At 43.9% G+C, this 144,179-nt stretch overlaps 1 protein-coding gene across 1 annotated transcript; it reads right to left on the reverse strand.

The window, feature by feature from the left end:
* Positions 1–6,084: 6,084 nt before the first annotated feature.
* Positions 6,085–65,585, reverse strand: LOC109894032 (vascular endothelial growth factor C-like). The gene is made up of 7 exons (XM_020487248.2): positions 64,935–65,585; positions 41,895–42,108; positions 41,408–41,598; positions 28,519–28,658; positions 15,641–15,753; positions 10,831–11,155; positions 6,085–7,397 (listed from the first exon to the last, which is right to left on the reverse strand). The coding sequence occupies exons 1-7, from the start codon at positions 65,061–65,063 to the stop codon at positions 7,286–7,288; spliced, it is 1,224 nt and encodes a 407-aa protein (XP_020342837.2). The 5' UTR covers positions 65,064–65,585; the 3' UTR covers positions 6,085–7,285.
* Positions 65,586–144,179: the final 78,594 nt, after the last annotated feature.

Below are 144,179 nucleotides of genomic sequence, written 5' to 3' on the forward strand. Positions count from 1 at the left end.
GATAAAGTGTCTGGGTGGAAGATAAGAGTCTGGGTGGAAGATAAAGGGTCTGGGCGGAAGATAAAGGGTCTGGGTGGGCCATAAGAGCCTGGATGGAAGATAAAGGGTCTGGGTGGAAGATAAAGGGTCTGGGTGGACGATAAGTGTCTGGGTGGAAGATAAAGAGTTTGGGTGGAAGATAAAGAGTATGGAGGGATGATAAAGGGTCTGGGTGGAAGATAAAGAGTCTGGGTGGAAGATAAAGGGTCTGGGTGGAAGATAAAACGTCCTGGGTGGAAAATAAAGTGTCTGGGTGGAAGATAAAGAGTCTGGGTGGAAGATAAAGGGTCTGGGTGGAAGATAAAGGGTCTGGGTGGAAAATAAGAGTCTGGGTGGAGGATAAAGGGTCTGGGTGGAAGATAAAGGGTCTGGGTGGAAGATAAAGTGTCTGGGTGGAAGATACAGGGTCTGGGTGGAAGATAAAACGTCTGGGTGGAAGATAAAGGGTCTGGGTGGAAGATAAAGTGTCTGGGTGGAAGATAAAGAGTCTGGGTGGAAGATAAAGTGTCTGGGTGGAAGATAAAGTGTCTGGGTGGAAGATAAATGGTCTGGGTGGAAAATAAAGGGTCTGGGTGGAAGATAAAGAGTCTGGGTGGAAGATAAAGAGTCTGGGTGGAAGATAATGAGTCTGGGTGGAAGATAAATAGTTTGGGTGGATGATAAAGGGTATGGGTGGAAGATAAAGAGTCTGGGTGGAAGATAAAGAGTCTGTGTGGAAGATAAAGGGTCTGGGTGGAAGGTAAAGAGTCTGGGTGGAAGATAACGGGTATGGTTGGAAGATAAAGGGTCTGGGTGGAAGATAAAGAGTCTGGGTGGAAGATAAAGGGTCTGGGTGGGGATAAATTGTCTGGGTGGAAAATAAAGAGTCTGGGTGGAAGATAAAGGGTCTGGGTTGAAGATAAAGAGTCTGGGTGGAAGCTAAAGGGTATGGGTGGAAGATAAAGGGTATGGGTGGAAGATAAAGAGTCTGGGTGGAAGTTAAAGAGTCTGGGTGGAAGATAAAGGGTCTGGGTGGAAGATAAAGAGTCTGGGTGGAAGATAAAGGGTCTGGGTGGAAGATACAGAGTCTGGGTGGAAGATAAGGAGTCTGGGTGGAAGATAAAGGGTCTGGGTGGAAGATAAAGGGTTTGGGTGGAAGATAAAGAGTTTGGGTGGAAGATAAAGAGTATGGAGGGAAGATAAAGGGTCTGGGTGGAAGATAAAGAGTCTGGATAAAGATAAAGGGTCTGGGTGGAAGATAAAGGGTCTGGGTGAAGGAAAAGGGGTCTGGGTGGAAGATAAAGAGTCTGGGTGGAAGATAAAGGGTCTGGGTGAAGGAAAAGGGGTCTGGGTGGAAGATAAAGGGTCTGGGTGGAAGATAAAGTGTCTGAGTGGAAGATACAGGGTCTGGGTGGAAAATAAAATGTCTGGGTGGAAGATAAAACGTCTGGGTGGAAAATAAAGGGTCTGGGTGGAAGATAAAGGGTCTGGGTGGAAGATAAAGAGTCTGGGTGGAAGATAAAGTGTCTGGGTGGAAGATAAAGAGTCTGGGTGGAGGATAAAGGGTCTGGGTGGAAGATAAAGGGTCTGGGTGGAAGATAAAGTGTCTGGGTGGAAGATACTGGGTCTGGGTGGAAGATAAAGTGTCTGGGTGGAAGATAAAGAGTCTGGGTGGAAGATAAAGGGTCTGGGTGGAAGATAAAGGGTCTGGGTGGAAAATAAAGAGTCTGGGTGGAGGATAAAGGGTCTGGGTGGAAGATAAAGGGTCTGGGTGGAAGATAAAGTGTCTGGTGGAAGATAAAGGGTCTGGGTGGAAGATACAGAGTCTGGGTGGAAGATAAGGAGTCTGGGTGGAAGATAAAGGGTCTGGGTGGAAGATAAAGGGTCTGGGTGGACGATAAAGGGTTTGGGTGGAAGATAAAGAGTTTGGGTGGAAGATAAAGAGTATGGAGGGAAGATTTATTTATTTATTTATTTATTTTACCTTTATTTAACCAGGTAGGCAAGTTGAGAACAAGTTCTCATTTACAATTGCGACCTGGCCAAGATAAAGCAAAGCAGTTCGACAGATAAAACGACACAGAGTTACACATGGAGTAAAAACAAACATACAGTCAATAATGCAGTATAAACAAGTCTATATACAATGTGAGATAGAAGATATCTGGAAGATAAAGTGTCTGGGTGGAAGATAAAGTGTCTGGGTGGAAGATAAATGGTCTGGGTGGAAAATGAAATGTCTGGGTGGAAAATAAAGGGTCTGGGTGTAAGATAAAGAGTCTGGGTGGAAGATAATGAGTCTGGGTGGAAGATAAATAGTTTGGGTGGATGATAAAGGGTATGGGTGGAAGATAAAGAGTCTGGGTGGAAGATAAAGAGTCTGTGTGGAAGATAAAGGGTCTGGGTGGAAGGTAAAGAGTCTGGGTGGAAGATAAAGGGTCTGGAGAAAGATAAAGAGTCTGGGTGGAAAATAGAGACTCTGGGTGGAAGATAAAGGGTATGGGTGGAAGATAAAGGGTCTGGGTGGAAGATAAAGAGTCTGGGTGGAAGATAAAGGGTCTGGGTGGAAGATAAAGGGTCTGGGTGGAAGCTAAAGGGTATGGGTGGAAGATAAAGGGTCTGGGTGGAAGATAAAGAGTCTGGGTGGAAGATAAAGGGTCTGGGTTGAAGATAAAGAGTCTGGGTGGAAGCTAAAGGGTATGGGTGGAAGATAAAGAGTCTGGGTGGAAGTTAAAGAGTCTGGGTGGAAGATAAAGGGTATGGGTGGAAGATAAAGAGTCTGGGTGGAAGTTAAAGAGTCTGGGTGGAAGATAAAGGGTCTGGGTGGAAGATAAAGAGTCTGGGTGGAAGATAAAGGGTCTGGGTGGAAGATACAGAGTCTGGGTGGAAGATAAGGAGTCTGGGTGGAAGATAAGGAGTCTGGGTGGACGATAAAGGGTTTGGGTGGAAGATAAAGAGTTTGGGTGGAAGATAAAGAGTATGGAGGGAAGATAAAGGGTCTGGGTGGAAGATAAAGAGTCTGGATAAAGATAAAGGGTCTGGGTGGAAGATAAAGGGTCTGGGTGAAGGAAAAGGGGTCTGGGTGGAAGATAAAGAGTCTGGGTGGAAGATAAAGGGTCTGGGTGAAGGAAAAGGGGTCTGGGTGGAAGATAAAGAGTCTGGGTGGAAGATAAAGGGTCTGGGTGGAAGATAAAGTGTCTGAGTGGAAGATACAGGGTCTGGGTGGAAAATAAAATGTCTGGGTGGAAGATAAAACGTCTGGGTGGAAGATAAAGGGTTCTGGGTGGAAGATAAAGGGTCTGGGTGGAAGATAAAGAGTCTGGGTGGAAGATAAAGGGTCTGGGTGGAAGATAAAACGTCTGGGTGGAAAATAAAGGGTCTGGGTGGAAGATAAAGTGTCTGGGTGGAAGATAAAGAGTCTGGGTGGAGGATAAAGGGTCTGGGTGGAAGATAAAGGGTCTGGGTGGAAGATAAAGTGTCTGGGTGGAAGATACTGGGTCTGGGTGGAAGATCAAGTGTCTGGGTGGAAGATAAAGAGTCTGGGTGGAAGATAAAGGGTCTGGGTGGAAGATAAAGGGTCTGGGTGGAAAATAAAGAGTCTGGGTGGAGGATAAGGGTCTGGGTGGAAGATAAAGGGTCTGGGTGGAAGATAAAGTGTCTGGGTGGAAGATACAGGGTCTGGGTGGAAGATAAAATGTCTGGGTGGAAGATAAAACGTCTGGGTGGAAAATAAAGAGTCTGGGTGGAAGATAAAGGGTCTGGGTGGAAGATAAAGAGTCTGGGTGGAGGATAAATGGTCTGGGTGGAAGATAAAGGGTCTGGGTGGAAGATAAAGTGTCTGGGTGGAAGATAAAGAGTCTGGGTGGAAGATAAAGAGTCTGGGTGGAAAATAAAGGGTCTGGGTGGAAGATAAAGTGTATGGGTGGACGTTAAAGGTTCTGGGTGGAAGATAAAGGGTCTGGGTGGAAGATAAAGGGTCTGGGTGGAAGATAAAGGGTCTAGGTGGAAGATAAAGAGTCTGGATAAAGATACAGGGTCTGGGTGGAAGATAAAGGGTCTGGGTGGAAGATAAAGGGTCTGGGTGGAAAATAAAATGTCTGGATAAAGATAAAGGGTCTGGGTGGAAGATAAAGGATCTGGGTGGAAGATAAAGAGTCTAGGTGGAAGTTAAAGGGTCTGGGTGGAAGATAAAGGGTCTGGGTGGAAGATAAAGAGTCTGGATGAAGATAAAGGGTCTGGGTGGAAAATAAAGGGTCTGGGTGCAAGATAAAGAGTCTGGGTGGAAGATAAGGGTCTGGGTGGAAGATAAAGAGTCTGGGTGGAAGATAAAGAGTCTGGATGGAAGATAAAGGGTCTGGGTGGAAGATAAAGTGTCTGGGTGGAAGATAAAGTGTCTGGGTGGAAGATAAATGGTCTGGGTGGAAGATGAAATGTCTGGGTGGAAAATAAAGGGTCTGGGTGGAAGATAAAGAGTCTGGGTGGAAGATAATGAGTCTGGGTGGAAGATAAATAGTCTGGGTGGAAGATAAGGGTATGGGTGGAAGATAAAGAGTCTGGGTGGAAGATAAAGAGTCTGGGTGGAAGATAAAGAGTCTGTGTGGAAGATAAAGGGTCTGGATAAAGATAAAGAGTCTGGGTGGAAAATAGAGACTCTGGGTGGAAGATAAAGGGTCTGGGTGGAAGATAAAGGGTCTGGGTGGAAGATAAAGAGTCTGGGTGGAAGATAAAGGGTCTGGGTGGGGATAAATTGTCTGGGTGGAAAATAAAGAGTCTGGGTGGAAGATAAAGGGTCTGGGTTGAAGATAAAGAGTCTGGGTGGAAGATAAAGGGTATGGGTGGAAGATAAAGGGTATGGGTGGAAGATAAAGAGTCTGGGTGGAATATAAAGGGTCTGGGTGGAAGATAAAGAGTCTGGGTGGAAGATAAAGGGTCTGGGTGGAAGATACAGAGTCTGGGTGGAAGATAAGGAGTCTGGGTGGAAGATAAAGGGTCTTGGTAGAATATAAATGGTCTGGGTGGAAGATAGAGTCTGGATAAAGATAAAGAGTCTGGGTGGACTATAAAGAGTCTGGATAAAGATAGATGGTCTGGATAAAGATAAAGAGTCTGTGTGGAAGATAAAGAGTATGGGTAAAGATAAAGGGTCTGGGTAAAGATAAAGGGTCTGGATATTGATAAAGAGTCTGGGTGGAAGATAAAGAGTCTGGATGGAAGATAAAGAGTCTGGGTGGAATATAAAGGGTCTGGGTGGAAGATAAAGGGTCTGGGTGGAAGATAAAGAGTCTGGGTGGAAGATAAAGGGTCTGGGTGGGGATAAATTGTCTGGGTGGAAGATAAAGAGTCTGGGTGGAAGATAAAGGGTCTGGGTTGAAGATAAAGGGTATGGGTGGACGATAAAGGGTCTGGGTGGAGATAAAGAGTCTGGGTGGAAGATAAATGGTCTGGGTGGAAGATAAAAGACCAGCAATAACCCCCTTTATACCTCTCACCCCTCCCCTCTCAATGGAACTATGAATTTACGACATTATTGGGGGGCTATGAAATACTTTGAAATACTTTATACCGTAATGAGCGGTCTCTCTAGTAGTTGAGGCAGGCCCAAAATGGGAATGTCCTGTCCAGGAATATGGCAGACACACACACACACACACACACACAGATGCATTGGCGTGGGACAAGAGCAGCAAATGATTTACTATATTTACAGTGTTCAGACAAAAAGTGTGTGTGAATATCAGGTGGACCCAGGCCAGTTCCAAACCTCATAAATACACATTTATTAAGTGCCATCTTGTGGTCTTTCACATACCAACCCGGTGGCTAGCTTGCATATCCATGTCAAGATTAAAGCGTTCCAACTCTCCAGTTGAAATAAGCCAAAACCCACCGTCCATCTATCTTGCCTTCTTTCATTGCCCTTCCGCCCAGACGCTTTTCTGCATCCATTTCTAGTTTCTCTGCACACAAGACAAAAGACAGGGCCAGTAAAAAGGAACTATTTGCTTCCACATAAATTTTCAACAGTCAGTTACATCAGTCCAATCACTGACTCAGAATAGCTGTGCGTCTTGCGAAATTGGTGATTTATTTTCTAGTAGAAAAACACAGGAACAAATAGAAATACAGTTGACGTAGAAAATGACCATAACATACTTCAACACTATAACAAGAACTCGACCTGCTCTTGTTTAAACCCATACAGAGTCAGCACCTTAGAAACATCTTAGTAACCGTTTGTCCCGATGTGTCATTCATGGTAGACTTTGAAACATCCATTCACATTGTCCAATGAGTTTTGGTCAGAGAATTAGTAGCATTCTCATACTGGTCTTCATACTGCTGTACTGTAGATTGGATATCCTGGTCCATTTTGCTGATTAGGGTTTTCTATAGTAGTAGTATTCATTCATTGACAAGGCAGGATTCATGTATTAGTTCACCGTATCCCTTCCTTGGAGGTTTACTACTGGTGACTTAGATTCATAGGATATCCTCATCATGTCATAAAATGGTTCAAACCTGGGAAAACGTATGGCCCTGATCCTAGAACTGAGAGTCCAATGTTAGTATGGCTGGTGAGGTGGTTGACCAAAGATACAAGTGATATATAGTATATTTTCAAGTATCTAACATAAATGTGTATGCTGTGGATGGCAGTACAGAAATGACATACTATTTAGTGTTAATTCATATGGAAATTTAAATGACATTTTTGTTGTGTAAATATAGCCTGCCTTATGATCGTAATTGTAAGATAAGTGTGTACATTAGTTATTTACAATCAGTAACTACAATTCAATATGATAAACTAGATTAGAAATACGTTAACAATATTCAACTTTTATTTTAAAGAGGCATCACATGATGCACACATATCGATCACAGTGTATTTTCTTGGAAAGATTCAAATTGCAATAAACAAAAAGGTTGCAAACATTTAGTGGCAATAAATTATATCATCAATATCTGACATACGAATAACAAACAAATACAAAATAACAAAAAAAAGGCTTCGCCTTCAATTTCTCCCCATCCTTCAGTCTTTTCATTAGATCCTCTCATGATATTTGGGGTTCACATCAATATGTCCTTAATATTTCCCAAGTGTCACTTTATAATTCCAAAGTAGCCCACAAACTATGTGTCCTTTCAACCATTTCCCGACCTAGGTCCAGGCTAGGTACTTCTCCACACGTTTGCGGCTAGCATAATAGATTCTAATCATTATAACCGGGTAGAAGGTCAGCTGCATAATGTGAACTCAAAGTTAATCCTGTCCTCTCCAGTATGTTGGTACGCACCGGCAGACCTCCTCACTGAAGTAAAAACCTGATGCACAGCGTCGACTCCTCCGCACGTCACAAGGTGGTCTGTGGCAGCTAGGGGAAGACAAAAGACGATTCATGTTAAAGGTACATTTCAATTTTTTTTTACTTGATATTCATCATCTCCAGCACCACCCCAACATCAACATATGGGAAAATGGCACGTTTCAATGACATCATCAACTAATTAGTTGTAAGGGGTGCGTAACTGGTGGCAGTAAAGTCAGACGCAGGAAAGCAGAACTAGGCAATAGCCGGAGCAGTTTAGTTTCAAAACCAACGGCATAAAGAAAATACCAACATGGGTACAAAACCCGACGCGCACCAGTAACCATGTGCACAAGCACTTACAACAAACAATACCACACAAAGACATGGGGGGAACAGAGGGCTAAATACACAACACTTAACGAGGGAAATGAGAACCAGGTGTGTAGGAAAACAAGACAAAACAAATGGAAAGTGAAAAGTGGATCGACGATGGCTAGAAGACCGGTACTGCCGAACACCACCCGAACAAGGAGAGGAACCGACTTCGGTGGAAGTTGTGACATTAGTAGACAAATAGTAGGCAAATAGTAGGCAATGCTCATAGTTGGTTAAAATCACGATGCACACCGATGATGTCATTGGGAACACTTATTTTCCTCTGTATTTTTTACTACAAAACACAGAAACGTGCCATTTTCACATATATTGATGTTGGGTTGGGCAGAAGGTGATATATATGAAGTAGTATGTTTTGTAAATTTCCCTTTAAATCATGTAACGTGCAGGAGTTTTAACCATATACATAACCACAGGTTTATTAGTCCATTCTAGTATACTCTTTCTTTTAATATTTGTCCTACGAGGTACAACCTCTTACTCAGTATATGTAAATTTTATGGCATCGATATAAGGAAGTCCCTCAGGCTTCTTCAGGAAATTAACCTTTTCTAGTAAGTTTGGTATCAAATAAAAACAGGAAGAAACGAAAGCTGATTCTATTCTATCGGCCGTGTTCCCGACATTGGATCCTTACTGCAGATGGATAGTCATAAATCATATTAACGTGGGGCTACAAGGGGTCACCGTAGTGGGTTGTGGGTTTTTCCTTCAGGCAGGGGGAACTAGCAGTTAACTGAGGCAGTGAAACCTTTTATTTGCAAGTGAAATATGTTGTACTATGACCAATGAACACCAAGCCCTTAAAGAGGGCTCATATTGACTAACTGGGTATAGTTTATCACCCTGGCACTGGTTTAAGACCACAGGAGCAGAACTGGCAACATCACCTGAAGAGTGAGATCACTTTTAAATGGGCAGCCCTTATGTCAGTGTTTTTATCGCAGTGTAATGTGCAAGACTTGCAAGTTCATTTACAACTCTGGGCGGATTTGTATTCACAGGACTTCTCTCCTTGCAGACTTCTAAAAAATAAAGGAGCTGTCAGCTTTGAAATGAAAATGATTTATGTCTAATTTGTGTATGAGGGCATCTGGAAAGTGAACATGTATGGCCTACCAGTCATGCAATGTCATGTCACGGACGTTTATACACTAAATGGCCAAAGGTATGTGGACACTTGCCCGAACATGTCATTCCAACGTCATGGGCATTAATATGGAGTTGGTCCTCCCTTTGCTGCTATAACAGCCTCCACTCTTCTGGTAAGGCTTTCAACTTGATGTTGGAACATTGCTGCGTGGACTTGCTTCCGTTCAGCCTCAAGAGCATTAGTGAGGTCGGGTACTGATGTTGGGCCTGGTTTGCAGTCGGCTTTCCAATTCATCCAAAAGGTCTTCGATGGGGTTGAGGTTAGGGCTATGTGCAGGCCAGTCAAGTTATTCCACACCGATCTCGACAAACCATATCTGTACGGACCTCGCTATCTGCACGGGGGCATTGTCATGCTGAAACAGGAAAGTGCCTTCCCCAAACTGTTGCCACGAAGTTGGACTAAAGGGCAAACCATGAAAAACAGCCCCAGACCTCCACCAAACTTTACAGTTGGCACTATCAATTCGTGCAGGTTGCATTTCCTGGCATCCGCCAAACCCAGATTTATCCGTCGGACTGCCAGATGGTTAAATGGGATTCATCACTCCAGAGAACACTTTTCCACTCCTCCAGAGTCCAATGGCGGCGATTTTAACACAACTCCAGCCGATGCTTGGCATTGCACATGGTGATCTTAGGCTTGTGTGTGGCTGCTCGGCCATGGAAGCACATTTCATGAAGCTCCCGATGAATAGTTGTTCTGACATTGCTTCCAGAGGCAGTTTGGAACTCGGTAGTGAGGGTTACAACCAGGGACAGACGATTTTTACTCGGTACGCGCTTCACCACTTGGCGGTCCTGTTCTGTGAGCTTATGTGGCCTACCACTTTTCTTCTAGATGTTTCCACTTCACAATAACAGCACTAAATGTTGAGCACTAAATGTTGAGGAACTGACTTGTAGGAAAGGTAGCATCCTTTGACGGTGCCACGTTGAAAGTCACTGAGCTCTTAAGTACGGCCCATTCCACTGCCAATGCTTGTCTTTGGAGATTGCATGGCTGTGTGCTCATTTTTATACACCTGTTAGCAACAGGTGTGGCTGAAATAGCTAAATCCAGAAATTTGAAGGGGTGTCCACATACATTTGGCCATGTAGGGTATATGGTACAGCAGGTCATATGAGTTTCTCTGTGTGCCAACACACATGTTTTTGAGTCCTCAATTGTACTCATCAGTTAATATAATTCATATATTCCATTGGTTCGCTGACACAATAACTCTTCACTTTCTATTTGAGTCCGTCATTCTCGCTTTGTTGGCGTTCTCAATGATAGAACACGCCACAGCTCTGGATGTGCGGCCGTATACATTCTCTCCGTTACCCAGAATCTGGACGCTGGATGTCCTGAATCAAGTACATTTAGCATGGCTCTGATAGACACCAGCTGGAGAGGGTTATTCTTACACAGGCCATGTCATTTTAGGGTTTGGCAAACACAGCTGTGGTACAGCCTTGGGGCTTAGCGGCGTGGATCTAACAGGATTTATACCTAGGCTGCGTCCCAAATGGCACCCTGTTCCCTATTTAGTGCACTACTTTGACCAAGAGCCCTATGCCCTGGTCTCGTCTCCAGCAGAGTACTGGGTTCAACTGGAACTGGAATGCCATTAATAAGTCAGGAACGCTCCAAACCACACTCTCCTCTAAGTCACTTAGTCTCTTCTTTCCACATTGATCAATGGAGAGAGGTTCTCATCCCCCCCCTTCAGTCCTTCGTCTTGACTGGCTGCCTGAAATTACCAATGACTACGCTAATGTATACGGTCTGCGATGGAAATATGCGTTTGAAAAGATCTGAAAAGGTTGTCACGCTAGCAATTTGGAATGTCATCATCAGACTTATCCCTATCCTCCACTCTTTCCCTTTCTCCATGTCGTCCTCCTTTTCAACAATCCTTCTCATCCTTCATCATCACCATCATCATCATCAAGCTGTATTTACCTGCAGGTGGCCTGGTGGAACCTTTTGCCTTTCAGGAAGCACCTGTTGGGTGACTCGTTGCACTCGCAGGCACACTTGGTGCGGTTGAGCGGCTGGTGCTTGGGGCACGTCCTGGCGCAGGAGCACTGGCACGTGTCTTTATTGAAAAGCTGGTGCGGCCCACAGGACGAGGGGAGCGTCTTACACACACACTGGCACGTGTTCTTATCCAGGTAGCGGTGGGGTCCGCATGCGCCCGAGGCCCGGAGCTGTCGCCTGCAAACACACTGGCACGTCTCCTCGTCCAACTCCTTATCTGACCCGCAGACATCCGCTTCAAACGAGTCTAGAGAGATACAGGGGAGGAGATTAGATTGGAATTATACTGAACAAAAATATAAACGCAACATGCAACCATTTCAAAGTTTTACTGAGTTACTGTCCATAGGAAATTAGTCAATTGAAATAAATTCATTAGGTCCTAACCTATGGATTTCACATGACTGGGGATACAGATATGCATCTGTTGGTCACAGACGTAAAAAAAGGGTAGGGGCGTGGATCAGAAAACCAGTCAGTAACTGGTAACCACCATTTGACTCATGCAGCGCGACACATATCCTTCACATAGAGTTGATCAGGCTGTTGATTGTGGCCTGTGGAATGTTGTCCCACTCCTCTTCAATAGCTGTGAGAAGTTGCTGGATACTGGCGGGAACTGGAACACGCTCTCGTACACGTCAATCCACAGCATCCCAAACATGCTCAATGGGTGACATGTCTGGTGAGTAGGCAGGCCATGGAAGAACTGGGACACTTTCAGCTTCCAGGAATTGTGTACAGATCATGCTGAAACACGAGGTGATGGAGGTGGATGAATGGCATGACAGGATCTCATCACGGCATCTCTGTGCATTCAAATTGCCATTGATAAAATGCAATTGTGTTCATCGTCCGTAGCTTATGCCTGTCCATACCATAACCCCACCGCCACCATGGGACACTCTGTTGAGCAAACCGCTCGCCCACACGACACCATACACGTGGTCTGCGGTTGTGAGGCCTGGTTGAACGTACTGCCAAATTCTCTAAAACGACATTGGAGGTGGATAATGGTAGAGAGATTAACATTAAATTCTCTGGCAACAGCTCTGGTGGACAGAACTGAAAAATGTAGCAACCTCTATATTTGCGATTGCTGCAGGATTCTTTTCCTGCTGTGAGAAACTGATCAAATTAAGATCCTACATCTGTACATAAGAAGAATATACCAATATCCTGCAGACTCAAAAGTTAGCTAGAGTTGTTGTTTGACATCACAGCAGCAAACTATTTGAGATAGATTGAATAGATTCCTGCCCGAAATTCCTCACAATATATTTTTCCCCCCAGTGGAGCAAACAGATGTTTTCTTTACAACACGGGTGAATAAACGAGAGAGAGAGAGAGGGAGAGAGAGAGAGAGAGAGATTTGGCTGCAGTCAGGATCTAAATTCCTGTCGTTACTGTGTTTATGTGTTTGCTGATGAACAGACCCAGATTGCGATGGCAACGCATGGAGATGTTTACCACAGTGAGGTTTTCTAACCCCAACACATTAATGGACTGTTTGCTTGTATATGGGGCTGTTGTGGTGCTTCAGACAAAGAGAAAATACATTTCCACTTTGAACAAACTATCAATTCATAATTCATGGTATGCTTGAATATGCATAATGTTGGTTTATCATGAATCAATGTCAGTTGTCAGTTATTGAGTTGAATTTACAGTAAATCATAAATCAAGTTTTGCTTGATTTGGAACGGTCCAACAAACAAACACAGCATTTTCAGTGGCATCCAAGTCAACTTATTAAAAAAAATATTTTTATATATTTTTTTTACAGTTTTACACAGAAGATTGACACTGTGCCTGCTGACATCGACCATAATTAACGATGTGTCGACAGTGTCTCTGTGATTTTGGTCATCGTCAGGGAGGTAGTGTACTGTAGTTAATGGAGCTAGAAAGGTCTCTCACGGATCTCCAGCTCCTCTGTCTTGTGTAGAGATCATTATAAGCCAATGTTCTGCTTATCTGAAGAGAGAGAGAGACAGGAGGGAGTAAGGATCTAGCTGCAGAGGGAGTCACCCATAACTACCATTACTTATGTGACTTATGACATCCCCACAAACCTTGAGACGTGGTAGAAAAAAATGTTTTGTTAATTACCTCGAACACACACGCTCGCTCTTCTCTTCTCTTCTCGTCTCGTCTCTTTCTTTCTCTTGCTCTAATGTCTCTCTCTCCCCCTCTCACTCTTTCTCTCCCTCTCTCACGCTCTCTCTCTCTCTCACTTTATGCAAGAGGATGTGATCGCAGAGAAATAGGAGCGAGAGCCCTCTATTAGTCATTAGTGACAACCCTGATGCAGTCGAACCAATGGAAAACAAAACCCAGCTCTAGATGATGGTTAAAACCGGACGGACCATAACCACGGCACAATGATGTATCTGTCTCCCTAAATCAAAGTCCTAACTCCTAGAGGAGTAATGACCCCAACTGTATATTACACAGGCGCTATAACTGTCCAGCTCTAGGGTTTTGGTGTCTGTTCCTCTGAAGACTTCAGTTGGTGTTTCATACTGACCTGGGGAGCCTCTGACTGCATAGTGGAGACATTCTATTCCATGGTTGCATCCCAAATGGCACCCTATATTCCCTTTAGTGTGCTTATTTTCAACTGGGCCCATAGGGCTCTGGTCAAAAGTAGTGCACAATCTCGGGAATAGATCTACCTTCTGATTGGGCCTGTCAAAGCTGGTTAGTGTGAAGAGGAAACCCAAATCAGCTCTGCTGCTCTCATATGGCTATTGCTATCGAGTCCTCTCGTTGAATTATTAGTCTGTAATGTGGAAGATATAGGCCTAGCTAAATGTTTCTTTGGGTTCCATCAAATTGTAGAACATGGCAATGGGGTTGAATGATAATCAATGAGAAATTCAATGAATTGTCAGCCAGTAAATGTCATCGGATGACTGGACAATAAACCTACAGATGACCAACATCTTCTTCAGTCTGGTAACTGCATGAGAAAGCTATGCTTCGATCATGAAGTCAATATCAGCTGATGAAAAGGGGTGATCCCCATTAAACCAAATGTTGATGGCTCGATGTCCCCAATTCACCCAGATGCTTTTCAACATGAGTGTGTAAACTTTGAAGCCAAGTCTGTTAAGAGAGATTAACTTTCATGAGACAACAGAGTGATTGGCTTCCTGCTTTCAGTGCTTCATAAACATTGTGTGGCTGGGGTAGAGTGGAGTGAGGCATGGGCTTCGTTCCAAAGGGCACTCTATTCCCTACATAGTCCACTATGGGTTCTGGTCAAAAGTAGTGCACTATAAAGGGAATAGGGTTGCATTTGGGACGAAGCCATGGAATCCAGAGCACTGGGATTCTTTCTGAATTTGTCTGTCTCTCGTTTGTTCACTCAGAGTTCTCTCTACTGCGTAGCCACATCTGCTGAAAAACAACTGCCATGTTGTGTTTTCATAGTGACAACTCACCGAGACATGCCCTGGAAGATTTCAACATCTGTCTTAGAAAAAAAGTGGACTCGGGTTGTAAATAGTGTATGGGGATCACGGGGACGTTCTCGCGTGGAGTGGAATGAGTTGTTCTCTTGTTGGTGAGCTGTTGAAGAGACTCAAGTGCTGGTCTGTGTTTCTGTGAGGATTTTGAGGGCTCTTGTAAAAAACCAAGAGCACATTGTCCTTCTCGGTGTCTGTTTTTAAAAATGTATTATACTCTAGCATGTTGCTTCACTCTGTCACAGTCTTACCATCAAAATGCCATTAATCGTGCTCAACACATTCTCTTGACTCCACATTTCAATCCACACCACAACTAGGACAGCCTCAGAACAGCATAAGCCTATCTTACTAATATTGAACTCAAAGAGAAACATAATTCACCACATTAAGTGGTAATTCAGACTAATACGCGGTAATTCATTCTAATAAACTGTAATTCAGGCTAATAAGCTGTAATTCAATATAATAAGCGGTAATTCAGTATAATAAGCTGTAATTCAGTCTAATAAGCGGTAATTCAGTCTAATAGCCGGTAATTCAGTCTAATAAGCGGTAATTCAGTCTAATAAGCTGTAATTCAGTATAATAAGCGGTAATTCAGTCTAATAAGCGGTAGCTAATTCAGTCTAATAAGCGGTAATTCAGTCTAATAACTAGTAATTCAGTCTAATAAGCTGTAATTCAGTATAATAAGCGGTAATTCAGTCTAATAAACGGTAATTCAGTCTAATAACTAGTAATTCAGTATAATAAACTGTAATTCAGTCTAATAAGCTGTAATTCAGTATAATAAGTGGTAATTCAGTCTAATAAACGGTAATTCAGTCTAATAACCGGTAATTCAGTCTAATAAGCTGTAATTCAGTCTAATAAACTGTAATTCAGTATAATAAGCGGTAGCTCATTCAGTCTAATAAGCTGCAATTCAGTCTAATAAGCGATAGCTAATTCAGTCTAATAAGCGGTAATTCAGTCTAACAAGAGGTCATTCAGTATAATAAGCGGTAGCTCATTCAGTCTAATAAGCGGTAATTCAGTCTAATAAGTGGTAATTCAGTCTAATAAGATTTAATTCAGTCTAATAAGCGGTAATTCAGTCTAATAAGTGGTAATTCAGTTTAATAAGCTGTAATTCAGTCTATTAAGTGTTAATTCAGTCTAATAAGTGATAGCTAATTCAGTCTAATAAGCGGTAATTCAGTCTAATAAGTTGTGCAACAGGTGCAGTATCAGCATCAGTACGAGGGCCTACTCACCCGAGTGTTGTGTCTGGGGCGGGGGAGGGGTGTCGCGTTGCACAGCCATACATTTGCACAAGCGGTTGCTCCAGCTGTGGTTCTTTGGGCAGGTTTTATTGGCTACCAGACATCTGTAAGGGGAAAACAGTTATTAGCATTAGAAGAGGAGGAAACCGACAGACAGAGGCTGCTGACCAGAGCCATATGGGCCCTGGTCAAAAGTAGTGCACTGTATAGGGAATAGGGTGCCATTTGGGTGGCAGTAGCTGGAGAGGAAATTCCTCACTTCATCGACATTCATTAACCACAAAGCTATGTAGCATTTGATGTTGTTTTGGTTGTTGGATGAAATGTGACAGGGCTGGACTGGCTATTTTAAGGGATATTTTGACAACTCCCACCCAGCACATCAAAGTTGGGTTAGCAGCCCATCTAATCGCAGAGTGAGAATGAATAAGCCAATTGGCTCTGATGACATGAAACATTTCTGTCCCCTTAAAGATAAGAGGGATGCTGATTGAGTTTAGACAAACAACCATCAAAGAGAGAGGACTCTTGGGAAGACATCAATGGACAGCAATGGAAAAAAAGTCAGAAGAATATATTTGGTAGCCTAGTAAATATTGGTTAACATTGGTAAGACCCTTCACTTTAGCTTAGAGCTGTATTCATGTCTTGCGCTTCCTTTCCGTTCCACATCACACGTCCTAGAATAGAACACTTTGATTATGAATCACTGCATAGTTCCCAGACAGAAGTCATACTCCAGAACGTGGCACTTCTTTCGCCTCTGGATCTGTCAACGGGGATGATCATTTAGGGGGAGGAAAGTGAAAAGGATCAAAACCGGAGACACTGTTTGTCGCTCTAACTCGAAGCACATGGTGAGGCTAGCACACACGTCACATGACTCTGACCCTCTTCAGCTCTCTCTCTCTCTCTCTCTCTCTCTCTCAGAGTTCAGCGATCATCATCATCTCTGTCTTCACAACCTCCACAATAATATCCTACTCACACACTTTCCATTGGCTTTCCATTGACAAAACACATTGGACAAATGACTGACCGTCGTGACACTTGCCAGACCAATATGGGTCTATTTAGTTTTTGACATTTCTGATATCATCCATTTCGGAGCCCAGTGCTCTGCTTTTTCTCATACTGTTACACATTAGGCTAGACCACTGCTGAGAATCCAGTTGAAATCACATACTGCCAACCGACCCACACAGACATTATCAGAGCCAGTGTCATGCTCCATCCATCTGTCTTTTTGCTCCGAGACAAACGCGCGGCTCGTGCTACAGTGCAACCGCTGGCCAGTGAAAGCACGGCCGCATTCCGAGCTGAACTTGATTCTGGCTGCTTTAAATGCTGTGAAAGAAAATAGATAGCTCTCAGCATGGTGGAGTTGAAATGTGTGTAATATCAAAGATGTAGTGGAGTGCATTTAAAACACGTCAACTCTACATAAACTTCACATGGAGAAGGACTGTTGTAAGCAACATCTGATCCACGTGAATGTAACAGCAGTAGAATTGCAAGAGATTTGACACAAAAGTAAAATGGCAATAAATCCAATTAAAATGTATTGAAGTGAATTGGTATTTACATTGAACATACTGAGGAGTATTTCTGTCTGTTTTTACAGCCCTTTTGTGGGGAAAAACTCCTCCTGATTGGCTGGGCCTGGCTCCCCAGTGGGTTGGCCTATGCCCTGCCAGGCCCATCCATGGCTGCAGCCCTGCCCAGTCATGTGAAATCCATAGATTACGGCCTAATGCATTTATTTCAATTGATTGATTTCCTTTTAGGAATTGTAACTCAGTAAAGTATTTCAGTATAGTCCAACTTATCAGGTTCTTTGTAAACACACGGCAGTTTCTTCTTTCAATTAACCCCCTGAAAAAAACAACCCTACAGTACCTCCTAAGACAATAAACTGCATTTCAGCAGAACCAGAGATATTACATAAGCTGTATACTCTAGTCAGTAGTTCCTGCCAGGCTGAGTTTATCACCACTAAGGAAAATGCACTGAAAAGAGAGCCACACTAGCTCCATTCTGCCTCTGAAGAGAGAGCCAACAAATAGCACTTAGCGCCTCTATGGAGGTTCGCTGTTGTATTCCTTTCAAGAGGGGGGAGAATATGAATGGAGCAGGTGGGAAGTTTATGGTAAAGAAAACAAGTGTATGAAATGAATTCCTGCGTTGACTTTCCGTTGTGCTACTACACACCAGGGTAGGTGCTGTGCTAGAGCTGAGGCTTCCGCTGTAGCTCCTGGAACTCGCACTCGAAGCTTCATGTGTTTAGGTGCAAAAATGCTAACAAACTCTACTACCCCCAGCACGGAACATTCCTAAACAGTTTGATAAGGCTGTGTTCAACGCACACTTGTGTAACTAGCCACTGTACTGTGAGTGCATGCAGGTCTAAGGCTTCATTCGACATGCAGTACAACTGTGTAAAGTGTCACAGTGCATTCAGCTGGTCAGTGCAGTTGAAAATGCATCCGTAAGGGCAAACCCACTGTTAAAAAAAAAATGGGCCTCTGGTTAAGTAATGAGGAAATGCCAACCATACACAAGCTCTGCGAGAGGCAAACTAACGGATTGACAGGGGAGCTTAAACATTTTTTTTCTTGATAACGTAGACCGTTTGTTTCCTCATGGTAGTGAAAAAGCAGGTCTTACCCTTCTCTGGCAGTGATTTATGACTCTCCCCCTCCAACTCAACCTCCGTCTCCCCCTCAGTCTCTACATCCGTTTCCCCCTCTGCCTCCCCGTCTGCTCTGGCAGGTTGATTTAAATGGTCCAGTCATGGCAGGCAGCTCCATGAACGACCACTCCCAATATCACCCCAATATCAGACCCGATCTCTAATATATCACCCCAAAATCAGACCTGACCTCTAATATATCACCCCAAAATCAGACCAGATCTCTAATATATCACCCCAATATCAGACCCGATCTCTAATATATCACCCCAATATCAGACCCGATCTCTAATATATCACCCCAATATCAGACCCGATCTCTAATATATCACCCCAATATCAGACCTGATCTCTAATATATCACCTCAATAGCAGACCTGATCTCTAATAGATCACCCCAATATCAGACCTGATCTCTAATATATCACCCCAATATCAGACCTGACCTCTAATATATCACCCCAATAGCAGACCTGACCTCTAATATATCACCCCAATATCAGACCTGATCTCTAATATATCACCCCAATATCAGACCTGATCTCTAATATATCACCCCAATATCAGACCTGATCTCTAATATATCACTCCAATATCAGACCTGATCTCTAATATATCACCCCAATATCAGACCTGATCTCTAATATATCACCCCAATTTCAGACCTGACCTCTAATATATCACCCCAATAGCAGACCTGACCTCTAATATATCACCCCAATATCAGACCTGATCTCTAATATATCACCCCAATATCAGACCTGATCTCTAATATATCACCCCAATAGCAGACCTGACCTCTAATATATCACCCCAATATCAGACCTGATCTCTAATATATCACCCCAATAGCAGACCTGATCTCTAATATACTGTATCACCCCAATATCAGACCTGATCTCTAATATATCACCCCAATAGCAGACCTGATCTCTAATATATCACCCCAATATCAGACCTGATCTCTAATATACTGTATCACCCCAATATCAGACCTGATCTCTAAAATATCACCCCAATATCAGCCAGCCCAGCAGGCAGGGGTGCAGGGGTTCAGCCTCAGGCTGACTGTCCACTATAAAGGACAGGAGGACCCAGACCCATGCCCCTCTCCACGCTTCCAATCCATGCCCCGAGGAGCACCCCCTCACCTTTGCACCGAGCCCCACTGAGAAAGTGGACGGATGTAACAGTTAAGGTTACCCCCTCTCTGCGATTGATTGAGCCCCCTTTGTCGGGGGGTGATGGGGTGAGAGGGGTGAGGGAGTGAGACGCAGGGGTTTATCAGACACAGACGTTCAGGGAGGCCTGGGACTCAGGTAGGGAGGCATGAAGCCTCCTTCACCTCCCCCATCTCACATCCATGCCCTCTCACCTCTTCCCTTCTCTCTGCCTTCTTCTCCCCAGGTCTAAGATCATCCTGTCTTCAAATGGAGGTCCTGTCTGATATATGACCCTGGTACAACATTCTGTCATTGGAGGGCGTTGGGGTGAGTAAGGGGGACGGGCAGGCACTTTTATTATGGAAATCCCGGCAACAACAAAATTAGTCAGGCCTCTTTGAGGTCAGAACCTCTGAGCCTCCGAAAACATATCTGAGACATTCCACAATTGGTGTGCTAATCACAGTAAGCATCCATATGCTTGAAAGCAGGGGTGCTACTTTCGTTTAAGAAGTGGAGGGGACATAATTCATTTAAAAAATGTATCCAGTCGGATAAACACTCCAAACAGCCTACCCGACCGCTCGGAGGCATCCACATGGTCCTAAAGCACAATGTTGCCTCGTTCTGTATCACATTCCAATGATAAAACTGTGGGGGACAAAAATGCAATTTCAGAACATGTCCCCCCCCCCGTCCCCGTCCCCAGTGAATGTTGTGCCCCTGATTGAAAGTGAAGAGTGAGCTTAGTCGACCTGATAACAAATTACAGTTAGTGGTTAGAGCACGTCAGAAAAAATCAACTGTTTTGAAATCACAAAGCATTCGTTTCAAATGCCACAATGCAAACAGATGTTGGCTGAATTAACATTTTGGGTTGATTATCTATGGAAAACAAAAACATACCCTTTCGTCTATTTATTTGAAATAAAAGTTGCCATGAAACGGCTCAGTGGCAGCTCTACACGTTTGAGGGACTGTCAATGTGCTTTCAATTACCATACACACAGTGGCTTAAGCAGACAACACATTCCAAAGAGCTGAACAAAGAACGAAAATCACCCTCCTCCTTCGTAGGAAGCCACGTAATCTGATTAACAACACGTGCACTGTGCACCTTTCATAACACACAACAGACGTGTCCGTTTAGACAGCCAAGGTGCCACCCCCCTTCGATAATACATAGGCTGGGGTAATCCCAGGAACATGTTGGTTCTACTTCAGCCGGGAAACTTTGCTGCATGTGATTTGATTAACACAGTACAACTACTGTCTATAATTCACATCAGGATAGGATTTGCATATGGTATGTGAAGGCCTCTCTTGGTATGTGTTGTTTTGATTCATATAGCAAATCAACTACTGTCTATATTACCTATGAGGAATGGATTGGTATGTACAGGGCCTCCTCTGGAATGTGATGGATTGAAATGAATAATAACTGTGTGCATACAATAGATGGTAGACTATGCGTTAGGGGGCCATCCACCTGATTTAGTAGCTTTTCTTATGTTAAATTGATCTGGTGATATAGAGCATCACTGTACATAATGTTATATTTTATAGCTCTGCAGTCTTGGCGGTAGCTGCTGTAATGTCATTTCCTGCTCCAATTTATGGCACAGGTCTACGGAGTACACACGTCAGCATTCCATATGCCAAACGTCCTCTTCTTGAATAGGTCCCGCATTAAATGTTCATCTGTAAAACTAGCTATGCATCTGTTGCAACAGAAAAAATGCAATCTTTCGGAGTAGGAAGACTAGCCTCACTCAACATTTTACCCGCACATACTCTACAAGCTCAAGCAAAGATATGTATATTTTAAAATTGGAGAAACAAAGCTTCAGCAGCACATCTGTGTTGCGTCTCTTGACATCAAGCGTTTTACTGGCACTGAGGTTTTCCCCCCCTGACTGACTGACAGCCGCACGCCAGGATCAACGTCATCTTAGGTAACGGCTGGGGTACCCTTTGAGCTCCTCCTCGCTCCTCTCGCTCGGGTAACGGCTAACTGTTTGCCCTGCGGTATCCCAGAGAGAGATTTAATTTTCATTACGCCTGTGAGTAACTCACAAAACCTCCACCACAAAGAACAAGCAAGCGAGCGTGAAACTCTTAGCCAACTTGTCATAGTTATTACCCGTCCTTCCACCTTACCCGAGAACAGATCAGGACAACACACTCTAATATTTGACATTTGAGGAATTACACTCTCAAGTTGAAAGCATTTCTCTTCACTCTGAAGAGTAGCTCATCTCTCTAATGATTTATTGTGTCCAGTATGTTTGAGGGCAGAGAGCTCCTTCTTCGGCACTTCTTAGCCCTGGGTCTTGATCAGTAACATTAGACCACATTGTGTTAACGCTGGCAGCCTACAGACTATATGATCAGGAGATGTTGCCATTCAGACAACAGCATTCTCCGTACGTGTCTATTTATATGACGACAGAACTGGCCAACATGTATGAGACGACCATTCCGTAGCATCTCCTCGTGACTTTTCTACTGATATCAGTAGGTGAGATCCTTACACATGTTGAGAGACCTGTGCTTGTAATGGTCTGTGTGTCCTGAGCACTCACAACAGTTAAGTTGTAAAGGTCCATGGAAAAGAACCACAGAGAAACAGACCAGAGAAAGATCAGAGCTCTACTACTGGACCCACGGGTCTGTTTCAGTCTTTAGCAGCTAGCTGAATCCGCAGCCCAAACTGATAAATTATTATTAGCTCTCACAGCTTAATTCGGTCCTATTTCAGTAATCCGGAATCATTCTGGGGATGGATTGGTCTAGACTAGACTCCATTAGGTCACTTTTAGATGTTGTATACAGTTTTAATGCCTCTGTGTCCGCAATCAGAACATAAATTGTTGCTGCTATGTAACCATACCCCCACTGGAGCTACAGGCAGAAAGGAATGGTGGAAAGAGACACCCCTTAGTGTCAAGGCAAAGAAGAAAAACACAAGGGATGCGTCCCAAATGGCACCCTATTCCCTATATAGTGCACTACTTTTGTTTGGAGCCAAATGGGCCCTGGCTGAAAGTAGTGCACTATAAAGGGAAAAGGGTGCAATTTGGGATGCATGCTAGCAGAAGAAAGTTCTGCTCGCCGTAGGAACACATCTGCTTTTTCTTACGTGAGGAGCTGAGCGAAGCCTGGCGATGTATGAGAGAGAGAGCAGCTCACTCGCCGAGGGATGATGCGTTTTCCTGCTATTGAAAATCACTCTGACAGAGGAGCAGGCAGAAAAAATGCTGTTGTAAAATATCACATAATAATAAACAGGTCTGCTGACTCTCTCTGGAAGGTTCTGACAACTCCAGGACCAACTCGGGGACTTAGGGGACGAACGCTGATCATTTGTCAACTTCACTCCCTCTGAAATAAGACCTTTATTCCATCATTTGATATGTGGTGATGTCACAGCCAGATAAGTCATAACATCATAGACATCGTGAACATGGACTCTCAGCCTCTAACATATGTATTTAATTTGACTTCATCTTTATTTTACCAGGTAAATTGACTGACAACACATTCTCATTTACGGCAATGCCATAAAGAGGACCAGGCATTTCAATCACGTCAGGTAAGATTCTATCCATTAACCACACATTGTTAAACGTTACTACTGAACTCAAGCATTACACCATGAATAAACTTTTCCGTACCAAAAACACTCAGTCACCTACATTGTAATTCATCGTGCTTCAACCTATCCTATTGATTGGCCCCTATGACACGGCTTGTGCAAAACAGCCTTGTAGCATGGCTCATATCCTGCCATGGATCTTTGAGCCAGGTAGTCATGACCTGGACCTCTGGTCTCCATCCCAAATTGCGCCCTATTCCCTATGGGCCCTGGTCAAAAATAGAGCACTATAAAAGGAACAGGGTACCATTTGGAACGCAACCCTGGATCTGACTGTAGCAGGCCTCTCATCTGGGATCGATCTGCAGCTCTCTCTTGGCAATACTGTCCTCCCTGGTCGGTCACAACAACACCACAGCTTTAGGACATGGAGAACATTAGGGTTTACAGATCAATGGTGTTCCAATTGCCATTGCATTGCTAGAGGAGAGTTTTTCACCTTGGGGAGTGAGTCATTTCTCGGCTTGCCGGCACATGTCAAGAACGGGCAAAAGGCTAATCCTTCAGTCTGTGGGGTTGACACAAGGGCAATAAACATTTACACTAGTCACACTGAAACAGAGCAATGCTGAGCAGAAATAGAGAGCAAGATCCCTTGTTAGTATACTAAGAGCATGTATGAGACTTACAGAGACTCATACATGCAGAGACTTACTATTGTTCTAAACATTGTGTCACATTGTGTGTGTGTGTGTGTGTGTGTCTGTGTAGGTAAGTAAAAAAATAAAGAAATAAGAGTAGCAAGGCTATATACAGACACCGGTTAGTCAGGCTTATTGAGGTAGTATGTACATGTAGGTATGGTGACTGTGCATATATGATGTGCAGAGAGTAGCAGAAGCATAACTAGAGGGGTTGGCGGGTGGTGAGACACAATGCAGATAGCCTGGTTAGCCAATGTGCGGGAGCACTGGTTGGTCGGGCCAATTGAGGTATTATGTACATGAACGTATAGTTAAAGTGACTATGGATATATGATAAACAGAGAGTAGCAGCAGCGTAAAAGAGGGGTTGGGGAGGGGACACAATACAAATAGTCCAGGTAACCATTTTGTTACCTGTTCAGGAGTCTTATGGCTTGCGGGTTAAAACAGTTGAGAAGCCTTTTTGTCCTAGACTTGGCACTCCGGTACCGCTTGCCTTGCGGTAGTAGAGAAAACAGTCTATGACTGGGGTGGGTGGGGTCTTTGACAATTTTTAGGGCCTTCCTCTGGCACCGCCTAGTGTAGAGGTCCTGGATGGCAGGCAGCTTTGCCAGAGTGATGTACTGGGCCGTACGCACTACCCTCTGAAGTGCCTTCCGGTCGGAGGCCGAGCAATTGCCATACCAGGCAGTGATGCAACCGGTCAGGATGCTCTCGATTTTGCAGCTGTAGAACCTTTTGATGATCTCAGGACCCATGCCAAATCTTTTTAGTTTCCTGAGGGGGAATAGGCTTCATGTCTTGGTGTGTTTGGACCATTTTAGTTTGTTGCTGATGTGGACACCAAGCAACTTGAAGCTCTCAACCTGCTCCACTACAGCCCCGTCGATGAGAATGTGGGCGTGCTCGGTGCTCCTTTTCCTGTAGTCCACAATCATCTCCTTAGTCTTGGTTACGTTGAGGGATAGGTTGTTATTCTGGCACCACACAGCCAGGTCTCTGACCTCCTCCCTATAGGCTGTCTCGTTGTTGTCGGTGATCAGGCCTACCACCGTTGTATCATCTGCAAATGTAATGAAGGTGTTGGAGTCATGCCTGGCCACGCAGTCGTGGGTGAACAGGGAGTACAGGAGGGGACTGAGCACGCACCCCTGGGGAGCTCCAGTGTTGAGGATCAGCGTGGCAGATGTTGCTACCTACCTTCACCACCTGGTGGCGGCCCGTCAGGAAGTCCAGGATTCAGTTGCAATGTGCCTGTAATCCATGGCTTCTGGATGGGGTATGTACTGTACATACATGATGACATCCTCAATGCACTTATTGATAAAGCCAGTGACTGATGTGGTGTATTCCTCAATGTCATCGGAAGAAACCCAGAACATGTTCCAGTCTGTGATAGCAAAACAGTCCTGAAGTTTAGCATCTGCTTCATCTGACCACTTTTTTATAGACTGAGTCACTGGTGCTTCCTGCTTTAATTTTCGCTTGTAAGCAGGAATCAGGAGGATAGAGTTGTGGTCGGATTTACCAAATGGAGGACGAGGGACAGCTTTGTACACATCTCTGTGTGTGGAGTACAGGTGATCTAGATTTTTTTCCCCTCTGGTTGCACATTTAACATGTTGGTAGAGATTTGGTAGAACTGATTTAAGTTTCCCTGCATTAAAGTCTCCGGCCACTAGGAGCGCCGCCTCTGGGTGAGCGGTTTCCTGTTTGCTTATTTCCTTATACAGCTGACTGAGTGCGGTGTTAGTGCTTTGTGGTGGGAAATAAACAGCCATGAAAAGTATAGCTGAGAACTCTCTAGGCAAGTAGTGTGGCCTGCAGTTCATCACAAAATACTTCATGCAAGCAAAATGTAGAGACTTCCTTAGATTTCGTGCACCAGCTGTTGTTTACAAATATGCACAGACCACCCCCTCTCGTCTTACCGGAGTGTGCTATTCTGTCCTGCAGCGTATATCCCGCTAGCTGAATATCCATGTCATCATTCAGCCACGATTCCGTGAAACATAGGATATTACAGTTTTTGATGTCCCGTTGGTAGGATATTCGTGATCGTACCTCGTCTAGTTTATTGTCCAATGATTGCACGTTGGCAAGTAATATTGACGGTAACGGCAGCTTTCCTACTCGCCTTCTGCAGTTCCGGATGAGGCATCCGGCTCTTCGTCCTCTGCGTCGCTTCCTTTTGCAAATAATTGGGATGTCTGCCCTGTGGGGTGTTTGGAGAATATTGTGTAAGTCCTTCTTGTTGTTCAAAAAATCTTTGTCTAATCTGAGGTGAGTGATCGCTGTCCTGATATCCAGAAGCTCTTTGTCTAATCCGAGGTGAGTGATCGCTGTCCTGATATCCAGAAGCTCTTTGTCTAATCTGAGGTGAGTGATCGCTGTCCTGATATCCAGAAGCTCTTTGTCTAATCTGAGGTGAGTGATCGCTGTCCTGATATCCAGAAGCTCTTTGTCTAATCTGAGGTGAGTGATCGCTGTCCTGATATCCAGAAGCTCTTTTCTGCCGTAAGATACTGTGGCAGAAACATTATGTACAAAATAATTAACAAATATCGTGAAAAAAACACATAATAGCACAAATAGTTAGGAGACCGTAAAACGGCAGCTGTCTCCTCCGGTGCCATCTTAGAGACTTTGAATTGACAGTACATGACATGACAAGGCCAGTGAACACGTCAGTTGGCGTAGCGTTTCTTATTTCGGTTTGAAATGAGCCATTCAATTTTGGGGCGAGGACTTTTTCCTGAACACGTGAACTGAAGCAGGTCAAACTCTGGGCCCTTGTTGATTAATCCTTAGGCTCCAGAGTTATAAATAGGGCCTGAGGTTTTACCTATGAGCTCATTGTCTATAGTAAATTCTAAGTGTTTATGGAGTGTTGCTCTTAAGCCTGTTTGCTTGCCTTGTTCCCTGGTCTTGCTTTCCTCTCCATGGGGTGTTGACAGGCCGTCCCCACCCTGCTGCTCCTTATATCACCACTGCTACTGCTACTGTTAGTGTTACTGCTACTACTAGTACTACTGCTACTTCTACTACTAGTGCTACTACTACTGCTACTGCTATTACTACTGCTACTACTAGTGCTAGTGCTACTGCTACTACTAATGCTACTACTACAAATGCTGCTACTTCTATTGCTACTGCTTCTACTACTGCTACTGCTTCTACTACTGCAACTGCTACTATTACTGCTACTGCTATTACTACTGATACTACTAGTGCTACTGCTACAACTACTGCTACAGCTACTGCTATTACTACTGATACTACTAGTACTACTGCTACTGTTACTGCTACTGCTTCTACTATTGCTACTGCTAGTGCTACTACTATTGCTACTGCTACTACTACTGCTACTGCTACTACTACTACTACTGCTACTGCTACTGCTTAAACCTCTAGGTACATGTACCCTACTGTAGAAGAACGACTGCTCTAAGTCTGGTGGAGGCTCTGGAAACAATATTGTCCCCTGACATGTTCTGGTTAGGCTAAACAGCTAACACCCCAGCTAACTCTCCTACCGCTCCCAGAAAACGACTGTATGTAAACACAGCTTAATGTACAGTACATGTGGGGGCACTCCTCTGCTCCTCTGACGTAAACACAGCAGACAGACAAGACGAGAGGCTGTCTGTAGATACATCTCCCGTGTAACCTCTTGCTCACGATATACTGCAGTTTTCATAAGTTGAGGCAGGTTAAGTTATGCTTCAGGATGTTTACTGCAGGAGTAGCAACATCTCATCTTTACATCACCCAAGTGGGTGCTGCACAGGTGTGTGTATGATGGAGGAAATGACACTAACTCTAATTATGTCAAATTGATTTCAGGTCTGGTGACAGAAACGCCATCCATTTAACTGTCCTCACTACACGTAGTGACTATGGACTCAGTCCATAATGCTCCACAGTGCACTGCCCTGCCTAGATGGAAAGTTAATCAAGGTTCACTGCTGGGATTTCCTGTAGTAGCACCTCTTATATCAACACACTGACAGGAAGCCTTCACAGCACAGGAACAATAGGTGTCCACATTAAATTGGCCAATATGAACCTCTATATCCGTTCAAGGGAAAATACTGTTGCTGTACAACATAAGGCAACCTTCCACTGTATTCAAAACACACACAACCCTTTCGCCACATATACTCCCAATAAAGAGAACCAGAATCCAGGAACTGACTGGAAAAACTGAGCGAGTTTGTTGGAACTGGGGACTTTTGGTTAGCATGCTGACAGCAGAGACGCTATCCTAAGTTTCTTGGTGCGAGAACGAGCTCTTTGCAGGCTTAAATACATCCGCAACATCTTGCAAACTGTTCTTGAAGTGTATTTCCTGTCCTGTGGTGGACATTGCTTCCTTCTCACTTTCTGGGCATTTGGAAAAGTCCCTGTGACAGATATCTGCTAGAACGCTTTTAGCAGTTAATTCAACGGACCCAATGTACTGGATCTGAAAACACAATGGGTAGACTGGATTAAGAATCCAGAAAAAGGCACTAGAATAGGCCTATATAATGCAGAGAAGATACTTTACAGAACTACTCCTACTATTACTATTAACCCTAACTCCTACAGGGCTAGGAGCAGATCAACATAGCTAACTTAACTATTACTATTACCCCTAACTCCTACAGGGGTAGGAGCAGATCAACATGGCTAAGTTAGAGGACTGGATTAAGAAAAGGAACACTTACTCTGGTAGAGATCGTCGTATGATGGAGTGTACTTGTCTGTAGGCATCCAGTTTGGACAGACAATTGCACACGGTGTGGTTGGCAAAGCTGATCGTCACTAGGTTGTTATTTGTCCTGCTGGAAACTGTGATTTCAAACAGCTAGGAGAAACAGAGAGAGAAAATGAGTCAAGTAAACAGATAGTAGGACTTTCAGACAGTTTTCTTTAATCACCATAATGGTGAAACCTACAATGAATAGTGGTTTTCAGACAGTTATGAGAGAAAAACAACTTTTATCAAGCAACTGTCAGAGATAATAGTACTTGTAGGATCTGTATTTGTCTAGTTGATGTCACAGCACAACCAAACTTGATGATCAACCTTTTTGCCACAGTTTCTTTGCAGCATTCTAGTCAGGACCATTTGAGGGTTGAAGATTAAATCTAAAAACAACCAGATAAGTGGGGCTAAGAATGGGGCATGTTGTGCAACTCTAAATTCACAGACCACTGACACACAACCACACTGTGTATAAACTCTCTAACCACAACTACAGACAACATTGAAGTGGACGGGATAGCAGCCATGAAAGAGGGAATGAGGCAAGGGAGCTTGTTGTTATTAGTGTTGGCAGGAGCTTTCTGTATCATGCCTTGATCAATTAAAAACTATTCATTGAGGTTACTCTGTTCTAGGGCCGCATAGGGAGGAATAGAGTAGACTCAAGCAGTGATTGAGAGTGAGTCTCTGAATGGCCATTGGCCCCCAAAGCATGAATAGCAAACAAGCGTCTCTGTGACTTGAATCCAGACTTTTCTTCCCTTCAATGAAACAGGTCAGTCCACATTCACTCAAAGAAAATAACAGACCACTCAATGAGGACTATAGTCCTTTAGGATGATTAAAACTGACCTAAGCAATCACCCCGATCCTCCACCTGGCAAACATGTTACCAAGGCTGCTCAGTCTGATTAGTCTCAACACCTTGGCAATGGGCTTTGGCAGAGGCCATTCCAGCTTCCTTTTAAGATAGCGGTAAAACCTGACAAATGCCCCGGCAATAAATACTGCAACCCTTATCCCAATACATTGATGAGGTTGGGAATGGTTTATAAGTGAGGGGAATACCAAAAATACTGTAATAACGGGATGATCTGACCCCCATGCCCTAACGTCGCCCCAGAAAGTCCTCCCCGGTGACAGGGAGGGGTGCTTCCCTACCTTCCCCTACCCGCCCCTCCTTCCCATCCACATCCGGCTCCTTACAGCCGTGCTTACGCACTTATACTGCATCACACATCCCCCCTCAACACACTAACCCCTCGTTAGGCTGGCAACGTACATGAGAGAGATTCCTTAAGGCGTCTTGATGTACTGTACCTGACAATGGACACTACTCGCATCTGGGGAAAGGAAAGTGAGCACTACCAAAGAGCTGTCTTAAAGAACACTCCCACTGTACCCACAGAATAGTTCATTGAGGGCAGAGGAAAGAAATGCTTAAAAGATCTGTAAAATCAACTAGCGATGCTCAAATAAAATGTTATTGGTCACATACACATGGTTAGCAGATGTTAATGCGAGTGTAGCGAAATGCTTGTGCCTCTAGTACCGACCGTTCAATAATATCTAACAAGTAATCTAACACATTTTACAATGACTAACTTACACACACAAATGGAAAGGGATGAATAAGAATATGCACAGTTGAAGTCGGAAGTTTACACACACCGTAGCCAAATACAGTTAAACTCAGTTTCTCACAATTCCAGACATTCAATCCTCGTAAAAATTCACAGTCTTACTTAGGTCAGTTAGGATCACCACTTTATTTTAAGAATGTGAAATGTCAGAATAATAGTAGAGGGAATGATTTCTTTCAGCTTTTATTTCTTTCATCACATTCTCTGTGGGTCAGAAGTTTACATACACTCAATTAGTATTTGGTAGCATTGCCTTTAAATGGTTTAACTTGGGTCAAACGTTTCGGGTAGCCTTCCACAAGCTTCCCACAATAAGTTGGGTGAATTTTGGCCCATTCCGACAGAGCTGGTGTAACTGACTCAGGTTTGTAGGCCTCCTTGCTCGCACACGCTTTTTAAGTTTTGCCTACACATTATTCTACAGGCTTGAGGTCAGGTTTTGTGATGGCCACTCCAATACCTTGACTTTGTTGTCCTTAAGCCATTTTGCCACAACTTTGGAAGTATGCTTGGGGTCATTGTCCATTTGGAAGACCCATTTGCGACCAAGCTTTAACTTCCTGAATGATGTCTTGAGATGTTGCTTCAACATATCTACATAATTTTCTTTCCTCATGATGCCATCTATTTTCTGAAGTGCACCAGTCCCTCCTGCAGCAAATAACCCCCACAGCATGATGCTGCCACCCCCTTGCTTCACGGTTGGGATTGTGTTCTTCGGCTTGCAAGCCTCCCCCTTTTTCCTCCAAACATAACGATGGTCATCATGGCCAAACAGTCATATTTTTGTTTCATTAGACCAGAGGGCATTTCTCCAAAAAGTATGATCTTTGTCCCCATGTGCAGTTGCAAACCATAGTCTGGATTTTTTTATGGCAGTTTTAGAGCAGTAGCTTCTTCTTTGCTGAGAAGCCTTTCATGTTATGTTGATATATAACTCATTTTACTGTGGATATAGATACTTCTGTACCTGTTTCCTCCAGCATCTTCACAAGGTCCATTGCTGTTGTTCTGGGATTGATTTGCACTTTTCGCACCAAAGTACGTTCATCTCTAGGAGACAGAACGCGTCTCCTTCCTGAGCGGTATGACGGCTGCGTGGTCCCATAGTGTTTATATTTGCGTACTGTTGTTTGTACAGATGAAGGTGGTACCTTCAGGCGTTTGGAAAAGGTCCAAAAAGAAATCTGAGGTCTTGACTGATTTCTTTTAATTTACCCATGATATCAAGCAAAGAGGCACTGAGTTTGAAGGTAGGCCTTGAATAACATCCACAGGTACACCTCCAATTGACTCAAATTATGTCAATTAGCCTATCAGAAGTTTCTAAAGCCATGACATCATATTCTGGAATTTTCCAAGCTGTTTAAAGGCACAGTCAACTTAGTGTATGTAAACTTCTGATCCACTGGAATTGTGATACAGTGAATTATAAGTGAAATAATCTGTCTGTAAACAATTGTTGGAAAAATGCCTTGTGTCATGCACAAAGTAGATGTCCTAACCGACTTGCCAAAACTATAGTTTGTTTACAAGAAATGTATGGAGTGGCTGAAAAACGAGTTTTAATGACTCCAACCTAAGTGTATGTAAACTTCCAACTTCAACTGTACATACATAAATAAATGGATGAGCGATGGCCGTACGGGATAGGCAAGATGCAGTAGATGGTATTGAATACAGTATATACATATGAGATGAGTAATGTAGGATATGTAGTGACGAGTGATACCTTTATTAAATCCATTTATTAAATTGATTTAAGTGGCAAGAGATTTGAGTATGTATGTTGGTAGAAGCTACTCTATGTTAGTGATGGCTGTTTAACAGTCTGAGGGCCTTGAGATAGAAGCTGTTTTTCAGTCTCTTGGTCCCAGCTTTGATGCACCTGTACTGACCTCGCCTTCTGGATGATAGCGGGGTGAACAGGCAGTGGCTCGGGGTGGTTGTTATCCTTGATGATCTTTTTGGCCTTCCTGTGACATCGGGTGGTGTAGGTGTCCTGGAGGGCAGGTAGTTTGCCTCCGGTGATGCGTTGTGAAAACCGCCCTGCGGTTTGAGCCCTGCGGTTGTGGGCGGAGCAGTTGCCATACCAGGTGGTGATACAGCCCGACAGGATGCTCTCGATTGAGCATTTGTAAAAGTTTGTGTTGTGTTTTCGGTGACAAACCAAATTTCGTCAGCCTCCTGAGGTTCAAAAGGCGCTGCTGCGCCTTCTTCACCACGCTGTCTGTGTGGGTGGACCATTTCAATTTGTCTGTGATGTGTACGCCGAGGAACTTGAAACTTTCCACCTTCTCCACTACTGTCCTGTCGATGTGGAGGGGGGATGCTTCCTTTGCTGTTTCCTGAAGTCCACAATCATCTCCTTTGTTTTTTTTAAGTTGAGTTAGAGGTTATTTTCCTGACACCACACTGACAGGGCCCTCACCTCCTCCCTGTAGGCCGTCTCGCCATTGTTGGTAATCAAGCCTACCACTGTAGTGTCGTCTGCAAACTTGATGATTGAGTTGGAGGCGTGCATGGCCACGCAGTCATGGGTGAACAGCGAGTACAGGAGAGGGCTGAGAACGCACTGTTGTGGGGCCCCAGTGTTGAGGATCAGCGGGCTGGAGATGTTGTTTCCTACCCTCACCACCTGGGGGTGGCCCGTCAGAAAGTCCAGGACCCAGTTGCACAGGGCGGGGTCGAGACCCAGGGTCTCGAGCTTAATGATGAGTTTGGAGGGTACTATGGTGTTAAATGCTGAGCTGTAGTCTATGAACAGCATTCTTACATAGGTATTCCTCTTGTCCAGATGGAATAGGGCAATGTGCAGTGTGGTGGCGATTGCGTCGTCTGTGGACCTATTGAGGCGGTAAGCAAATTGGAGTGGATCTAGGGTATCAGGTAGGGTGGAGGTGATATGATCCATGACTAGTTTCTCAAAGCACTTCATGATGACAGAAGTGAGTGTTACAGGGCGATAGTCATTCAGCTCAGTTACCTTTGCTTTCTTGGGAACAGGAACCATGCTGGCCATCTTGAAGCATGTGGGCACAGCAGACTGGGATAGGGATTGATTGAATATGTCTGTAAACACACCAGCCAGCTGGTCTGCGCATGCTCTGAGGATGCGGCTAGGGATGCCATCTGGGCCGGCAGCTTTTCCGAGGGTTAACACATTTAAATGTTTTACTCACGTTGGCCACGCTGAAGGAGAGCCCACAGGCTTTGGTAGCAGGCCATGTCAGTGGCACTGTATTGTCCTCAAAGCTAGCAAAGAAGTTGTTTAATTTGTCTGGGAGCAAGACGTCAATGTCCGCGACGAGGCTGGTTTTCTTTTGTAGTCTGTGATTGACTGTAGACTCGGCCACATACGTCTAGTGTCTGAGCCGTTGAATTGCGACTCTACTATGTCTCTATACTGACGCTTTGTTTGTTTGATTGCCTTGCAGAGGGAATAACTACACTGTTTGTATTCAGTCATGTTTCCAGTTGCCTTGCCATGATTCAATTGGGTGGTTCGTGCTTTCAGCTTTGCGCGAATGCTGCCATCAATTCACGGCTTCTGGTTAGGGAATGTTTTAATAGTCACAGTGGGTACAACATCACCGATGCATTTGCTAATTAACTCGCTCACTGAGTCAGCGTATACATCAATTTTATTGTCTGAGGCTACCCGGAACATATCCCAGGACACGTGATCGAAGCAATCTTGAAGCATGGAATACAATATGTCAGACGAGCATTGGATAGACCTGAGCATGGGTGTTTCCTGTGTTAGTTTCTGTCTATAGGCTGGGATCAACAAAATGGAGTCATGGTCAGAATTGCCGAAGGGAGGGCGGGGGAGAGCGGGGGAGAGCTCTGTATGCATCGCGGAAGATAGAGTAGCAATGGTCGAGAATGCTACCAGCCCGTGTCGCACATTTAATATGCTGATAGAATTTAGGAAGCCTTGTTCTCATATTAGCTTTGTTAAAATCCCCAGCTACAATAAATGCAGCCTCAGGATGTATGGTTTCCAGTTTACATAGAGTCCAGTGAAGTTCTTTCAGGGCCGTCGGGGTATCTGCTTGGGGGGGATATACACGGCTGTGACTATAATCAAAATAATTATTTTGGTAGATAATGAGGTCGGCATTTGATTGTAAGGAATTCTAGGTCAAGTGAACAAAATGACTTAAGTACCTGTATGTTGTTATGATCGCACCGTGAGTCATAAGGCATACCCCCCACCCTTCTTCTTACCAGAGAGTTGTTTGTTTCTGTTACAATCTCTGATGTCTTTCTGGAAGGCAACTCGTGCCCTAATTTCGTCCACCTTGTTGTCCAGAGATTGGACATTGGCGAGTAATATGCTCGGAAGCAGTGTATGGTGTGCTCGCCTTCTAAGTCTGACCAGTAGGCCACTCTGTCTGCCTCTCCTGCAGCGACCGTGTTGTTTTGGGTCGGCCTCTGGGATAAGATCCCACGTCCAGGGTGGAGGTCCGAACAAAGGATCCGCTTCGGGAAAGTCGTATTCCTGGTCGTAATGTTGGTAAGTTGACGTCGCTTTTATATCAAATAGTTCTTCCAAGCTGTATGTCATAATGCTTGAGATTTTCTGGGCTAACAATGTAAGAAATAATACAGAAAAAAACTAAGTACTGCATAGTTTCCCAAGGACCTGAAGCGACCATCTCTGTTGGCGCCATGATACTGCAGGTCATGTAAAGCAAAAGTCAGGTAAACTGTTTACTAATTAAGTTTATCGTAACTATTCAGTGAGTCAACCTGTCTGACTGCCAGCCCTGTCAAACACATGAGTTCGTTGAGTCATTTACAATCCACTGAGCCTGCACATTGTCTGGGATCAGGTGGGCATAAAGCCAGATAAGAGGTAACTGGAGAGACTTTTGATTGGCCATTAGTTCTGGTAGTGGAAACCAAACAGTAGGCCTACAGACCAACCTGCCTGTCCACAGACCAACCTGCCTGGCTACAGACCAATCTGCCTGGCCACAGACCAACCTGCCTGGCCACAGACTAACCTGCCTGGCTACAGACTGACAAGTAATCCAAAGGTTGTGGGTGAAGACATATCCAAGATAGCGTAGCAGTCAGACGTCTTTGTCCTGTCGTGTCCCTTGTATATATCGTTTTACATATTTTTAATTGCATATCCTTTAAAATATTTTGCTAAACCTCATCATCTAAATACTCTCCTGCAACCCGCCTCACCCGATGTGGCGTGGATCTGCTTTTTTTTCCTAAAGTATTTATATTTACTTCGGATCTGGAATCCCTCAACTGAAGCTAGCCAGCTAACTACCAGCTATTAGTCAGCAGACCATTGCCAGCGGTCATCAGCTAACCTTCAACTTGGAAAGCTCTCGCCAGTTCGAACAACGTGACTCTAACCAGAGCATAACGGACCTGTTATTTTTATCCCCGGATTCCTACCGCAAACTGAACATTTTCATCTAGATATTCACAACTAGCTAACCGCAATCCCGGATGACTACTCCTGGCAAGCATTTCCATCCCAGAGCAAGCACCAATAAGCTTGAAGCTAGCCCGGCCAGGGCTCCTGTGCTACCACCGAAGCATACTCCTGGGCTATATCGGCCTGCTAGCTACCTAGAGCTACTTGGAACCCTACTAATTCCACGGCTGGTCTATCGACATCACCGCACGAAGAGGCAAAAACAGACTTACCCCCATCGCGACGTCCCCTACAAAGGCTAACTTTCTAGCCCCTGCTATCTGCTTGCTTGCTAACCCAGTCTGTTAACTGCTAAACTGCCGGGCCCTGGTCTGCTAACTGCTAGCTTGCCTGCCCGGTCTGCTAACTGCTAGCCCTTGCTAACTGCTTGCTTGCTAACCCGGTCTGCTAACTGCTAGCTTGCCCTGGTCTCCTAACTGCTAGCCCATGCTAACTGCTTGCTTGCTAACCCGGCCTGCTAACTGCTAGCTTGCCCTGGTCTACTAGCTGCTAGCTTGTTTAGCTCCGGCCTACTAACTGTTAGCTTGTTAGCCTGCTAACTGTCTGAATCGCCGTGTCCCCAGCCAGCCCAATCACTCACTGGACTATGTTCACTTGGCTATGCATGCCTCTCTCTAATATCAATATGCCTTGTCCATTACTGTCCTGGTTAGTGATTACTGTCTTATTTCACTGTAGAGCCTCTAGCCCTGCTCAATATGCCTTAACCAACCATGTTGTTCCAACTCCTACATATGCGATGACATCACCTTGTTTAAACATCTCTAGAGACTATATCTCTCTCTTCATTACTCAATGCCTATGTTTACCTCCAATGTACTCAAATCCTACCTTACCTTTGTCTGTACACTACGCTATCGTGCCCAGAAACCTGCCCCTTTTACTCTCTGTTCTGAACATGCTAGACGGCCAGTTCGTATAGTCTTTAGCCGTACCCTTATCCTACTTCTCCTCTGTTCCTCTGGTGATGTGGAGGTTAATCCAGGTCCTGCAGTGCCTAGCTCCACTCCCACCCCCCAGGTGCTCTCATTTGTTGACTTCTGTAAACGTAAGCCTTGGTTTCATGCATGTTAATATTAGAAGCCTACTCCCTAAGTTTGTTTTACTCACTGCTTTAGCACACTCTGCCCACCCAGATGTCTTAGCCGTGTCTGAGTCCTGGCTTAGGAAAAGCACCAAAAACCCTGAAATCTCCATTGCTAACTATAAGGTTTTCCGCCAAGATAGAACTGCCAAAGGGGGCGGTGTTGCAATCTACTGCTAGATAGCCTGCAGAGTTCTGTATTACTTTCTAAGTCTGTACCCAAACAATTTGAGCTTCTACTTCTAAAAATGCACCTTTCCAGAAACAAGTCTCTCACTGTTGCCACTTGCTATAGACCTCCCTCTGCCCCCAGCTGTGCCCTCGATACTATATGTGAACTGATTGCCCCCCATCTATCTTCTGAGCTCGTGCTACTAAGTGACCTAAACTGGGACATGCTTAACACCCCGGCCATCCTACAAACTAAGCTTGATGCCCTCAATCTCACACAAATTATCAATGAACCTACCAGGTACAACCCCAAACACGGGCACCCTCATAGATGTCATCCTAACTAATTCGCCCTCCAAACGACCACCCCCCATCCTGTGGCGTTAGCAAACGCATTAGCAAACGCCCCCTGAAACACTTCTGCGAGCAGGCCTTTCTAATCGACCTGGCCGGGGTATCCTGGAATGACATTGACCTCATCCCGTCAGTAGATGATGCCTGGCTATTCTTTAAAAGTGCCTTCCTCACCATCTTAAATAAGCATGCCCCTCTCAAAAAATGTTGAACTAGGAATAGATATAGTCCTTGGTTCATGCCAGACCTGTCTGCCCTTGACCAGCACAAAAACATCCTGTGGCGTTCTGCATTAGCATCAAATAGCCCCCGTGATATGCAACTTTTCAGGTAAGTTAGGAACAAATATAGACAGGCAGTTAGAAAAGCCAAGGCAAGCTTTTTCAAACAGAAATGTGCATCTCAAAAAAGTTCTGGGACACTGTAAAGTCCATGGAGAATAAGAGCACCTCCTCCCAGCTGCCCACTGCTCTGAGGCTAGGAAACACTGTCACCACCGATAAATCCACTATAATTGAGAATTTCAATAAGCATTTCTCTACGGCCGGCCATGCTTTCCACATGGCTAACCCTACCCCGGTCAACAGCCCGGCACCCTCCACAGCAACCCGCCAAAGCCCCCACCATTTCTCCTTTACCCAAATCCAGATAGCCGATGTTCTGAAAGAGCTGCAAAATCTGGACCCCTACAAATCAGCCGGGCTAGACAATCTGGACCCTCTCTTTCTAAAATGATCTGCCGAAATTGTTGCAATCCCTATTACTAGCCTGTTCAACCTCTCTTTCGTATTGTCTGAGATTCCCAAAGATTGGAAAGCTGCCGTGGTCATCCCCTTCTTCAAAGGGGGTGACACTCTAGACCCAAACTGCTACAGACCTATATCTATCCTTCCCTGTCTTTCTAAGGTCTTCGAAAGCCAAGTTAACAAACAGATTACTGACCATTTCGAATCCCACCATACCTTCTCCGCTATGCAATCTGGTTTCAGAGCTGGTCATGGGTGCACCTCAGCCACGCTCAAGGTTCTAAACGACATCATAACCGCCATCGATAAGAGACATTACTGTGCAGCCGTATTCATCGACCTGGCCAAGGCTTTCGATTCTGTCAATTACAACATTCTTATTGGCCGACTCGACAGCCTTGGTTTCTCAAATGATTGCCTCGCCTGGTTTACCAACTACTTCTCTGATAGAGTTAGTGTGTCAAATTGGAGGGCCTGTTGTCTGGACCTCTGACAGTATGGGTGTGCCACAGGGTTCAATTCATGGGCTGACTCTCTTTTCTGTATAAATCAATGATGTTGCTCTTGCTGCTGGTGATTCTCTGATCCACCTCTACGCAGACGACACCATTCTGTATACTTCTGGCCCCTCCTTGGACACTGTGTTAACTAACCTCCAGACGAGCTTCAATGCCATACAACTCTCCTTCCATGGCCTCCAACTGCTCTTAAACGCAAGTAAAACTAAATGCATGCTTTTCAATCGATCGCTGCCCGCACCTGTTTGCCCATCCAGCATCACTACTCTGGAAGGCTCTGACTTAGAATACGTGGACAACTACAAATACCTGGGTGTCTGATTAGACTGTAAACTCTCCTTCCAGACTCACATTAAGCATCTCCAATCCAAAATTAAATCTAGAATCGGCTTCCTTTATCGCAACAAAGAATCCTTCACTCATGCTGCCAAACATACCCTCGTAAAACTGACCATCCTACAGATCCTCGACTTCGGTGATCTATATAATAGCCTCCAACACTCTACTCAACAAACTGGATGCAGTCTATCACAGTGCCATCCGTTTTGTCACCAAAGCCCCATACACTACCCACCATTGCGACCTGTACGCTCTCGTTGGTTGGCCCTGGCTTCATACTCGTCGCCAAATCCACTGGCTCCAGGTCATCTACAAAGTCTCTGCTAGGTAAAGCCCCGCCTTATCTCAGCTCACTGGTCACCAAAGCAGCACCCACTCGTAGCATGCGCTCCAGCAGGTATATCTCACTGGTCACCCCCAAAGCCAATTCCTCCTTTGGTCGTCTTTCCTTCCAGTTCTCTGCTGCCCATGACTGGAACGAATTGCAAAAAATCTCTGAAGCTGGAGACTCACATCTCCCTCACTAGCTTTAAGCACCAGCTGTCAGAGCAGTTTACAGATCACTGCACCTGTACATAGCCTATCTGTAAACAGCCCATCTATCTACCTACCTCATCCCCATACCGGTATTTATTTATTTTGCTCCTTTGCACCCCAGTATCTCTACCTGCACATTCATCTTCTGCCGATCTACCATTCCAGTGTTTAATTGCTATATTGTAATTACTTCGCTACCATGGCTACCATATTTCCTTAACTTACCTCATTTGCACTCACTGTATATAGACTTTTCATTTTCATTTTGTTCTACTGTATTATTGACTGTATGTTTTTGTTTATTACATGTGTAACTCTGTATTGTTGTATGTGTCAAATTGCTATGCTTTATCTTGGCCAGGTCGCAGTTGCAAATGAGAACTTGTTCTCAACTAGCCTACCTGGTTAAATAAAGGTGAAAAGAAAATGTCAGGGGGAATAGACACAACCAGCTAGTCTTTCTCTGGGGATACCCAGTAGTACCATGAGTCAGTGGTTTAGCTATGAGTCTCCAAGTAAGCCTATCCAAAGAGTCACGGGAGCTGTAGTTGGGCTTGAAATCAATTAAATCTGAATTTGCAAAATAGCATGGAAAATGCAGCTTCAATTTTCAATCTGAATCCAATCACGCTTGGTATGTATCCAACCGGCAATGTTGAACAAGTAGTTACGTTACCAAACACATGTAGGCTATATTACTTAGCTGTGTTATTGAACTGCAGGTTTCAATTTCATTCTTGGTGCCCTGTGTCTTGCTAATGAGAGCTGAATAGAAATATAGAACCCTTCGCTTAAATCGGACCACTTTGGATGGGAAAACATACATATATGTTTTATCTGCATAGATCAGTGCACGCCAGCGCCCAACTGAATTGTACAGACGAGTGCTAATCTAACATCTATGCTCCCCCAGTGTCTCCTTGAATGTTGGCGCATGCTTATTCTCTGACGCAAACACATTTACTGTACCACACAGACCCTCCCCCACAACATATCACATCCTAAGCCCCATGAGTCTAGTTCACTCGTCATGAAAAACAATGCAGTGTTGAATTGCACGAAAACAATTGTACAACTATTAGGTATTTTTTTCTGGTCCCTTAAAATAGAGAATCTAATTTCTTAATGGTCCAAAAAAATGTGTTAGGGCAGTAAAGGTTATAGGAAAAGCCCTTAGGTTCCCAGGGGTGACCAGGATTAAGTCAATTAGGTCATTGAGCTACACCTACAGAGGCTGTGGTAAGTCTCCATAGAAACATTAGCAGTCTAGCAACAGTTGCAATGCTAAGGCCTTGACCAGGAGGGCTCAAACCCCTGACTGTGAGCGTGTCATGCTTTAAATCACACAGACTCAGAACAGCCAGGCTGGGATCAGCCCACCCAAAATAAGTGGACAATTAAAAGAGGCCTAGCCACTAATAACTCCAACACACACACAACCTCGCGGAAGACCCCCTGCCTGCCGTTTACCCCCTGAATCAAGGTGGGACACTGAGAATGAACCTCTCACTCCCCTCAGTCTAGTAGAGAAAAACTATGTGTAGGCTTTAAAGAAGCTGTAAGCACATCAGAGTACCTTCAATAAGTCATTTGGATTTCTACATATCACACTCTGTAAAAACAATGCGTTGTTTTGGCATTTTCATATGAATCAACTAAACCGTTTCTAAATCATATGAAGCAAGGCTTTAATCCAACTCCAGTCCTCAGGGGCCTGTGTGTCTAACAGTTTTCAGGTCTTGCCATTCAACTAGTAAAATGATGATCTGTGGTCAATCAAGATACTGCGGCCTGTGAGGACTGAAGTTGAGTACCAGCTCTGTTTAAGAACCCCACTCCAACATAGCCAACACACACGCACGCGCACACACACACGCACACACACACACACACACACACACACACACACACACACACACACACACACACACACACACACACACACCACAGCCCCCCCTCCCTTGCGGTCCCCAGTGTGTAACTCACCGTCTTGCTGATGTAGGAGGTGCTGATGTTCATACACTGCAGCGCCTCGCTGTTGCAGCAGCCCCCACATCTGTAGACAGACACGCAGGGTGGTTTATAGAAGGTGTTTGTAGCCGCCCCAAACTCTTTCCCCACATCTAAACAAACTTCTCGTGGCATGCACTGGGTCTTTTTCCACTCTGACACAATACCTGTTGGATGCACGTTGAGAGAATCAGACAGGAAGACCAGAGCATTAAAATGACATCATCATTCGACAAACCATGTATTGTATTGCACTTCCTGTATTGACGTCAGTCAAGGTAAGTGGCCAATCAAATGTATTTTCTTTTTTAGGTGATATTAATTTGTTTGCTAAACTAAGCACTGATCTAATGGTTTGTTATAGTCAAATGTTACTAGGCTACAAGGTCAGTTGGTCAACAACAAACAAACCTAGACAGGCCAACAGTGACGGAAAAAGCATCTCCTGAAAACAGACACTTACTTTTCAGTGTGTCAGGGTTCAAGGAAGCGAACGCCGGCAGTTCGCCGCTCGACCGCGTTTCCGTGGCTGTGTGTTCCCCTCTCAGGGGGAAGCGTGCGCCCCGCTTCGACCGGCAACTGAGCACTCTGTAGTAGTTAGGGTACACTATCCTCATCAGTTCCTCAACACTGGCCACGGAGCGCAGCTGCTGCTCAAGGTCTGGCTCCGACGGCTCCTGGATGGAAAGAACAGAGAGACCCTATAAGGACTAATGTACTGGTACCGTTATCACACATTAAGGACTGGGGAGAAGACATTAAGGTTTTTTGGTTTGAGGAGACCTCCCACAATAGTGTGGTGAACAATACAGTCAGGGTTCACGAGGAACTGTGTTACCAGAGTCAACTCAGTCGGAGACAATACCATGATCTGATGAATTGACTTAGATCTTATTGTTATTTGTTAGGAGGAGGAAGAGTGTTTAGAAAGGAATCTCATGGTGATGGTTTTGGCTCACGGACATAGACATGCCACTAACTCTCTAGTAAGTGTAATAAATGCTTGTTTAGCCACATTGAGCCCTTTTCATTGGTTCGAAGCCATTTCAATTGCGTTGGTAAAGCATTTCCTGTCCTGACAGCCAACAATTTTAAAAGATTCAGTGGAATCAGGTGATATGCATTTTAACGTAGTCTTATCCAGAGTGACTTCTACAGAAGCAATTAGGGTTAAGTACCTTGCTCAATGGCACATCGGCAGATGTTTCACCTAATTGGCTTAGGGATTTGAACCAGCGAAGTTTCAGTTACTGGTCCAAAGCTCTTAACTGCTAGGCTACGGTCTTTGAGCAATCAGTCACTCATTCATTCACGGACTGCAAACCAGCCCTTAGTAGGCTCCTGTACTTGTTGGTCTCCAATGACCTTCCATGAATCAGTTCAACCTACTGACTGTGTTAGTTTTGCGATTCATTCCAAAACATAATTCTCATTCAATGTTGAGAATCCCTTTGTATTGTGCCTACCTGTAGTAGTTGAATCAACCACAGACCTGTATTGAAATAATAAAAAAATATTATAACTACAAATAAGTGCGGAGTGAACGATAAAAAGCCTTTAACGTACGGGCTAAGACTTTATTAAAATACACCAACACGTATCGGTTACGCCTTCAGGGTGTCTACACAGTGGAGAGGCAGACCAATACTGTCTGAACGGGTAGGGAGGCGCTACTATAGCTAATGACCTGTTCTCCTTCAACAGTACAACCAACCCCTGGAAGACATCTGTATCCGAATCGTCTAGGACACCTTCGGCACCCGGTCGGCCCTCACCGACCAAACAATTGACGGGCTGCTTCCCTCCCTACACACCGCCACTCCTTGGGGGATACGGGTTTGCAAAGTGTGAAAACACGAGCACCGTCTAACAGAGTGTACAGGAGTCACCGATGAAAAGGGATACTGCTGTCTGGAACATTCCAGGAAACATGCCCAGTTAACCCCATGAGTCATGACTGATCACCCCCGATGATAACCAAAAAAGAGAGAAAGAAAGAGAGAACCTCCCTCCCTCACATTCGTCTCCCTTCAAGGTGTCAAAAACCGAAAGTAAGAAAAAAAGATCCGATAAATGTTGTTTTTGTTGTTTTTTAATCGGACAGACTCTATCTGGGTAATTCAGAATAGTTTATTATCCGAGACAGGGCTGGGATTATTAAATAGACATGACATCTTATTCTGTGCTGACCACCATGTTTACAGATGGATATGTAAGGTTCTTGACTCTAATTTACAGAGAACACATCTCTTAACTGCTTGTCTTGGAGAACATGATAATAAATACGTGACTCATGTTTGCCCTAAAGTTTGTGGGATGTTTAGTGTTTTAAAACACGTTTGACAGGATTGGCAAATTCAACAAAGACATGAACCATTATGTTTTCCCTAGTTGAGTTGTTTCCAGAGAAGGTTATTTAATAATATGTTGATATGTCTAGTTCATCTTGTATTCAAAGATGAGCCACGAGCTGTTTGCAAACATTTCGCCCAAACCATAAGGAAGATGATTGAACTGAAAGGGGAAGTGCTTTGCAGTTTGCATGAAAATTGACAGATTGGAAACATACTGATTGTATTATTCAGTTCAGGGAATGCTTGTTGGACTCCGATACTCTCCGAGGACACAGGTTCAAGCCTTTTGCTTGAACATCAGATGTCATGACAATAAACAAGGCAAAGAAAATAACTGGATGGAACAGCAGTTCTATCTTTTACTCCTGTGTCGCCAATAGTTCTTTGACAATACGACCTCAGCTACACTCTGGTTGACATAATCCAGAAACAGAGCGAGAAAGAGCTTGACCTTTCTGTCAGGTTACAGAGGAACATTGGAGTTGTTTATATATTGGACAGTGTACTGCCTGCACAGCAGTGATATTCAACTCTGGTCCTCTGGACATGCAACCTCTCTCTCCCGAGCACTGCTTTCTTGTCAAAGTATCAGGTGAAGAGGTAGAATTCAATTCCTTGTAGTAAGCGGGCATTTTCCCCTTTATTTATTCAGGAAACTCAAACACCAGAGAAACCCTGAACAAGACAATTGTATTAGACTCCTTTCATGTGTTAGTTGTCAATGATTCTAGAGATAACACGCAGGGGTCTGTTTCCTCCCAGAAACAATAGACACTGTATGTGTGTGTGTGTGTGTGCGTGTGTGTGTGTGTGTGTGTGTGTGTGTGTGTGTGTGTGTGTGTGTGTGTGTGTGTGTGTGTGTGTGTGTGTGTGTGTGTGTGTGTGTGTGTGTGTGTGTGTAAGCTTATTCACACCTTGGTCCACCCTCACGTTCTTTCACTAGGGAACAGAAATGTCTGACATCTTAAATCAAATTTAAGAGACAAAGGCAAACAACGAACAAACGTATCTCCAACTAAACATTCCGTTTAACTAGAAATAGAACCCATTGTTGTTTTACTATTGACATGGGAGCACAGAGTACAGAAGACCAATATGGAAACAGAGAGTAAGGATCCACAGTGGAATGCATACACCAGGCAGTAGACACTTGACAGTATAGTACAGTAGGCAAGCAGCACATATGATAGGTAGTCCTTTCCTGCAGTCAAATGATATTGGGATGTAATGTAATGTAATATTGGGATGCAAACTAAAAATGTTGTACATTTCAACTCTATTTCTGACATGGTACAGGTGTCTTATTTTTTTAAAGCCCATAACCATGTGTGTGAGGTGTATCCCTTTGTTTCAAAATAGAGTTGTTTCAAGAAACACTCTGTGTGACCCCGATTTAGCCAACTGCAGTAAAAAGGTTCAAATGAATCACATCCACCACAAAACACAACACTTTCATTTGCTCCATGCAGTTTAGAACTCTGCCAAGCAATCCCACTGATGATACTTACATTGACCACTGTTGACTAGGGTTCGTGCGGTGAAAGTTGGAAGTCACAGGATATGAATGACCGCGCGGACAGACGTACAGTCCGGATAAAAGAATGTTCAAAATGTAACACATAAAACCTCAGCCAAAGTTCATTTTTTGTCAGTCCTGGTCTTCATCCAAAATGGCACAGTATTCCCTTCACAGTGCAGTAAAGTAGTGCACTACATAGGGAATAGGGTGCCATTTTGGACGAATCTCTGCTGTTAGTGGAATGCACTGCCACAGGCACAGGAAGGTGAATGTATGACTGAGTGATATGGTCATGGAACATTATTGCCACACTACAAGCAGACACAGGAAATCCTCCTGACCACTATGACAATAATAACATGCCAGTGTGGTTTAATCATCAGCGTGTGTGGTTCCAATTACCAAGCAAACATGCTCACCCTTGCCTAAAAACAATATTGTAAATTGAGCTGACTTTCAATTGTTCACTTGACACCATTAGGAGGGAGTGGCTAGGGCCAGGAGGTTTCCGTGACCATGTGATCTGACCAGGAACAAATCCAGTCCCTGGTTGTATAGATTACAACCAGGGCTGTGAGATTCTCCTAGTCAGGGAAAACGGACAATAAACGATGTCAAGATGGAATCATATGCGTGGGAGTTACTTTCTGTAACGAACAGGAAAAACCTGTGGCCGAAGTAATGGCCTCAGTACTGAGTTACTGGAAGGCTGCTACATCCTATCCTGTACAGTACGGCTCTAGGTATTTCCTATGATGACAGGTATAAACCACAGCCTGAGCCTGGGCTGGACTGGACTGTGAAGCAGCAGTGTCCGTGCTTCCCCCCCCCCCCCCCCCCTCCTCTGGTTCACCGGAATCCCGGATGCTCTAGGATCCACCAGCCCAAAACGATCTTCCCAATCTGAGCCTGGAATTCCTCTCTTCCGTTCTCCTGCAGGGCCAGGGATTTAATCCGTGTTGCCAGGATTCAACTAGAATCTACCTCTTCAAATATATTACCATGCATGTATTGCCATGGGGAGTATATGATACTGTATCGTCCATTTGTATCTGTTTTACACTGCCTAAAGACGGAGCCTGATGTCATGTTCTGCGTTAGAGTGACATTTAGTGCCTGACACGATTTTTCCATTCCCAAAAGTGATGTCATAATCAATAAAAACAGTCCAAATCCTGCCAAAGTCAGACATTGACTCATCGATATTGCATAAATAGTCAATTAAAGATTTCCTAATATGTACAAACCGCATAATCTAATCATATGAGTCATATTGAAAACAAAATAACCGATTGAAACTGGTTCCCTTAAGAACAAACAAGCATCATGGTTTGGAAAAACGCTGTAACAGTGGCCAATAGGTAATAGGTCTGAGAGTTACTCAACAAATGATGTGTTTGATGTCAATGGAATGACAGGAAAACCTCAAACTATTCCTGTCCTTAACTTGTGATAGTAACATATCATCCAACAATTTAAAACTGAATAGTTTTCCACTTCCCAAATCTGCTTCAATTGATTTGAAACCAAACACAGAATTGTATTCGCTGTTGTACATCAGGACAGAACTCACTAAACAGATCCTTTAAAACCAAGGCATATCCTCTTTTGGTCAAGTCAGATCCAACATTCAGTCATCTGAAGTTTGATCTGACGACATTATGTTATAGCCACAGATGTGAAACCACTAAATATTCAAATGAAAACAGATCCATGACGAACCATAATATCTCTGATGTCTGCATATCATCCACGGTCTGTACATGAGAAGGAACCATAACTTTGAAATGGGGATAAGAGTTTATGGAATGGCATGTAGCCAAAGGCAAGGTGGAACAGAAGGCTGCTAAAGTAGGATTTTCTCCATAGTCTGATCCCACTACTAGCTACATGCACAAACACAGGAATTACACGTGTAGCATCTGTTGCAGCCATTACTTTCATCCATATTTATTAGACCCTCAGGACCAGGCTTAGAGACAGCGAACAGGAAGTAATGGAACTAGAACAGGCCTAGCTAGGACAGGCTTAGAGAACACTGTACTGGGGAAACAGACCTTGCCAGAAGCATATTCATATATCTAAATTTAGACGACTCCGGATGCAGCTAGAGTAAGACAGGACAGGTTTGGAGAGCACTGCACTGGGGAGCTGACTTAGCTACAGTACGACAGGACAGGTTCAGAGAGTACTGTACTGGGGGAGCTAATCTAGCTACAGTAAAAAAGAACAGGTTTAGAGAGCACTGCACTGGGGGAGCTAATCTAGCTACAGTAAGACAGGACAAACACCAGACTCCACTGACCTAGTTTAAGTAAGACAGGACAGGTTAAGAGAGCACTGCACTGGGGGAGATAACCTAGCTACAGTAAGACAGGACAAACACCAGACTCCACTGACCTAGCTACAGTAAGACAGAACAAACACCAGACTCCACTGACCTAGCTACAGTAAGACAGGACAAACACCAGACTCCACTGACCTAGCTCCAGTTACACAGGACAAACACCAGACTCCACTGACCTAGATACAGTAAGACAGGACAAACACCAGACTCCACTGACCTAGCTCCAGTTAAAAAGGACAAACACCAGACTCCACTGACCTAGCTACAGTAAGACAGGACAGGTTAAGAGAGCACTGCACTGGGGGAGCTAACCTAGCTACAGTAAGACAGGACAAACACCAGACTCCACTGACCTAGCTACAGTAAGACAGGACAAACACCAGACTCCACTGACCTAGCTACAGTAAGACAGGACAAACACCAGACTCCACTGACCTAGCTACAGTAACACAGGACAAACACCAGACTCCACTGACCTAGCTACAGTAAAAAAGAACAGGTTTAGAGAGCACTGCACTGGGGGAGCTAATCTAGCTACAGTAAGACAGGACAAACACCAGACTCCACTGACCTAGTTTAAGTAAGACAGGACAGGTTAAGAGAGCACTGCACTGGGGGAGATAACCTAGCTACAGTAAGACAGGACAAACACCAGACTACACTGACCTAGCTACAGTAAGACAGGACAAACACCAGACTCCACTGACCTAGCTAAAGTAACACAGGACAAACACCAGACTCCACTGACCTAGCTACAGTAAGACAGGACAAACACCAGACTCCACTGACCTAGCTACAGTAAGTCTGGACAAACACCAGACTCCACTGACCTAGCTACAGTAAGACAGGACAAACACCAGACTCCACTGACCTAGCTCCAGTTACACAGGACAAACACCAGACTCCACTGACCTAGATACAGTAAGACAGGACAGGTTAAGAGATCACTGCACTGGGGGAGCTAACCTAGCTACAGTAAGACAGGACAAACACCAGACTCCACTGACCTAGCTACAGTAACACAGGACAAACACAAGACTCCACTGACCTAGCTACAGTAAAAAAGAACAGGTTTAGAGAGCACTGCACTGGGGGAGCTAATCTAGCTACAGTAAGACAGGACAAACACCAGACTCCACTGACCTAGTTTAAGTAAGACAGGACAGGTTAAGAGAGCACTGCACTGGGGGAGATAACCTAGCTACAGTAAGACAGGACAAACACCAGACTACACTGACCTAGCTACAGTAAGACAGGACAAACACCAGACTCCACTGACCTAGCTAAAGTAACACAGGACAAACACCAGACTCCACTGACCTAGCTACAGTAAGACAGGACAAACACCAGACTCCACTGACCTAGCTACAGTAAGTCTGGACAAACACCAGACTCCACTGACCTAGCTACAGTAAGACAGGACAAACACCAGACTCCACTGACCTAGCTACAGTAAGTCTGGACAAACACCAGACTCCACTGACCTAGCTACAGTAAGACAGGACAAACACTAGACTCCACTGACCTAGCTACAGTAACACAGGACAAACACCAGACTCCACTGACCTAGCTCCAGTTACACAGGACAAACACCAGACTCCACTGACCTAGCTACAGTAAGACAGGACAAACACCAGACTCCACTGACCTAGCTACAGTAAGACAGGACAAACACCAGACTCCACTGACCTAGCTACAGTAACACAGGACAAACACCAGACTCCACTGACCTAGCTACAGTAAGACAGGACAAACACCAGACTGCACTGACCTAGCTACAGTAAGACAGGACAAACACCAGACTCCACTGACCTAGCTACAGTAACACAGGACAAACACCAGACTCCACTGACCTAGCTACAGTAAGACAGGACAAACACCAGACTCCACTGACCAAGCTATAGTAACACAGGACAAACACCAGACCACACTGACCTAGCTACAGTAAGACAGGACAAACACCAGACTCCACTGACCTAGCTACAGTAACACAGGACAAACACCAGACTCCACTGACCTAGCTACAGTAAGACAGGACAAACACCAGACTACACTGACCTAGCTACAGTAAGACAGGACAAACACCAGACTCCACTGACCTAGCTACAGTAAGACAGGACAAACACCAGACTACACTGACCTAGCTACAGTAAGACAGGACAAACACCAGACTCCACTGACCTAGCTACATTAAGACAGGACAAACACCAGACTCCACTGACCTAGCTACAGTAACACAGGACAAACACCAGACTCCACTGACCGATCTACAGTAAGACAGGACAAACACCAGACTCCACTGACCTAGCTACAGTAAGACAGGACAAACACCAGACTCCACTGACCTAGCTACAGTAAGACAGGACAAACACCAGACTCCACTGACCTAGCTACAGTAAGACAGAACAAACACCAGACTCCACTGACCTAGCTACAGTAAGACAGGACAAACACCAGACTCCACTGACCTAGCTCCAGTTACACAGGACAAACACCAGACTCCACTGACCTAGATACAGTAAGACAGGACAAACACCAGACTCCACTGACCTAGCTCCAGTTACACAGGACAAACACCAGACTCCACTGACCTAGCTACAGTAAGACAGGACAGGTTAAGAGAGCACTGCACTGGGGGAGCTAACCTAGCTACAGTAAGACAGGACAAACACCAGACTCCACTGACCTAGCTACAGTAAGACAGGACAAACACCAGACTCCACTGACCTAGCTACAGTAAGACAGGACAAACACCAGACTCCACTGACCTAGCTACAGTAACACAGGACAAACACCAGACTCCACTGACCTAGCTACAGTAAAAAAGAACAGGTTTAGAGAGCACTGCACTGGGGGAGCTAATCTAGCTACAGTAAGACAGGACAAACACCAGACTCCACTGACCTAGTTTAAGTAAGACAGGACAGGTTAAGAGAGCACTGCACTGGGGGAGATAACCTAGCTACAGTAAGACAGGACAAACACCAGACTACACTGACCTAGCTACAGTAAGACAGGACAAACACCAGACTCCACTGACCTAGCTAAAGTAACACAGGACAAACACCAGACTCCACTGACCTAGCTACAGTAAGACAGGACAAACACCAGACTCCACTGACCTAGCTACAGTAAGTCTGGACAAACACCAGACTCCACTGACCTAGCTACAGTAAGACAGGACAAACACCAGACTCCACTGACCTAGCTCCAGTTACACAGGACAAACACCAGACTCCACTGACCTAGATACAGTAAGACAGGACAGGTTAAGAGATCACTGCACTGGGGGAGCTAACCTAGCTACAGTAAGACAGGACAAACACCAGACTCCACTGACCTAGCTACAGTAACACAGGACAAACACAAGACTCCACTGACCTAGCTACAGTAAAAAAGAACAGGTTTAGAGAGCACTGCACTGGGGGAGCTAATCTAGCTACAGTAAGACAGGACAAACACCAGACTCCACTGACCTAGTTTAAGTAAGACAGGACAGGTTAAGAGAGCACTGCACTGGGGGAGATAACCTAGCTACAGTAAGACAGGACAAACACCAGACTACACTGACCTAGCTACAGTAAGACAGGACAAACACCAGACTCCACTGACCTAGCTAAAGTAACACAGGACAAACACCAGACTCCACTGACCTAGCTACAGTAAGACAGGACAAACACCAGACTCCACTGACCTAGCTACAGTAAGTCTGGACAAACACCAGACTCCACTGACCTAGCTACAGTAAGACAGGACAAACACCAGACTCCACTGACCTAGCTACAGTAAGTCTGGACAAACACCAGACTCCACTGACCTAGCTACAGTAAGACAGGACAAACACTAGACTCCACTGACCTAGCTACAGTAACACAGGACAAACACCAGACTCCACTGACCTAGCTCCAGTTACACAGGACAAACACCAGACTCCACTGACCTAGCTACAGTAAGACAGGACAAACACCAGACTCCACTGACCTAGCTACAGTAAGACAGGACAAACACCAGACTCCACTGACCTAGCTACAGTAACACAGGACAAACACCAGACTCCACTGACCTAGCTACAGTAAGACAGGACAAACACCAGACTGCACTGACCTAGCTACAGTAAGACAGGACAAACACCAGACTCCACTGACCTAGCTACAGTAACACAGGACAAACACCAGACTCCACTGACCTAGCTACAGTAAGACAGGACAAACACCAGACTCCACTGACCAAGCTATAGTAACACAGGACAAACACCAGACCACACTGACCTAGCTACAGTAAGACAGGACAAACACCAGACTCCACTGACCTAGCTACAGTAACACAGGACAAACACCAGACTCCACTGACCTAGCTACAGTAAGACAGGACAAACACCAGACTACACTGACCTAGCTACAGTAAGACAGGACAAACACCAGACTCCACTGACCTAGCTACAGTAAGACAGGACAAACACCAGACTACACTGACCTAGCTACAGTAAGACAGGACAAACACCAGACTCCACTGACCTAGCTACATTAAGACAGGACAAACACCAGACTCCACTGACCTAGCTACAGTAACACAGGACAAACACCAGACTCCACTGACCGATCTACAGTAAGACAGGACAAACACCAGACTCCACTGACCTAGCTACAGTAAGACAGGACAAACACCAGACTCCACTGACCTAGCTACAGTAAGACAGGACAAACACCAGACTCCACTGACCTAGCTACAGTAAGACAGAACAAACACCAGACTCCACTGACCTAGCTACAGTAAGACAGGACAAACACCAGACTCCACTGACCTAGCTCCAGTTACACAGGACAAACACCAGACTCCACTGACCTAGATACAGTAAGACAGGACAAACACCAGACTCCACTGACCTAGCTCCAGTTACACAGGACAAACACCAGACTCCACTGACCTAGCTACAGTAAGACAGGACAAACACCAGACTCCACTGACCTAGCTACAGTAACACAGGACAAACACCAGACTCCACTGACCTAGCTACAGTAAGACAGGACAAACACCAGACTCCACTGACCTAGCTACAGTAAGACAGGACAAACACCAGACTACACTGACCTAGCTACAGTAAGACAGGACAAACACCAGACTCCACTGACCTAGCTACAGTAAGACAGGACAAACACCAGACTCCACTGACCTAGCTACAGTAAGACAGGACAAACACCAGACTCCACTGACCTAGCTACAGTAAGACAGGACAAACACCAGACTCCACTGACCTAGCTACACAGCACAAACACCAGCTCTGGATGTCTGAGCAGACTCCCACCACAATAAAGATAGAAGGAGTTGTAAGGGAAGAGAGGGCTCATGCACCGCCATGCCGCCATCCATCTGGTGTGCAGGGTAAGCCAATATCAGGGATATCTGTCCTATTCTACTAATACGGACCCGAAATGAACTGAGATACACATCATCATGTAGGGACCGCTCAGCAGACCAGAACCCAGACAGACCGCAGGTTTCATTTGAATAATGCTATTCATCGCTAATCATTTCCTGGTCTGCTTCTCAAATGGCACCCTACTCCCTTTTTAGTGCACTACTTTTGACCAGAAATCCTCACTATATAGGTGACAGGGTGCCATTTGGGACGCAGCCTGGTGTGATTGAGATGTTTCCCGGTAGGTAGGAAGACTCCAACAATTCCTCATGTACATCCCACTACAGCTCATCCAAAGGCCAGCATCATTCCACCCTCCTTCTTCCACACTCTCTCCCCCACTTGCCTTCTTCCTTGACTTATCCCTTCTTAGCGCTAGAGCTGCTATAGCCATTAGATGTAAAACTGGCACTGTGCAAAGTCTGAGCAAATAAAATATCATAGTCAATGTTAATGTACATAGTATAGGATTATCTTTGAAAACCCCAATAAACTTTTATTGAATAATTGCCAAGATACAATCAGCTTTGCAGAAGAACTTGGAGGAAAAGGGATTTCGAACACTGATCTTGTAATCCTCAACTGCTTTCCATTTTGTCACCCTTCCACTTTGACTTTGCAGATTCGTTTCGCAGATATCTGACAGCTTGAAGGACATGTGGGATGTGTTTTAGTGGGATTAGACATGTTTATCTGTGAATGGCTGCTTGCTTTAGGGTTTCTGTGGTGCAGTGAAGCAATCAGCTCAGCCTATTTATCTGGCTCTATAGGACCACCGGGAACTAGAGCCTGATGTAGCATAGCCCACCTCCTGGCCGACTTTTCATCCCCACACATCAGCCTCCAGCCTCCACTGGGTTAGCTAGCCTCCACTGGATTAGCTAGCCTCCACTGGATTAGCTAGCCTCCACTGGGTTAGCTAGCCTCCACTGGGTTAGCTAGCCTCCACTGGGTTAGCTAGCCTCCATTGGGTTAGCTAAAATGCATATAAAACAACTTGATGTACATTTGACAAAAGCTGGATCCATTTAAGCCATGACCTCTCCCACTGGTCTACCAATGCATGCTGATTCTTTCCAACATAATGGATGAGGGAAAACCTCAAAGCATAGGACAGGAGAAAACGTCTATCTTACATGCTGTCCTATGCTAATTGTCCTTGTAGGAGCCTGAGAGTTAACTTGTCGGTTTCTCTTGACAGGGCAGGCCCTGTATGTGCAAATCCTTGAGATACACTTGAATAACTTGAGTTTCATGTATTGTCAAGAGAGAAGTGTGTGAAAATGTGAACTGCACTCACAGATCTCTAATTGCAATTGTTTTCACAGAGCAGTTGGAAGTGCTAAGCTGATACAGTGCAGAGGGAGCCCGCTCCCCAGAGCTCAGCGCTTTTTGCGGTATTGGCCGCGAGGGCATTACGTCACGACTTGTTGTTTTAGCGCTGGAGTGCTGCGGTTGCACGCTGGCAGTCGTGGTGTAAGCTGACTTAGGAGCGCAGAGCCGTGTGTGTGTGTGGGTGTGTGCGGGCATCTGTGAGTATGTGTGTGTGTGTGTCACTGTGGCATGTCTTCAGACCAGTCATGCAGCTCACACTCTTCTTCTGAACAAACGTCTTGCCTCAGTGAGTTCTCAGTTAATCAAAGACCGCTAAGCTAACCCGTTGTCTCCAAACCAGTTTCCACACAGTCTACATGCACACTCTGCTACTCCCGATGAGGAGACCACCTAGCTAGCCCTCTTGTTTAGTCATGGTGTCAGTACATTCAGAGTTACTGGGGCCCCTAAACATGTACCCATGACAAACAGGGAAGCTTGTGAGGACCCTTTGCTTTCTGAGTGGTATGACAAACAGAACAATAGAGATTAGTCAAACAGAACAGTCAATTGTGAAACTTGTAACGAAAGTCAATCAAATCGGCGTACCCACTAAAAGTATCACTATGGAGGACTTCGTATGTCGCATGTACAATGACAGGCTTAGGTTATAAGGCAGTAGACAGAGAAATTATTGGTTGAATTCCATTCCGAAAGTAATATTGCCACAATCAAGAAATGCTATCTAATATGACCCTGGGTCTTCTCCAGTCGACCAGTAAAGCTTTTCCCTCTGTCTGCTCCGTGCCTCTGTCTGAGGTCCAGAACATTTTAAATGACCCCTTTCTTTAAACCTGTCAGAGCTTAAAGGAAACCAGGCTAAGAATGAATAGGGGATTTTTCCTCTCTCTGCACCTCTACCACCTTTGTGCACTTCCAAATGGCAAGTCCTTATGTTGGTGGTATGAATAAAACCGCCAATCACCTCGTTTCCGTAGGGCTGCATTTAAAGGCGCGTGCACAAAGTCAACGCAGAGAGGCCAAGAGTTTAGGAGGAGAGGCTGGGAGGTTAAAGTCCACATCTCCTCCACATCTCATTCTTCTTCCCTCTCTAGGCTCTCTCTTTTCTAATTAAACCTCAGCTGATTGATGCTCTTCTACGCTACTGTTTTAGAAGTGGTTAAACACATGTAGGGGATTAGATGTACTTCCATATGTGAACAGAACAGGCTGAACAGGGAAGAGAAGAAAAGAGACGGACTGAAAACTGGTGCAGTTATGAAAGGCAGATTTCTTGTCACCTGCTATTCAGGACCATTGTGGTCTCTCTAGACTAGCGTGGTAGACTATTGTGGTCTATGTAGACTATTGTGGTCTCTGTAGACTAGTGTGGTCTCTGTAGACTATTGTGGACTCTTTAGACTAGCGTGGTCTCTGTAGACTAGCATGGTCTCTGTAGACTATTGTGGTCTCTGTAGACTATTGTGGTCTCTGTAGACTAGTGTGGTCTCTGTAGACTATTGTGGACTCTGTAGACTAGAGTGGTCTCTGTAGACTATTGTGGATGCTGTAGACTAGCGTGGTCTCTGTAGACTATTGTGGACTCTGTAGACTAAAGTGGTATCTGTAGGCTAGAGTAGTCTCTGTAGACTAGCGTGGTCTCTGTAGACTAGCGTGGTGTATGTAGACTATTGTGGTCTCTGTAGACTAGTGTGGTCTCTGTAGACTAGCATTGTCTCTGTAGACTATTGTAGTCTCTGTAGACTATTGTGGTCTCTGTAGACTAAAGTGGTCTCTGTAGGCTAGAGTGGTCTCTGTAGACTAGCGTGGTCTCTGTAGACTAGCGTGGTGTATGTAGACTATTGTGGTCTCTGTAGACTAGTGTGGTCTCTGTAGACTAGCATGGTCTCTGTAGACTATTGTAGTCTCTGTAGACTATTGTGGTCTCTGTAGACTAGCGTGGTCTCTGTAGACTAGGGTGGTCTCTGTAGACTAGTGTGGTCTCTGTAGACTATTGTGGACTCTGTAGACTAGAGTGGTCTCTGTAGACTATTGTGGATGCTGTAGACTAGCGTGGTCTCTGTAAACTATTGTGGACTGTAGACTAGCGGGGTCTCTGTAGACTATGGTGGTCTCTGCAGACTATTGCGGTCTCTGTAGACTAGCGCGGTCTCTGTAGACTAGAGTAGTCTCTGTAGACTATTGTGGTTTCTGTAGACTATTGTGGACTCTGTAGACTAGCGTGGACTCTGTAGACTAGAGTGGTTTCTGTAGACTATTGTGGATTCTGTAGACTATTGTGGTCTCTGTAGACTATCGCGGTCTCTGTAGACTAGCATGGTCTTTGTAGGCTAGTTTGGTCTCTGTAGACTAGGTGGGTCTCTGTAGACTATTGCGGTCTCTGTAGCCTAGCATGGTGTCTGTAGGCTAGTGTGGTCTCTGTAGACTAGGTGGGTCTCTGTACACTATCGCTGTCTCTGTAGACTAGCATGGTCTCGTTAGGCTAGCATGGTCTCTGTAGACTAGCATGGTCTCTTTAGGCTAGTGTGGTCTCTGTAGACTAGGTGGGCTCTGTAGACTAGCGTGGTCTCTCATCTTAGCTGTTGTGATTCTGTTAGAATTCGTCTCCCATATGAAATTGGTCCCATTCGTCCAGCTTTGAAATGCTGCATAATATGTCATATCGAGTCCCTGAAGATATTCTCAAACACTAAGATGTTATCAGCAACATTTCTTAAATTCAAGGACCATGACAATGTCTAGCACACATTTCTGACTACAGAGAGTTGGATCTGATTATCTAATCACCACAGAAAAACTAACTGGGCATCTTTCACTTTCTGCTTTCATTTTCCTAGTCAGAAAAGACCGGTTGTAGAGAGCCAGGATCAGCATAACAATGAGAAACAGGTTAAATGTTAACACCTGAAGAGCTCAGAAGCACCGCTTTATACAATGTCTGCTACCAACAAGTACCCTGAATTGAGCCTGTTCACGATGCATTCTAACCTCATTGACCCTTATTCAATCTCCCAACTGCAGAAAATGGGAGTTGGGAGTTTTGTATATCCTTTGTGAGTCTAATCCAACTCTTTACTCTTCAGTCTGAAGATGTTAGGTATTTTTTTAAAATAGATATATATTTCACGTTTATTTAACCAGGTAGGCTAGTTGAGAACAAGTTCTCAACAACTGCGACCTGGCCAAGATAAAGCAAACACAGAGTTACACATAGAATAAGCAAACATACAGTCAATAATACATTAGAAAAAAGTCTATATACAGTGAGTGCAAATGAGGTAAGATAAGGGAGTTAAGGCAATAAAATAGGCCATAGTGGCGAGGTAATTACGATACAGCAATTAAACACTGGAATGGTAGATGTGCAGAAGATGAATGTGCAAGTAGAGATAATGGGGTGCAAAGGAGCAAAATAAATAAATAAATACAGTATGGGGATGAGGTAGTTAGATGGGCTATTTACAGATGGGCTATGTACAGGTGCAATGATCTGTGAGCTGCTCTGACAGCTGGTGCTTGAAGTTAGTGAGGAAGATAAGAGTCTCCCGCTTCAGCAATTTTTGCAATTCGTTCCAGTCATTGGCAGCAGAAAACAGTAGGGAAAGGTGGCTGAAGGAGGAATTGGCTTTGGGGGTGACCAGTGAAATATACCTGCTGGAGCGCGTGCTGCGGGTGGGTGCTGCTATGGTGATAAGTGAACTGAGATAGGCTTTACCTAGCAAAGACTTGTAGATGACCTGGAGCCAGTGGGTTTGGCGCCGAGTATGAAGCGAGGGCCAGCCAACGAGAGCGTACAGGTCGCAGTGCTGGGTAGTATATGGGACTTTGGTGACAAATCGGATGGCACTGTGATAGACTGCATCCAATTTGTTGAGTAGAGTGTTGGAGGCTATTTTGTAAATGACATCGCCGAAGTCGAGGATCGGTAGGTATGCTAGGACCATCAAGAGTTCAGCCTGCTGCCCTGACCCAGTCTAAAGCGCTTGGTTAAATTGTGCTTAGGAGCATTTTTTTTAATCTCTAAAGGGTTAAGCTAGTGATAAATATATGTGATTATTGTAAAAATCTGTGTTTGCTTAATTTACTATGATTCATTTCCTATTTTGCCATGTCTAAGTAATAATAAAGAGTCTATTGACACACCCATGCATCAATCTAAGTAACATAATACAGAAATCCCCATCAAAATCTGTCAGTTTAAGCTACAGGCTCAATTCACTGAGTGTATAAAAAATTAAGAACACCTGCTGTTTCCATGACATGACCAGGTGAATCCCTTATTGATGTCACTTGTTAAATCCACTTCAATCAGTGTAGATGTGGGGGAGGACACAGGTTAAAGACAATTGAGACAATTGAGACATGGATTGTGTATGTGCGCCATTCAGAGGGTGAATGGGCAAGACAAAAGATTGAAGTGCCTTTGAACGGGATACGGTAGTAGGTGCCAGGCACACCGGTTTGTGTCAAGAACTGCAACGCTGCTGGGTTTTTCATGCTTAACAGTTTCCTGTGTGTACCAAGAATGGTCCACCACCCAAAGGACATCCAGCCAACTCGACACAACTGTGGGAAGCATTGGAGTCAACATGGGCCAGCATCCCTGTGGAACACTTTCGACACCTTGTAGAGTCCATGCAACTCAATATTAGGAAGGTGTTCTTAATGTTTTGTACATTCAGTATGTATATATTTAATATTTATTTGACCTTTATTTAACTATATTTAAATATAGCTTCTATTTGCTGTGTTACTTTCTCTGTATTTCTCGTGTGTTTTCTTACCTGTTTCATTCTGACTTGTATAATGTCCTGAACATTATATTCTCTCACCTTGATATTGAATTGTTGTGAAGTAGCTTGCAAGTAAGCATTTCACTGTACCGTTTACCACCTGCTGTCTCCTGTGCACGTGACAAATAAATGCTGGAACTTTGAAATGACACGCGGTGCAGTATCATAGCAGGTGATAACATGCTAAAAGGTCAATATTTATACTGGTACTCTCTAGCCCGGGTTTGTTGTTTTTGTGTTCTGAGAGATTCTGCGTTTATTAGTTAAAGCATTCATCCAAATAGGTTGCGAAAAGAATGGAACGGTCCTTGGCAGTTCAGTTCCTCCATTATTATGGGATGTTCTGTTCTTTGTCAAACACGGTACAGGAAACGTGGCGGAAGAGACAGATTAGTGAATCACTGTTTACACTGATAGGATTAAACCTGTATGCAGTGATAGACCTTGTCAGTAACCCCATGAAAGCATGGCAGATGTTCGATATTAGGAAGAAATTAGACTTGCATAACATCACTGCTAGCTGGTGCTAACATCAAACATCAAACACAAAGCAATTTGCTGTTTTTTTGTTGCACCAATTAGGCACAATATTTTTAGGGGGTTTTGGCACTTCAAGAGAAAATGCGTTCAGCCATTATTAAATCATGAAATACTTGTTGCATCATCTTAACAATGGGAATTAAGCATTGTTTGGTCACACTACACCCTAAGCACCTGGCACTGCGGCTACTGTTCATTTCCAGCCCACGTGAGCTGAACTAAAGGGTCTCCACTGCAGATAAATGTGTTTTGAAAACATCCAAAACTTCTTCTGAGGACCGTGAACTCATTTGGCCTCTTCTTGACTGCATTGTTTCCACAAAGTTGGTGAGGCGAGGGCAAGAGAGTGTCAGAGAGGCACCATTAGTTGTCCTGAAGGACCATGGGAATACATTCTTCTCTCTGTTCTCAGCTTTACATTAACCAGACAGAGTTAGCACACAGCCATACTTCTGACAGTGATGTTGATCCTAGCTTACGGCATGTCAGCTCTAGTTTTGTAGTGAGCTACCACCTGCTGGCTGCTGTGTGAGGGAGCTGGAGGGTTCAGTAGCAGACAGACAAACAGTACTGGTAGTCAAAGGCTTCCCACTGTGCTACTGTCACAGACATATGGACACACTGAGGATTCAACTGAGGATCATTGACTGCTTGTTGTTCATAAGGTTCACTATACGGCCTGGGTTTATGAGGGGGTCGTTAGTAGCACTTTAGTAGCACAGGCTGAATGAGGCAGAAATAGAGAGAAAAGATAGAGAGGCAGAGAGAGAGAGAGAGAGAGAGAGAGAGAGAGAGAGAGAGAGAGAGAGAGAGAGAGAGAGAATAGCGTGTTTGTGTGGGAGAGAGTGAGAGCATTGTACTCCTGGGTGGGTACAGGCATGTATACATTAAGGCGTCTAAGCATTAACTCAATTGTCTGAAGCAGCATCAACATCATGTAATGAAAAATGTCTTGTATATATTTGTTAATATTTTTGTCCTCTTATTGTAATCCAGTGCTTGGGACTCCCATATTCTCCACTGAACCTCTGACAAGTTTTTTTCTCTCCATTTTGGCAGGCACTCAAATACTTGCCATTGTAGACATTTCATAAGCACATTGAGATGGCTAGTTTGGCCATAAAAGTGACAGCTCTCTTGTAATACTGACTGTAATTGCAACTGTGTCCTAACTCAAAGGACAGCTGAACTTTGACCCTCTCTCCCTTCGCCTATGCCACATCCAAACCCTACAACCTTACAGTGCCTTGCGAAAGTATTCGGCCCCCTTGAACTTTGCGACCTTTTGCCACATTTCAGGCTTCAAACATAAAAATAAAAAACTGTATTTTTTTGTGAAGAATCAACAACAAGTGGGACACAATCATGAAGTGGAACGACATTTATTGGATATTTCAAACTTTTTAACAAATCAAAAACTGAAAAATTGGGCGTGCAAAATTATTCGGCCCCTTTACTTTCAGTGCAGCAAACTCTCTCCAGAAGTTCAGTGAGGATCTCTGAATGATCCAATGTTGACCTAAATGACTAATGATGATAAATACAATCCACCTGTGTGTAATCAAGTCTCCGTATAAATGCACCTGCACTGTGATAGTCTCAGAGGTCCGTTAAAAGCACAGAGAGCATCATGAAGAACAAGGAACACACCAGGCAGGTCCGAGATACTGTTGTGAAGAAGTTTAAAGCCGGATTTGGATACAAAAAGATTTCCCAAGCTTTAAACATCCAAAGGAGCACTGTGCAAGCGATAATATTGAAATGGAAGGAGTATCAGACCACTGCAAATCTACCAAGACCTGGCTGTCCCTCTAAACTTTCAGCTCATACAAGGAGAAGACTGATCAGAGATGCAGCCAAGAGGCCCATGATCACTCTGGATGAACTGCAGAGATCTACAGCTGAGGTGGGAGACTCTGTCCATAGGACAACAATCAATCGTATATTGCACAAATCTGGCCTATATGGAAGAGTGGCAAGAAGAAAGCCATTTCTTAAAGATATCCATAACAAGTGTCGTTTAAAGTTTGCCACAAGCCACCTGGGAGACACACCAAACATGTGGAAGAAGGTGCTCTGGTCAGATGAAACCAAAATTGAACTTTTTGGCAACAATGCAAAACGTTATGTTTGGCGTAAAAGCAACACACCTCATCACCCTGACCACACCACCCCCACTGTCAAACATGGTGGTGGCAGCATCATGGTTTGGGCCTGCTTTTCTTCAGCAGGGACAGGGAAGATGGTTAAAATTGATGGGAAGATGGATGGAGCCAAATACAGGACCATTCTGGAAGAAAACCTGATGGAGTCTGCAAAAGACCTGAGACTGGGACGGAGATTTGTCTTCCAACAAGACAATGATCCAAAACATAAAGCAAAATCTACAATGGAATGGTTCAAAAATAAACATATCCAGGTGTTAGAATGGCCAAGTCAAAGTCCAGACCTGAATCCAATCGAGAATCTGTGAAAAGAACTGAAAACTGCTGTTCACAAATGCTCTCCATCCAACCTCACTGAGCTCGAGCTGTTTTGCAAGGAGGAATGGGAAAAAATGTCAGTCTCTCGATGTGCAAAACTGATAGAGACATACCCCAAGCGACTTACAGCTGTAATCGCAGCAAAAGGTGGCGCTACAAAGTATTAACTTAAGGGGGCTGAATAATTTTGCACGCCCAATTTTTCAGTTTTTGATTTGTTAAAAAAGTTTGAAATATCCAATAAATGTCGTTCCACTTCATGATTGTGTCCCACTTGTTGTTGATTCTTCACAAAAAATACAGTTTTATATCTTTATGTTTGAAGCCTGAAATGTGGCAAAAGGTCGCAAAGTTCAAGGGGGCCGAATACTTTCGCAAGGCACTGTATGTCACCAACTCATCTAGCTCATGTTTGATACTCTGTCTCAGTGTTCTTTCTTGGTGAAAAGGGATGAAGTGCTGAAAAGAGGTGTGATACACACTCCTCGTAAGACGAAGAGTTGCGACAGGTGGGTTGTGTAACAGAGATAACCTAGAGATAAAGTCGAGCTGAGGAAAGCAGCTGTGAGGTAATCGCTTCCACCTGGGATCTAACTGTTGGGCTTACGAGAACAACGGAGTACTTCACATACTACACTGACTGTCATGGAGAAGACAGGAAACAGCCTTTAACCCCTACTCCCTACCTAGTCTCTTCACATAGTATACTGACTGTCATGGAGAAGACAGGAAACAGCCTTTAACCCCTACTCCCTACCTAGTCTCTTCAAATACTACACTGACTGTCATGGAGAAGACAGGAAACAGCCTTTAACCCCTACTCCCTACCTAGTCTCTTCACATAGTATACTGACTGTCATGGAGAAGACAGGAAACACTCCTTAACTCCCACTCCCTACCTAGTCTCTTGAGTATATCGGGGAGGACTGGCTAGGGGTCCCTTTGTAGCTCAGTTGGTAGAGCATGGTGTTGTAACGCGAGGGTAGTGGGTTCGACACCCCGGACCACCCAAACATGACATGTATGCACATATGACTGTAAGTTGCTTTGGATAAAATTGTCAATTGTAACACAAACACCCAGGACTCCTGTACCTACACTACCAAGAGCCCCCCTTACAGAGGTGTGTGTGTGTAATAAAGCAAACAGGCACAAATCAAGCAATGTTTCAACATGAAATAGCTACATAACAATTATCCAGACCAGACTATTGGGAAAGACCCACCGGCATGCACAAAGGTCTACGCTACGGTTGGGTTGAGGTCTGATCCAAACCTCAAGGTGACCACAAATTACAGCCGCCCCTCTTATTAACATAACTGTGATTACATAGACACACACACACACACATACACACACACACACACGCACGCACGCACACACACACACACACACACACACGCACACACACACACTCAGACCAATCACCGCAGTCCCTATGGGAGGTGTTTAATGTTTCCATTCGATTTTTTAAATGTATGTCATATGAGGTAATTTACTTACACAGTGAATTTCATAAGCCAGAATGATACTACTTTGATATCAGAGGTAGGTACTGGAAGTGAAACTATCCAGACAGGACATTTAGTTTTGTCAGGTCATAAAGACGTATGACTGTAAATAACCTTTATAAGCCAATGGGAGTACATAACAAGATCATTACTGAACACACACACACACACACAGAGAAAGGAGAAGAGAGTATAAGAATGAGAACCTGTGTTTTCAGTGCATCATTACAGCTGCAGGCTTATTTGAGACACTAAAAGTAAACTAGTAGCAGTGTTAATCCCACCAACTAAGTGTCATATTATAGGTTCAAATAGCCACGTGTTTAAGATTATCCCTGTCTCCTTATCTCTTACTGCTACTGAGGAACACACACACGCACACGCACACGCACACACACACACACACACACACACACTGAGGAACACACACTGAGGCACACACACACACACACACACACACATACACTGAGGCACGCACTGAGGAACACACACACACACGCACACACACACACACACACACACACACACACACACACACACACACACTGAGGAACACACACTGAGGCACACACACACACACTGAGGCACGCACTGAGGAACACACACACACGCACACACACACACACACTGAGGAACACACACACACGCACACACACACTGAGGAACACACACTGAGGCACACACACACACACACACTGAAGCCCCCACAGGTCTTGACACAGTGACACCTGCCTCCACCCCCCTTTCTTCTGCTAATTTGAAAATGCTCTCCTCTTATCTCCTCTGCATCCTTTCATTGTGAGGAATTTTCACTGCTCTCTCGCCATCTCATCCATGATAGCCCCCCCCCCCCCCCCCCCCCCCCCCCCAGCTGGAGATAAATATTATCCCCTGTAATAAAATGCCAAATATTCCGAGCCTTTTCCCCATTCAAAGTTCAGATTAAATGACCTCCTGTTGATGTGCCCCTTGTTTCAGTGATGTCTATATTCACTACATACTGTACGGTAGCGAATGTTCAGTAACTTACATCATCACCAATATGTGGAAAGTCAAATATTATGACTTGTACCCTCTGCTCCATCCCACATTCCCCAATATAATGTTAAAATGTGTTTGAATATCAATTGAATAATTTACAATGCATAATAGTAATGCATAAAGTAATTATGCGTGAAATAGAAAACATGTATCCAAATACATACCCGTGCATCCCCTTGATCCTGATCATAATCATAATAATCGTGATTGAATTCATGACTCGATTCACTGGCTAGATTTGCGTAGAGAATCGCTGAATTGGCAAGGAGAACAGATATTCCAAATAAGTGCATTTTAGAAGTCTTTATCCGGAGCAAAAAAAGGTACTCCTTATTTGTTGACCTCTTTTGGTCAAGCGCTGTTTCTCAAGTTATTTTTCCTCAAAAGAAAATTAATAGCGCATCAGATATCCGAATTTTCGTGAGACCGCTGTCATAAAAATGATGGTGCGATGACGACAGGTCAAAATAAGGCCGTTATTTTCTCCGTGAAACGAAAGCTGCTGGAGACAACTCTTTTCACTTGTGAGCTTTCTGCGTCAAACTTCTGTGTCAGCGGCGGCATCCACCCAGCGAGCAGATGAGAGTTTGGGGAGCATGAACGTCCTCCGAGCAGAGAATGGCATGTTCAATGCAATTTCACGGTGTCACTAGATATTCCTCCTCCCCCTGCATGCGTTTTTTCTTCCCAGCAGCTCAGTCTGTTTCTCCACGGAATAGCTGCAATTTACTGCTAAAAATATGATTTGGGACACGCGCACCTTCTCTTGGAGACGTTGGAGACGAATCCCTTGTGGACTCAACATGTGGAGTGAAATGTCCTTGCTGTATATCAGTAGTTGTACACGGACTACTACATATTTATATCGCAGAACTATGCTTAATATCGCCAGGAGTCAACACTTTTACCAATTATCAAACCCTGTATTGCCATCATTACGAACGTTTGCAAGGTGCCTTCTGTGGCCGCTACTAATGACTTACAGATGTCATTTAACCCATAACAATCCATATCCTAATGCAAGTGGGGATTTATAATCTCAAGCCTGACATATTAAGTATATAATATTTGTTATATTTGTAATACACGCCACGGGGCACTGCCATATGTCTTAAGCATTATACTTCATTTAACCAGATTTGTGTGAGTTCAGTGTGGGAATTTAGAATGAAATACTTTACAGAAACGCTGCCCAACACGAGTATGGCGTCATCAGAGTGAGAACCTGGGTGTGTAATATTTACTGTTCACTTTTTATTGTTCATTTCATGTTTGTTTATCAATTTCACTTACTTTGGAAATGTAAACATATGTTTACCATGCCAATAAAGCCCCTTGAATTGAAATTGAATTGAGAGAGAGAGAGAGAGAGAGAGGGAGAGGGAGATCAGCGCAGTTTGTAGTGCTCTGCTCTGTAGGGGGTCTCTCTACATGCTAAACCTCAAATTCATTGAGGGCTCTTATAATAGTTTGGAATGCAAGCCACACTGAAGGATTTCCAAATCCCTTTACAGTCTTGTAAGTGGCCCCTCTTCACTTAGCTAGAGAACTACAAATAGTTTTAATGGATTCGTTAAACACACACTGTTATACTGTATTGTATTATGCTAGCCACTTAGTTAGAATTTGTTCCAGCTACATCAATTTAGGATGATATGTTATAAGGTTTATGGGATGGCAACCTATATAATACAAGTTAATCACACTTGTTGCGGTTGCATCTTTTTATGTGCGCTGTGTTTTCATGTTCACTGGTTTTATGTTGCTGTTTTGGTGCGTGATCACCAAGGATAAGGATTTGCTAAACGTCTGATTTGTTTTGGCTAACGTTAGCTAGGTGGCTAATGCTAACGTTAGCTATGCTAGGGGTTAGGGTTAGGGGAAGGGCTAGCTAACATGTTAAGTAGTTGCAAAGTAGCTACTTAGCTAAAATGCTTAAGTTTAGGGTTAGGTTAGGGTTAAGAGAAAAGGTTAAGGTTAGAGTCGGGGGAAGGGTTAGCTAACATGCTATGTAGTTGCAAAGTAGCTAATAAGCTAAAATGCTAAAGTTGTCCGTGATGATATTCGAACACGCAACCCTTTGGTTGCTAGACGTTGGGTGAGTTGGGTGAAGTTCATTCTAAAGTAGAAATTGAGTCATTATTGTATAATAGACATCAGACATTGAATCAGTTGGCAATGAAATACTGACACCTCAGCGTCCTTTAGCTGTTGGTAGATATGCCACATGCCCCACACTAGGATGAGGAGTATATATATATATATATATATATATATATATATATCAGGTTGCGGGGGTAACCTCAATTGTATTACTACCACAAGCTGAAAGATTGTAGATAAAAGATTTTGCCATGAGCTGGAGTGGAATCAAAACTTTGAGTCGGCCACTAATTGTTAATCTGATATAGGATCTTGCCTCGTTTTCGTGTGTATCAATAACTTGTAGCACGTAATGTAAAGTAAACCCGCGTCGATTTGAAAATGGAATTTCACATGTTGATTTCCCCTTTGGGATAGCTGTCAATATGGAGTCTATTCACAGACATATCCAATGCCAAACTATTTCACAATCACTGTTTGGTAGAATGGTAGCACTGCTGCTGTGTATGTTAATACACGTTACCAGGCAACCATGCAGCTATACTGTTTTTATATCAGTAAGTGCCATAAATGATCAGTAAGTGCCATAAATACAGTGTCCTTATTAGGACAGCCTCAGAGTTAGAAGAAGTTGGTGTCAGATACAAGCGAATGTTCCTACCGATTCACGGTTGTCTGTATGACTCACAAAGTCAAAGTATTTGTCCCTCTGTAACCTTCCTGTATACTAAAGGTACCAGAAGTCTGTTTTGAGCTGTCACCCAAAGGAAGTCATTAGCACTTATCGTGTTTTTGTGACTTCCTTATTGTTTGACGTAACCCTTGTGGAAAATTGCAACATGATAACATTCTTGGATTTTGATCAACTGGAGGCATTTTATTAAATTTTTTGGGTATCTCCTTTCTGTTTTGGGCCTGTGTGTTTATTTTCTTTGAAAGAGCCTATCACATCCACCACATCAACCGTGGTAGTGGCCATCGTAGCGCCCATCACTGTCGCAGAGTTCTGAGGTTAAATGTCTAGAGGGCATGGAGAGCCGGGAAATTTTCACCGACCTATAATGGCGGACCTCTAAGCTCAGCGTCATTTAAAGAGGTGGCACCGGATCAACTTCCTGTCAGAATATCTGAACAGCAACACAAAAAGATGTCAACGTGGATTAAACTGAGCAGCAACCTCAATTTAAAGCCGAAAGGGGTTTAAAGTATTTAAAGTCAAATCCGTCCTCTCCAGCAATGTTCTCGCTCTGTCTGGCTTTGTCGTCTAGTTTTGCAATAATTGCCTGCTTCTGACAATGTAGGCTGCTACTCTTTCCACTCGTTACTTAGACAACCTGCTGTGAACCACTCTTTAAGTGTGTGTTGGTTGAGCGTCATATTTACCACTTGGTCTGGTCAATGCATGTAGATGTGGAACTCTCAGTGTGTAGATTTGTCCGCCATGACCCATTTAAAACCCTTTGTTGACATTGTTAATTGTCCATCTTGATTTTCTCACACGTGGTACAAAACTCCGCTAACCAATACAATGGGCACATCTCTCATCCATGAAGTCTTAATTTTCTTCACCCTCTCCTCTGATTGGTCTCTACTGACAGGGAGCGTCTCAGTCGCACCTCAAAACCACCGTGAGGGATGGCACTTTGACTTTTCACGTGTCGTTAAACGTAAGCACTTCATAAGATCCCCCCCCCCCCTAATAGGAAGTAGTGGCGATGAGGAAGCTATGGCATCCCATGGCCAAGCGAAGCCTGACCGCCCGTCTGTTCAGCCTGCTGGTCTGCCCATGTGAGCACAGCTAGTTCCCACAGTGGGAATGACTGCTGGGCGGAACTGGGGAACAATGGAAGGGGACCATATGACTGTAGACTCTGCTTTGGGAACTGGTGGCCCCTGTTAAAAGTGGAATTTTCAGTGTGTGTGTGTCCACACACCCCTCCTATCCGCGCCCCCCCCCCCCCCCCCCCTTGGCTAAGAAAACCTCCCCAGGTTCAGCCGTGTCTGGGTGGTCGATTTGGATGACGAGATGGGAGGAGATGGGTGGTGGGGTGGTAGAAAAAAGGGCTAATCTTGTTCAGTCCCACAATCCTCTGCTTCCTTTCCGTCCTTCGTTTTATTAACTTTTTCACGGGAGAGAGGCCCTCTTAAAGCTGTGACTTAATTATTTCAATATGGAGAAATGCAATGCTCGAAGAGAGTTTAAAACTCTCTAGAAGTAATCATATTCAGTTTCAAGACTAAGCGTCTACGCCATACTGTACAATGCACTCATACATGTGGGTAAGGCAGCATACTCTATATGAGGGTGTCACGCCCTGACCTTAGAGAGACGTTTTAGTTCTCTATTTGGTTAGGTCAGAGTGTGATGTGGGGTGGGCATTCTATGTTTTGTTTTCTATGTTTCTTTATTTCTATGTTTTGGCCGGGTATGGTTCTCAATCAGGGACAGCTGTCTATTGTTGTCTCTGATAGGGAATCATACTTTAGGTTGTCCCTTTTCCCTCCTTTCAGTGTGGGTAGTGAACTTTGTTAGAGGCATTCATAGCCCTGTTAAAGCGTCACGGTCGTTTTGTATTGTTTATTGTTGGCGAAATTCTAATAAAGAGGAATATGTACGCTCACCACGCTGCACCTTGGTCCGCTTCTTACGACGCCCGTGACAGGGGGGGGGGGGGGGGGGGGGGAATTGAGCCGGGATTACATTGTCATTTTGCCTTCGTTGGCGAGCTCAGAACTACCAGCTTAATCAGCTTGAGACTACTAGGGGCTAGTAGGGGCCACAGCGCATGGTAATCTATGGAGGGAAAACATGTAGGGTGCAAGATAAGAGTTCTTTGTTGGGAATGTTGACGCCGAACACAATGAATTACCCTGAAAGAAGAAGGGAAACGTGGAAATACCCGGTGTGTGCGGGCTGGCTGTGTTTCTGTGTTGGAGGGAAATGTTTCATGTTATTTCCAATGAGTTTCTAAGACTGAAATACCTCCCTTTGCAAGGAACATGGGTAATATTTCATGAGAAGAAGTTGGATATGTGTTGAGCGATTCTTCTCTACTTTTTTAACTCATTACAGCAAGTTTCTTTCAGTGCATAATCCATTTTAGACTGAAACCTTGCAAAATATTCAATGTTGAAATTGTGTAATCTTGGGGTTTCAGCTTAATCTACCTAGAGCTCTGACTGATTGTGCTATGATCTCATAAACATGCCTTGTGTGAGACTCAGCCATGACACTTGTTAAAGAGCTCTGGTGGCTCTGGTGTTTCCAATGTTGTATCCCATATGGCACTGTATTCCCTAGATAGTGCACTACTTTTGACCAGGGCTCATAGTACGCTATATAGGGAATAGGCTGCCATTTGGGATGATATACTCCAAATCTCACAGTTCAGCACCATCCATTCACAGGCAGGGCTCCCTCTCACCTTCCTCGTCCCCCTACCCTCTTCTCCCCTTCCTCTTCCCCTTCCCCTCCTCTCCCCTTCCTCTTCCCCTTCCCCTTCCTCTGCCCCTTACCCTCCTCTCCCCTTCCTCTTCCCCCTAACCTCCTCTTCCCCTTACCCTCCTCTCCCCTTCCTCTTCCCCTACCCTCCTCTCCCCTTCCTCTTCTCCCCTTCCTCTTCCCTCTCCCCTCCTCTCCCCTTCCTCTTCCCCCTAACCTCCTCTTCCCCTTACCCTCCTCTCCCCTTCCTCTTCCCCTACCCTCCTCTCCCCTTCCTCTTCCCCTACCCTCTTCTCCCCTTCCTCTTCCCTCTCCCCTCCTCTCCCCTTCCTCTTCCCCCTAACCTCCTCTCCCCTTCCTCTTCCCCTTACCCTTCTCTCCCCTTCCTCTTCCTTCTACCCTACATTCCTCTCCCCTTCCTCTTCCTTCTACCCTACCTTCCTCTCCCCTTCCTCTTCCTTCTACCCTACCTTCCTCTCCCCTTCCTCTTCCTTCTACCCTACCTTCCTCTCCCCTTCCTCTTCCTTCTACCCTACCTTCCTCTCCCCTTCCTCTTCCTTCTACACTACCCTCCTCTCCCCTTCCTCTTCCTTCTACCCTACCTTCCTCTCCCCTTCCTCTTCCTTCTACCCTACCTTCCTCTCCCCTTCCTCTTCCTTCTACCCTACCTTCCTCTCCCCTTCTTCTTCCTTCTACTGTGTTGCAATCTACTGCAAAGATAGCCTGCAGAGTTCTGTCCTACTATCCAGGTCTGTACCCAAACAATTTGAACTTCTACTTTTAAAAATCCACCTCTCTAAAAACAAGTCTCTCACCGTTGCCGCCTGCTATAGACCACCCTCTGCCCCCAGCTGTGCTCTGGACACCATATGTGAACTGATTGCCCCCCATCTATCTTCAGAGTTCGTGCTGCTAGGCGACCTAAACTGGAACATGCTTAACACCCCAGCCATCCTACAATCTAAACTTGATGCCCTCAATCTCACACAAATAATCAATGAACCTACCAGGTACCTCCCCAAAACCTTAAACACGGGCACCCTCATAGATATCATCCTAACCAACTTCCCCTCTAAATACACCTCTGCTGTCTTCAACCAAGATCTCAGCGATCACTGCCTCATTGCCTGCATCCGTAATGGGTCAGCGGTCAAACGACCTCCACTCATCACTGTAAAACGCTCCCTGAAACACTTCTGCGAGCAGGCCTTTCTAATCGACCTGGCCGGGGTATCCTGGAAGGATATTGATCTCATCCCGTCAGTAGAGGATGCCTGGTTATTTTTTTTTAAATGCCTTCCTAACCATCTTAAATAAACATGCCCCATTTAAGAAATTTAGAACCAGGAACAGATATAGCCCTTGGTTCTCCCCAGACCTGACTGCCCTTAACCAACACAAAAACATCCTATGGCGTTCTGCATTAGCATCGAACAGCCCCCGTGATATGCAGCTGTTCAGGGAAGCTAGAAATCATTATACACAGGCAGTTAGAAAAGCCAAGGCTAGCTTTTTCAAGCAGAAATTTGCTTCCTGCAACACTAACTCAAAAAAGTTCTGGGACACTGTAAAGTCCATGGAGAATAAGAACACCTCCTCCCAGCTGCCCACTGCACTGAAGATAGGAAACACTGTCACCACTGATAAATCCACCATAATTGAGAATTTCAATAAGCATTTTTCTACGGCTGGCCATGCTTTCCACCTGGCTACTCCTACCCCGGACAACAGCACTGCACCCCCAACAGCAACTCGCCCAAGCCTTCCCCATTTCTCCTTCTCCCAAATCCATTCAGCTGATGTTCTGAAAGAGCTGCAAAATCTGGACCCCTACAAATCAGCCGGGCTAGACAATCTGGACCCTTTCTTTCTAAAATTATCTGCCGAAATTGTTGCCACCCCTATTACTAGCCTGTTCAACCTCTCTTTCGTATCGTCTGAGATTCCCAAAGATTGGAAAGCAGCTGCGGTCATCCCCCTCTTCAAAGGGGGGGACACTCTTGACCCAAACTGCTACAGACCTATATCTATCCTACCGTGCCTTTCTAAGGTCTTCGAAAGCCAAGTCAACAAACAGATTACCGACCATTTCGAATCTCACCATACCTTCTCTGCTATGCAATCCGGTTTCAGAGCTGGTCATGGGTGCACCTCAGCCACGCTCAAGGTCCTAAACGATATCTTAACCGCCATCGATAAGAAACATTACTGTGCAGCCGTATTCATTGATCTGGCCAAGGCTTTCGACTCTGTCAATCACCATATCCTCATCGGCAGACTTGACAGCCTTGGTTTCTCAAATGATTGCCTCGCCTGGTTCACCAACTACTTCTCTGATAGAGTTCAGTGTGTCAAATCGGAGGGTCTGCTGTCCGGACCTCTGGCAGTCTCTATGGGGGTGCCACAGGGTTCAATTCTTGGACCGACTCTCTTCTCTGTATACATCAATGAGGTCGCTCTTGCTGCTGGTGAGTCCCTGATCCACCTCTACGCAGACGACACCATTCTGTATACTTCCGGCCCTTCTTTGGACACTGTGTTAACAACCCTCCAGGCAAGCTTCAATGCCATACAACTCTCCTTCCGTGGCCTCCAATTGCTCTTAAATACAAGTAAAACTAAATGCATGCTCTTCAACCGATCACTACCTGCACCTACCCGCCTGTCCAACATCACTACTCTGGACGGCTCTGACTTAGAATACGTGGACAACTACAAATACTTAGGTGTCTGGTTAGACTGTAAACTCTCCTTCCAGACCCATATCAAACATCTCCAATCCAAAGTTAAATCTAGAATTGGCTTCCTATTTCGCAACAAAGCATCCTTCACTCATGCTGCCAAACATACCCTTGTAAAACTGACCATCCTACCAATCCTCGACTTTGGCGATGTCATTTACAAAATAGCCTCCAATACCCTACTCAACAAATTGGATGCAGTCTATCACAGTGCAATCCGTTTTATCACCAAAGCCCCATATACTACCCACCATTGCGACCTGTACGCTCTCGTTGGCTGGCCCTCGCTTCATACTCGTCGCCAAACCCACTGGCTCCATGTCATCTACAAGACCCTGCTAGGTAAAGTCCCCCCTTATCTCAGCTCGCTGGTCACCATAGCATCTCCCACCTGTAGCACACGCTCCAGCAGGTATATCTCTCTAGTCACCCCCAAAACCAATTCTTTCTTTGGCCGCCTCTCCTTCCAGTTCTCTGCTGCCAATGACTGGAACGAACTACAAAAATCTCTGAAACTGGAAACACTTATCTCCCTGACTAGCTTTAAGCACCAACTGTCAGAGCAGCTCACAGATTACTGCACCTGTACATAGCCCACCTATAATTTAGCCCAAACAACTACCCTCTTTCCCAACTGTATTTAATTTTTATTTATTTATTTATTTTGCTCCTTTGCACCCCATTATTTTTTATTTCTACTTTGCACATTCTTCCATTGCAAAACTACCATTCCAGTATTTTACTTGCTATATTGTACTTACTTTGCCATCATGGCCTGTTTTGCCTTTACCTCCCTTCTCACCTCATTTGCTCACATTGTATATAGACTTGTTTATACTGCATTATTGACTGTATGTTTGTTTTTACTCCATGTGTAACTCTGTGTCGTTTATCTGTCGAACTGCTTTGCTTTATCTTGGCCAGGTCGCAATTGTAAATGAGAACTTGTTCTCAACTTGCCTACCTGGTTAAATAAAGGTAAAATAAAATAAATAAAATAAATAAAATACTCTACCCTCCTCTCCCCTTCCTCTTCCCCATACCCTAACCTCCTCTCCCATTTCACTTCCCACTACCTTTCTCTCCCCTGCCTCTTTCCCCTCCCCTCCTCTCCCCTGCCTCTTTCCCCTCCCCATCTCTCCTCTCCCCTTCCTCTTCCCCCTACCCTCCTCTCCTCTCCCCTTCCTCTTTCCCCTAACCTACCCTCCTCTCCTCTTCCTCTTCCCCCTACCCTACCCTCCTCTCCCCTTCCTCTTTCCCCATCCCTCCTCTCCCCTTCCTCTTCCCCTTACCCTCCTCTCCCCTTCCTCTTCCCCTGCCCTACCTTCCTCTCCCTTTCCTCTTCCCACTACCTTCCTCTCCGCTTCCTCTTTCCCTTACCCTCCTCTCCCCTTCCTCTTCCCCTTACCCTCCTCTCCCCTTCCTCTTCCCCTACCCTCCTCTCCCCTTCCACTTTCCCCACCCCTCCTCTCCCCTTCCTCCTCCCCTTCCCCTCCTCTCCCCTTCCTCTTCCCACTACCCTCCTCTCCGCTTCCTCGTTCCCCTCCCCTCTTCTCCCCTTCCTCTTCCCCTACCTTCCTCTTGCCCCTACCCTCCTCTCCCCTTCCTCTTCCCCCTACCTTCCTCTCCCCTTCCTCTTGCTCCTACCCTCCTCTCCCCTTCCTCTTCCCCCTACCTTCCTCTCCCCGTCCTCTTCCCCCTACCTTCCTCTCCCCTTCCTCTTTCCCCTACCTTCCTCTCCCCTTCCTCTTGCTCCTACCCTCCTCTCCCCTTCCTCTTCCCCCTACTTTCCTCTCCCCGTCCTCTTCCCCCTACCTTCCTCTCCCCTTCCTCTTCCCCCTACCTTCCTCTCCCCTTCCTCTTCCCCCTACCTTCCTCCCCCCTTCTTCTTTCCCCTAGCCTCCTCTCCCCTTTCCTCTTTCCCCTCCTCTCCCCTTCCTCTTCTCCCTACCCTCCTCCCCCCTTCTTCTTTCCCCTACCCTCCTCTCCCCTTTCCTCTTTCCCCTCCTCTCCCCTTCCTCTTTCCCCTCCTCTCCCCTTCCTCTTTCCCCTGCCCTCCTCCCCACTTTCCCAAAGGGCTTTGGGAAGCATACATGCATCTGTGAAGAAGCCTTTTATCATTTGCCGTTCTAGTGCCCCACTTCATCAAAAACATCAAAATAGTAATTTACCAGGTCGCCATTTGACCTTGCTCGGCCATTGACGTATTTCCCCAGCAAATGATTCGCAGGCCAGTAAGCAACCCACCTCCAAAGGCAGACTGGGCAGCTTTGACGTGACCCGCGGAGGGCCGGGCTGCAACACCATAACAGAAGGCCCCCACAGATCCCCTTCTATCCCAACCTCTGGCCCTGCTGGCTTTCTTATGGAAATCAGTCATCCTGTGAAGTTTATGTTTAAGACCTCTGAATGGGGATTAGCCTGGCTCCCAGTTCACTAAACACTGCATTTAATGAGCATACTTCTCCCTCACGCCGGCCGACTGGCCCTGTTTAAATATCGCCCGCACGTGTGTTAGCGATAAAACCACCACGCTCCAAATATACATTTACTTGACACAGATTTGTAGGATTATTCCGTGTGTTATTATTACATGTAGCTGTTTCCTCGTATGACAAAGTCTAAACACGTGTGGGGTTCTGCTTTCCGCAAGTGGTTGTTATAGCAACATGTTTGATGTCCAAATGCTGAGGGAAACATTCAATGACCAAGTAAAGGCAGAATGAATAATTGATATTATCCCCTCATAAAGATGCCACAAATAGCACAGCTCTCCATACATAGAACGATTCAAGTATTTCCTTAAACAGCCTGTCTGGGAGTTTATGCACTAAAGTCTTGGGATTTTCATGTCAGTCTTGAAAACGTCTGAATGTCTCAGGCTTAAGGACCTTGACCGGGCAGCCTGCTTCCCCCAGAGGGTTGTGGGTAACTACCAGACCTTAAAGAGGCCATTACCCAGTAGAACAGGCCAGAGGATTTGTTACTGTTGTTTGTGTAGCATGGGTCACCCCATCACGACCAGGCAGGCTCAGAGAGAGACGTGCACGCACACACTGACCAGGAAACACTCACACTCAGTAACGGAATTACTGCAACTGAATTGGCTACAATTGGGAAATCATAGTAGTCCACAGTTGGGTTACCTGCTACTGTCCTCCCTTAAACTGGCATACTGTTATGTTCATAACTGTCTTATTTAGCTTTCTGTAGTCTGGGGGTCAAACCAGTGTTAAAACAGAGTCTGGTCAATTTCTCTCTCTCTCTCTCTCTCTCTCTCTCTCTCTCTCTCTCTCTCTCTCTCTCTCTCTCTCACCTCCCCCAACAGGAGAGTTCATGCGAGTTGTTTGACAAAAAAGTAGGTCTACCTACATCCAGTAATCAAAATAGCAGGGGTTGTGTGGGTAGTAATATTACTCTTACAAATGTTGCTGTGAAGATAATAACTGTAATTTATTTATCCTGGTCGGCTAATTGAGAACAAGTTCTCATTTACAATTGAGACCTGGACAAGATGAAGCAAAGCAGTGCATCACAAACAACAACCCAGAGCTACACATGGAATAAACAAACACACAGTCAATAATACAATTGAAAAAGTCTATATACAGTGTGTGCAACTGAGGTAAGATAAGGGAGGTAAGGCAATAAATAGGCCATAGTGGCGAAAATAATTACAATATAGCAATTAAACACTGGAGTGATAGATGTGCAGAAGATGAGTGTACAAGTAGAGATACTGGGGTGAAAAGGAGCAAAATAAATAAAATAGATACTGTAACAGTATGGGGATGAGGTAGTTGGATGGGCTAATTACAGGTGGGCTATGTACAGGTGCAGTGATCTGTGAGCTGCTCTGACAGCGTGTGCTTAAAGCTAGTGAGGGAGATATGAGTCTCCAAATAAAAAAGGTTCTGATTCTGAAATAGTGCAAAACAGACTACAAAGTCCTGGAACGAGTCTGGTTTGGCAGGTCTAATGGCTTATTGCTCATGTATTAGTTCCCTCCCTGGCTGTGTTGAGTACTGCTTTCTGCAATGAGCTGTGGGTGAAAAGTTCAAATGATGCACTAATCCATATATTGTGACTACTAGAGCACTATGGGCCCAGGTCAAAAGTAGTGCAGTCTATGGGGAACAGAGAGCCATTTGGGACGCAGACTGTCCACTCATTAGATGACTGTCAGACTATTTGACGGAAGGAGCAAATGACCTTAAATTCAATTAGATTAGAATGAATATGTTTCCCAAATGGCGCCCTATTTCCTATGAAGGGCACTGCTTTTGACCAGAGCCCTATAGGCTTACACATGGGCACTACATAGGGAATTGGGACACCGACTTATTCACTCTGTTGCTTTGTCTCTATAATAGTGTGACAGTGTACAACCGCGTGTGTCATTTTCATCTGTCAGTGTGACACAGCTTAATTAATGCTATTATCTCTGCTCCACTCTTCAAATGAAGCTCAATCAATAGCTCTTTGGCATTTCTTAACCTTTGACCTACAGTATGTAGTTGTGTGTGGCTCCCCAAACGTCCTATCGTAACCTCGCAATGGAGGACGAAGCACTTAATGTTGTGGAAAAAACAAATTAGACCGTGGCGCATTCCTTTCATTAGGCACGAACCAGCTAGGCAGGACCCGGAATTTATGGCTCTTTTGGTCAAAAGCGGTTGAAAGTATGTGTCTTCATAACACAGGAAATCAATCAGCACAAGGCCTTGGCTTCTTCCTTAATGGCATCTTATTCCCTATTTAATGCACTGCTTTTGACTAGGGCCCTATAGGGAATAGGGTGGTGTTTGGGACACAGTTCATATGTGAAGGGTAGATGCCGATTACGAAAGACTTAGCGTTGTAGCGATAACTTAGTCGACTTAGCTGATAGCCTCTCGCACACGACCAATCTTGAAGTGTCACTGGCTTCCCTCATCAGCGGTTCCTTCCGGAACAGTCACTTGGAATGTGAATTTGGGGAATTTTTCAGAGTTGGAAGACAGACAGAGTGAGGCTTTCTGAATATTCCCATGACTGACTGAAACCTGGCGACATACTACAACATCCCCTTAAGCTTTTATGGGTAAAAGAAACAAGCATTTTATAGTCTAGAAAACTGTGTAAATCAACACGGTGGGATGAAGGCCCGTGAACAGATTGGGAGAGAGGTGTGTGTGAAGACATAGAACAGTACGTGTGTGTGTGTGTGTGCACGTTCACCGCGAGTGTGTGTGTTTGCGTGTATCTGTATATCCGTGTCTCTGTGACTGCACAGGGGTTGGCCGGTGGACAAACGTTGGACTAGCGGAGCCCTGCTTAAAGAAAGATGTCCTCCTCACCCCACGCAAACGTTGAGCAACTGGAATGTAGAAATATACGAAATGAGCATCGCAATGCAAAATTACCAAAGGTCCGCTGCCAAAGAAAATGTTCTAATGTTAGAAAAGAGAAAAGGCACTGCTGGATACCGATGAAACCCCAGACTTGACACTTTTGGCCTCTTGGTTCTCGTCTGTTGATACTCTTGATATTATTCTACTACACTATAGTATGTGGTTATACCCCCCCCCCCACCCTTTTACAATACAACAGACTTGAAAGATGGGAGCTAAAACCACAGCTGTGTCAGCCCCTCTGTTCACTGGGTGGCTGAGTGACGGCTCCCTGTGGCGTCAGCCGCGATGGACACCTTCATCACCCTTCATCTCCTTCCCCTGCCCGAAGCCATCAGAGAGGCCCCTATAATAGTAAGGAACATCACTCTTCATCTCCTTCCCCTGCCCGAAGCCATCAGAGAGGCCCCTATAATAGTAAGGAACATCCCTCTTCATCTCCTTCCCCTGCCCGAAGCCATCAGAGAGGCCCCTATAATAGTAAGGAACATCCCTCTTCATCTCCTTCCCCTGCCCGAAGCCATCAGAGAGGCCCCTATAATAGTAAGGAACATCACTCTTAATCTCCTTCCCCTGCCTGAAGCCATCAGAGAGGCCCCTATAATAGTAAGGAACATCCCTCTTCATCTCCTTCCCCTGCCCGAAGCCATCAGAGAGGCCCCTATAATAGTAAGGAACATCACCCTTCTGAGAAGTGGAGGGAAAATACCTGTACTGAGACCCAAATGGCACCCGGGGCTCTGGTCTAAAGTAGTGTTCAAACACTTGGATCTGAGGAAATGTCTCGGTTTATTATTTTATATTGCAACCTCGTGGATAAGTACTCAACATATATGACCAGGATATTGTTTTGAACATTGAAACGTGCACATTTTTCACACCTCCTCCGGGAACGTCATATAGTGTGTATTGAGAGTGAGGCAATGCCTCATTAGCTGTAACGCCGTTTTAATAGGCAACATTATCATAACAGGCAAACCCTGAAATGTGCGTCACATCCCACAGGCATGTCTTACCAACGAGGGCAACAGAACGCTTTGTTTTCCCTCTATAGCATCAAAACCTGGTCCTGCGGCACCGCCACCCCTCCTCGAATGGGAAACTGGAGGGAAACTGGGGAAAAATGAGAACGTGCTGAGAAGCGGATTGGAGCGACTTGACCGGGGAGGGGAGGAGGGAGGCATTCAGGCCATTTCCCAGAAACGTTTGCCAGGTTCTGTCAAGGATAATCCCGTAGGAGAAACAAGCCGACTGTTTCAGGGCCCTTCTGCTTAGGTAACGAGAACATTCCTCCCGGTTGCCTTTCTCCAGTCTTTAATGGGACCAAATGAGGCTTTAGGTTTTTTCATTTGGGAGGAGAGGAGACAGATACTGCTGTCCTGCGTCTCGTTTACTCCTTAGCTCATCTACTTGACCTCTTTTAAAGTCAGCAAGGTGGGCCAATGCATCGTATGATTGTTTCAGAGCAAGCAGTTAACACGAGTGTCAGACGAGTGCATAAAAAAGGAATTCAAACCAATGAGGCAAAGTATGTTGTTGGATGCAAACCAAGCAAGGACTTAGCCCATAGTCTTATTGTCTTTCAGGCCAGCGTCAATGTCGTTAGGTCATTTCTTGTAAGTGCATTCGCTCTGACACTTTTGTTAGCTAATGAGTGTGTTTTCTGATGGTACTGTCTTGAGACTTTTCCCTAGGGCACTACTTTTGAATTCGATACCATTTGGGATGCACATTGGGAGAGCGACGAGGATGTTTTTTCTTGTTATTCAACCATTACTTTGGTCGATATATATTTTGACTTAGCTAAAATTCCTTTGACAGAATGTTGTTTAAGGTTGGTTTCAGGGGAGAATTTAAGGGGATTTGCTCTGTTATCTGTGTGTGTACATCACAGAGCCATGGAGTTAGGGGCTACGTTCCAAATGGTACCATATTCCCTACATTGTGCACTACTTTTGACAAGGGCCTATAGGGCTCTGGTTAAAAGTAGTGCACTAAATAGGTAATAGGGAGCCATTTGGGAATGCAGAAGGCTATCTTAGACAATACTGAGAAACTTAACTAACGACAGACTGGAGACAGCAGACATGTCTTATCTTAGTCCTTAGTATTGATGTACCTGTCATCTTAAATTTACTGACAGATTTTTACGAATGACCAAATAAGCGTCCTTGTCCTTGGAATGACAATTCTTCCCGAAATTCTTTCCTGAAAGATTCTAAAAACACATTTTCACTTTATCATTATGGCGTATTGTGTGTACTGTAGATGGGCGAGACATTTTTTCTCTCCATTTAATCCATTTTGAATTCAGGCTGTATCACAACAAAATGTTGAATAAGTCAAGGGATAAGAATTATTTCTGAAGGCACTGTAGATGTTTTTATCTGCGAAAACATGGAGGGTACGTTTGAAAGGCGACGGGGTGGGAAATCAATTCAAAGACGGTTTGTTTTCCTAACCAACCTAGTTATAGAACAAAGGAGAGGGGAGGCCACAGCAGGTCAACTAGGCTTGAGCTGAGATCCATAGCGTCTCATAAGGGCCAACTAGTTGAGTTCATGTCGTAGCCTAAGTGAACACTTGAACCCCTGTTGATCCTTTAATTAACCTATTGAATCGTCACGATGCTAAAGCTCTGGAAAATGCATGCATGACCTATGGAAGTCTAACAAGATTACGCAGTGAGACAAAACAGTAGTGACAATTGATGTTGCTGATATTTTCCTTGGGAATTAGAGACTGAAGCTGTGGACGAATAACTGACACGATGTAGATTCTACATCCACATTGCCCCCCGGGGACTATACAAGGTCAGTCATGTGTTAGACAAAATGTACGTAAAATACCTTAGTGACACAAATCATGAATATTATTTTGACTAGAAGGCTAGGGGTGTTTAACAACTGATAACAATGATAGTGGCGGCCTGGCTTCATTCTGTGTGAAATATCTTAACACCGAGTTTACATCCAAAACATCTCTGACACCCTCAACTCATTTATCATGAACGACACGCCGTTCTTTGCCAAGGAGGACATACTGCCTGGGACGTATTTCCGGAATGCATGTACACCTAACAGGAATTGCCTGCAGTTTATGTACCCAACAAGTACTTGTTTTGCAAGGCTAGCTGGATGGCTGGTGAGCGTGGACCCTGGTTGGGGCATTCTGCGGGTGTAGAGGAGTTAGATCTAGCACAGGTCAAGGAGTAGAATACAATATGATTTTTTTTTTATGAAATAGTCCTGTCAACATTTATAAAACAACAGCTAAATCTAAATGACATCCAAACAAAGATGCCAATATGATGAATATCTGCTGTACATTGGTGATTTACTGTCTTGGGCCTACTGTATATTACTTCAGTGTCCCTCAACATACAGACTTCCTGACTAGCTGTACTTTACTTTAATATCTCAAAAAACAGTCAAAAAAGTGTATGTCTTCTGCCAACTGCAGTAGCAGTATTTTGATTGTAATCAAAATGTACATTTATAGATGAAATTAAGATTCTGTTCTTTATTGTACTTAAATGTGAAAGCTTGTACCTCTGTGAAAGACATTTGTGTAAAGGTTACTACAAACTTCACTTTGTTGATCTACGTCCATGCTGATGGGTGGAGTGGGATTTTTTGGAGTAGTGGACACTGTTTGGTAACATGATATCCTTGCAGGTCCCACTCCCATTCACAAGGGGCGATAGCAAATTATTTTATTTTTGTCTTTTCATTTTGTGAAAAGAAGAAAGAGTCGCCTTTCCTTTCTAGTAGTAGCTAGCTGGCTTAAACCTAGCTAAAAACAGCCTTTTCAGCATCCCACATCTCCATGTGAAATAATCTAATTTATAATAAAACAATATGACCTGTCAAATATTCTTATACTTGCCGGTGTAACCTAAAACATGATCCCTGTTTGATATGATGCTTGTGTATTCATTCCCATATCAGCTACAAATAGAACATTATCATGTTTTGGAGAAAAAAAGCACATGGCTAGCTTGTTGGCAACAGCAGGTTCTACCATTTCACAATAGCCTAGAATACAAGTTCTAAGTTCTAAACAAAATACCCTTTTGGGTGAATTCTTGCTGTTTGGTTTACTGTTTGAACAGTCGCTGAGATTATATTTGCTTATCAATGGAAAATAGCTACTTTGATGAACAGCCTATATAGCCTATAGATCAGATCAAGGAACCAAGCGACAACACCACCCCCATACGGCTGCAGAAGGAACGATAGTGTGGGTTTCAATTTTCAGGTCGTCAAAAAGCATGTCGACTGCAGGGGTCGCTGGTTCGGTGAACCGAGCCGACACGGTAAAAAAATTATGTTGATGTGCCCTTGAGCTAGGCACTTAACCCTAATTTGCTCTGGGGGCTCCGTACAACCGTGGCTGACCCTGTAAAACATCACATTTCACTGCACCTCTTTGGTGTACGTGACGATAAAATATATTATGAAGCCTGTTATATTAATGTCCCATAAAAACGGTTTGATTAGCCTACTGCGGTGTGTTATTTGACGAGATAACAGTGTGTAAATGGAATCCTTATGGCGGAGCATTTGCATTGGGTAAACACAATTGTGTTGTTGCAGGCCATTAACCGGGCCTGTAATGAACTAAGCAATGGTACATTTGCTTTGGGTTCTGCACATACTGCATAGCCCGTGAGTACAGCAGTCTGAGTACATATGGAAAAGGTACGTTTATGGCACCGGTTGCAGCGCTACTTTGCTTTGGTTCCGACGAAACATAAAAAGCCTTTGATTTGTGCGCTGCACCTCAGCGCCCTACAGTCATATTGTGTCTCTTTACGGCCCCCTATTGAAGAGCTGCACTGTAACTACTATCACAGAAGGAGTACAGGAAATGGTCGAGTGTACATTGTTGTCTGATGGGAGATGTCGTGCAGTCGCACATCGTTTGTGAGACCGATACGAACCATAAAGCCAGCGTCCTCCTATGTGTTTTTACTTACTGTCGGCTTCCCTGTTTCTAACTTCAAATCATTGCGTGCCTTTGCATGATGGTTTATGTTCACTTTATTTTGTCTCGTCATTGCTATAAACCGTCTGAAGGTTGTCCCTGGAGCAGGTTCGCTTTCAGATACATTCAAATAGTGAGTGGACATTGCTTTATTTCTGTGGCTTGTCCTTTATTTTCTAGATCCTGCAGGTAACCTAGCGGTTAAGAGCGATGGGCCAGTAACTGATAGGTCGCTGGTTTGAAAGCCTGAGCCTACTAGGTGAAAAATGTGTCGATGTGCCCTTGAGCAAGGCACATAACCCGAATTGGTCCTGTAAGTCGCTCTGGAGAAGAGCGTCTGCTAGATGACTGAAATGTTAATGTAATCCAATTCCAAGTTTGGATGTGTGTAAACGCTCTCGTTTCATTAGAAGAGACTCTGAGTGTTGGCTTTACAGAAGTACTATAGAATACTGACGTTGTTTGGTCCTAAACAGGACCACGTGGCTGTTATGTATAGAGCAATTTCCCTGTTTTTTTCTGGCCAAAACATGGCCCTGGCTGTATGAGTCTGTTTAACTTTATCGGATTTGTTCATGCTTATATTGCACTTCGCAAACGGAACCAAAATCCCCCTATTGATTACATATCAGTAGGGGGAACGTTTGCGTCTCCTTACTAAGCCTAAGGGGGCTGGTAGGGTAGGATAGCTTGTGTGCTGTGCCACTAGATAAGATCATTACTCTCTCTCCTGGCAGTCTGTGCTTGCCTCCTCCTCATCAAAGGGTGAGCTCAGCACCGCAGTGAGCAATTAGCCACATGCTAGCTAGCTTAGTGAAAGTTAGCTACTTTTGCATCCTCCTTATATGGCACCTAGTGGGAATGGCTGAATTCAATAGACTCGGAAGGAAGCAGACTGAGTCTAGAGTCCTTTCATTACTTTGTCACACATTTTGTTTTGGGATGCCTGAGTGTATGTCCCCTGCTCACCCTCGAACCAGACAAGTGTCCCTGTCTTGTTTGTTGAGCCATTCTGGGTTGTCGCGGCCGCTCGGTTTTCGAGGTGTTTGTGTTTTTTCGACTGGGGGACTTAAATAGACCTTGCAGTGTGTTTGTTGGTTTTCCTGGACGCACACACAGGTCTAAACCCCCCTCTCACAGCAGAGGCGTCAGAGGCCCTTGAAACCCGAGCCAGAGGATTCGGAACACCTCAGAACAGGACGACCAAATATACCCCCCCCCCACCCTTTATACACCCACCGCTTGTTAGCCCCATAGAAACCTCACCCCCCCCCTCTTTTGTCCTCTGAGAAAACAAGCATTTTGTTCAGTTCTCTCTCTCTCTTATCTTTCCCTCTATCTATCTCCTCCGCTCTCTCTCCTCACTAGTCCTCCTCTCCTCCATTCACTTTCCCCTCATCCTTTTTATGTCCCTCTCCTCTCCCCCTCACATTCACATCTGGTGACTTGACCTTCAGTGTGTTGCCGCGGTACGGCTTTATCTATCACCGCTTTTCCTGGCAACCCCCGATGTCGACTTCAAGAATTCATGGACTTTCGTGCCTTCAAATGGTTGATAAATACATGATTTCAAGCTCCCTCGTAGCCTGCCAAGAAGCCAGACAGGGTACTTCAGTTCACTGTCCCAGTGGGGTATGTTGAAATACAGGCAGTCTGTGGCTGCATCCCAAATAGCACCCTATTCCCTATATAGTGCACTCCTTTTGACCAGGACTCACAGGGCTCACAAGCACTATGTAGGGAATAGGGTGGTATTTGGAATGCCGCCTGTGATCCAGGCCCAAGGAATGCTGCCTCTCTAGGTTATGCTAACGTGTACTGTATATGCACGCTGAGGCATTATGTACCCTGCATCTCTGAGGGCACAATCTCCCTCCATCAGGTCAATAGAAGGCTCTGGCATCATCACTAGCTGTTAGGATTTTTCTCATTGATGATGGACATAGAGAATCTTGAAATGTTGTGGTTGCGTTTGGTAATATGGGCACCTAGATGATCTCATGGAGTGAGAATAATATAATATGGGAAATGTAGTTTCTTTCTTAAAATGGTGTTGAAGAGTTGTAGTGTTCTTTTCGATGAGCTGTCATTTTGACCAAACTGATGAAGCAAGATCAGCTTTGGGGGAACCAATGCAATAAAAACAACAATTAGTTGTATAATCAAAATCCAGCATTTCTGACAATATCTTCTATCAGCTATGTGCAAACAAAAATAGTTTGGAGGGACACAGGCTGTCTGTACTCACATACTGTGTATACATTGCACATGGACAGTATTCAAGACCAACAGCTGTCTTGGACAGTGCTTTTAAGTTAATATTGATAGAACAAACTATTCCAGCAAGGACTGAATGTTTTATTTCACTAACGAACTGCGCATGTATGCTGTTGTCTGATGGGGAAAAAACATGTGTTTTTATACCTTTGATGAAGCAGTATTATAGTGCAGGGGTCATGTATCAGTATATCAGTATCTTGCCGCAACTTTACATTACTACTCACTGTCCTTTTGCCCGTTTGCTCTGGTTGCCTACTGGGTAATGGAGTTTTTGAATAGATTCATGGACATACTGCTCTTAAACTATCATTCCCTGTTCTGTTCTGGGCTATTCAAGACAAAAAGAAAGAAAAAACTCCCACACTGTCACATTTACTCCCGCTCACTCAACGTCGCCAGTTGTCTCACCATCACGCACACCTGCCAAAATCGTTACGTGCACCTGCGTCTCATGACACTCACCTGGACTCCATCACCTTCCTGATTACCTCCCTTGTATCTGTCACTCCCCTTGGTTCTTTCCTCAGGAGTTATTGACTCTGTTTCTGTTTCATGTCTCTACGCTTTTCCTGATTCTTGTTTTGTTCCATGTTTTATTTATTATTGAGTGATTCACTCCCTGTACTTGCTTCCCGACCCCAGCGTACATGTTACACACACAAGGTTTTACCAGTCTGCCCATTTATTGTTGTCAATGTTTTGGTTCAAGACCTTTTTAACTTGCTCTGCCTCCTCGAGAGGAGCAGTGAGCCTGTTAAGCTAGTGAGGTAGCCAAACACTTAAAACAAATGTCCCGCTGTTGACAATGGTGTTAGCCATGGGCCAAAGGTGAGTTTCGGGCCACAAATCAACATTGTGTGTGTGTCCATATTATTCCGCGTTGATTTCCCAACATATAACAGTACACCCCACTTATGAATAATGTTGCTGCTGTCACCGCAGCTCCATGTTTTAACGGATGGTTGGGGCAGGGGAATCTCTGCTGTACATTTGTCAACCTCGCAACACATTTGGGTTTTATTGTGTGGAACCTCCTGGAATCTCCAGTTACCCAAGTTGCCTTCACACAACCTCACAGGAACTATCCATCACTGAAATGTCCAGACATATCAATCAAACGTAATGGTTTCATACCTTACGTTCATTGATTGTGATTGTGATTGTGCAACAGCAATAAACAATTAGATAGCCTAAGTGTGTAGGAAACAGTGTATTTTGTTTTCAAGACATTTTGAAGGACTTTGTCACTGAAAATACTGTGAACATTTTCTACATATATTGAAATAATAAAGTGAGATACTGTTCTGCCCCTAATGATGCTTAACGTGTGTTTCTTTTGCCTTTCCTTTCAAGATGTTTAATATCTGCAAAGACATACAGTTGAAGTTGGAAGTTTACATACACCTTAGCCAAATACATTTAAACTCTGTTTTTCACAATTCCTGACAATTAATCCTAGTAAGAATGCCCTGTTTTAGGTCAGTTAGGATCACCACTTTATTTTAAGAATGTGAAATGTCAGAATAATAGTAGAGAGAATGATTTATTTCAGTTTTAATGTCTTTCAGCATATTCCCAGTGGGTCAGACGATTACATACACTCAATTAGAATTTGGTAGCATTGCCTTTAAGTTGTTTAACTTGGGTCAAACATTTCGGGTAGCCTTCCGCAACCTTCCCACAATAAGTTGGGTGAATTTCCTCCTGTCAGAGCTGGTGTAACTAAGTCAAGTCAGGTTTGTAGGCCTCCTTGCTAGCACACAATTTTTCAGTTCTGCCCACATATGTTCTATGGGATTGAGGTCAGGGCTTTGTGATGGCCACTCCAATACCTTGACTATGTTGTCCTTAAACCATTTTGCCACAACTTTGGAAGTATACTTGGGGTCATTGTCCATTTGGAGACCCATTTGCAACCAAGCTTTAACTTCCTGACTGATGTCTTGAGATGTTGCCTTAATATATCCACACAATTTTCCTACCTCATGATGCCATCTATTTTGTGAAGTGCACCAATCCCTCCTGCAGCAAAGCACCCCCACAACCTGATGCTGCCACCCCCGGGCTTCACGGCCGGGATGGTGTTCTTCGACCTGCAAGCCTCCCCCTTTTTACTCCAAACATAACAATGGTCATTATGGCCAAACGGTTCTATTTTTGTTTCATCAGACCAGAGGACATGATCTTTGTCCTTATGCGCAGTTGCAAACCGTAGTCTGGCTTTTTTTGTGGCGGTTTTGGAGCAGTCGCTTCTTCTTAGCTAAGTGGCCTTTCAGGTTATATCGATATAGGACTCGTTTTACTATGGATATAGATACTTTGTACCTGTTTCCTCCAGCATCTTCACAAGGTCCTTTGCTGTTGTTCTGGGATTCATTTGCACTTTTCACATCAAAGAACATTCATCTCTAGGAGACAGAATGCGTCTTGTTCCTGAGCAGTATGACGGCTGCGTGGTCTCATGGTGTTTATACTTGCGTACTATTATCTGTACAGATGAACGTGGTACTTTCAGGCATTTGGAAATTGAACCAGACTTGTGGAGGTCTAAAATAATTTTTCTGAGGTCTTGCCTGATTTCTTTTGATTTTCCCATGATGTCAAGCAAAGAGGCACTGAGTTTGAAGGTAGGCCTTGAAAAACATCCACAGGTACACCTCCAATTGGCTCAAATTATGTCAATCAGCCTATCAGAAGCTTCTAAAACCATGACATTATTTTCTGGAACTTTCCAAGCTTTTTAAAGGCACAGTCAACTTAGTGTATGTAAACTTCTGATCCACTGGAATTGTGATACAGTGAAATAATCTGTCTGTAAACAATTGTTGGAAAAATTAATTGTGTCGTGCACAAAGTAGATGTCCTAACTGACTTGCCAAAACTATAGTTTGTTAACAAGAAATTTGTGGAGTTTGTGACAAAATTTGTGAAATACTAGTTTTAATGACTCTATGTAATCTTTTAACTTCAACTGTACATGTCTTGGCTGTCCCTTTGTTTTCTTACACCCGAAGGGTCCTGGCATGGGAACACCACTATTCTGTGCCCTAAATTACATCCTATTCCCTATATAGTGCACTAGGGTCCATTGGGTTTGATCAAAAGTAGTGCACTGTACAGGGAATAGGTTGGCATTTGAGAGGCACACCTAGGCTGAAACACAATCATTCAGAAGTAGCTGTTGTGCTGAGGTTTTATGTAAAAATGGGTTTTATTCAGTTTGACATAGAAAAATACATGAATCTGAGGAGATAAGTGGTGACATTAATGATTGGAATGGCTGCAATGGCAATGCAACTTAATGTTCCCAATAGGTTGAACCCAATATGTTGAACCCTTTATTTTGTTAGAACTCAGAACTCTAAATTCCAACCAGGTTGAGTATAGAACAGCAACAGGGTCTCTGTTCTAAATTCATTATCTACAGTATGATTTAATTGGAATCGCGCAACTTTGACAATTTCAGTTGCTACATTTCACAGTAATAGAGTGATTATGAGTGTTGAGATGAATGATATCCAGGACAGAATTATTTTAAAAAGTCAGCAACATAAAAAAATTAAGAAAACATTGGACAAGGTGTTCATCTGCATATACGGAAGAACAAAACTCTTGGAATACACAACTGACCAATGAAATTGATCCATGCTCAGGAGACTGCATGTCCAGGTGTTTTCAATTTTGCACAGCCATTCACAATTATTACCAGCATCACGGCATATGAATACCAAGTGACCCCGATTAAAAGGAAACAAAAAGACCAATTGAGCACCGTTTCACACAGGTTATAGTGCAGAATCGAGCCTCAGCTATGCCAAACAAGTCATTTTATTTTAGGAATTGAATTCATTGGAGATGGAATCAAATGTGTGGAATTCCGGTGGAATTATGACTACCAGTCTGCAGGGCTTACATGCACACGCACATACGCACACACACACACACACACACACACACACACACACACACACACACACACACACACACACACACACACACACACACACACACACACACACACACACACACACACACACACACATACACACTCACAGAATTGAGGGATGAGGTCATCTCACAACCTGTCACAGCTTCCAGATTGTACACTTCCTGTCTCCCTGAAACATGAGGAAAGACGTCCATGAAACTACTATGAGTCATGATCGGGTTGCCTACGGACTGAAATATGCTAAACAGGAAATGACGCTGTGATTGATGGAAACTCATGGAGGGAGCAGGTCTGCCGGGCAGCCACTTATAACCTTTAACTTTTTAACATGACCCTTTGTGGACAGATTGTGGAAAACCATATGTCTGGAATGCTTTGTAGTGAAAATACCATGGCCAACTTTGACCATTTAAAATATCAATATAATAATATGTTGATGAAAAGTGGGGGTACAGTACAGTTGATCTATTAGTCATCATACAGTGTAAGATCATTGTAAGTGTAGGTCATGTTTATATATAAAACTATGCATCACTGCCAAAATGGTCATAACAATGCTTTGTTCTCTCACTAGCCTTATGATCCACTGAGCCACCTGTCACACTGCTAAAACGACCTTAAGATCCACTGAGCCACAAGTCACAGTATTAAAATGACCTTAAGATCCACTGAACCACAAGTCACAGTACTAAAATGACCTTAAGATCCACTGAACCACAAGTCACAGTACTAAAATGACGTTAATTAACCTCTTGAAGCTAGGGGGCACTATTTTTATGTTTGGAAAAATAACGTTCCCAAAGTAAACTGACTATTTCTCAGGACCAGATGCTAGAATATGCATATAAGGTTAGGATAGAAAACACTCTAAAGTTTCCAAAACTGTCAAAATATTGTCTGTGAGTATAACAGAACTGATATTGCAGGCGAAACCCTGAGGAAAATCAAACCAGGAAGTGGCCTCTATTTTGAAAAACTCCATGTTCCATAGCCTGCCTTTGCTCCATTTAAAGAGATATCAACCAGATTCCTTTTCCTATCGCTTCCTCAAGGTGTCAACAGTCTTTAGACATAGTTTCAGGCTTTTATTTTGAAAAATGAGCGAGAAAGATTGTATGGCACCCGTCATTGTATGGCCAGGTGCCAGCAGCGTTTTGCTTGGCGCAACAAAGTTTGGGCAGCCATTGCCTTTCCCTCTCCAACTGAAAAGACAGTTGCGGTTGATATATTATCGATAATATATTTTAAAGCCAAGCTGAGGATTGATTATAAAAAACGTTTGACATTTTTCTGTGGACATTACGGATACTATTTGGAATTTGTCTGCATTGTCGTGACCGCTCTTTCCTGTGGATTTCTGAACATAACGCGCCAAACAAACGGAGGTATTTTGGATATAAAAATCATCTTTATGGAACAAAAGGATTTTTTTTTTGTGTAACTGGGAGTCTCGTGAGTGAAAATATTTGAAGATCATCAAAGGTAAGCGATTAATTTGATTGCTTTTCTGATTTTCGTGACCAAGCACTTGATGCTAGGTGTTCATAATGTTTTGTTGAGTGATCAATAGACTTACACAAACACTTGGATTGCTTTCGCTGTAAAGCATATTTTCAAAATCTGACACGACAGGTGGATTAACAAAAGGCTAAGCTGTGTTTTGATATATTGCACTTGTGATTTCATGAATATAAATATTTTTAGTAATATTATTTGAATGTGGCGCTATGCAATTCAGCGGTTGTTGATGACAATTATCTCGCTAAAGGGATGGGTAGCGTCAAGAAGTCAAGATCCACTGAGCCACAAATCACAGTGCTAAAACGACATTAAGATCCACTGAGCCACAAGTCACAGTATTAAAACGACATTAAGATCCACTGAGCCACAAGTCACAGTATTAAAATGACCGTAAGATCCACTGAGCCACAAGTTACAGTACTAAAATTATCCATAGGGCTAGGCCACTTTTTTCTCCACCTCCTGTCTGAATGACGTGCCCAAAGTAAACTGCCTGTTACTCAGGCCCTCAAGCCAGGATATGCATATAATTGGTACCATTGGAAAGAAAACACTTTGAAGTTTGTTGAAATGTTAAAATAACATAGGAGAGTATAACACAATAGATATGGTAGGAGAAAATCCAAAGAAAAACCAACTGGAATTTTTTTTGAGAGAGAGACCATGCTCTTTCAATGGCCAGTATAAGGGCACACTCAATTCTACCTCCCAGGATTGTACCCGCAAAACACCAGTCTCAACGCCAACAGTGAAGAGGCGACTCCGGGGTGCTGGCCTTCTAGGCAGAGTTCCTCTGTCCAGTGTCTGTGTTCTTTTGCCCATGTTAATCTTTTCTTTTTATTGGCCTGTCTGAGATATGGCTTTTTCTTTGCAACTCTGCCTAGAAGGCCAGCGTCTTCAATGTTGACCAGACTGGTGTTTTGAAGGTACGATTTAACGAAGCTGCCAGTTGAGGACGTTGAGGACGTGTCTTGTTTCTCAAACTAGACACTCTAATGTACTTGTCCTCTTGTTCAGTTGTGCACCGGGGCCTCCCACTCCTCTTTCTATTCTGGTTAGGGCCAGTTTGCACTGTTCTGTGAAGGAAGTAGTACAAGGCATTGTAAGAGAACTTCAGTTTCTTTGCAATTTCTTGCATGGGATAGCCTTCATTTCTCAGAACAAGAATAGACTGACGAGTTTCAGAAGAAAGTTAATTGTTTCTTGCCATTTTGAGCCTGTAATCGAACCCACAAATGCTGACGTTCCAGATACTCAACTAGTCTAACAACCAGTTTTATTGCTTCTATAATCAGGACAACAGTTTTCAGCTGTGCTAACATAATTGCAAAAGGGTTTTCTAATGATCAATTACACTTTTAAAATTATACACTTGGATTAGCTAACACACCATGCCATTGAAACACAGGAATGATGGTTGCTGATAATGGGCCTCTGTATGCCTATGTAGATATTCCATAAAAAAATCTGCTGTTTCCAGCTACAATAGTCATTTACAACATTCACAATGTCTACACTGCATTTCTGATCAATTTGGTGTTAGTTTAACGGACAAAAAATGTGCTTTTCTTTCAAAAACAAGGAAATGTCTAAGTGACCCTAAACTTTTGACCGGTAGTGTAAGTATTTCATGTGAATACTGTACATATGTGATTATGTGAATTGCTGCATTGACAATGGGGTAAGAGTCACTCGTATTTATGACTATGCCTACGGAGCGTTATGCCTATGGAGCGTTATGCCTATGGAGCATTATGCCTACGGAGCGTTATGCCTATGGAGCGTTATGCCTACGGAGCGTTATGCCTACGGAGCGTTATGCCTATGGAGCGTTATGCCTATGGAGCGTTATGCCTATGGAGCGTTATGCCTATGGAGCGTTATGCCTACGGAGCGTTATGCCTATGGAGCGTTATGCCTATGGAGCGTTATGCCTATGGAGCGTTATGCCTATGGAGCGTTATGCCTACGGAGCGTTATGCCTATGGAGCGTTATGCCTATGTTACTGTGGAATGCCACTGGATTCCGGAATCTGGTTGTTTTTGTTTCAGGATGAATTCCTCCGGTGGTGCCAAGAGAGGTGGGAATGCCATTCTGCTCCAGTCATTCTAAAGAGGTATCCTCCTGGATCCATTGGGAAGCTGTGCCAAGCGGAATAACGTCCAGAAATATCGCCTGGTTCCCAAGGTAGTTTATGGGCTTTTTATGGGCTTTCTTCTCTTTTCCTGTGTGAAAACACACCAATTATGATCTGTTTCTATATGATAGATGGTTTTCTGGTGATTTCTTTGAAGCACGTTACAGACCTCTCTGCATTGACTTCTTGAAATCACTTGGCCTAGAAATAGGCCTATAGATTACAATGTTATGTACACTGTCATTACCTTTTCATTAACTTGAAAGATCAAAACCCTAAACGACAGGCACAGATACGACAAAACTAATTGCAGAATCATTGTTGGAATATCAAGAATTGAGACTTCAGAGCCCAATCTAGCCAATTCAGTCCCTAGCCTCTCTGAAGAAACCAGTCAAAATCTATAACCCTATGACTTATAACGACCATAACCCCACTGACCCAATGACAGATTCATCCAGGCACTACCCCCACTGCCAACACGTGGGGGGCGTCATGTGTCACTAGCACCCATCAGTTTACTAAACACCTAGCACCACGGGTCAGACATAATGGCTGGCCTAATGCTCCAGAGTGTGACAGACAATCACTCTTAACTACCTTTTAGGGAGCAATTATCCATGAGAAATGCTCGTTGTCGGAGAGTCAAATGACATCACATTCTATGCACCAGCAGCACATCATCTATTTGGATGAAACCATTACATCGCGTTCTTTGCACCAGCAGTACATCATCTATCTGGATGAAACCATTACATCGCGTTCTTTGCACCAGCAGCACATCATCTATCTGGATGAAACCATTACATCGCGTTCTTTGCACCAGCAGTACATCATCTATCTGGATGAAACCATTACATCGCGTTCTTTGCACCAGCAGCACATCATCTATCTGGATGAAACCATTAAATCGCGTTCTTTACACCAGCAGCACAGCATCTATCCGGATGATGCCATTACTAAATAGGCCTAGTACATGTCTGGAATGAGTTCCATGTCTGGATCCATTCCTAGCATCCTCTCTCTCTCTCTCCTTCTCTCTCAGGCCCTAACTACATACTAGAACAAATAACAATTGGCTCACAACTGACTTCCGATAAAGACGTCGTTTGCGCCCACTTCCTACCAGAGCTAAATAAAGAGCCCAGCCACTTGACAAGTCTCAAAGACAGGGTCACCATTGGATGGCAGAGAGAGGTCAGAGGTCAGGGACGACAATGATGAGGTCGCCATGCTGGCAGCTTCTCATGGGACCATGGGACATATTACCCCACAACAACCCTCTGAGAACCAGCCTTGGACATGTACCACTCGTTATCTGCGACTCGTTTGGGGCCAATACTGTCTAAATGGTTTGCAGGATGAGTGCTTTACTGTAATAGACTGTGTGTATTTTGGCTCCGTTAGTAGCCTACAGTACATTATTCAATTTGCTATGCTAAGTAATATATCTCTTTTGAAGGAACCTGACTACGTGAACGTTGTCTGCTTTCACTCTGTGGTAATGCCACAATTCAGACAACTCCTTTGACAGTTTCCCATGGACTGTCCTGGTTTGACTCTCGGTACGTCTCTGCTTCATCATCATCTTCTTCTTCATCTTCATCATCATCGCACTGATCACTTCAAGGTTTCAGTCTTGGTCCAGACCTCGTCTGCAGGCCGTGCAGTGTGTCGCCCAGCCTGTGGGAGAGAGGACTCTGATTGGACAGTACCCTGCGGGTTAGACAGAGACGTTTAGCACCAGCGATGTCCGCCGCATCAGTCACTGCCCTGACAGACCCACAGACCCATTCACTCGACTCTTATTTTCTCTGGGAAATCTCCAGCAGCAATTTCTCAAGTCACCCCAAATGATTTCCTGGCCAATGTCAAGAGTGGACAGCTTAAAAGTACTTCATGGTTTTGATGAGGGCCAGCGTTTAACCCCGAGCCCCCTCTGTCTAATCTCGAGTGTATGGGTAGGCCTCGTCAAGAGGACTTGGAATGACATTTGTCATGGGTATAACTCTTTTAATTGTGACAGAAGGTTGACGTGATGTGGAGTGTCACAGGAGTGATGCCAGTGAAAACATAGTAACAGGCGATTATTAGGAACACTCACAGACTACACACACAAGGTGAACCTGTCACACCTAGAGTATGTGGGGTTTACCGTCGGAGACCGAAAAGGTCTGAGCTGAGCTTGAGGCTGGGAGTTCGTGACCTCTTATGAACCTGTGTTGCCATGGTGACCAACCCCAACGGTTTTTCACAGTCCCGGCCCTTCTTCAGAGTGGAGAGAGAGACCTCTAACAGATTCACCTCTCACTCCTTATTTGCTCCTTGATTTGCGATGGCGCTTGGAGGTCTGAAAAAAATGACAAGGGGTTCATTAGGTTACCATGGACACCATCATGAATCTAGGCCTACTTCAGAATCAAGAAAAAATGCTGTTTTAAGTGGACTGGAGTCAATGAGTCAATGACTATGCGGAAAAGGTCTAAACACACAATTGAACAGTATCTTGGTGTTACACAAACACAATTTGGCAGCATCCTATGTAATGAATTGCCTGTTTGATCTGCAGTTTAAAGGGAACACATCAAACACATTTTACTCAATCATTTGGTGTTGATTCTTGAAATTTTTGTGCTTTGCTCTCTGCCAAGAGGAAATATCAACAGATAAGAGAAAAGCAGCAGGTCAGGGGTGTCACAACATGGAAGTAGATATCCTCTTTAATGATAAAGCAGTACATTAAAGCTCAGCATCTGTAGTAAACACCAGAAACATTTCCATGCCTGTGTTTTTCCTCTTTGTATCTTTAGAAAACGACCCAACGCTGCCACCTTCTGGTTGTTACCCTCAACTGTCAGAATCCACCCATATGTGATGGAGAGACGTTCTATACAGGGACATGTGTTCAAGATTCATGCCTCTTATGTTAATCCATTTAGAATAGTGTATATTAAAGGTTCTATAACAGAGGTGGGGGAAGGCCTTTTTCCTCCTCTTGTAGCCTACCTGTTTACCCAAGGAGGAAGGCACAAAGTGTAGGTTTTTGTCTTGGCCTACAATAAATCAAACAAAATGGTGCCGATCTATCTGAATGGTAATTCAGGAGTGGTGAGATGTGCTGTGTGAATTACACAGTATATAGTGCTGGTGAACTCACACATAAACATAAACACACACACACACACACACCAGACATTGTTAATAGGCTACAAACGTAGACAGCTAAATTATTTTACGTACACTTTCCCATTTTATTTCCCTCCATGATCATGGTTCTATGACTACTGTATCAGCCCCCTGCTGTAATTATTAGTACTGGGTACATTCAGTACTTTAGAGGAGAGGAGAGAGTGTCCTCCATCTCTCTCTGTCTTTCTCTGTCTGTCTCTATCTCTCTCACTCTCTCTCGCTCTCTCTCTCTCTCTGTCCACCTCCTTTCTCTCTCTCTCCCTCTTTCTCTCTATCCCGCTCTCTCTCTCGCTCTCTCTCTCTCGCTCTCTCTTTTGTTCTCTCTCTCTCTGTCCACCTCCTTTCTCTCTCCCCATTTCCAGCTCTCCCGCTCTCCCGCTCTCCCGCTCTCCCGCTCTCCCGCTCTCCCGCTCTCCCGCCCGCCCTCCCTCCCTCCCTCCCTCCCTCCCTCCCTCTCGCTCACTCACTTCCTTCCATAATTTCAAACACTCTGAAAAGAACAGAGAGTGCTTATTCTTATTCATTTCTAACTAAATGTCTCCCCTCTAATGGCTTGACGAGCACCTCTCCCCATTGTTGCCTCCTACTGAAAGAGACTGCAATTGATTTGAATTAAAGTGAAGTGAAAACCTTTTGAATTGACTTACCAGCCGTTTGGCAGGTGGAAAGTGGAATAAATGCCCCGGTTCGTAAGCTTATTGATGCGTTTGCTCGTCAGGCTAATGTGATCTCCCTACTGTCATTAGGGCAATCATTGGAAGACCAAATTGTTTCCATTCTTAATTTCTAAATTACAGTCAGAGGCTGCCGTTATACAACTGAACTGTCATCAAGGCCACATAAATCCAGCCCACAGTCTGTTTTCTCTCTGTGCCCTGCCTACATTCTATTACAAACACAGGAATCCTAGATGAAAAAATACTAGTGTATAGACTAGTAATTACTGTAGTGTTTTTGCAGACTGTAGTATACTGTAGTATTTACTGTGGTGTTTTTGGGGACATTAATGTAGTATTTTGTTTTATTATCCTTAACAGACTTAGACTTGTTTCTACTGTATTATTGACTGTATGTTTGTTTTACTCCATGTGTAACTCTGTGTTGTTGTATGCGTCGAACTGCTTTGCTTTATCTTTGCCAGGTCGCAATTTTAAATGAGAACTTGTTCTCAACTTGCCTACCTGGTTAAATAAAGGTGTTCTCAACTTGCCTACCTGGTTAAATAAAGGTGAAATAAATCAAATAAAACATAGAAGTGGGTGGCTTTTCTCCTTGAGGAAATCTAGCAGAGAAATACTAAAAGAGACAACGTTCCATAACCTGTAGGAGGGGCTGGGTTCCACAGGAGGTTGGTGGCACCTTAATTGGGGAGAACGGGTTCATGTTAATGACTGGTGCGGAATCAGTGCAACGGGCTCAAACACATCAAACACATGGCTTCCATGTCAATCAGATGCAGCTGTAATTCCGTCCACAGATTAGCCATCATCCTGGGCCGGCCAGATGAGGCATGTCACCGCCCGGGAATCGTGACAATGAGTGATCCGTCACGCCAACCTGACAGGCTGTGCTCAGTGTCTACCTCCTGTCTCCCCCTTCCTCCCTCCTGTCTCCCCCTGTCTCCCCCTGCCTCCCTCCATCCTCCCTCCTGTCTCCCCCTGTCTCCCCCTACTCCCTCCATCCTCCATCCTGTCTCCCCCTGTCTCCCCCTGCCTCCCTCCATCCTCCCTCCTGTCTCCCCCTGTCTCCCCCTGCCTCCCTCCATCCTCCCTCCTGTCTCCTCCTGTCTCCCTCCTGTCTCCCCCTGCCTCCCTCCATCCTCCCTCCTGTCTCCTCCTGTCTCCCTCCTGTCTCCCTCCGGTCTCCCCCTGCCTCCCTCCATCCTCCCTCCTGTCTCCTCCTGTCTCCCTCCTGTCTCCCTCCTGTCTCCCCCTGCCTCCCTCCATCCTCCCTCCTGTCTCCTCCTGTCTCCCTCCTGTCTTCCCCTGCCTCCCTCCATCCTCCCTCCTGTCTCCTGTCTCCCTCCTGTCTCCCCCTGCCTCCCTCCATCCTCCCTCCTGTCTCCCTCCTGTCTCCCTCCTGTCTCCCCCTGCCTCCCTCCATCCTCCCTCCTGTCTCCTCCTGTCTCCCTCCTGTTCTGTGTTGGGAGAGGGCTTTGCAGGGGGATGAAGAGTAAAGCCCCACACGGCAGTCAGCTCTCACACCGCTGTTTTACCATACTTTGGCATTTGTTCACTTCGTGGGTTTGAAGGAAAGGCAGAGAAAAGGGAGATGTGTTGTGTTGTGTGTGGCTGTATGCTACCAAGAGTTTGCTTCAGGGGAAATCTGTGTTGTACACAAACCTCTTGGTAAATGGTGTAGGACACTTGGGAGTGGTCTCTGTAGATCTACAGTGAATGTTTATCTCAAAGAATCATCAAACGTCCATTGCTAAGACTACAATTGGTGAGAAAGTTATGTTCACCCAAGGTATGTTCAATCGAGGGTCAGTATTATTTTAGCCTCTGAAGCAATTTGAGTATGTTAAACCACGCACACACATGACATGTTTTTCCAAAATTATTTTTCATTCGTTTCCAGAAGTGATTGATCCCGTTGGTTGTGGAGCCGTGTTGGAGCGCTGTGGTTGTTAGACCGAGGTGGAGCAGGTCATGGCCTGTCAGTCAGTGGCTTACAGCAAGATCATACAACTTCTCACTGGAAGGGAATCAACTGAATATTTAGTTAAAATCGAAATAACCGACAGAGTTCTCGTCTCTCTCTCTCTCTCTCTCTCTCTCTCTCTCTCTCTCTCTCTCTCTCTCTCTCTCTCTCTCTCTCTCTCTCTCTCTCTCTCTCGTTGTTGGGGAATATACCTTTGTGAATCTCTGTTGTCTGACAAGAACATACGTTTTGCGTTCTACTGTTTGAGCATCTGTGTTCTGTCCGTCAGTCAAGCTGAAAGAGGGAGACGGTCTAGTTGGCCCCTCTTTTTTTCCCTCAAGTCGTGAGGATGTGTAGCCTAGCATAGCATATCATAGCATCCCCTGGGTGTGTCAGAGCTATGGTTCTGGACTGCTGGAGCAGATCATGGTGGACCACTGTGTGAGGAAGCTGTCTAAGTTTCTCCTCATAACTACTTGATTCAAATTCCATGCTGTTTATTTCCCTCTTTCATTACATCATTTCACATTCATTTAAATGTTTTTCTAATGTATCTAAAACATATGATTGTTAAAACCTGGAAATAAAGAAAGTCACGAAACAGAAACAAAGGAACGAACATGGACACAGGAAATGTTGCAGTCCAGGTGGCAGACTTCTTTAAAAACCCTAAATGGTTCTTTATGATTATTGGATGACAAAGGACCACTAAACGTCAGGAACTTCACCATGCCTCTGGACTGCATCACTTCCTGTGGGAAGATTCTGAAGAAGGCATTCCATAGTTTATTATGCCCTCCCAGACCACAGAGAAACAACAAGCACTCCGTCAATAGGAAGCACCTGCTCTGTTAAATCACTCTGCACTCAAACACACCTGTGGCTCTCATTTTCCCATGCTCTCAGCAGTGGGCTATTCACAGTATATGAATGCAGCATGATATGAACACATAGATCAATCTATGATCCACACAAACAACATGAATTATTCAACCTTTATTGATATATGTATTATTTACAGAATCTTTTAATGATGAATTATGTATTTATAATAAAAAGTAATTTTGCAAGTGAGACCTGCTGCAGAAAGAACCCTGAGTATCTAAATCATTATATATATATATATATATTTCTACCTTTATTTAACTAGGCAACACAGTTGCCAGTTAAGGTTGCTGTCACGCCCTGACCTTAGAGATCCCTGTTTATTCTCTATATTTTGGTTAGGTCAGGGTGTGACTAGGGTGGGTACTCTAGTTTTTGTAAATCTATGTTTGCTTTTTCTTTGTTGGCCTAGTATGGTTTCCAATCAGAGGCAGCTGTCTAACATTGTATCTGATTGGTGATCATACTTAGGCAGCCCTTTTTCCAACCTTCAGTTGTGGGATCTTGTCTTTGTTTGGTTGCATGTATTTTTGCACGGCGAAGCTTTTCGTCCGTTGTATTGTTTATTGTTAGTTTTTTTGCTGGTTCACATTTCAATCAAATAGGATGAACTCAAATCACGCTGCGCCTTGGTCTACCCTTCACGACGGACGTTACAGTTACTACATGATTCCATATCTCTTATTAAATTGCTTTGATGCCTTCACTACTATTCTACAATGTAGAAAATAGTCCAAATAAAGAAAAACCCTCGAATAATAGATGTGTCCAAACTTGGCTGATACTGTGTATAGATATATTAATATTTATATAATAGAACGGAGGAAATGCATGGGCAATGGATGACATGGCTAAAGACAAAGTTCAACTGATGGAGCAGTGGACTGTTACTGAGGTGGAACCTGGCCCGTACCGTGCTGGCTGACTGGGCAGAGAACGTGTCATTGGATGGCCTTTGACACTGGGTGGTCTCTGTCATGGTCCCCTCCTGCTCTCCTCTCCTGACCTCCAGACACAGGTACCCCGATGGTTTCTCCATTTCCCTCTGTGACACCAATGATTGAGAGCACATCTGGCTCCTAAAAAAACAAAAGAGTCAAAATAGATGCTGATAGTTTTCTCATAGAAAAACTCGTAGTTTATAACTCAACTCTCCATGAGAGCCTTCACTGTTGAAATAGAAAGACGCACAACACACCATCCTCGTGTAGTAAAACCATGTAAAGTAGTGCACCTTAGCTGAGATCTGGTGTTCTGGAGGGTGTTTGAATGCAAACCCAATGGAAGTGTTATTACACTGGATGTATTTCCAAACAGAATGGAAGTTTTCTGAGGCACCAATCTGAATATTTGGCTATTTAAGAGTGGTGGGTGTTTTAATGCATGTGAAAGGTAGCATCCAAACACAAAATGTTTTGTCCGACTTGTGTCTCTCATATAATCAAATGTTTCTAAATTGCAAATGGTTTATAGCATAAATATTTATTGATTAGAAATATTGATATCGATTTCAGTCAATATTTTAACTAACATTTTAAAAAAGACACTGGGAATAGAATGCTTTTCCCAGGGTAGACTTTGGCACTAATTATAGGCTGCAGTTGCCAGGCAACTTTGTGATGTAAATAATGTTACAACCAAAATGGTTAGGGCTATGTAAGTTATTGCAGACTTAAAATGTATAAAGTGAGCCTGTAACACTGGTAATCATGTGAAAAGGTGGATGTGAACCCAGGCGTCTTGCTTGTCAAAACACTGCTTTAGTCCACTCAGCCAGTCTTCAGGAGTAAGCTGTTGTGCTGAACCACCCTGGTTACTCTGATCACAGGGCCCGATTCAGACTTCAGAATAGTAGACTTAAACATGGATTGAGGATGAAATTGACTACAGTCATCAGTCCACGTTAAATCAGCTTATCTGAAGTCCGAATAGGGCCTAGTGATAATGTTGTTTTTTTGTGTGAAATTCCACCTTTATTTTTTCATACCTTTATATCTGTCACGAATCCCGCCGAAGATGGTGCCTCTTCCTGTTCGGGTGGCGCTCGGCGGCCTATTAGCTGCCATCGATTAACTTTCCTTTTGTTTCCTGTCTTTGTGTTTTATGCACCAGTTAGGACTGTTACGGTTTTCACGTTTATTGTTTTGTAGTTTGTTCATGTTTGAGTTTTCTTATAAAAGAACCATGAACTATAACCACGCTGCGTTTTGGTCTGCCTCTCCTTCCCAGGAAGAAAGACGTGACAATGTCAGAAGACAAATGTTGAAATGGAAGACTAAATTTGAACTTCAAACATTGTGCTTTTGTACTGTTCAGAATTCCCCAAGGCTGAGGCATAGAGGTGGAGGGAGGGCATTCCTGAAAGTTTTGTATGAATGCTGCTTCTAACATTATCAGTCATTGTCTGTATTTTTTTCCATGAACGTGAAAAATATAATGCCACATTTCTGTTGATTTGGAAGAATATGATAAATACCTTACAGATCTTTGAACTGTCTTTATCAATATGAACATGTTTAAGGCCTGTTAATGTTTTGTCATTTGATCATTTGATAATAAGGCTCCAATCACGTCTTGAAAAAAAAATTTTGGGACTTGTGAATTATTATCCGGGACAAACCAATTCATTTGTCTTTTCCAATCAAAAAAATAATATTTGTGTCCTTTGTTTGAGCTAATACTATCCATTTGACCTTTTGGAATTACTGATGAAGAGTTTATAAACACCATATACAATCATGGAATACACAATAAGAGGAGGGACTATTTACAGTATTTAGAAACTCCAGAAGAAGGGATCTAATTCTGCACTAGACAGGATTCAGAACACCATAATAGTGTTTTCAACCTTTTCTGGGTTATGGCTCCCAGTCTCTGGCAAGGTGTTGCACAATTCTTGACGATGTGGTGTTACAACACACCATGTCATGTTTCAGATGACCTCAGGATGAATGTTTCAGAACACCTCAGGATGAATGTTTCAGGACACCTCAGGATGAATGTTTCAGGACACCTTAGGATGAATGTTTCAGAACACCTCAGGATGAATGTTTCAGAACACTTCAGGATGAATGTTTCAGATCACCTCAGGATGAATGTTTCAGAACACCTCAGGATGAATGTTTCAGATCACCTCAGGATGAATGTTTCAGGACAGCTCAGGATGAATGTTTCAGATCACCTCAGGATGAATGTTTCAGATCACCTCAGGATGAATGTTTCAGGACAGCTCAGGATGAATGTTTCAAGACAGCTCAGGATGAATGTTTCAGGACAGCTCAGGATGAATGTTTCAGAACACCTCAGGATGAATGTTTCAGATCACCTCAGGATGAATGTTTCAGGACAGCTCAGGATGAATGTTTCAGGACAGCTCAGGATGAATGTTTTAGGACCCCTTAGGATGAATGTTTTTGAACACCTTAGGATGAATGTTTCAGGACACCTCAGGATGAATGTTTCAGGACCCCTTGGGATGAATGTTTTTGAACACCTCAGGATGAATGTTTCAGATCACCTCAGGATGAATGTTTCAGGACAGCTCAGGATGAATGTTTCAGATCACCTCAGGATGAATGTTTCAGGACAGCTCAGGATGAATGTTTCAGGACCCCTTGGGATGAATGTTTTTGAACACCTTAGGATGAATGTTTCAGGACAGCTCAGGATGAATGTTTCAGGACAGCTCAGGATGAATGTTTCAGGACACCTTAGGATGAATGTTTCAGATCACCTCAGGATGAATGTTTCATGACAGCTCAAGGTTGAATGTTTCAGGACCCCTTAGGATGAATGTTTCAGGACAGCTCAGGATGAATGTTTCAGGACACCTCAGGATGAATGTTTCAGGACAGCTTAAATCTTTCCCAATGCCTTCACAACCACGTTTCAAAACTCCAGCAAAGTTAACATCTCGTCTCCCGGTGGTGGCAGCACAGTTGCCACTAGTTTTAACATTTTTACAGTGTTCTTTCTCATGTTACTTAAGACTTGTGACAGCTTTTGAAACCAAACCCCCAAATGGTTTAGTCTCTCACCAAACCATGCAGGCAATTGTCCACTTCAAATTAGTGATTGAATCAAGTGTCCCCTTTAGGACAGACCAATGTTTATTAGTCACCTCCAAGTGAGCAGAATGGGGGACGTTAAGTGTCAACAGCTCTCTGTGTGTGTGTGTGTGTGTTTACACACACACGTGTGTGTCAACAGCTCAGACCACCACAATCCCCAGCTTTACAGAACCCTACCACATGCCCACTCCTGTCAGCAGGGATCCTGGGTGTGCGGATGTGTGTGGGGCTTGTGTGACATGCATTATGCATTGCTTGCGCATTAAACAATGCTAATGATGGCTCAGTGTGCAAAATAAGCAATGATCCCCCTCTGTGCTGTATGAAGCTGGTAGGAACTAGACAGACATGCAGGTTGCTGTCAAGTCACATTTTTTTTATTTAACTAGGAAAGTCAGTTAAGAACAAATTCTTATTTACAATGACGGCCTACACCGGCCAAACCCGGACGACGCTGGGCCAATTGTGCACCCTGCCCTATGGGACTCCCAATCACAGCCGGTTGTAATACAGCCTGGAATTGAACCAGGATGTCCGTAGTGACACCTCTAGCTCTGAGATGCAATGCCTTAGACCGCTGTGCCACTCTCCCGAGTGATAAGGACTGAAAACAAGGAAATTAAGTTGTATGACATCATACATACTTTAAATAAATGCTCTTTCCCAATTTGGCATGTACGCTCTAACATGGCATTTTTCTCATAATATTTTATTTTACAAATTATTCTTAGAAGTAATTCATTTGTTAATGTGTTGAATATATTTGCCCTCATTTAGGTCTACTTCAAGGACTCGAACATGCGAGCAAGAAAATCCAATCAGTCGCCATTGTTTGTTCATCTCACCAGTACCATCCTTTCCCTATAACCAACTCTCGACTCCTAATGCAGCAGGGTTCTAATGTGCTGAGTATGTGTAATTACTGTAAGTCAAACTGCCTCCCTGCCTGTCTTCCCAAGATGGCTTAGTCTGGTAGCTTTTCACACCATCATCGCAAACCCATCCTATAGCAAACAAGAACAAGTAGACCTTATTAAATAACAGCAGGTGTCTAATGTAAAGCACATATCATTCATGTACAGTTAACCAAGCTGCTCATTGCTCCCGGCCTGCCTGTCTCTCTTCCCTCCTCCTCGTGATGCCGGTAGAAGTCAGTACAGCCATCAGCATCCAGCTGAACCTACTACCTCCCCACAGCCCCATAGTCCATGTCCTCATCTCTGTCTTGTTATGTCTACCTTTAAATCTCTGGGATGCTGGCTTGGCAGGCCAGGAGATGTCTATTCCCCAACACACGCTCTAACTACCTCTCTACCTCCCTTACTGGTAACCGCCCTTGCAGAGTATCACACTGGAGCTCCAGTCTGCATACTCTCCCGGATTGCAGCTCCGGAGCCTCAGACACCGCCGGCTATATTTAGTAGGACTAATTGGGAGAGGTAGAATAACTGTCGGGAAGCAAAGTGACACCTCTGAAGAGAACAGAAACCCCCCAGTGTATTCTTTTAACATTCTCTTTTCGTGTTGTTGCTTTGGTTGGTGCCAAGGTAACAAAAACAAGGGGTTTGAGTTAATAGGCTTTCGGTGGAAGAAGGGGAAGATGTGACAGCTCATTTAAAAGGAGAAGAAACGTAAAGATGAACAGAAGACGAGGGGATTGTTGGTACAAATCAGGGCTTTGTCCTGTCGCAAAACGAGATCCCTTGTGTGTCGTGTCCTGTGGCTTCAGTCTCATAACTAGACAACAGAAATAAGGAGAGAGAGAGAGAGAGAGAGAGAGAGAGAGGACTGTGAGGTTGGGATGCTACCTGGGGATAAGTGGTGTTCCTCTTGTGCCCAGCCACACATATAGTTCTTAAAAAGGAAAGAACACATCTGAAAGCAAGGATCTACAGTCAACATCCTGATTGTCAAAATGTGAAACTATGAATTTGTGCTGTGATTACTTGAGAAAATTGTGTGGGTTTTTAGAAGCTCTTAAAATATTTAGATGGATCAAAATAGACCTCAGAAAAACATGCATAATTCAGAGTTGTAATTACAAAGCATTATTCACATACGCAATAACGAATTAACGCAGTCACACATCACCTACCGGACACAGACGTCCATGCAATGCCTATTCCACGCTGTTTCAACGTAGCTTCATTCAAATGACGTGGAAACAGCGTTGATTCAACCAGCCTGTGCCCAGTGGGTAAGCATCTCTGTCTGATACAGCTACAGGAGAGAGTGGAATGAAAAGAAAAGAGCCACATGAACTAGTTAGTCAAATTGTAATGTCAAAACTAGACGTAATGCCATGCTAATTAATGCATTAAATAATACAGACCGTTAATGATGCAAATGGCAAGAGGAGCCTTTCAAATGGAAACCTACTTTGCTCTGTGGTCCAAGAGATCTAAGTCAGCTAGCGCTTGCCTAATCAAATTTCAGACATCAATTGGCCAGGAAAATGGAGAGGGTTCTCAGTGTGTATTTGACAGGCGGCGAGGGAGGTGGAGAGACAGGGAGGGAGGGAGAGAGAGAGAGACAGAGGGGGAGAGAGAGACGGAGCGAGAGAGACAGAGAGGGAGGTAAAGAGAGACAGATACAGAGAGGAGAAAGAGCGTGAGAGAAAGAGCGAGAGAGAGAGGGGTGGGACAGAGAGGGGGAGACAGAGCGAGAGGGAGAGGGGGAGGGAAAGAGAGAGAGTGACAGAGAGAGAAGGAGGGAAAGAAAGACAGAGAGAAAGACAGAGTGGGGAGAAAGAGAGACAGAGAGAGAGAGAGAGAGAGAGAGAGAAAGGGAAAGAAAGACAGATAGAGAGAGAGACAGAGAGGGAGGGAAAGAGAAACAGGGAGAAACAGGGAGAAACAGAGAGAGACAGAGAGAGAGAAAGGCAGAGGGGGAGGTAAAGAGAGACAGAGATATAGAGAGGAGAGAGAGCGTGAAAGAAAGAGCGAGAGAGAGAGGGGTGGGTCAGAGAGGGGGGAGACAGAGCGAGACGGAGAGAGGGAGGGAAAGAGAGACAGAGAGACAGAGAGTGAAGGAGGGAAAGAAAGACAGAGAGAGAGAAAGACAGAGCCGGGGGAAAAGAGAGACAGAGAGAGGGAGAGAGAGGAAGGGAAAGCGAGACAAAGAGAGAGAGACAGAGAGGGAGGGAAAGAGAGACGGAGAGGGAGATAGGAAGGGAAAGAGAGACAGAGAGAGTCAGAGAGAAGGAGGGAAAGAGAGACAGGGAGAGACAGAGAAGGAGAGAGGAGAAAGTTTATATTTCTGTGTGTCAGAGAGTGTGCTTTGTGAACAGTTTGTTTTCTCTACGTGCATGTGTTAATTATAATCATATTAATGTATGTGTGTGTCACACCCTGAACTTTTTTATGTCTCTATTTTGGTTTGGTCAGGGTGTGATTTGGGTGGGCATTCTATGTTCCTTTTTCTATGTTTTGTATTTCTTTGTGTTGGCCGGGTATGGTTCTCAATCAGGGACTATCGTTGTCTCTGATTGGGAACCAGACTTAGCTTTTTCCCACCTATGTTTTGTGGGTAGTTATTTTCTGTTTAGTGTTTTCTGCACCTGACAGGACTGTTTTGGTTTGGTTTATTCTCTTTGTTATTTTGTTCCAGTGTTCAGTTCAATAAAAGTCATGAACACTTACCACGCTACGCTTTGGTCCGATTCTTTCTCTTCAGACGACGACACCCATTACTGTGTGTGTGTGTGTGTGTGTTTGTGCAAGTGTGTGTGTGTATCACTCATCCCTACCTTTGTGTTTCGCTCCTCTCTCTACCTGATATAGTGTACACTACACTGAGCTCCGTACGGTAATTCCCCAGCCCCTGGGGGATACATTTATGCAGTAACATTGCGTGCAGGTTTTTAAACGCTGAGGTCGCGGTTCGCTGTGCCCAAGTTCTTCCATGTCATCCACTGTCTGTTAATAAGTGCTGTGAGAGAGCACTGCTTCTCTACAGATAATTGACATGAACAAACCCTCAGGGGACTCACTCCACTGGTCTTATTTACTGACATTATCCTCCCTTCTCTCACTGACCTTTACCTATCTGAAAAACATGTCAGGCCTGGTTGGAAATGACAGAGTGAACATTAGTTTTAAAGGTAGGCTGGGTGTAGTTCTCGAAGTGGCCGGAAGGTGACGTTGGAGGACATTTGAAACACGCTCGGTAGGCGTGTTGGATGAAATTACATATGGGTTCAAGTTCAGTACATTTCCTAATAACAATAATTATTGCTGACTATGGTCATTTGAGGGGTAACATTGTTGACGTTTGCAACTTCCTTGAATTAGGGTGAGGATTGGTCAAGTGGTACATTTAAGCTTTGTAATGGTTGTATTGAAACGTGTACAATAACATAACCAACAATCAATGCCTGTGTGTTCGTAAGTATGTGACGATAAACAATGTGTTCAACGTGTATGTAAACGTCATCATTGTGGATGTGGCATGCCGTGTAATGTCACGCGCCTCCAGAGGCGTATGCTGCGTTGGAGAAGTTAGTCATGACTATGGATGGAGAAGTCAGTCATGACTATGGATGGAGAAGTCAGTCATGACTATAGATGGAGAAGTCAGTCATGACTATGGATGCAGTAGTCAGTCATGACTATGGATGCAGTAGTCAGTCATGACTATGGATGGAGAAGTCAGTCATGACTATGGATGGAATAGTCAGTCATGACTATGGATGCAGTAGTCAGTCATGACTATGGATGGAGTAGTCAGTCATGCCTATGGATGGAGAAGTCAGTCATGACTATGGATGCAGTAGTCAGTCATGACTATGGATGGAGTAGTCAGTCATGCCTATGGATGGAGAAGTCAGTCATGACTATGGATGCAGTAGTCAGTCATGACTATGGATGGAGAAGTCAGTCATGACTATGGATGGAGTAGTCAGTCATGCCTATGGATGGAGAAGTCAGTCATGACTATGGATGCAGTAGTCAGTCATGACTATGGATGCAGTAGTCAGTCATGACTATGGGTGGAGTAGTCAGTCATGCCTATGGATGGAGAAGTCAGTCATGACTATGGATGGAGAAGTCAGTCATGACTATGGATGCAGTAGTCAGTCATGACTATGGATGCAGTAGTCAGTCATGACTATGGATGCAGTAGTCAGTCATGACTATGGATGCAGTAGTCAGTCATGACTATGGATGCAGTAGTCAGTCATGACTATGGATGCAGTAGTCAGTCATGACTATGGATGCAGTAGTCAGTCATGACTATGGATGCAGTAGTCAGTCATGACTATGGATGCAGTAGTCAGTCATGACTATGGATGCAGTAGTCAGTCATGACTATGGATGCAGTAGTCAGTCATGACTATGGATGCAGTAGTCAGTCATGACTATGGATGCAGTAGTCAGTCATGACTATGGATGGAGAAGTCAGTCATGACTATGGATGCAGTAGTCAGTCATGACTATGGATGGAGAAGTCAGTCATGACTATGGATGCAGTAGTCAGTCATGACTATGGATGGAGAAGTCAGTCATGACTATGGATGCAGTAGTCAGTCATGACTATGGATGGAGAAGTCAGTCATGACTATGGATGCAGTAGTCAGTCATGACTATGGATGGAGAAGTCAGTCATGACTATGGATGCAGTAGTCAGTCATGACTATGGATGGAGAAGTCAGTCATGACTATGGATGCAGTAGTCAGTCATGACTATGGATGGAGAAGTCAGTCATGACTATGGATGCAGTAGTCAGTCATGACTATGGATGGAGAAGTCAGTCATGACTATGGATGGAGAAGTCAGTCATGACTATGGATGCAGTAGTCAGTCATGACTATGGATGGAGAAGTCAGTCATGACTATGGATGCAGTAGTCAGTCATGACTATGGATGCAGTAGTCAGTCATGACTATGGATGCAGTAGTCAGTCATGCCTATGGATGGAGAAGTCAGTCATGACTATGGATGCAGTAGTCAGTCATGACTATGGATGGAGAAGTCAGTCATGACTATGGATGCAGTAGTCAGTCATGACTATGGATGCAGTAGTCAGTCATGACTATGGATGCAGTAGTCAGTCATGTCTATGGATGGAGAAGTCAGTCATGACTATGGATGCAGTAGTCAGTCATGACTATGGATGGAGAAGTCAGTCATGACTATGGATGCAGTAGTCAGTCATGACTATGGATGCAGTAGTCAGTCATGACTATGGATGCAGTAGTCAGTCATGACTATGGATGGAGAAGTCAGTCATGACTATGGATGCAGTAGTCAGTCATGACTATGGATGGAGAAGTCAGTCATGACTATGGATGCAGTAGTCAGTCATGACTATGGATGGAGAAGTCAGTCATGACTATGGATGCAGTAGTCAGTCATGACTATGGATGCAGTAGTCAGTCATGACTATGGATGCAGTAGTCAGTCATGACTATGGATGGAGAAGTCAGTCATGACTATGGATGCAGTAGTCAGTCATGACTATGGATGCAGTAGTCAGTCATGACTATGGATGCAGTAGTCAGTCATGACTATGGATGCAGTAGTCAGTCATGACTATGGATGCAGTAGTCAGTCATGACTATGGATGCAGTAGTCAGTCATGACTATGGATGCAGTAGTCAGTCATGACTATGGATGCAGTAGTCAGTCATGACTATGGATGCAGTAGTCAGTCATGACTATGGATGCAGTAGTCAGTCATGACTATGGATGCAGTAGTCAGTCATGACTATGGATGCAGTAGTCAGTCATGACTATGGATGCAGTAGTCAGTCATGACTATGGATGGAGAAGTCAGTCATGACTATGGATGCAGTAGTCAGTCATGACTATGGATGCAGTAGATTTTGTTATTTCAACAATCTTTGTTAGGGATCTGTATGAATCATCCTACCTTATATAAATAATATGAATGATATATAAAACATCAATATCAATCCCATGTTCTCTTTCTGGCACTCTGACAGTGGCCATTATACTCCAGGTATTTTTATCGCCATCGTGGGTGTCTCTCTGTCTCTCGTCACCGTAGAGAGTCCTCAAACTCTGTGACACATGCCCGAGTGGAACGTGTGTGTCTGTCAGTAATACCTTAGATAAATGACAGGCCACTGTCCATCTGGCGCTCGTAAATGAGCTTCGCCGTGGTAACTCATCTGTCACCGTGGCGACAGAGATGGTTAACATACTCAGCCTCGAACCTGTCTATCCAGTCTCATTGTCAATAAAGAGAGAGAGAGTGTGTAATGTTTAGTGTTTACTGTTCATTTTTGTATAGTTTGTTTCTCTTTTGTTTATTATATATTTCATATACTTGCTTTGACAATGTAAACATATGTTTCCCATGCCAATATTGTCCTTACATTGAATTTGAATTGAATTGAGAGAGAGAGAACCATCTTAGGAAACAGTTGGACTGGGAAGCCTGCTGAGTTCAGAAAATCATACAAAATCCCTAGCTGAGGCAGAGCCACACACTCCCCAGAAATGTACTGTCGCCGGTGGTATACAACATGAATGGGTTGGGTTTGTGTCCTAAGCTTTCTTGAAAGGTTAACAACTACCATGTAAAATGTAAAAAATGTACAGAGACCACGGAATTGCGCTCATGCCAAACAAAAAACGTTGATTTCAAGGTATAACAAACCATCCAACTGTAAGGACAAGGACTACTTTTAAGAGCTGTGCAGATGCCAACTTTGGTCATGGAATGACAGTAAAATCTCCCTCAGGTTTTTATACGACTATGTTTTCCAAATATATAACATCTGCTCCGGATGAAGACTGAAAGTTGTCTGCAGAAAGAATGGGGTGTCAGCTATGACATGACACCTTGACTTTGAAAACACCTATGTTGGTTATTGAACTACAGTGAAGAGGAAAATGGAATTACGGTAACAGAATTACATCATGGGTATACTGCACTACACAGAAATGCATAATTCGCAGCCCAGCAACAGCATAGCAGAGTACAGTAGAGTACAATACAGCAGAGCAGAGTAGAGTAGAGTAGGATAGGGTAGAATTCAGTACAGTGCAGTAGGGTACAGTACAGTTTTCTTTAATGTACTGTATTGTATTGTACTATCAAAACATGTGAAACATACATCTGTGATAGGTTCAGATTTGGTCCAGTCCAGTACGTCTGTGGACGTTAACATCAAGGCCGGTATGGACTAAGCAAATTTCAAGTACTTTTTAACGTCCATGGACATCCGGTGTCAGTCGGTGCTCAGTGGGTTCTGGTTACAGTAAATGGGTAGGTGTCAGTAAGAGACATTAACCGGGAGAGAGAGAGAGAGAGAGAGAGAGAGAGAGAGAGAAGGGCAGAGAGAGAGAGAAGGGCAGAGAGAGAGAGAGAGAGAGAGAGAAGGGCAGAGAGAGAGAGAGAGAGAGAGAGAGAGAGAGAAGGGCAGAGAGAGAGAGAGAGAGAGAAGGGGAGAGAGAGAGAGAGAAGGGCAGAGAGAGAGAGAGAGAGAGAGAGAGAGAAGGGCAGAGAGAGAGAGAGAGAGAGAAGGGCAGAGAGAGAGAGAGAGAGAGAGAGAGAGAAGGGCAGCGAGAGAGGGAGAGAGAGAAGGGGAGAGAGAGAGAGGGGGGCAGCGAGAGAGAGAGAGAGAGAGAGAGAGAGAGAAGTTGACCAGACTCTGTTTTAACACTGGTTTGACCCCCAGACTACAGAAAGCTACGAAACAGTATGCCAGTTTACGGGAGGACAGTAGCAGGTGACCCAACTGTGGACTACTATGATTTCCCACTGTAGCCAATTCAGTTGCAGTAATTCCATTTCAGATTTTTGGGTAATTTCATTACCCATTTGTTAATGGAATTACAAGTTTGAGTCACTTAATAATTCACAAACCAATTTGATGTCAGTAAAATCACTATAAATAATTGGTAGGTCTACCATTTCTTGTAACTTCTGTGAACTTTAATTATCCTCCTCCCTCATGAAAGAGAGAAATGAGAAAAGGTAAACAATTTCACCCCCAAATATTGATGTTGATATTAGTTGACAGGGGTCTCTTGAACATTATTCTGTTTTGATGCATTTTTAATACCGTTTAAGACCTTTTTTCTAAGACCCCTTTTCCGTCTGAAATCAAAGCTGAAAGATGTATCTATGCCTTCATTTCCCCCAATATACAGACTCTGAGCTTTTTATTTAACACCTAATTTGATAATCTCCTATGAACTTCCCATGTTGGTGCTCATGGGTCTTGTTTGATGGAAACACTTTAAATGCTCTGTGAAAGTCCTGCTGCCATCAGGCCAATCTACGGTATTATAAAAGACTTGGCATTATGAAAAAGACAAGCCATTATTTCTACTATTTCATTATTCAGTTCGTAAATACAATTTGACACAATACCTTAATCAGAACTTTGCTTTGTCCTTTAATAAAAACAACAAGCCCCTCATAATAAATCACTTCCAAATCATTGAACAAAAAGTTGAATTAAAAAGTATGTCCAAGGGCAAGACGTGTCAAGTAAATGGAAATAAAATTTGGTTCATTTTTTACCTGGTCTGTGTTTTTGATCAAAGTAGAAGATAATCAATGAAAAGGTATTGCCCTTTCAGAATAGGCTCATCCATCACGTATGGCCTTTACAAGACAATCAGAGGCCGTCATCCACTTCTCTCTCTCTCACTGGGAAAGCTGTTCCATCGTTGCTACTCTCGGTTAAGCTCAATGAGGAACACACTGGAAGGGATACGATAGGACAATGCATAGACATTCTCTTGTAGGAGTCGTTGGATTGTGTTAAGATACTGTAGTTGTTCCTCATTTATATGACTGGTGCCACACACACACACGCACAGACACACACACACGCACGGACACACACACACGCATGGACACACACACACGCACGGACACACACACGCGCACGGACACACACACACACATGCACACACACACACGCACACATGCGCGCGCACACACACACGCGCGCACGCGCGCGCACACACACACGCGCGCGCGCACACGCACACATACACACACGCACACGCACGCACGCATATGCACATGCACATGCCCACACATGATCCACCCTCCCAGAAACACATCCAGTTGACAATACTTTCAACCTTATCTCATTTATCTATTCTCATCTCCTCCTCACGGCATGACAGTGTCTTTATATCTGTGAGAGTTTTAATAAAAGACAATGGCACGCGCACACACACACACACACTTTTGCCCTCTTAATTGCAGCTGTCCATTTGATCCTATATGAAAGGCTTTCTGAAACTCATTTCACATGAGACAAGTGAGGCAAGAGTTGACAGCTTGACCTGCCACTTTGATTGTCTCTCCAAACGGACTTGGAGAGGGCCATCTAATCTGAAACAAAGAGCTGGACATTACAACATCAGCCCTCTGACAGAATGTCTCCATTGTAGCAACAGGACCTGGGACCTTAGACGTCTGCCTTGACTAATGGACAAATTGGAGCTATCACTTTCAAATCTTTCGTTTTGGTGGAAGATGGTCACCTGAATGGCCATTGATCGGGTTGAAAGGAAAGGTCGAGTGGCGAGGTGGTAATTGCGTTAATACAATGACCATCTCAGATATGATGATTGTCAAAGTGTTCTGGGAGAGAGGGTCGGTTTTGTGGTCAATCATTTCCAAAAGTCTTCCTTGGTCCTTTTTTCCCGCCTCTTGGTACTTTCTTCACGTCCGTCCGTCCGTTTGTCCATCCATCTGTCTGGTGTCGATGGTGGCAGCCCTCTAACCTCTGTGATAACTGGTTCTCAGGATTCCACCACTCCGACAAAGCCTCCTACTGTGCCGTTAAAGGACTGGAACCATACATGTCTCTGTGGGCCTTTTCTCATCGCACGTACAGCCCAGAGTAGTGTTTCTCCAACCTCTCCACAAGTGCCCACAGACATTCCACATATGTATTCCAACAGCAGCTGGTTGAACTGGGGAACCAATAATTAAGCCCTTCATAAGGGAATCTGAAATGTTCTGGAAGACATTCAACGAGGAACAGTAGGGGGTACTCCAGGAGAGCTTTGGGAGGTCCTACAGGTCCAGTGCATCCAGATGTCAGGTCTAAAAGGAAGCTGAATTTTGGCTGGTTTCATATGATACTAAAATTGGATTTGGAAGCTAATGAAATTGCCAGTTGTGTGTATATGGAAGAGGAGCCTTAGCGTGGTCCTTTCAGCCTTTCCATGCTGTAGCTTTCATTTATTTATTAGGTGACCAAGTTGTTTCTGTTTTTCAATTAACAATCTTATCATGTTTCATTTCCTCAGTTTTATCCTTTGTTTATGTGATGTGTTCCCTGTTCCCCGTTTCTTGATTTGTTTATCAGCTAGAACCTAATTGCTGGTTGACTAATAAATCATGAGAACCAAGGTCAGATTGGTTCACACACGCACAGGTTCATCCTATGGGGATTCCCTCTCTCTCTCTCTCTCTCTCTCTCTCTCTCTCTCTCTCTCTCTCTCTCTCTCTCTCTCTCTCTCTCTCTCTCTCTCTCTCTCTCTCTCTCTGTCTCTCTATACACTCCTCTGTAAAATTCCACCTCAGTGCTCTTTATTTGGCTGTCAACTAAACACCAGGCCTGTGCCCCTTCAGGGCAGATCCAGGAATAATGTTATAATGAGTTATGGAGATAAAAAGTTGGTTTTAAAGCTTCTGAGTTTTTTGTTGTTGCTAGCTGTCATATACAATAGGTCAGGGTGAGAACTCCTGGGGGCCAGCTATGGTGGGAGTTCAAACTAACGATGGATGAGAAAAATATATATAAAGATACAGTTGAAGTTGGACTTAGATTGGAGTCAGTAAAACTCGTTTTTCAACCACTCCACAAATTTCTTGTTAACCAACTATAATCTTGGCAAGTCGGTTAGGACATCTACTTTGTGCATGACACAAGAAATTCTTCCAACAATTGTTTACAGAGAGATTATTTAACTTATAATTCACTGTATCACAATTCCAGTGGATCAGAAGTTTACATACACTAAGTTGACTGTGCCTTTAAATCGCTTGGGACCAGGCAGCCGTCATACCGCTCAGGAAGGAGACGCGTTCTGTTTCCTAGAGATGAACGTACTTTGGTGCGAAAAGTGCAAATCAATCCCAGAACAACAGCGAAGGACCTTGTGGAGATGCTGGAGGAAAAAGGTACAAAAGTATCTATATCCACAGTCCTATATCGACCTAACCTCAAAGGCCGCTCAGCAAGAAAGAAGCCACTGCTCCAAAACCGCCATAAAAAAGAAATGTCCTCTGGTCTGATGAAACAAAAATAGACCTGTTTGACCATAATGACCATTGTTGTGTTTGGAGGAAAAAGGGGGTGGCTTGCAAGCCGAAGATAACCATCCCAACCGTGAAGCACGGGTGTGGCAGTATCATGTTGTGGGGGTGCTTTGTTGCAAGAGGGACTGGTGCACTTCACAAAATAGATGGCATCATGACGAAGGAAAATTCTGTGGATATATTGAAGCAATATCTCAATATATCAGTCAGGAAGTTAAAGCTTGGTAGGCAAATGGGTCTTCCAAATGGACAATAAGGAAAACGAAGGAAAACGAAGTCAAGGTATGGGAGTGGCAATCACAAAGCCCTGACCTCAGTCCTACATGAAATTTGTGGGCAGAACTGAAAAAGCGTGTGCGAGCAAGGAGGCCTACAAACCAGCACTGACAGGAGGAATGGGTCAAAATTCACCCAACTTATTGTGGGAAGGTTACCCGAAACGTTTGACCCAAGTTAAACATTTAAAGGCAATGCTACCAAATACTAATTGAGTGTATGTAAATGTCTGACCCACTAGGAATGTGATGAAATAAGTAAAAGCTGAAGTAAATCATCATCTCTAATATTATTCTGACATTTCACATTCTTAAAATAAAGTGGTAATCCTAACTGACCTAAAACAGGGACTTTTTACTAGGATTAATTGTCAGGAATTGTGAAAAACTGAGTTTAAATGTATTTGCCTAAGGTAAACTTCCGACTTCAACTGTATATGATAAATATTTTTTTTAAAGGAGAAATTAAACAGGCTACCTTGTGCAGCTCTACAAATGTTTTTGTAATGGTTGTGAAGGTGAGATTTTGCAACCATACTTTGTAATGGAACCATACTTCAAATCAAATCAAATGTATTTATATAGCCCTTCGTACATCAACTGATATCTCAAAGTGCTGTACAGAAAACCAGCCTAAAACCCCAAACAGCAAACAATGCAGGTGTAGAAGCACGGTGGCTAGGAAAAACTCCCTAGAAAGGCCAAAACCTTGGAAGAAACCTAGAGAGGAACCAGGTTATGAGGGGTGCCTAGTCCTCTTCTGGCTGTGCCGGGTGGAGATTATAACAGAACATGGCCAAGATGTTCAAATGTTCATAAATGACCAGCATGGTCAAATAATAATAATCACAGTAGTTGTTGAGGGTGCAGCAAGTCAACACTTCAGGAGTAAATGTCAGTTGGCTTTTCATAGCCGATCATTAAGAGTATCTCTACCACTCCTGCTCTCTCTAGAGAGTTGAAAACAGCAGGTCTGGGACAGGTAGTACGTCCGGTGAACAGGTCAGGATTCCATAGCCGGAGGCAGAACAGTTGAAACTGGAGCAGCAGCACGGCCAGGTGGACTGGGGACAGCAAGGAGTCATCATGCCAGGTAGTCCTGAGGCATGGTCCTAGGGCTCAGGTCCTCCGAGAGAAAGAGAGAATTAGAGAGAGCATACTTAAATTCACACAGGACACCGGATAAGACAGGAGAAGTACTCCAGATATAACAAACTGACCCTAGCCCCCCGACACAAACTACTGCAGCATAAATACTGGAGGCTGAGACAGGAGGGGTCAGTAGACACTGTGGCCCCATCCGATGATACCCCCGGACAGGGCCAAACAGGAAGGATATAACCCCACCCACTTTGCCAAAGCACAGCCCCCATACCACTACTTCCCAAACGTATGTGATGAATGTTTCACGAACAGTAAAATACCGTCAAGTGACACGTTGTGTTACACTTACGTTACATACAGTAAATGACAACAAGTCATTCATATGGTCTTGATAAGGGATGATGTGGAGATATTCCGTGTGTCACTGTATCATAATTTATAATCCACCCATACTTCTGTTGTGTCCTCCTGTCTGGAAATTATATTCACAGCTTAAATACACCTTATGGATTTCCCTGCACTACGAGAAAAAACGCTAAAATGCTAACGCATATTTTTCCACCTTCATGCCAAGCATGTAAACATTAACAATGCTTATGCTAAATACCCTGAAGCAAGCCGCAGGCAAGGCTAGCCTCTCATGAGAGGAAGTAAAGAGGCTAAAACCCGCCTCAAGGACTCCCTAGAAAACATTTGGGTACTTTTCAAAGGCCAGCAGCTTTCATGTTTTTGGCCACAGCTTATTATTTGATAGCTACGGTGTTTGCAACTGGCGAGAAACACTCATTTTATTGGTTGAGAAAATGCTATGATATTTGTTTACTCATTGAAGTTGTAATTTTCCTTGCTATTTATTTACCTTTATTTATTTATTTGTCTCGGAGATAGACATCCATGACTGCTCCTTGCATACAGAAAGGATTATGTACATATTTAACACATTTTAGGATTCAACATAGTATTCCATCGGCCTTTACTTAAAGTTGTGTCAAAATAGGGTATTAGGGATAGCGGAGTTTCCCTCAAAATGGCTTGACCTTTCCAGATAGGTTTTGGCTGGCCGTTTTCGATTACATTTCTACTGTATACCCACCTGTCATTATTTCCCAATCTAAAGATGTTGGATTTCCATTCTTGTGTATTCCATACCATTGTATCAATACTGATCATGGAATAATCTATGCATTTTCACCAAGCTAGAATAAACACAAAATACATCATTCATGTAATTAAATACACTTGAATAAACTACATATTTCTAAATCATCTAATACACTTCATACATTAGTAATACTACTACTACTACCCATACTGACCTTTTTGGCTATACAGGTGTCATTCACGTGGTTACTGTACTGATGATAATGATGCCGTGCTTCCCAGTAGGCCCTTGGTACGACCCAGTGGATCTTTGCTAATTCATCAGGGCATCCTGCCACATAGAGTGGAAGAACAGAGCAAACGAGCACCGCTCTGATAGAGAGGATTGAGAGGATAGTCCAGAGCCAACGAGCAGCGAGGGCTGTGATGGATGGATGAGTGGTCTGGGCCTAGCAGGCGGTAGGATGGTAGGACTCGGTTGGCCAGGCCTGGCTGATTAGGCCCATATCTTTGGCCCCTTAATAGGAGGCAGTGAGGCTTCATCCCTCGTTCTTATGTTAATGGTAATGTCGGCTCACTTCTAATGCATAAACGTAGGGGCTATATTCCATATTTTTCTCCACATTTCCAGTGTCATAAGTATACACATCAGTTCTGCTTTGTTGCTCTTTTCCTGTGGAGAGAAGAGGAGAGTGCAGATGGCATTTCTACAGCCCTGTCCGTCCGAGATTCAAAGACTTTAAAGGGACAGTTCCCCCCTGTAAGCTTTCTATGGACAAGATATGACATCAATCCTGGTTTAATTTCCCTGGCACCGTTTCCACATGCTAAAGTGGAACAGATATTAGCATTTTTTACCATATCATGTTCAGATAATCTATAAGTGACAGTTTCTATAAGTGTTCAGTTTCACAATCTTTTTACGTACTTTTGGATGATTTGGATGCGTGAAAAATTCTGATATCGGTCCCATGACTTGAATATGATTTGTACCACAAATGCAAAAATGTTAGCATGTGAAAACAGTGCCAGGGAAATTAAACCAAAGCATGGATTGCTGTCATATCTCGTTCACAGAATGCTTACAGGGTAAGGAAATCTATGTGTAATTTCATAATTTGTGAACTAACCCTTTAAGGATTCTGATAACAGCAAGCTGGGTAGCATCGCCGGAAGAACTTTCGTCCTTCTTTTCTCACCCCAAAGAAAATGAAGATGGTGATTTGGCTTGCAGACCTTCATTTACCGTTGCGAATTCTCTCCGTCATGGCAGCGCACAAATTCATTTGTTCAGTTTGCGGGATACACGTCCTACGTCCTCTATTCAGCTCCCCTTCCGGACAATAAAGCCAACTGCCAAGCGATAGCATGTCACCCAACAGCATAATAAATACTGATAAAGACATGATGGGCACGTGGAAACACATTGAAATGCATTAGGGCCGTGACATGGTGTAATCGCATGTAGCACCCAGACATATTATGCAGATCTAGATTAATAAGGTGTAGAGAAGGGCCAAGGCCCTATTATCTTCACAATATATTACCATTGGCTATCTGATAACACCAGGCAAACAATTACCTCTTTCTGTCACACACTTTTAATCTATTTCACTTTTACACACTCTTCTCTCTCTCTCTCTCTCTCTCTCTCTCTCTCTCTCTCTCTCTCCTTCTCATTCTGACGATGTCCATTTCCTTGCTGGCTGGCAGCCTCTGTTCTGGTTTGCTCTGTGACTCACTCACACACCTTGCCTTGGCTGTACTTATTTATTCCGATAGTTTTTTTGTGTTTTGTTGCCCCAGCAGCATATTCTCCTGCTGTTGAATTTAATTATACCTGCCAGTTTCTATGGAATACAAACAGGGCTCTCTGGTGAGTGGTGTTCATTGGATGGTTTTATTTCCTGCTTTGTTATAGAGAATCATTGTTTGTCACCCTGCATAATGTACTCTGGAGAAGCTGTCAGAGGAGAGAGCTCTGTCGTTATCTCTCTCCCCCTTTCCTCTCATTATTTCTCTCTCTTTGTCTTTCCTTCTTTCTCTCTTTCTTTTTTGTTCTTCACCTATCGTTCTCTTTCTTTTTCCATCTCTCATACTCTACTCTCTCTTTCTCTTTCTTGCATTTTCTCGGTCTCTCTCTTTCACCCCCCCCCCCTTCCCCCTTCAATGCAATGTTTGAAAAGCAATTAGCCTCAAAACAAACTGTTAACTGGCTCCAGTTAAAATCGGGTGGCAATGACAATGACAACAACAGCGTTGCTCGTTGTATTTGCCTGCGCTACGAACATGTCCCACTGCTAATCCTCAGCTCGTTTTGTATCTCCACTGAATGTGAATGTAATGTATCGCAAATAAGTGCTGGGGGTTAAGACAGGAAAAACAATGGTAAACGTGTAGAGGAATCGACAGATGAATAATTGCAACCAAGAGGAGGAGAAATCAAAGCAATATTGCGTGTGTGTGTGTTTATGAATTAGTGTCAGAGAACCAGGCTCTCCAGGGGATCACTGAGATCCATCCCTGTTCTCTCTTCACCTCCTCCTCTTCCTACATGAAGCGAATGCAAATATTGTCTTGAAATGGCCACCCCCAAAAAAATTCCGATACTAACTTTCCAGACAGCCAAGAAAAGTTCCTCGGCAGTTACCCCCCTCCCCCGGTGTTCTGTTTGGGGGGGGGGGGGGGTCCATGAACAAAACACTAAGGTACAAAAGCTATCCAAAATAACTAATACTCACAAACAGAAACAACACAACAACAAAACACCCCGTACACAACACATACCACAACGTACCGGTATCTGCCCACAATCACACACAAAATACAAATTAGCCTTCTGCTTCTCAGACCAATGCCGCGCTCACGCACTAGTCGGAACTAGGAAGTCCGTAAACCTCCAACAGGCCAAACTTGACACGCGCACAACCAGAAGTCGAAAACAACCGAGTTCCCCAGCTCCGACCAGCATGCAAACGTGGCACAAGTAGTTGGTGCTTCCATCCGCCAACTCCACTCAAGTGCCACACTCTTCAAGATGGCCTAAATACAGCCTCCAAACTTGATCACATATTTCCGGTTCCTGCCTGACCTTGTAATACAGAGTGTCTAGTGGGATGTAACTACATAGTTCAGTCCTCCATTTTGTTATTGAGTGTGAATATGAGGCTCTTCCAATTGATGGCTATACATTTTTTCCCCAGCAATTAGACCTAGATTACCAAACTTTCTCTGATATATATATCACCAATATTTGAATTTCCCAACAGACGTACTCGTGGAGATAGATATAAATTCCTAGACACAATGAACTGGTAGCACATACATTATCCCAGAATGGTGTCAGACCACATCATACGTAATAATAGGGCTCCTTTGTGCTTTTTGCAACTCCAACAGAGATGTGACATTTCGTGGTCAATCACATGCATTGTGGCAGGAGTGTAGTAAGTCCTATGAGTTATCTTCAATTGCAAGAATGTCTTAGGTTGTAGGAGCAGGTATGAACATGTTCACGTATCTCCTCAATTTCTTCCTTTCAGTCTGTTTGCCATTTTTTCATTATAGGTTCCCAACTCTCAGGTAGAGATTCAACCAACCCTTGATATAACTTGGCAAACCATTTATTTGATGTAGAAGCTTCTTTCGGTATTTTTGCTATGCTAGATGCCTTGGGTTCATCGACTCGGTACTGGTACCCCGTGTATATAGCCAAGTTATCATTACTCGTTGTATTTTTATTCCTCTTGTTATTATTTTTAAAGGTTTCTACTATTTCTTTTACTTTTCTCTGCATTGTTGATTTGATATTCGTCCAGATACTGTTGAAGCGATTGAGACCTTAAATAAATCCGCCTTGGATAATCCAAATCTTTGAACGACAGTAGAGAGCCATCAAAGTACACGTGCCCATCAAAGTACACGTGCCTAAATGTCATGATGCCACTTTGGAACCAGGACTTAAAGGTGTTGTCATTAAACGTTGGAGGTAAGGTGGGGTTATTCCAAATAGGGGTGCCTGGCGATATTTGTTCGTTCCACCTCATGAATTTATATACATTTTCCCAAAATTCGAATGGAATTGATAATCATTGGATTGTCTGTTTTTTCCTTAATGCCTTGGACACGAAGCAGTGAATATACAGTATTTTGCATCATAGGGTATTACATTTCGATACACCTCCATGCACTAGGATAGCAGTATTCTTATTAGAATGACCCAACAACCTTGCTCGTGGTTTGTCTTCGTGACACTGTGTCTTCCATTCCCCGGGCCCGTGCGAAATTTGTCATTAACAAATGTTTATTTTTCCCCTCATCTTGTTTCCTGAAGGGTAACAGGAAGACATTTTGAACAGGACAGCCAACCCTTCTAGGCAAGCAGAACATTATTTGTTTCTCGTGTTGTTCATGTACATGTGTTTTTATTATTTTGTATATTGAAGTCAGAGTTCATAAATCATGAATTGGTGTTATATGCAAGGCGTTTTTGATTCCTCATAAATTAAATAATGACGTTTTAAGGCGATAATATAGGCGTTGCATATTGTGAGCAAAGTATCACCCTCCTGATTCTGTCTCCAAGTGTCACTTGTCCCCTTGGGAAAACTGGCAGAGGAAGTTTTCATATGCTAAAAGACAAAACTATGGAACCCCAAAAACACTCATGCTTGTTGTAGGAATTGTTAAGTGTATCAATTTCCTGCATGCAAATATTGCCCCTCTGGGATAAATACAACATTTATCGAATTTAACTCAATTAAAGTGAATTGGAATCATAAGATAATCAACTCCCACGCCGCATAAATCTCACGACCTTACGGAAATTCTATTTACCTTATCAGCCTCACACGTAGGAAAGAGCAAACACAACCCGACTCATGTTCACAGAGTCCAATGGTTGTTTTCATCCCAATCCTCTTCGTCTCTTTTAGTAAATTCCTCAACGAGCCGCGTCCCTTTTTCTTTAATGACTGAACTAACTGTTAGAGCCTCAACTCAGCGTGTCGCCCCCTCACAACTCTACATCCTGACATTTAAAGGAAAAGGTTGAGATAATTACCACCGTGAAAGACTCAAATCAGACATGTTTAACCCAGATGTTGTGGAAAGGCAAAATGAAGAAATGTCAAGGCATAATTAAACGCTTCATCTGGAAGGAGGTGAGATATCAATCAGTGTCACGCGGTAGATCTGTGTTTGATCTATTAGCCTGAGAAGCTCATTAAGAGGTAGTGACGTGACCCTTTGGTCCTGCAGCACTCCGATATCGTCTAGGACAGTCTTAAAGTGCAGAGGGAAGCAGAGAGAAGAGCATCGCTCAAGTTGCCATTTTGTCTGCAGCCAGCGACAGCTACTTACAGTAAATGAGAAAAGAAAGATAGACCCTTATCTAGGCATGATGATGTCACCTACTTAGCAGGTCCAAAAGCAATATCTAATGTGAGTAGGTTTGACTTGACCAATCTCTACCTCCCATTCTATCTCACTATACACTCACAATATCAATGTGCGCCCCTTGTACCCTCAGTGAGTTCCCTTTGCACTAACTAAAGGTCGATACGTACTGTATCCTTTCCTCTATGGTGACCTTTGACACTACAACCACGGGTGTCAAACTCATTCCATGGACGGCCTACTGTCTGCAGGTTTTAGGGTTTTCCTTTCAATCACCTAGACCACCAGGTGAGGGGAGTTCCTCACTAATTAGTGACCTTAATTCATCAATCAAGTATAAGGGAGGAGCAAAAACCCCGCAGACAATCAGCCCTCCGTGGAATGAGTTTGACACCTGTGTACTGCGCTGACCCCTCGTCTCTCTGTGTTAGACTGTGTGTTAGACCAGTGTTTCCCAACTCCATCCTTTTTATTTTATTTTATTTATTTAACTAGGAAAGTCAGTTAAGAACAAATGATTATTTACAATGACGGCCTACCCCTGGCCAAACCCGGGCGACGCTGGGCCAACTGTGTGCCGCCCAATGAGACTCCCAATCATGGCCGGTTGTGATACAGCCTGGAATTGAACCAGGGTCTGAAGTGACGCCTCTAGCACTGAGATGCAGTGCCTTGGACCGCTGTGCCACGAGGGGAGCCATGACAGTGCACTTTTTTATTGAAGCCCCAGACAAATGCACCTGATTCAACTTGTCAACTAGTCATCAAGCCCTCTATGAGTTGAATGAGGTGTGTTTGTTCAGGGCTACAGCATAAATGTGTACTGTTGGGTTTACTGGAGGGGTTGATAAACTCAGATCTCTCCTCCTGACTCCTTTCTGAGGGTTTCTGGTCTCCTTCAACACTCCTTTCCACCTGCTGTGCCATTGCGTCACGCCTCCAACCAACGCTGTGTGGCAGGCGTCTGTATCTCCACACAAAGACAATGAGAACAGAATAGAGGGAAAGGTAATGGGAATCCAGAAATGATACCAATTTACTATTTTCTTTCTCTCTTTCTCTCTAGTTCTTTCCTACCCAAAAATCACATTTCCCTCCAGTGGGGTTAAGAATAACAAGCATTCCCCGACGGCTTTCACAGCGTCTGCGTTGTTTTCCCATCGTCTCCGGCGTCTCCGGCTTCTCCGGCCCGCCACTCAGCCAAAAGATTGATCATTTTCCATTGGCGGAGAACGGCCACACACTCCATCCATTTGCTTATCCGTGTCCCTTCCTCATAGTTTTGACAAATGAGACAAATGTGCCTTGGCTGAACAGAGACTATCCGTGGCCCCGTTGTTGGCCTCTGAATAGGACCTTCCAAAACGTGCCGCCGCATTTAGTGTCCCCACCTGCTCCTCAGCTGGTAGTTCAGTCACGGTTCACTGTTTCACCGCCTCGCCCGACAGCAACAGACGCATTGAGATGATCCCTGAGCCTCGAACGCTGCTAACAACCGTTCGTCCAAATCCCATCTGACAGAGCGCGTAATCACAGACAAAGCCCAGGGATCATTTTGTTTAGGCCTGATATTATCAACTGTAGGTAAGGAAAACGCCAGTAATTTGATCAGAGTGGAGAGAATGGTTTTGCCCACTTGTTGATTAAATGAAAGCCGATTAGCTACTCCAATACAGAGCACTGTTGCGTTCTCTTCTATCCCTCAAGCAAAGTAACTCTGCAGCATTCAACAAGTGCTTATAACATGTCATCTCATATTGCTAAGTAAACCCTCCTTATGGGCTAGTTAAACCATCTGGTGTATTTTAACAATACACTTAGGCTGGATGAGGAGTTGAAGATCAGCTATAGGTACTGGATAATAGGTAATAACCCTGAGAGGGTTATTGAGTAGAGAGTAAGTATTTAAAACAGAAGTCTGTGTCAGTCTTGCTTGTTTCCCATGACCAGAGGGTCATGTTTTGCTATGAGCTTTGCTGTGCTGTGCCTAGACATCTCCTCACAGTCATCTGTTCCTTGGCACGGCTAGCTCTATCAATAAAACACTGATCCTGACACAGCGTGGTCCTCCCTCTCTCCCTGTGGGTTCTCTCTGCCGGGGAACGTCCTCGCTGCCCTTCGGCAAATGAAGAGCAGATTAAACCGCTGCTGCCGCCAGCAAATATTCATTAAAAACATGAAAACAACAGTAGAACCTTGGAGGGGATGTGTGTGTGTGTGTGTGTGTGTGTGTGTGTGTGTGTGTGTGTGTGTGTGTGTGTGTGTGTGTGTGTGTGTGTGTGTGTGTGTGTGTGTGTGTGCGTGCGTGCGTGCGTGTGTGTGTGTGTGAGTGAGTGAGTGTCTATATGGTGTGTGTATAAAGTCTAGTGAGTATGCTTAACGTTAGTGCAAGATTGAGTCTGGCTATTTAGCTCAGGGGTAGAAACTGTCTCGTGGCCTGTTGGTTCGAGAGCCGATGCTCTGGTACCGTTTGGCGGACAGTCTATGGCTTGGGTGGCTGTAATCTACGGCTCTGGCCTTCCTCTGTCACCACCTGATAACGAGGTCCTGGGTGGCAAGGAGCTCGATCCCAGTGATATACTAGGCTGTCCGCACCTCCCTTTGTAGAGCTTTGTGGTCAATTGCCAAACCAAGTGGTGATGTAGCCAGTCAAGATGGTGCAGAAGTATAACTTTTTGAGGATCTGGGGTCCCATGCCAAATCTTTTCAGCCTCCTGAGTGGGCAGATGCACTGCCGTGCTCTCTTCACGACTGTGCGGGTGTGTGTGGACCATGATAAGTCCTTAGTGATGTGGACCCCAGGGAACTTAAATCTCTCAACCGGCTCCACAACAGCTCAGTCGATGTGAATGGGGGAGTGCTCTCCCCTCTTTTTCCTGTAGTCCACAATCAGCTCATTGGTCTTACTGACGTTGAGGCCTATCACCGTCGTGTCGTCAGAAAACTTGATGATGGTGTTGGAGTCGTATGAGGCCATGCAGTGGTGGGTGAACAGGGAGTACAGGAGGGGACTAAACGCACACCTCTGAGAGGCCCCTGTGTTGAGGGTCAGCGTGGCAGAGGTGTTGTTGCCTAACCTCACAACTTTGGACTGACCCATCAGGAAGGCGAGGATCCAGTTTCAGAGGTGTTTCAGTCCCAGGATCCCTAGCTTGGTGATGAGCTTGTCAATGAACAGAACTAACTCTATGCACACACAAGACTTTATCCCCAAAATCCCAGAGCATGACGAGGCTGAAACAATTTGGCATGGGCCCTCGGATCCTCAAAAAGTTCTACAGCTGCACCATCAAGAGCATCTTGACTGGCTGCATCACCGCTTGGTATGGCTACTGCTTGATATCCAGCCGCAAGGCGCTACAGAGGGTAGTGTGTACGGCCCAGGGCATCACTCGGGCCAAAAAGCCACAGACTGATTTCTCTGCTACCGCACGGCTAGTGGTACCAACTAGCCGTGCTAGTCTGAAATCAACAGGACCCTGAACATCTTCCCGCCCCAAGCCATAAGACTGCTAAATAGCTGATCAAATGGTTACCCGGTCGACCTGCATTGACCCTTTTTTGTACTAACTCTCTTGCATTGAATCTATGCGCACACACTGGACTCTACCCACACACTCTCACACACTTTCACTTACACCCCAACACACACACACACACACACACACACACACACACACACACACACACACACACACACTCACCATATATGCTGCTGCTACTGTCTATTATCTATCCTATCCATGTTATTTTATACTCCCTGTATATAGTCATGGTATTATCTACTCCCTGTATATAGTCATGTTATTATCTACTCCCTGTATATAGTCATGTTATTTTATACTCCCTGTATATAGCCATGTTATTATCTACTCCCTGTATATAGCCATGTAATTATCTACTCCCTGTATATAGCCATGTTATTATCTACTCCCTGTATATAGTAATGTTATTATCTACTCCCTGTATATAGTCATGTTATTTTATACTCCCTGTATATAGTCATGTTATTATCTACTCCCTGTATATAGCCATGTTATGATCTACTCCCTGTATATAGTCATGTTATTTTCTACTCCCTGTATATAGCCATGTTATTATCTACTCCCTGTATATAGCCATGTTATTATCTACTCCCTGTATATAGCCATGTTATTATCTACTCCCTGTATATAGCCATGTTATTATCTACTCCCTGTATATAGCCATGTTATTATCTACTCCCTGTATATAGCCATGTTATTATCTACTCCCTGTATATAGCCATGTTATTATCTACTCCCTGTATATAACCATGTTATTATCTACCCCCTGTATATAGCCATGTTATTTTCTACTCCATATATTTAGCCATGTAATTATCTACCCCCTGTATATAGCCATGTTATTTTCTACTCCATATATTTAGCCATGTTATTATCTACTCCCTGTATATAGCCATGTTATTATCTACTCCATGTATATAGCCATGTAATTATCTACTCCCTGTATATAGACATGTTATTATCTACTCCCTGTATATAGCCATGTTATTATCTACTCCCTGTATATAGCCATGTTATTATCTACTCCCTGTATATAGCCATGTTATTTTATACTCCAAATATATAGCCATGTTATTATCTACTCCCGGTATATAGCCATGTTATTATCTACTCCCTGTATATTGCCATGTTATTATCTACTCCCTGTAAATAGCCATGTTATTATCTAGTCCCTGTATATAACCATGTTATTATCTACTCCCTCTATATAACCATGTTATTATCTACTCCCTGTATATAACCATGTTATTATCTACTCCCTGTATATAACCATGTTATTATCTACTCCCTGTAAATAACCATGTTATTATCTACTCCCTGTATATAACCATGTTATTATCTACTCCCGGTATATAGCCATGTTATTATCTACTCCCTGTATATTGCCATGTTATTATCTACTCCCTGTAAATAACCATGTTATTATCTACTCCCTGTATATAACCATGTTATTATCTACTCCCTGTATATAACCATGTTATTATATACTCCCTGTATATAACCATGTTATTATCTACTCCCTGTATATAACCATGTTATTATCTACTCTCTGTATATAACCATGTTATTATCTACTCCCTGTATATAACCATGTTATTATCTACTCCCTGTATATAGCCATGTTATTATCTACTCCCTGTATATAACCATGTTATTATCTACTCCCTGTATATAACCATGTTATTATCTACTCCCTGTATATAACCATGTTATTATCTACTCCCTGTATATAACCATTTAACTCATTATTTGTATTCATTATACACTCTGTATTTTTTCCTTGTGTCACCTTGTGTCCTTGTGTCACTATCTCTATGTTTAATTTTGTATTTCTTCTCTTCAACTCTGTTGGAAATGGACCAGTAAGTATTTCACTGTTAGTCTACACCTGTTATCTACGAAGTATGTGACAAAATGCGATTTGATTTGTTTAAACAACAAATGCAGAGGTAGCCAGAGCTTTAAAAATAGTGTAAGCCACCACTAATGCAGTTAACCCAGAGAAATTGATCACCAACAGAGAAACAACCATTTATTACAATGCTGAAGTGGCTTTGTTATGCTTTTTACAGGCGTCCTGTATGGAACTCCTGTCAGAAGCTGTAGGACCAGGTATTTGATTACGCGTGGAGGGGAAACGAGAGATGCCATGTTTATGTACCGATCCAGTCCTCGGCTGTAGGCGCTATGGTGGATTTATAGTGAACTATAATAGAAGATAGACTATCTGGACAAACTGAGTGTGTGTGTGTGTGTGTGTCACTCTATCCCCCGGGGCGTGTGTGTGTGTGTGGCTTCACCCTCACACCAGAAGTTAATAGAGGTCAGTGCAGTGTGGACAGGAAATAGAGCCAGACCAAGGTTCCATTTGCTTTCCTCTCCTCTCCTCCACCAACTAACCGTCTGAAGTCTGGTCATGCATCAACAATGGGAATAAAGGAATCCATACATACAGTAGCGTTTTATATTAGCTTATCTATGTTAGAGTGTTACTGGATTTGTCACCACCAACAATTTGCCACAATCATTTTCCAAGTAGTGAAAACATTATCTACACAGAAACAAACATATGAACCATTGTTTGAAACGCGTGGCATCAAAATATTTCTCCATGGGGTGCTGTATTCATGTTTCCCTTCTCAGTGCGATTTAAAGTGGCTCCTGAAGTCTCACGTCTAGTAAATTCTTCTGGCCGGGCCAAGACTCCATTATAGTGAGGATGTGACAGCTTGTCATTACAGACACAAACTATGAACTAACTACTCCTGCATTCCCTCATCTCTTCTCTTCCCACGCTGGTGCAGAACCTCAGTCCCTGTCTGTCTGCCTGTCTGTATGTCTGTTTGTCTGCCTGTCTGCCTGTCTGCCTGCCAGTTCTTCTGTTTCTCTGTTTCTCTGTCTACCTGCCTGTCTTTCTGCATGCAATCTAAAATCTGCCTCACACATAACAAATCTGAATTCAAATCATCTAAAGGCCCCTGAGACCCAAAACAACTCATCTTGATTCAATTGATCGTCCAAGAAACCAAGAAACCAAGAACACAACTAATTACATATTGGCTCTGCAAACAAACAATGTTTCCCACTGCATCGGTTTATGGTTTAAATAACTGTATGTACTAAATCATCTGTAGGTTTCAATGTAAACCCGACAAACAATCTAGCATCTTCCATTTCTCTGAAAGGGCACCCATTTCATTTGCATGATGATGTAGCCCCTTTCCTCTGTGTGTGAGACTTTGGCACGACAGGCTAGATTCAACAGGAAGCCAGTTAAGATAAGAAACAATTAGAGCTAGCAGGAATTTGCAATGGTTGATTATATTTGCGAAGGGTTCTGTGTGATGTCTTCAAAGAGACCTATTGATGACAGGAGGTTCGGATTCCTCCGAGGGCCTTGTAAACGGTGTGTGGCAAGGATCTGGGTGTGAACTGTGTGACAAGCTAGCAGATAAAGAGAAAGAAAAGAGATTGTGTTAAAGTGCTGGAAGAATGTGTTTTTTTTTCTGGCAGAAGGCGTGTATAATTGGTTCTGGAATGTACACAGCCCGACCACAGAGCTGCTATACAGTAGCCGATGTGTTTGACACCGATTTGTTGACGCTAATTAGCATTCACATTAACATTATTCCCCCGTCTTGTAATGTTGCCGTAAGAGAGATGAATGCTGGCCGCCATCTGGGGTTGCTCTCTTTCTGTCTCTCTCTCTCTCTCTGTTTCTCTTTCTCTCGTTCTCTCTGTCGCTCTTGTTCTTTCTCTCTCTGCCTTTACCTCTCTGTCTTTCTCTCTCTATATTTTCTCTCTCTCTCTCTCTCTCTCTCCCTCTGTCTGTCTCCCTCTATCGCTCTCTCTTTCTCTTTCTCTTTCTCTTTCTCTTGTTTGTTCTATCTCTCTCTCTCTCTCTCTCTCTCTCTCTCTCTCCAACTCTCTCTCTCTCTCTCTCTCTCTCCCTCCCTCTCTCTCTCTCTCTCCCTCTCTCTCTCTCTCTCTCTCTCTCTCTCTCTCTCTCTCTCTCTCTCTCTCTCTCTCTCTCTCTCCCTCTCTCTCTCTTGACTATGATTTTGCTTCTCTTGGTGGAAGTTGATTTATTTGCCACAAAACGGCTTGATTGAATGAATGTGTGTGAATGGGGGAATTTGACGGGGGATTGTGTGGTGGAGTTACACCTGCCAACTCCATACAGTCAATTACAGTTCACACTGAAAAGAAAACAAATGGGACAATCCATCATTTGGACAATAAAAACCCTTTGTTCCTTTTAGTCAAATCAAGTGGAGATTTAGAAGTATTAATAGAAAACCAGATGTGTTGACAAAGGTCTGTGTCTTACGCTGCCAAGAACATTATTCTCCTGCATAACAGATGGCTCTGAGAGGCCTGGCGTTCTGCAGAACTATGGGTCTTGGATTATTCTCTATTATTTGGTGTATCATTTCACAACTTGCCAATTTTGTCTGTCATCGAGAACTGTATCAATAGCGTGTATAAACTTGTACGGAGCTTGATCATTTTTGTATGCAACGTTTTACCGGAAAATCAAAAAAAAAATTGGGGGGGGGGACTTTCATTATATTTGTATTGTTTTATAAAGGTAATTTGCTTATAAAGCAGCCTCTAATAAGCCAATTAGCCACGCTTCCCTGCTTCAACTGAGTTTTCTTAGGAAACAGGGTGGAAGTAGATTGAATTTCTTCCTGGTACGGGGCCTCCTATGTGTGTACGCACTTGGAAACGCACCCAACCAATATTATAGGCCTAATCACAGAATTACCTATAGAATCACTATTACAGTTTTTCTCAATTGCTAAAACACTGAAACCCATTGGCTGGTTCTCAGTTGCCTGGACTCATTTAGTTCATTATGCAGTCTGTTGTCAATACCTTAAACCATTTCACATGGTAAAACACAATTTGCAGATCTTTCAGCAAAACTCTACACACATTCTCATTCTCAAAACACATTCTGTACTCTAATGCACATGTCATCCATACTGGTAAACACAAGTGGCAACAATCAAATACAAATAGAGAACACATGTCATTGATTGAACACAACCACTCAAAATTGATTTAACCTGTTTCAAATGATGCTGCAACCAATATAAGCCAGTTCAGAGAGCAAACAGGTTGTTGAAGGTGGGAAGGAGAAAGTCTGAGAATGGATAGAAGAAACAATGTGAGAGGACGAGGACGAGTGTGTATGCGAGGTGGGCGACGAGGAGGAAGAGGAGGAGGAGGGCAAGAAAGAGGAAGAGGAGGACGAAAGAGGAAGAGGAAGACAAAGAGTGGAAATATCTGATGAAATTCGAGCAATAGTTATAGACCATGTTCTTGTCCATGGACTGACAATGAGGGAAGCAGTACTTAGAGTGCAACCCAATTTGAGACGATTTTCTGTGTCCACCATAGTAAGGACATTAAGAGAAGAGAACAGGTATAGGATACTACTGTATTTTTGTAATTGCACATTTACTGTACTACACTATATGCAGCTGTTTCAATAGGCATTTGTAAAGTGAATCACTGTATGTATTGTACTGCATGAATATGTTTTGGAACTGCCAACTACTTTTTGTAGAATTGCAAGGCTGCCACATGCAGGTGGAAGGACAGCTATATTCACTCGGGAGCAAGAGGCCGTTATAGTTGGTCCTTCAAGATAATGCAATACGAATCCAGGAACGAGTGATACAAGACAACACACACTTCCAGGGAATCGACAGTGCGAGCATTTCCACAATTGACCGTGTCCTCCATCGTAACAGGATGCGAATGAAACAAGTATACAGAGTACCTTTTGAGAGCAACTCACCAAGGGTGAAAGAACTGCGAGCTCAGTATGTGCAAGTAAGTGTACATTCAGAAATGTTTACTGTAATCCAGATTGTCTACAGTACTAACACATACTATGTGAATGACATTACTCTTCAGTACATACAATGTATGTGAATCAGAAGTCTAATTGTACTCTACAGTATAGCACTGTCTCTGTACGACTTACAAAATCCTACATACAGTATATTGTATTTCTACACAGACAATATTTGACTTAGAATCCTTGGACAGACCCCATGAGTTCATCTTTGTCGATGAAGCAGGCTTCAATCTAACAAAGAGGAGAAGGAGAGGCTGAAACATGATTGGAAATGGGCCATTGTTGAAGTCCCTGGTCAACGAGGTGGCAATGTCACAATCTGTGCTGCTATCAGCAACCATGGTGTTCTACATCACCATGTTACACTCGGGCCATATAACACCCAGCACCTTCTAAGATTTATTGCCAATCTAAGAGATATTTAATTTGAGCAGCAGGTTCAAGAGCAGCAGGATCAAGAGCTAAATGAGAATCCCATTCCCACCTATGTGATAGTGTGGGACAATGTCAGTTTCCACCGAGCTGCTCAGGTAAGGGAATGGTTTAACATCAATGGGCAGTTGAACTTGTACCTCCCTCCATCCTTGCCTTTCCTGAATCTGATTGAGGAGTTTTTCTCCTCTTGGAGATGGAAAGTGTATGATAGACAACCCTACACCAGAGTAAATCTGCTGCAAGCCATGGTTTTAGCCTGTGGTGATATAGGTGAGGAATCATGTCAGGGCTGGATACGGCACACAAGAGGCTTCTTCCCACGTTGCCTCAGGAGGGACAATATTGCTTGTGATGTCGACGAAGTGCTCTGGCCTGACCCAGCCCAAAGACAAGAAGAAGCACATTGATCACATGTTTACTCCTTTGATTTTGGTCCCTTTTAGTATTGTATATTGTAGTACAGTGCATTGTAGGCTGTGTACTGTACAATGGACAAATTGTATGGCCATGAACATTGTGCTTTCCATTTATTAACAGTACTGACTGCTCAATAGATTTTGACTGGTTGCAGGTTCATATCAACAAAGAACAAGAATGACAGTATCACAGAGACAAAGGATGTTTGTGAGATGCAGGGTACAGTACTGTAAAAATAGGGGTACAAGGAGGAGGAAGAACAACAAACAAAATTGCAAAGAGCAAAGCAGAGTAGTAATTTCTGATCAATTTTGAGCTACTATGATAGAACATGTTTTCGTTCATCAAAAGACAATGAAGGAAAAATATGAATATTTTTTTAGAAAAAAAATGTACTTCTCCCTGAGAATTGTATGTTTTGAACAATGTGTTTTCTATTTTTCGGTGTATTGTTTACTGACTGCTTGAGAGTGTATGTAATTTTGATCACTTTGTTTATGATTTGAGAGCCGTGTTTGATTTTGAACACAGGTAAAACTGTTTTGAGGCGAATGTTTCATTTTGCGAGATGAGTCAGAGGTTATGTAAATAGTGCTTGATGATGAGGTATTGTGTTTAATGTTTTCAGGAAATGGAGCAAGGTTTCAGAAATTGTGCTTTAGCAATTGAGAAAAACTGTAATTTATTGGGATCTCAGTGGGCCTAGTAGGAAAAATGTATAATTACATTTTTTAAATGTGTTATTGTGGCGTAAACACAACCAGTCAGTGTTTCATCTGATTTTTAAACAATCACTTCACCGGACTACTTCACTAGGCTACCCACACGCGTTCATCCACTCGCGACATATTTCCAGCCTCCAAAACAGTGGTGAATGGAATGACAGTGTTTTACACAAAACACCAACAAGTGTAATGACATTCGGCGGTCATCATTAGGCCAGAGTTTATACGTCCACTGCTCTCCGCACACGTCTCGGACTCAGCCACTCATCTCGGCCTTGGCAAAATGTCAGTGTTCTTGTCGAGCCACATCACATTTTGGTTTGGAGCGTTGGCTATACCACCCATTTTTAAGTCCATTCGCACATTTTCCGCCACTAATAGATGGTGGTATAAAAGCCTACAGTTTTCTTCACGTTGTGTTTTAATTATAGTGGTAGGCTCATGTTTTCCAGGTACGGTGTACCCCCACTATTTATTTTGCCGGGACACCGTGCCGAACCATACAGCCTTACTTACTACATGCTACCGCTTGGGTTGGCCTGACTCTGAAAGACCAATAAGGGATTGATGATTTTTGGTCGTTCCGAGTGTATGCCACTGTTTCTCATGGAATTCTTCACACGGCGCACCTTTTCTTCACTGAGCGGGCCGTTCGGAAAACAATTGGCAAAATGAGAGAATACCCACTTCTCCAGGCACCCCTATACCACTGAGTTTATGGTTTAAAGTGTTCAACTCTGCTCCAATCCTACACCCCAACCCAATTCCTCTGTTCTACCACCTCTGTTCTCTTACCCGTCCCACACCTACGAGAGAGCAGCTACCGCTCAGCCCAATCAAAGCTCTTCTCTGTCCTGCCACCTCAATGGGGGAACCAACTTCCACCTGAAGCTAGAACAGCAGAGTCCCTGCCCATCTTCCCGAAAACAGCTGAAACCCAACCTCTTCAAAGAGTATCTTAAATAATCCCACAACACCCCCCCCCCCCCCTCCTTCCCCAACACTAACTCTCACACTTTACCTTTTCCATTGACTTTTTCCGTTTTCCCCCCTACCAGCAAGCGCTACATTTGCCGATAGCTACTTTAACGAGGAATAATGTACTTACTATGACTGAGATATGTGGTTGTCCCACCTCGATATCTTGAGATGAAGGCACTAACTGTGAGTCGCTCTGGATAAGAGCGTCTGCTAAATGACTACAATGTCAATGTGAAGTGGAGATTTCAAAGTATTAAGAGGATTCCAGATGTGTTAACAAAGGTGTCGATTCTGCCAAGAAGAATGAATCCTCAATATAACAGATGGCTATGAGAGGGCTGGCGTTCTGCAGAGCTATTTATTCATCCTTTCTTTAACTAGGCAAGTCAGTTAAGAACAAAACCTTATTTTACAACTATGGGTCTTTATAATATTCTCTATTATTTGGTGCAGCCTTTCACAACTTGGCCATTTTGAAGAGAGAGAGAATGGATGTTTGGGGAAGAGAACTTAATCGATAGAGGATATAATTTGTACAGAACTTGATTTCTTGTGTGCAATAATTGAGGCCTGAATAGTCTACCTTGAAGTTCATGGACAAGGAAGAGAACACAAATCTTATCTTCTGATCTCTTCTGTGGAGTTCTATGTTTAGCTTCCCCTAATTTGTCATAGCGGTTTTGGGGTAGGATTCGTTCCCATTTAAAAAACAAAATGTTTTTACATGTTGTTTAATGTTGTTTTATTTATTAATTACCTTTGAACTTTTTCATAGGGTTTTGGGAGCCACTTTCCCATGTTTTTCCCCAGACAGTTACCATTAACTTTGATGGCCATTATATAAATGTTTGTTTACACTTAAAACCTTGTGCCAAGTGAATGCTTGCACGGTGCGGTTCTGAAATAGCCTATGTGTTCCGAGTTCTTCATGTCGGTTTCTCTGAAGTTGATTACAAGGTCGTAGAACCCTAGCCGCTCTAATTCAAGTGACCTTCAAAGTGAAGGGCTTCAAAACGGCAGCCATCTTGGATCTGTTTCTCTCTTTTTCTTTCCTTTTGTTTGCTTCTTTTGTTGTGATCTCTTTCTCTCACCCTACAATGGACCTGAGACACTCACAACTCCTCTGAGATATGTTCCCCTATCATTACTCTGCGTGGGGGTGATAGTAGTTTGTTGATTGCATCCTACCATTTTGGATAACATAAAACCCTTCATACAAACATGGTCATCCAATACAGAGTTTTTGTATAACTGTATATAATTGTATAATTAAGCAATAAGGCCCGAGGGTGTGTAGTATATGTTCAATATGCCACACAACTTGGAGTGCCTGGACACAGCCCTTAGTCGTGGTATATTGGCCATATATCACAACCCCCTGAGGTGCCTTATTGCTGTTATAAACTGGTTACCAAAGTAATTAGAGCAGTAACAATAAGTGTTTCATCATACCCGTGTTATACAGTCTGATGCACCAAGGCTGTCAGTCAATCAGCATTCAGGGCCCGAACCACCCAGTTTATAATAATTTGATATAGCATTTGTGTTCAGACATTAGGGTCACACATACTGTCATTTAGCCAACAAGGTGACACCTGGCATGTCTTAATGGCATTTGAAGACATTTTATGGTAACATAGTTCAGGAACAAAGAGCTTTTCACTCAACCTTTTCCCAACATGACATTTTGCATTGTTTGGATGGTTTAAATGTCTTTTTGTTTCATGGATTTGTTTCATGCTCACGTTGTTCATTTGGAGAATTAAACATATTCAAGGAACGCAAACTAAGCTTCTATTTGTTTATGTTGCTATGTTCACCCAGTTCAATTAGTCCTTGAGCTTTTTTCATGACTAAAAATCAACACTGCTTGATTCACATACCATCTGTTTCCAAAAAGCCACAGAGAAATAGGCATTGTCTTAGGACTACAGTTAGAAGCTTTCTTTAATATACTCAGTAAACATAGGCTGCTGTATGTTACATTCACTGAATACATTATTCATTTGAAGGTAATGGCCATTACCGTACCGATATACTGTATGTAGAATCTATTAATTGAATTTAAAAAATATATATTTTAATTCATTGAAAAACTGTTGATTGAGACAGAATTATGAATAACTGGTCTACAGACTGAAGAATTCCTTCATACATAAAGTTGATATCAAGCTTCATAATGTACCTACTGTATGTGTAAGTTGTGCCAATACTGGTTTTGCTGTTAAATGGTTGTGTGGGGACCTTGGGGGCCTTGGAGGGAAGGAGGCATCCCTTGAGACCGCCTGCCTATAAAGGACCCGGCATCCAGGTGAACAAATTGGAGGGTCTGTGACAGACGGCATGCATAATGCCAGCTCTCCTCTGTGCCCTTAGGTGTGTGTGTGTGTGGGGAGGGGAGGCGTCCAGCTGAAATATTCATGATTAATGACTTCAGAGCCCCCCATCCCCGCCATCATCATCATCATCATCATCATCTTCGTCCACACTGCTGTCCCCCAGGGGTGTGTAGTCACCCTTGTCAGCATATGACAGGTCTCCTGTGGGTCATTAGTGGACATTACCTTGCCTGACATGTAACACACACGCACGCACGCACGCATGCACACACACACACACACACACACACACACACACACACACACACACACACACACACACACACACACACACACACACACACACACACACACACACACACACACACACACACACACACACACAGACACACACACACACACACACACACATCTCACTGTGCCGCCAGGCCACCTCCCAGGGACTGTGTGTGTCACTCTGAGTGATAGAGTTTTCTGCTGCCTCGCTTGGCAGATTGGCATTGCTAGATCACATAGTTTTGGACATTTCTTAGTGCAGATTTTCTATTTGTTTAAATGGTCATTAGTGCTCAAGGTCGTAACAGATTGCGTTTTGAATGATGGTAGCTCATTCAATTACCGATTCAAAATATACTTTATAAGATGGGCCTAACTGAAGACATACTTCTACTTGATCACATACATCATAGACAATGTTTTGAGTTCCCTGTTTCTTTCCAACTTCTTTGGAAACCTTGCTTGGGCGGTCAGGGGAGAGGAGATTTGTTGAATACACTTCCAGGAATAGAGACAGACAGGGCAGAGAATCCAAAACATATTCGTGGGAACAGCATGCAGGGTTTTGTTGGAAGAGGCACTGTGTATCATTGTTACCTTACATGAGAAGAGATTAAAGGAATGGACTGAGGCAAGATGAGGAGCTGGATGAGTTACACTAGGATTGTAGTTCCATACAGTATATTCTCTCTCTCTCTCTCTCTTTCGCTCTCTCTTTCTCTTTCGCTCTCTCTCTTTTGCTCTCTCTCTTTCTCTTGTGCGCCAACTCTCTGTCTTTTTCTCACTCTCTTTCCTTTCTCCTCCTCTCTCCCCACCAACACCTGACAGCAAACACAAAGCATGTTATTTATATGTCCTTTACAAACAAACACATAGTTGCTTTACATGTGCATCCCACTATGAAGATGAACTGGATTTGGCATGTACTTAATTCACTTGAAGCAGCTGTTGTTCTGCTTTTTCACTAATCCAGCATGCTTTCCCAATCCCCAAGAGACCCTACTGGGATTCTTCTGTCTGTAGTGTGTCTGTTGTCAGTGTTGAGATGTGTTAAATGCTTCACAATGGAAACCGAGGAGACCCATATCGGTTCCTGCCGTTGAGGTGGGTCAAGTCCACACATGGTGATCAAGGTTAGCCAAAGAAACACACGCACGTACGCAAGCACACACACGTAGTCATGAACGCACGCAGAGGTGTCATGCCCCTAGGGGGCACAAGGGCTCGTACCCCCTCAGATGTGTCCTGTTTTTGCATTTTTTTTTTTGATGTTAAATGAATGACTAAACGTCATTTCTATGCCCATGTTTTATCATAATTAAATACAACAAGATCTGTCCGTTGTATTTTGCAGACGGGTCACACTGACTGGACCAGTCATTCTCCCTGGTGCACCAAGGTGCACCACGGATTAAGGGAGAGAGTGTAGTGACACACACAGCGTTTGATTTGACTTGATGTGGCGGGCAGGACTCGCCGGAGGTATGTTTATACATTCATTTGATCCAGCTATGTAGCCTATTGGTTCCTTGTTGATGTATACAGAGACCCAGAAACAAATGGGGTTGAAATGTATGATAATATGATGTATTTGTGTATTAATTATAATTCCGTGATATGTGCCTGTATTGATGATGTGTGTTATGGTACAATGTACTGTGTTATAATTTGGAGGTAATATCCTAGGAAGGTTAGTGCAGTATATTGAGATGTGTGATTTATAACAGTCAGAATGACACCCTCGTTAAAATGACTGTTGAGCAGGTAAAGAGGTATGCTTCGATAACCTATGAAGGAACACACATATTTTTTTTGACATAATGTACAGTGCCTTCAGAAAGTATTCACACCCTTTGACCTTTTCCACATTTTGTTGTGTTACAGCCTGAATTTGAAATGTATTCAATGTTGTGTCACTGGACTACTTACAATACCCCCATAACGGCAAAGTGGCATTATGATTTTGACATTTGTACAAATGAATAGAAAATGAAAAGCTGGAATATCTTGGGTCAATAAGTATTCAACCCCTTTGTTATGACAAGCCTCAATAAGTTCAGGAGTAAAAATGTTCTTAATACCACCAAGTCACATATTATGCTGCATGGACTCACTCTGTGTGCAATAATAGTGTTTAGCATGACTACCTCATCTCTGTACCCCACAAATACAATTATCTGTACGGTCCCTCAGTCGAGCACTGAATTTCAAATACAGATTTTCCAATGCCACACAGAGAAGGACACCTATTGGTAGATGGGTTTAAAAAAAAAAGCAGACATTGAATATCCCTTTGAGCATGGTGAAGTTATTAATTATAATATGGATGGTATATCAATACACCCAGTCACTACAAACTCAGTTGCATGTGAGGAAGGAAATCACTCAGGGGTTTCACCATGAGGTCAATGGTGACCTCAACTTTTTAAAACAGTTGCAGAGTTTAATGGCTGTGATAGGAGACAAATGAGGATGGATCAACAACATTGTAGTTACTCCACAATACTAACCTGAGTGAAAAGAAGGAAGCCTGTACAGAATAAAATATTCCAAAACAAGCCTCCTGTTTTCAATATGGCACTAGTTAAATTGCTGGCAAAGAACCGTACTTTATGTCCTGAATACAAAGCATGACTGTATGTTTGGGGCATATTCAACACAGCACATCACTGAGTACCGCTCTTCATATTTTCTAGCATGGTGGTGGCTGTGTCTTGCTATGGTATGCTTGTCATCGGCAAGGACTAAGGAGTTTTTAAGGTTCAGTGTGCTTTCAACAGACGCTGGAATTCACCTTTCAGCAGGACAATAACCTGAAACACAAAGCCAAATACACACTGAAGATGCTTACCACAACGACATTGAATGTTCCTGAGTGGCCTAGTTACAGTTTTGACTTAAATCGGCTTGAAAATCCATCCATCCACACATGCTTTGTGCCCCCTCCAAAATGATGGATGCATGACAACCCCCCTGCAGACAGGTATTGTTTGCTGAACATAATGCATACTGTTGTAAGCCTGCGGGCCGTTTGGATCCATCCCGCACTGTCCAGAATTATTCAGACATCTTTCTCTCTCTCTCTCTTTTACTTTCTCTCTCTCTCTCTTTCTTTGTTTCTCTCTCTTCACCTCTCTCTTTCTCTATCCTTGGCACTGTACAAATTGGGCTTTACTCTCTCCCCCCCTCCACCCATCCCTCTAACTGGTTCTGCCTATGTATGTGCCAGTCAGTAGGTGTTGGGTAATGACCAGTGAGTTGGGTGTTTGGATAGCTGGGTGGCAGGGCTGTGTGCCTGCTAGCCTCCCCTCTCATCCCAGGCCCTGTGGTGCATGCTGCTGCCAGCTGGCTGGTAAGGCCCAGCCCAGGGAACATATTGCACCACGGGCGGTCTTTAAGTTGACACACACACATTCTGGACATTAATCACAGCCTCTGAGCTTGTGTGTGTGTGTGTGTGTGTGTGTGTGTGTGTGTGTGTGTGTGTGTGTGTGTGTGTGTGTGTGTGCGTTTGAGTTGGCGTGCGCGGGATTTCATGGAATTTCAGGGCCAAGAAGTGAGTGCCAGCACACAACCCTGCCAAAAGGCAAGGGAGGGACTGCTGTTTTGGGAAACAGGGAGGAGGAGGGAAGGCGGAAGATGGGGGCAGCAGGATAGTTCTACTTTGTGAAATTCGAAACAGATACCACTAATTGTGACAGCATTGAACCAAACACAACAGTCCTGGTCCGTTAAAAAAAGTGTATATTATTGGTAGATTTGTAATCACTTCCAACTTGATTTCACATCTCAGACTTTTGAGGACTAAGTAGTCGCATTCATTCATCACGTTGAGTGATGACATCGACAGACAGCGAGCCAACTACACAAGTTAATATTTATCTAATGCATTCTCAGAATATTGGGTCTTTTGTAATGTCGAGTTACAGGCAATCAGTAGCTCGTTTCGTTCTACCTCATAGGAGGGAGGGAGGAATAGAAGAATAGCCGTTGTGTGTACATGGATAATATGATTGATTTTTATCCTCGGTGCCGATTTCCCCTCAGGACTTTAGAGAGAGAGAAAGAGACAGAGAGAGACGGGTTTTTCTTTTTTCGTTGCTTTGCTGGAACCTTCCCGAATGATAAGTGATGCTATTAGGATTTTTTTTAAAGGCAAAATCTCTACACCCGCTTGAAGAGGAGGGGTTCAGGGTCGGACGAACATTAATCTGCCATCCGCTGGGCCATCCGTCAGTTTTATGGCCCTTATTTGTTAAAACCTAAAAAGCAACCATATCTCATTCAGTGCTTCCACCAACCCCCCCCCACCCGCGCGTCGCTTCAACCCCCTCCGACCCGGTGGCCCTCCGTACATGCTCCGACGCCCACCAAATCATTTCTCCTGCCTTGGTTGGTTTTCTTAAGCAAATAAGCGTCCGATAAATGTTTTTTGGGGGGGACAAAGACAAAACTATAAGGAAGCATTATGGTAGAACGCTGTACAGATGAATGTCCAGAAAGAGTATTGATGTGTCACATACAGTAGACGGCCAGAGCAGGTCATCTTCTGTCATAAAAGTATCCATCTCAATTGTACTAATAATGAGATGTAGTGACACAACTTTTAGGATTTTGACAACTCAGGGGGATATGCTGTATACGTAATAATCTCCACGCTCCCCCCAAAATTATGATTTGATGCCTTCAAGCAACAATCATTATTCTGTCTGAGGAAGAAGTAATAAGTCATCAATCATTTGTTTCCAGAAATGATATTTTCATGATAATTCTACCACCCTTCCCTTATTGTGGATTCTCTGCTTGGTGAACACACAACACATCATAAACAAACAGGAAAGAAACGACGACTCTGAAATGAACCCATCGGATTCGCAATGAAACATGACTGTGAGTGCGTGCTGCTTATCTTACCGCATTTGTGCAAGAGCCCCTAATCTAAGATTTATTGCCCATTAGTGAACTCACAAAGTCATTACAGTTCATTCTGCTCCGAGCCTGACGTTTTATTAGGACAAATCTCCCCGTGGAGGACGGCACTAACGTCCCTGCGCTGTGAGCGGCGTGAGCCCTCATTGGTCATGTGACGCATTCCGCCCGCTGCGGATGTGCTGTAGCTATCCCTTCCACGCTAAAAGCCTGCCAGTGGGTGGAGGGGGAGAGGGAGAGGGAGAGAGACAAAGAGAGAGACAGAGAGAGACAGACAGACAGACAGAGAGAGAGAGAGACAGAGAGAGACAGACAGAGAGAGACAGAGAGACAGAGAGACAGAGAGAGACAAAGAGAGAGACAGAGAGACAGAGAGAGACAGAGAGAGAGAGACAA

The sequence above is a fragment of the Oncorhynchus kisutch genome, linkage group LG7 (genome assembly GCF_002021735.2).
Source record: "Oncorhynchus kisutch isolate 150728-3 linkage group LG7, Okis_V2, whole genome shotgun sequence".
Lineage (NCBI taxonomy): Eukaryota > Metazoa > Chordata > Actinopteri > Salmoniformes > Salmonidae > Oncorhynchus > Oncorhynchus kisutch.

Bases quoted from the DNA above. Each gene is read 5' to 3' on its own strand.
- LOC109894032 (XM_020487248.2), bottom strand. From the start codon at position 65,063: ATGCACTTATTTGGAATATCTGTTCTCCTTGCCAATTCAGCGATTCTC. The intron at 41,599-41,894 runs GTAAGTGTCTGT...TGCATCCAACAG, and splicing joins GAACCCTGACACACTGAAAA to GTATTGTGTCAGAGTGGAAA. The intron at 15,754-28,518 runs GTAAGTGTTCCT...TTCCCCTTACAG, and splicing joins ATACGACGATCTCTACCAGA to ATGTCTGGTAGCCAATAAAA.